Here is a 120,098-nt window from a genome sequence, read left to right as displayed (position 1 = left end):
CCCAACACTAGCAGATATTCCTGCATGAAGGTAGAGATAAGTGCAAAGTGCAGTGCCAGGAAGACAGGTCTTGGAGGCAGAGCAGGTAGTTTTTGTGTTGAAGTCATTATTACCAACTTGTCAATGTTGCTGTTAAACTGAAAAAAATGGAGGAGCATTGAGCAGAGTTGTGATACAAAAAGATTAGCCAGCATGTTCAAGACAGATAACAATGGGGGAATCCTCACCCTGGTCTGTAGTTTGCTCATGAGGGGAGCTGAGGGGTCAGGCACTGATCTCTTCCCTCTGGTGGCCACTGACAGCACCCAGGGAGCGGCTGGAGCTGTGCCAGGGAGGTTCAGGTGGGATCTCAGGGCAAGGTTCTTCCCCCAGAGGGTGCTGGCACTGCCCAGGCTCCCCAGGGAATGGTGACATTCCCGAGGCTGCCAGAGCTCCAGGAGCCTTTGGACAGCGCTGCCAGGGGTGCCCAGGCTGGGATTGTTGGGGTGTCTGTGCAGGGCCAGGAGCTGGACTTTCCCAGAGCTCCAGAAGCATTTGGACAATGCCCTCAGGGACAGGGAGGGATTGTTGGGGTGTCTGTGCAGGGCCAGAGGTTGGACTCATGGTCCTTGTGGTTCCCATCCAGGTCAGGGTATACTATTAACTTCTGTAAATAAAAACAACACACTTCTGTGTATAAAAACAACCACAATTCCAGGGAAAACCACTGGTAAATGTTCCTAGATTTCTTAGCTCATTCTGTTGAAGAACTATTCTGTACTTCAATAGGTGCTTTGTCTCTTGCATCACTGGCTGCAGTGTTGCTTCCCTGCTTTCTCTAAATGCCATCCAAGCACATTATTTTCCCTCCAAACTTACATGGAAGTAACTCTTCCCGTGCACAAATCTGCAAAAGATTATGAAAGAGGGAATGGCACTGAGTCTGGAAGCTCTGAAGGGGACAGATTCCTTTTCACTCTGCATCACTTCGTGGCCAAACATGGAAACAGCTTGTCCATGCTCTTGCAGGACTGTCTGCCATGGGGGAAGCAGTACAACACTGGCAAAAACCACCCCTGTTGTTGGTACCAGCACAAAAAACTCCTGGAGGGCTGAAACTGTGTGTTCCTCAGAGGGTTAAATATGGATTAAACCCCTTTTCCTTGTATCTCATCAAGCTTGCACACAGCTTCACACTGTATCAGTTCTTCTGGAAGCACAAAAAGGGTTAAAGAGAAAAACCACACTCTGCTTTCCCCATCACATCATGAGGAACATGTCAGTTGATTTTCAAGACAAGTAATGTCTGGCGTACCGTCAAAACAGGCATTGCATGAAAGTGACTAGAGAGGAGTGTTAGCATCATAAATTTAAATAAAGTCATTGCACGAGGGATAAAAATCTCCAAAATAAACAGCAACTTTACTCAGTCATACCAGCATAAATTAAATACTCACAAAACTTCTCAAACATTAAAAAAAAATGCTGCAACCTAGGGCTGGGAATAAGAGCAAAATACATTTAAAAGGCATTGCATATTTTGGTTATTCTTATCTTTCCAATAATGAAATTATTAATTATTTCAGTAATGAAATGAATAACCTCTGAAACCTTGAAACACAAATCTGTTCACTACCTCTTCTGAAATGCAGAAGAATGTTTCCAATATTACACAAATCACTGTCACTTCAGACTGGGCTGTTGGGAGATTTCAAAACAAAGCCAAAAAAAAAAAAAAAAAAAAAAAGAGGAATCAGTTCCACGGTGAAAAAAATATTGACAAAAAATAAAACTTGACAGCTCTTGATGTAAGCCTGCTGTGCCTGTCCTATCCCCTTGGCAAAGCAGACTTCAGAAATAACCACTATTCAAAATAATTGGCTAAAAGCAAAGTTCTGCCTTTCTGACCCATCATCACACAAGCTGGTTGGTGTTTGTGGTATAAAGTACAGGGCTCTCATCACATGGAATGGAGTTAGACATAATCCTTATAAGTGACATCCCCCTTGAGATATTCATAGCACAGTGAGAAGACCTATATATCTGTTCTTAATTTACACTGTATAATTTTGATGAGTAAATGATTAAACTGCCTTAACTTACCTTAATTCCTAGTGCCTTTGTGCACATAAACCCAGTTGCCCTGAGTAACCAAAAGCATAATGAATTGACAGACAGCTTGGGCACAATCAGACACTCGAATTTTTAATTCCTTTGCTGAATTGTCATGCTTGATTTTGTGCTGAAATTGACAGGAAACTTTCATGCACCTAAACTGGCTTTTCCTTCCCCAATTCTGGTTCTTATTGCTTAGAAACTTCTCATGTTGCCAGCATTTCTGTTTTTCCTCAGATTATTCCTTTGTCCTTTTTTATTCTTCCAAATACTGCACCATTCATCTGCCTACATCCTTTATTTTGGATTAGTTGATTAGAAACACATTTATGCTAACCCCAAATAAGCCATCATTAAAGTGAAATAGCCTTGTTTACAAAGAGATTTACACAAGTTTATCTCTATTGACTTAAATAAACAAGTGTAATTTGTGAGTAGGCCTGGGGGACAATAGCTTTGTTTCTGCATTAATGGCAGGCCTTGGTCCAGGAAGGATTTGAGTACGTGTTTAAATCTATGCAGTGAATAAGCCAGTGGGACCAGTCACAGAAACAAAATTCAGCATAAATACAAACCTGGTATGATTAATTTTTTGATCATCTTTATTTCATTTTTCAGTTTGCTTTTTCCAGGAAGCTGACATTAATTCATTACACTGAAATCTTCAAAATAATCAGGAAAAAATAGTTTGTGCCTCTGTAGGAAGGATCAAAATAAACCAATTTATGCCATGATCGGTTATTGCAATACAGTCTGTTTCTGTTTTACACTGTGTAAGAGGCACTATGCTAATTAAGCATATGTTTGTATAGATTAGTCTCAATGAGATTTACCCCAGTTTTCTACACCATCTGTGCAAGATTGGTAGCCGAGTTGGGAGTGATCTCTGTATATATTGTCTATACTTGATTGAGTTGAAGAAGTGTTTACAACACTTTGAAGTAGACGTTTTCTTTTTGTTATTATTGGTCTAGCAACTTTTATTTGGGAATTCTGGCCATTCTCCTTTTGTTTTCAAAAAGTAGTGATTTATGACATTATCAATTTAAAAGTTTTGATTAAAAGTTATCATCTTAAAAGATTTATTCTGATGGACCAAATAAATCAAGCGAGACTTTAAAGGACCTGACAAATCCCTTCTTGCTTAGATTCATTTAGAGATATAAAACATATATTACTGTTTAGCACATGAAGATAACACAAAATAAAAATGTTGCTATAAAAAAAAATTAGGCCTTAAAAATATAGTGGGACTTTATCACTACAAAGCTGTCATGTTGTTTATTTTAGCTCTTGGCATTTATCATGATGAATAACTGATGCAAAAAAAAAAAAAAAAAAAGTCTGTCCTTCTCACAGTGCTTGGAGCCAACTGATAGCTTTTTCTGTGTAATCCCCAGGAAAGCCTGTGTCAGAGCCTCCATCCCTGGCATTCCACCTTACCAGGGGCTGGTTTTGTCATCTGGGGTGACAGGAGAAGGAGCTCTTTGCTCTGGACAGCCCTGGAGCAATGCTGTGACAGCCGCTGTGTTTACGAGGACACTGGGGAGAACGCGAGGTGTTACCCCAGCACTGCTGGCTGGTGTAAGAATCGGATGGCAGTGTGCTCCCCCAGTTTTGGATCGAGCTGGTGCAAGAAGCTGGGCACGTGTCCTCTCTCAGCACAGCAAACTCCACTCTGCAGAAGCAAGTTTTGCCCTGTTTTATACGTCTGGCAGCACAGACCAGATCTCACCAATATGTGGGCAGTCATCGTCCTCATGCCATGTTCTGGCCGCAAGACACCAAGAGGCTAAAAATTAACATTTTACCAGACTCTTCAAATTTATGACTAAGATGGATCATTACAGACATTACTGTATATTGTTCACTTCAAAGACCAAGTAATTTCTCCCACAGGATCCCTCTTTGGGTCCACAACTTTAGTAGCTGTGAGCTGTTGCAGGAGAGGCAGCTCGGCTCCGATGGCAAACTTGGGTTGAAGAAGGATCTATTTGCCTGGTAGATTGGTGTGATGAAAATGGGGCCTCTCTCTTTTATCTTCATGCCATCAGATCTCATTATACCTTTTTGTTGGTTTGGTTTGGTTTTCTTACACGAATGTCTTCACATACAAATCTTTATCACATGTAAGCATTTGGCTACTGGCAGTGAGACACCTCAGTGGGTTTTTTCCCTAAGTAAACACTCTAAATCAAGTTACTTTGGTCTTTCCCTGCTAGGAGGATTTCCGAACTTCCATGTTTATCTTAAACCCTCTTTATCTCTTCATTTTTCTTTTAAAAGCATGGACATTGAAACCATGAACCGCCCTTTACTTCATTTACAGTGGTACAACAGTTCTCTGCCTTTATTAAGTTCTCTTCTATGCATTCAAAGGCCCCCTTTCCACTCTGAGCTACTATGTAAAACTAGGAATGGATACAGTGACCTGCAAGTCCTTTTTAAAACCACTGCTTTCCCGAACACAGCCCCTGCTCTTCACACTGAGATGTGCACCGCTGATTCCTTCAGATGTCTTAAAAACACCAGTCTGAGTGACTACATTTACTGCACTGTGCAGATTGGTCTGTAAAAGTAATTTGTCGATATTTATGAAATATGGCAGTAAGAAAAGACTCCCAGCCTCCAGCCACAGGCAAGGAGGATAGCTTTTGATTTTTCTGACCTCCGTGCTTACAGGTGAGGAAAGGTCAGACAAAAATGAGAATTTAAATGCTTTAGAGAGGTATTGCTGGTGGAAATGGAAATAGAGAGACATGTCTTCTGGTAGATGTGACCAAACCAAACCTGAAACTGCAGTCTGGCTGAGTTAGCTCCTCCATGCAAGTTTGTCACAGCTGCAGGCAAACAGATTACAGATCATACAGTTTTATGAAGTAAAGATAAGGAAATCACTGCATACAGACTGAAAAAGCCAGATTCAGAATTAGTCAGCCTGTTAATATGTGCCATGGGAGGGAGCACGGCAAGAATGAGCTACAAAAGGTGAAAACCTTGGAAAACATGGGAGATGACACCATGGACAATAAAAAGGAACAGCATCTAAAATAGAGGCAGTGGTCTGCAAAGGGCAAGAAACAAATGGAAGAGGCTAATATTCAATAATCCTGCTTTATGTGTTCATTCCAAGATACATTGCTTTCCAAGCCTGCACAAAGAGCAATCTGCAGCAGTTCGGAGTCTACAGCAACAGAAGAAAAACAGTAACAGTCTTCAGAAGGAGCATCTTGCTCTCATCCACTGGCTTGAAGATTAAAGCAAAAAAATCCAACCAACCAACCAAAACAAAAAAATAGTTTGCACCTCAAGCACTATTAAGACGTTATATGGGAAATGTTCCAAGGACATTATGTCTTCTTTGCAGAATGAATGCAAGTGTCTTTCACAAACTTAAAAGCTAAGTTAAAAATTTAAGTAAAGATTTAAGGCAAGTTTTTTATGTTGGACTCAAGGACCCACCTCGTCCTCTGTGTGTAGCTTTGACATTAACTGTGTTCAGTGTAACCACAGACTTCTCCTTAGATAACAAAGGGGATAGATGTTTGTGGTTTGCAGGGCAGAGGCTAAGAATTTTGGCCCAAACACTCCTGGTGGGTGATTTTATCACAGTACAATGCTTTGGAGAACCTTGAATTGGGTGCAATTGTTCAATTTTGTGTATGAAGCTCAGCTGAACTCTGGCCCACCAGCAAGAAAAAAGCCCCTTAGAAGTTAAAGAAAACAGAGGAATCATCTGGAAAGCTGTTTCCAGGATTCATCTATAGTTTAATGAGAGTTGAAAAGCTCTCGATGGAGCTCACTATCTCAGGGTTTGTGAGTGCTGTAACCAGCACCGTGTGGAGTTCAGGGCTGGCTGGCTACCCAGGCCCTGGTGGATTTTGCAATGCACCAAACTTGGCAGGTGATTACACTGTTTGGGGAGGAAGAGAGTCAGGGAATGTCAGTCTGAACTCTGTCCATTCTTGAGAAATATCATGGAGACATGCCTGGAGCAGGTTTGAGTCCAGCAGTCATTCTGCCCAGGGAAAGTGCCCAGCACAAGCTCTAATGACTCTGCTGATGGGCACTGACAGCCACAGTGCTCCGTGTGAGAAATGCCCTGCCCTGAAAATGCTTAGAGAAGTGACAGCCAGTCACTTGGCCTTCTTTCTGATCATCCATTCCTGGGTGCTCTGATGAGATGTCTTCTCATCCTTCAGCTGATGTTCCTGCTATTTCTCCTGCAGTTGATCCGGAGGAGAAGCACCTGCAGTGTCTCACCTACCACGTGTCAGCGCCAGACAGCTGATTGTCAGCCTACCTGGAACTGTCTAGACGCAGTGATGTGCTGTCAAATGCTCAAAGTTAACAAAATGATAGGGGAGAATATTTTCCCCGTGAATCCTCTTTCAGTCATGATCTCCGAGGTTATTTGTGTCAGTGGCAAGTACAACATTTTCGGATGAAGACACAGTTCAATGAATCAACTCTGCCTCTTTAAGATGTTCTAGGGTTTGGGGTTTTTTTCCAAAGTCCATATCTGTCATCAGCTCAGGCTTACACAAATTCCCCAGGCACATGCAATGCTGCAGTTACAGGTAGTTTGCACTTATTTAACAGCTAATGTCAGTAGATAGTGGTCTCCTGCTGCTAGATAAAGCCAGAAGGAAATCTGTGACAATTCACATTCTGAGTCCATTTAAAAATTAAGGCTAGTGGCTTGGAAAAAAAAATCTTTTTTTAAACAGAACATCAGTATCTCTTCTTAGCTTGCTTCCCAGCAAAAGTGTGAGGAGCAGAGAAGAGTGAGAGAATTATCCCAGCACCATTTAAAATCCAAATAGATAGGATCGTCCCTATGAATGAATCCTGCCATTCTCCTCTCTTGTCTTTTTGCCCTTTTCTGAGCACAAAGACTTACTGGCGTCTGATATGGCTCAAGTCTGTGACATGACCCAGCTACAGGCTCAGCTGCTGGTGAGGCTGCCAGGTCTCTCACAGAATGCTTTACGTGGAAGATCTCTGTGCTCTGAGCCAGGAGCTGCGTTGCATGGCCGCTGTCTGTGGCAAGAACAAACCCTTGAGGAGGAAGAACAGGGCCAGCCTCATTCCCTTGCAAGAATATTTGTAACATGGTTTTGCTCTGTAATATATACCAAAAAGGAAGGGTATTTGTGGGATTTACAGGCTAGGCCTTTGCTGGCTTTTGAGGGTGCCTTGAGGCTATCTCCAACACCAAATCCTAGCAGACAGATGGTTGGATGCACTTCACCAAATGTTAGAAGTTAGACATCAAAGTCTAACTTACTCATCCTAAAGTTTCTAGAGGACAGTTCATCTGGCCTGTTCTAAAGATTGTTTTAGGATGACATGAATAATAATAGGAATTCCCTCTATTTTTCTGTGCTGACTATAAATGTAGCCTCTTAACTTTCAGATAAGTTCTCAGGCTGCTTCAAGTCTGCAAGTCTGGCTCCGAACAGACAGCAGAGCATGAAGGGTCTAAACCCGCAGGGTCTAAACCTGGAACCAGGTCTGAGGCTGGCCACAGCAGTCTGACTTTCCCCCTCCTGCAGCAGTGTGAGCAGATCAGCAGAACATGGTGTTGGTACCGCAGCCGGAGACACAGCCGGTGTGGAACCAGCAACACCCAGACAGAGCCAGACTTTCCACTTTCCAAACAGGGCAGGCATGTGGAAAACGTTGCTGCAAATGGTCCCTGGCCTGACCTACATCCCAAACCATGCCCAAAACTTGTCTGTAAAGAGCAACTGGCCCAGGGCCCAGCCTTTTCCAGGACTGCAGCAATCAGAGAGCATGGACAGCAGAGCTCTGTGTGTTGGGTTTTCTCATCTGCATCTGCTTGGTGCTGGGTTCAGGCTGAGATGTCCCCCAGGCTTTGGCATCCTGTCCTGCTGCACAGCAGACCTGACATCCTTCTTGGAGCCACTTGGAATTACCCTTCAGTAGGGTAATACCTATACTAGGCAACAGGCTGGGGTGCAGTGTTGGAGGTTTTGTTGTTTCTAAAAGTTTCAAGCTTGGATCTGTTTGTTTTCTCAGGTTTGGCATTTTTTGTTTTGTTTTGATTTTTTAATGTACTGAGAGAAAGCCTTGCTGTCCCAAGCATCCTCAGCACAACCACAAGATGAAGCCTCAGTTCTCCAAAGGTAGGCATGATAAACTCAAAAATTAAAATAGAAATCTGTTGATTACCAGAATTTCTACCTGGCATGTAAATCTCTGGTGTAGCAACATAGTGCCCAGCATAGCTGGGAAAACTGTATGACAAGGTCAGGACAGGGATTGATCTGGGAGCTCTGGAATTCCCTTCCTTGCTGATCTTGCACAACATCACTGCTTGCCAGCTGTTGCCTTTGCCTCCTGTTCTTCATCCTACAAGTTTTTAAACAGCTTTTTATATTATTGTACATTTGCATTTCAGTGTGCTCATGAAGAGAAGCCTAGGAAACTTCAGTAAAATTTTTTTCACCTTTTCATTTCCACCCCCCCTCCCCCCATTTTTTGTACAGTTTAATATCTAGATGCCAGGTGTTCTCCTACAGAGGTCCTGAGAAGGAATTTCTGATGATTTTGCTGCCCTCCATGTCAGTGGACAGCCATCAATATCTGCCAGCTTTGTCAGTGACAGCAGCTCCATCCTGCACAGGATGGAGGAGCTGGTGTGTGGCTGCATCTCACACAGACCCCCCCTTCACAAAGAGCCAGTAATTGTTAAATAAATTATATGCTTTATTGTCCGCATGTTAATAACTCTAATCCCACCTCCAACTACCACGTTTAGAAATGTGATTAGGGAGGATTATACCTCACCTAATGCCTAATCAGTTGTCTGTTCCTGGCTGGCCTTTTATTTCCACACACGCAACATAAGGGATCTAATCAAACATCTTGCACGCACGGAAAATGCCGAGCGAGTTAAAAATCAGTTGAGTGAGAGCAGGTAGCAGCTAGAAACCAGACGTGACTGAAACATCAGCCAGTGTGGTCACAGCTCTGGGCAGCACCCAAACTCACACCCCAAGCATTTGTTTAGGCTGATGAAAAACCAAAAGGGCTGGAGGTAGATCTCCACCAGACTGGTTTTCTTGGGTTTTCTTCTAGTTTTGTTTGCTTTTTTTCCTTTTTTTTTTTTTTTTTTTGGACAAAATGTGGTTGGGTTTTTTTTCCCCTCCTCCTCACACAATTCTTGGTTTTATTTTACTTTACGTAGGAAAACATGGATGCCTTTTCCAGCAGTACTAATGAGCAGGCTGCTGAGTGCCACATTTCAGAAGCTGCCTGAACACTGTCCCTCAGAGCTGGTCCCTGAGCACCACTCCTTGCTCCCTCTCTTCATGTGAGGTTCACTTGCTAGGATGTGACAGTGAAGTGACATCCTGCTGACCCAAAGTAAAAATTTGGGACACTTTTTGAAGTTTCCATGGGTGTTCAGTGAGCAGAGTCACAGGACAAGATGCCTTTCCCCCTTGACTGTTCAACCTGAAATCCAATCTGCTCCACCTTTCCAAGGATTCATATCACACAAGCACCCAGAAATAATCACCTCTTCCCCTAACAGAGATAGGAGCAGACAGGCAGAACCTTGTGGAGTTCCCCAACTACTTTAACACCAAGAGAAATGGCTTAGTGATAACCAGTAGGGTCTAGAAATCCCCTTCCAAAAAGATGAAGGACCAGAAAAACCTTCCCTACCCTAAGTTGTCATAACCCTGTTAGCACAATGGGAGCCACCCCAGTTATCCAACTGAGGTTTAGCTCCTATTTCTTGGAGCACCAGCTCTGCCTGCTTTCTCCTTCCTTTGACACATCCCCACACCCAGCAACCACTCATGGGCAGGCAGAGACAAAGGGACCCAGCAACTGGGAACAGAGGTTAGAATTCATCTCTGGTAGCTGCAGTACAAGGAGGAAGGTTTGTAAGTCTGTGTACTTGATGTCTACTGTGTCCTGCAACAGCACACTGGAGCTGCCAGGGCTGGAGCCCCTGTGCTCTGGAGCCAGCCTGGGAGAGCTGGGGCTGCTCCCCTGCACAAGAGAAGGCTCCAGGGAGAGCTGAGAGCCCCTGGCAGGGCCTAAAGGGGCTCCAGGAGAGCTGCCCAGGGACTGGGGACAAGGCCTGCAGGGACAGCAGCCAGGCAATGGCTTCCCAGTGCCAGAGGGCAGGCCCAGCTGGGATATTGGGAAGGAATTGCTGGCTGGGAGGGTGGGCAGGCCCTGGCACAGGGTGCCCAGAGCAGCTGGGGCTGGCCCTGGATCCCTGCAGTGTCCAAGGCCAGGCTGGACAGGGCTGGGAGCAGCCTGGGACACTGGAAGGTGTCCCTGTCCATTTGGAATGAGATGATCTTTAAGGTCACTTCTAACTCAACCCAGTCTATGATTATATAGATCTTCTAAAATTCAAAAAGAAAATAAAATCACATTTTCAAGTTGTTTCCCATTGTCAGCACTTTTTGCTTCAATAAAGTTAGTTCTCTTTTGCTTTTAGTTTATAATTTCAACACCATGGTGAAATCTGAAATGCTGGGAGCCTGTGGAACCTTGGTGCTGTTGGTTTGTCTACAGTGTTTGTTATCAGGAAAGCCAGGGACTATGTTTAGGGGAGAAGAAAGGAACAAATATTTGGCAAAGAACTGAAATTATGTCCTGAACATCAACACAGATGCAAATCAAAGCATGATTGTGGAGAAATACCCAAGGATTTAGCAATTCTGGATTAGAAAGAGGATTTCAGCCATGTATTTCAAATCTCTAATCTCGAGTGAGCAAGTAATCTAAATCCACCTAATAATAATGAATGAAATTATAGCTTAGCTAAGTAATTACTCCCTTTTTGCTTCATATAATTCAGAATAAATGTATTTCATGAGCTTTCATTGGAGCATTACTTTACATTGCAGTGATTTTAAATACTGAATTTTGAATCTGTTCTCTTGGTTGACTGAAGCCAAACTTTCTCCCTGTTTTTAGTTTACAGTGTTGAGAAAACTGCAGTGTACAGCTGGGTGCTCATGTAACCCCAGCTGCTCCCTTACTAGACCTCTGTCCGTGAATTTGCCAGCTTGGCTGCTTCAGAGAATTCCAGGTGAGGATCAGGTTTTGAAAGGACCCAGATGAGTTGTGGTAGAGGCTGCAGCAGCCACCTTTCTGATGGACACCTTGAAGTGATCTTACACAGCCCAAAGATGCTGTTTAAAGCCATTTCAGCAAGGCAGCACTTGGAAATTCCATCTGAGGACCGATGCCACACAGTGAAAGTGGGAGATGCTTTGGTAGTGCCCAAGCTCTAGGCTGAGCTTGCTATGCCTGGGCACAAAGGTAGACTGGAGTTATCAGTAGAAGTGGAATCAGGCCATATCTGAAGATTCCTCTTCCCTGTGAGCGTTCCAGGACAGGCTGGACGGGGCTTGGAGCAACCTGGTGTAGTGGAATGTGTCCCTGCCCATGGCAAAGGGTGGAATGAGATGATCTCCAAGGTCCCTTCCAGCCAAACCACTCCATCTGTGAAGAGAGGCATGAGGTTCGTACAGGGTTTTGTTGCAGCCCCCCAGCACAATGTGGCAATTGTTGGCCAGTGGTGTCAGGGGCTGCAGCTCTGCCTCTCACTCGGAGACGGGCTCAGCCCTCCTGCTGTCCTCTCCATGGTCTTGAGGAGCCTTGGATGGATGAGAGCAAGGGGGAGCACTTGTGGAGCTTCCCTGTGGCTGAGTGGAGAGAAGGAGTGATCAGAAAGACACTGATCCAGGCCTTGCTAGGGAGGGCAGCAGCCTGAGTTTGCACTCACTGCATTCTGGTTTATGCTGTGATTTCAGTCTTAGGGAAGAAAAAAGAACCCGTAACCCAAGGAGTGTTGACTCAAGGGCTGTGCCTGTGGTGCCTCCCATGGCCAACAGCTGCTGGGGAATCCTGGAGTGGCTTGGATTGGAAGGGACCTTAAAGATGATACAGCTCCAACCCCCTGCCATGGGCAGGAACACCTTCCACCAGCCCAGGTTACTCAGAGCCCCACCCAAACTGCCTTTGAACACTTCCAGGGATGGGGCAGCCACAGCTTCTCCAGGCAACCTGTGGCAGGGCCTCCCCACCCTCACAGGGAGGAAATATCTTTCTAATATCTAATCTTACCCTGCCCTCTGTCAGTTGGCAAGCATTCCCCCTTGTCACTGTATACTTTTGTAAAAAGTGTCCCTGCACCAAAATCTAATCCTGCAGTCAGCTGGCACACCCATCCTCCCCAAGCCTGAAGCCTCTGTGCAAACCATGGCCTGCTCAGACCAAAAAAAGAGAGGTGTTCACCTTTTTCCCAGTGATGATCCACTTCTCCCCCTGCCCTCCAACCTGACCCCTCCCCAGCTGACCTAAAAGTGTGAGCCCATGGGAGCACAGTTATGTCAGACACTGCCCAGACCTTGCTTCAGCTTCCACATCCCCCAGATGGCTCAAAAAGTCGTGACCTACCATTTTCTAACTAGCATGATGCAGTCTTGGCTGTTCTTGTAGCCAAGGTGGAGTTTTGAAAGCTGGAGTAAATGGGAATTAAAAACACTGGAGGAAATACTGAGTGGAGGGAGGCAAACAGCATGGATGAGGTGAGCACGTTTGGGAGATAGCACAGTTCAAAGTTTGGTGTTCGGGCCCTGACACATGCCAAACTTTAGCCTCAAAGCTGCTTCATCAGGACACCAGGGTACCAGCCTGGAGGAGCCAGTGCCCACGTGTTCCCATCTTCCCACACACAGAAGATGGCTTTTAAGGCCACGTCCAGGAGGGCAGGAGAAGCTGAGGGCTAGCACACTTCAGCAGCTGCTAAATTACCTCTCCTGTGACAGAAATTTCCAGCACAGAGACCATCTCACCAGCTGCCTGACAAGTCTCAACACCAAGCAAGAGAAAAAGCCGCCCACTTTGGTCACTTCTGCCAGTGAAAATTGCTCCCCCAGCAGCCTCCAGCTCTGCTTGTGACTGATCCACAGGTGCCTTTTTAGCTATCATACTTTTTTCCCTCCTCTCTGCCTTTTCAAGAGACAAAAATTCAGCTGCTGGATGAATGCTGACCTGCAAATTGGAGAAAGTGCATGGTGGGGAGGGGGGACAACACACTTTTGCCTTCTTTGTACCTGCAAGTAAAGAAAGCAACACCAGCAAACTTGTACTTTAAAAAAAAATAAATTAGAAAACAGTGAGATTCCTTTTCCCCACCATTATTTGTATTTTGCTTTGGCTGTGTCTTGGATGTGAGGATGGGTGTTAGAAGCAGGGACCTTTGAGGGCTTCAGGACACAGCTCAGGCTTGACCAGAGCAACACACAGCAACAAACACAGGGGCCATACTTAGAGCTACCAGAGCACTGCCAAAGCAGGCAGCTGAATCCCATTTTAGGTATCCACATCCAAAATCCAATCCGTAAATAATAATTTTCAGCCACTGTTGATGTTTGTCATCATCTGTCAGACCCTGGCCAAACCACCCAAGTCACTGCAGTGGCATCACTCCCCACTGCCCCTTCACACTCAGCACTTGTGGTTTATCTAGCTTGGGTTTTTTCTGCCATCCCATGGCCTGCTCACTCCACACCATGATCCCACTGCTGCTTTTTGCTTTCAGTGACTCTGAAAAATACATGTATTCCCAGCAATTTCCCACCCACCCATTCTGTGTGCTCTGAAAGGGCTTCTGCCCATGCTGGATGGTACAGAGAGCACTCTGTTGCAGCTGGGATGTGCCAGTGACCTCCCCTCAGACTCTGAGATCTGGATAACCAGCCTTCAGCTTGCATTCTTGAGAGCAGTGTTAGCTCCTGCAGAGGCAGATTAGGCCTCAGAGATGTCCTTCTGCCCCCACTCAGTCCCTTCTTTTAGCCTTGGTTCGATATCACAGTCCCCTATTGTGCAGAAGCAGCAGCCCTGGTGTCACAAAAAGGGGGCCACTCCAAGGCTGAAGCCTATTTCAGTTGGTTAAAATAAATAGATTTTTCTCCCAAGACATAACAGTTTCCACTGAGGATGCCAGTGTCCCCCACCACTGTCCTTCCTTGGACTAGAAGAGAGCTATGCAAGGGCATTGCTATTCGTCTAGCCATGTGTTTTACCTTCTCACTAATGAAAACCATCCCTGTTTTTCCTCTCAGAAGCTGAAACGGGCTCCCATCCCAGCTTGTCTTTGAAGTTACGGTTTCTGACTTTCTCTGTCTCTCCCTCCTACCTACCCTCCTCATTTTGAAGTGAGGGATCATCCAAGGGACACCAATGTGTGCTTGATTGAGAGCCCTCCAGCTCTGCTCCAGAACGGAGCAGACCAGACTGATAAACCGATATGCACCATCCATCTCCAAGGAAAAGGCTTTCAAACCCATACAGCTCCCATCCTGAGACACAGCCCACAGCTGTGCAGGCTCTCAGGGAGGTGGAAAGGCAGCTGTGCCCACCCCAGGGACAGGGTAAGTCTCAACAGCAGCTCTAACCCCTTTGGAAAAAAAATAGATTTGTTTTCCTGGGGCACAAATACTAGTAATATTCCAGGAGTTCAATTCGATCATCCTTGTGGGTCTCTTCCAGCTCAGGATATTCTATGATTCAAATACTCATCAGGAGCCCACAGCCTGGGGAAAAGTCACTTTGGGAAAGAAACTGTGGCTTTCTAGTAAAGTTTGGGATGTTTTCTGTCTCTGATCCTCAAAAACTCAAGTCAGTGAATTTAAACCACTACAGATGCTCTAGGGTGTCTTTCTAAAACCTTCTCCTCCAGCTCAACTAAGAGTTGTGGGATTGACACAGAACCCCTGTCAGCAGAGGATTTGATGAGCCACCAAAGCTATCAAAACTCCCTCTGTAGTCAATTGCGTGTTTCATTGTGCTTTAGATATTTCTCCTAGGACAGAATGGGTTATTCCTTAAACTTCTGACCAATCACACACAGAAGTGACCTGGATGCCAAGGCACCCTACAAGAGAAATTCCATGTTTTGTTCTACAGAAGTTTGAAGAGATGATTACAATGATGGAAAAAAAATCATAAAACGTTTGTCACAAACAAGGATTATGGCTCAATCTTTCTCCCTGGACATGGAAGGAAGAAAACCCAGACCTTCAAATTTCAAGGTTCTGGTGAATTTGAAACATAAATTATTCATTGTCCTAAACAAAGTAATTCCCTTATCTAACTCATCTTTACTTGCTGGAGCAATAAACATGGCTGCAATTAATTTTGGTGCAGAAGAGCCAGTAAAATGAATTATGTTCCAGAAACCTTTCTTCTGCAACCTATTTTAAGACCAGTAACAAAAACACATTGCCAGAAGCTTCTTTCAGACAGACCATCATGAATTATAAAGACACTGGAAGACAACATGCAGATGCAGATCCTCTCAGGCTTTGGTCCTGCACCAGAAGAGACAACAACAGCTCTGTCCTCTTGCCTTGACTGAGGTGAGGGCTTGCATGGGCAGGGAGGGACACCTTCCACCATCCCAGGGTGGTGGCCTTGGACACTGCAGGGATCCAGGGCCAGCCCCAGCTGCTCTGGGCACCCTGTGCCAGGGCCTGCCCACCCTCCCAGCCAGCAATTCCTTCCCAATATCCCAGCTGGGCCTGCCCTCTGGCACTGGGAAGCCATTGCCTGGCTGCTGTCCCTGCAGGCCTTGTCCCCAGTCCCTGGGCAGCTCTCCTGGAGCCCCTTTAGGCCCTGCCAGGGGCTCTCAGCTCTCCCTGGAGCCTTCTCTTGTGCAGGGGAGCAGCCCCAGCTCTCCCAGGCTGGCTCCAGAGCACAGGGGCTCCAGCCCTGGCAGCAGCTGCGTGGCCTCCTCTGGGCTGGCCCAAATGGGTTTGAGGCCACAGCAAGATTCATTTCTCCCTCTACTCAGAATTCCCCATCACTTCCTGAGCAAGCAGCTCCTTACTCTTCCCCAGGGATGAACCTGTACCTGCTCTCCTGACGCTGAAATCAGCTCCCCAGATCCTCCCTCCTGTTCTCCCCTCACAAATCCCTCCACATCCTCGGAGCCCTAGCAGGGAAGCAGGATCCCAAACAATACAGCTAATACAGCCTCTCTCACCAGGCTCCCTCATCAAGGCACAGCAGAGTCTCAGATTAAACGATAAGCCCCACCGCAGCCCACAAAGATGGATAAAGTCACCGTTTCCATTTTACAAATAGAGGAGCTAAGGCAGAAAGATTAGCTGCCTTCCCTCAAGGAGCCTCAGACCTGGACTCAAATTAAATGAGTTTCTCTCTAAGCAGGGAGACGGCTCAGGTTACAGCTATGGGCTGTAAATCACGGAGTGCCTGGTGCAGGCTGATGGGAGAGAACACATGATGGTTTATTAAATGTAATGAGGCTTAGGTCCCCAGTTTTGTTTGAGGCCAATACCCTAATTTGTCCAGATAAATTGAATTTTCAGAGCAAAAAGTGTCTTTTCAAGCATTTTCAGCAACCTCTTGCATCATGCTGGTATCCTCTCTCTCTCTCTCTCTCTCTCTCTCTCTCTCTCTCTCTCTCTCTCACACACACACCTGTACCTGTCTGAGCTACCAAGAATGCAGGAAAAACCACATTCACCCCATAGTATGGCTTGAAGATGGTGCAGATCCCATGCTGCTGTCTCTGTGTGCTGTGGGATTAACAGCACAGCCAAACAACCCCAAGCCATTTGGGCTGAACCTGTGGATCTTCAGCTGGTAGCGTCCTTTATTAGCCCTTCATCCAGCACACAAGAGCTCTGAGAGCATCCACAGCCTCCTGCCTCTCTAACCTGCTGTTTCCTACAGAGAATGTGTCCTGTAGCACCATGCTGTATCCCATCCTGGGCTTTCAAAGGTGCTGAGATCTTCAGTGGTGGTTGGCGAAAGCTCTGAATGCTGCGTGCAAGGGACCGGGATAACCAAAGTGGGCAGGGCAGGAGAAGGGACATATTCCCCTCCTGACACTGGAGAGCAACCAGCATTTCAGAAGTGTGGGTATGTGACCCATTCCAGATGTTTAACTCGAGAGGCATTGCTCTCTCCTTAACTGCAGGAGGAGCTGGAGCACCAGTGTGCCTCTGTCAGTGTCTGACCTGGATGAGCTGAAACCCTTTCCTCCATCCACCCTGCTGCTGCCACCCAGGCAGTCTATGCCTCAATGTGCAGCAACACCCAGCACCTTCTGATTTCTGCCATGACCTATTTCAAAGCTTGTTGCTGTCCTCAAAATCTACTTCATAATGAATTTTGAAAGTGCAACCGGCTGCCGAACAGATTCAGACATATTACAAAGGGTCAGTGGTGCCCTCCTACACCCTGTTAGCATCATCCTGCTCAGATTTTAGCTGCTTTATTATACCAGGCACCAATTGCAAAAGACCTGTGGTGCCCTTCAACACACCCCTAGCACCCTCTAGTCCCCTTGTGCTGCTGCTGGGCACAGACACACTCGCCCCATGCCATCTCTCAGAATCGCCGGGCATCCTTCCCATGCCTCTGGCTCCCCAAGGCCTACCTAAACCCTACCTGCTCCCACGTGCTGGGATGTCCCTTTTCCTCCCCTGGAGGTCCACCCAGCACCCCCCTGCATGGATGGAGCATATGGCTGGGCATATGGGGCGTTAATGCAGCAGCTGGCACAGGCCGGCGCAGGATTTTGCACGGCAGCCGCAGGCCTGGGCTGCAAACAAGGAACCCACACGTGTGACATGGCCACATCCCGTGCTCTGGACATCCCTGCCCGATCAGGGGGGTTGGTGGCAGGGTCTGCAGACCCTCCCTGCTGCTGGGATTTACTCTGATGCTGCTTATAGGGACGTCGGGGAAGGCGTTTCCTTCCTCCCTGGCATTTGGAATGATCCCTGTGTCTCCTTTTCCCCCAGTGTTGCACAGGTCCTTCAGAGCATCACCAGGGACATGGGCATTTATCTCTGCTGGTGGGATTTTTTGAGGGGTGTGGTGTTGGCAGAGATTCCTGCACCCTCAGTGACAAACCTTTACCACCGCTGTCCTGAAGCAGCCGCAGCCGTGCGGCTCGCACCAGCTCATCTTGGCACGGCTCCTCTCGGTTAAAAAACGCCCTCTCTTGGTTACTTTATTTTTCCCTCTTGCTCCAAATTTCATCCTCACCAGCTGGGTGGTGATATGTGCAGTGGCCAGCTGAACCAGACAGGGATGCTGCAGACAAGGAGATGTGGTTTCCTGGGAATACTCCTTCCTAACATTTAATTTTACAGGCTGATGAAGCCCTGGCCAAGGCCCAGCACTCCCTAGGGATGATTTGCACCTGTGTAAAGGGTAGGCTAGCAGCACAAACACTATGCCTGTGTGCTGAAAAGGCACTGTGAATAGATCTCTGTGCCTCCCCATGCCTCAGTTTCCCCTCCCAAAGGAGAAATTCTGTTGTCTTCTGTATAAAATCTGGTGAGGATAACAGCTAAATGCACATTAGATGTATGTACATCTGTGAATGCATCCACACTTGTATTAGGGTTATTGAATCTATCTGAAAGTATACACATGTACACACACACACACACAAATATATGTATGTGTGTGTGTATAGATATATATATATATATATATGTATGTATATATGTATGTATGTACGTATATGTAATCCAGCTTGGCTGTCTTCAGGGAAAAGTCATCCCAAGTGTTAGGAGCTCCAAATCTCTGTCATAAGCTGAGCTGACTAAACATAAAGAGCACTGGGCAGCTGCTTGAGGAGCTCATCTGCATCTGGACTGCTGCTCCAGCAGTGATGATTGCCCCTGGCTCACAGAATCACAGAATTATTTAGGTGGGAAAAGCTGCTAAGATCATCAGATCCAACCATTCCCCCAGCACTGCCAAGTCCACCAAACCCATGTCCCCATGGTGCCACATCTAGGCATCTTTCAAATCTCTTTCAAATCCCAGGGATGGGAACTCCACCACTGCTCTGGGCAGCTGTGCCAGGGATGGACAGCCCTTTCCATGGAGGAGTTTTCCTCATATCCAACCTAAACTTGCCTTGGCACAATTTGAGGCCATTTCCTCTTGTCACTTGGGAGCTGACCCCCCCGGCTGTCCCCTCCTGGCAGGGACTTGTGCAGAGCCACAAGGGCCCCCTGAGCCTCCTTTTCTCCAGGCTGAGCCCCTTTCCCAGCTCCCTCAGCCGCTCCTGGGGCTCCAGCCCCTTCCCCAGCTCCGTTCCCTGCCCTGGACACGCTCCAGCCCCTCGGTGTCTCTCCTGTGCTGAGGGGCCCAGAGCTGTCCCAGCACTGGAGGTCTGGCCATGGGAGATTTTCTTCCATCTCCCACAGAGCTTCTGTTCATTTTTCTCACCCAGCTCCTGTGTTCAAATTTTGGGGTGTCACAGCCTGGCTCACACCCCTGCAGCAACACCCAGAACAAATCACTGCTCACCTTCACTTCAGATCCAGGGACCTTGTCTCAGAAAGGTTGTGAGGGCTTTGTATTTCCAACTGATTTACATGAATATATCATCAAGACCTCCAGAAAAATATCGTAGAAGCTGCCTAAACGAGAACTTCATTTCTGAGAACTCAAGGGTGAAGCCTTAAGTATTTCCCCAACGATGCAAAACTCCAGCTAACATTGCAGAAGTTGGTCCCAGCGAGACAACCTTGTCCTATTCACTATGGAAACTGAGTTAACAGCTACACCTTAAAGACAAGCAGGTTTACAGCCATCCCTATAAGGATTTGCCAGAGGTTACCCAAGAGCAGAGGAAGGTTTTAGCTGACAGACAGGGTCTGTCCTTAAAAACCTCAGCCCCTTCCTGGTCTGGCTTTGCATCTTCTGCCTGCAAATTGGCTGCCTGAATTTCAGATGACCCCTGAGGCTCGAGGCACTGCATGAATTATTAGGAAGCCTGATCGGATTTGTGACATCTCAGTCAGTGTCATCTCTGCAGAAAGAAGGAAATAAAATGAAACTTTGGGGGTTGTAGCTGAGCATTTGTCTTCTTCCTTGGTATTTGCATTTATGGTTTTTTAGTCTCAGTTCCTGAGGAAATGAACTTTATATAATTACATAATATTTTCATCTGAAACTTCTACTTGCCCAAACTGAGCAAAATTATTAGTGATACCATGAGGGGAAGTAGAAAATATCAGCTGAGGCCACATTGGGCATCAGGGGGGTCCAGTCCTGGCTTACACTTCAGGAATAATTCCCTAAAAATCAGGGTTCCCATGGTGCCACCAACAATTGTGGCATATCCCCAGCCTCACTGGCCTTATTACTTGGCGTTGCTTCATGGAGGTGTAAAAAATTCTTAAGAATCACAGAACCATTTCTGTTGGACATGACCCTTGAAATCATCAAGTCCAACCATTAAACTCCCTCTGGATGTGGCCGAGGTTTCTATTTCCTCTTCCTGGCCAGTGGCTGGGTGTGACGGGAGGTGATGCGGGAGGGTGCGGGCGCTGCCGAGATGCCCAGAAGAGCTCAGATGTGGCTCCCAGCCCTCGGCTGTCCCCGGTGCCTCCAGGCCACCACAGGAGGGCAGTCCAAGTTCGAGTGTGCAGGGAGCCGAGCAAGCAGATGTGCGGGGAAAAGCAAAACCCCAACAACTGCACTTACACGCACATTTGTCCCCCCACAGAATTTCATTCCGCCGTCACCAGAGGCTGCTGCCCAGCCCCTGCACCCTCGTGGTGACAGCCCAGATGCCACATGAAGGGTCACCCTGGAGGGCCACCAGAAAACGCTCCGGCAGCCCGCTCATCATCCTTTGATCGCAGAATCATTCGTGTTGGAAGAGACCCCCGAGATCACCAAGCCCAACCACTGATCCTGATGCTGAAATCCGAGCTCCCCAGCCCCAGAGCAGCGCTAAGGACACACGGCAGGCTCACTGCTTCAGGTAACAGTTTATTTTCTCCAGGGGTGTAAGATGTGCAGCAGGTACGTGTACAGGACCGCCAAAGAGGAGTCGCAACCAAACAAGAGACTGGAACAAAGAAACCTAAACAGTATCCTGCCCTACAGCAAATAGTGCAAGTCATGTAAAACATTGGTTCAACATAGGAAAACACAGGGAGGAAAAGGTATTTCCAAGCCACAGGTATTTTCTCTCCCTCTGCTGGAGATCCCAGAGGTGGGGCTGGGAGGTGGGATGGGGATGAGTTCACTCAAGCTTAGACTACATGGGGTGTATCTTCTACAAGAAGGTATTTTTCTCAGTTCTTCCCTTTTTGTTTTTGGCTTGGAAACAAACACAGGTGCACAGAGTCAGAGGTACCAAAAGGCAATGGCAGATCTTAAAAACCCAGCCACGGGTGACCTGCTGCCAAACACAGCATCTTCTTAAAACGAAATGGTTGGGGTCTTGCTTCATGTACTCTCTTACCTTAAAAGTTTCCTCTGCAACCACAAAGTATTCCAGCTTCAGGGCACTGAGACTGAAAATAAAACACTAATCCACTCCAAAATGGATGGAAAAGGATGGGGGGCATAGGAGGTTCCAGGGGGCTGCAGGCAGAGCACAAGCAGAGCAGAGACTGGGGCAGCATTTGCAGCCTCACTGGTGCTGCCAGGAGTCCTGCTGACACATTCAATTCTAAAACATTTTAGGCTGTACTTTGCAAAATTATTCCTTTTTCTTTCCTGCAGGTGACTGCCAAATGGAAAAGCCTTTCACTTCCCAAACTGCAGGCTCTTTCTTCCCTTCTCACAACACAAATATTTTTTTCTGCATGCAATTTCCTTCTGCACAACTGCAGGAAGAGGATCTTGCAATGCTCAGCGAAGGGTTTTGAGCCCAGGGAAAGGGTTTGCCCGTCCAGCTCCCTGCCACTCGTGCCAGGAGATGCTCCTTTGGCAGCAACACCTGGGCTGAGCAAACCCTGCGTGTGCAGCATCACCCCAGTGCTGCTCCCCCTCCTCAGCCTGGATACTCCAGCAGATAACAGCAGCTGTTCAGGAGCAAGCATGTAGCCATATGTTGTTGCTAACAAGCATTTACAGAAGCTGGTTTCTTCCCATTATTCCCATGTGTCTGATTAATGCACAGCTCCTCTGAGCGATTTTTAGATTTTTTTTTTCACCCTCCCCTTGCAAATCCAACTCTTTTTTTTTTGTTGTTGTTGTTGTTATTGTTGTCATTCTGGCATTATAAGCAAACCAGAATGTGAGCATAAAATGGGGTTAACAGCCACAAGACTTGAAAAAAGGAAGTTATAAGTATATTTAAATAGCTAAGAAGTTATTCACACAATTTTCATTTTGTGGAATTTTTTTTGTGCTCAGAAACACACAGTTTATGGGCTGGCCCTGCCACGGTCCTGCAGGCTCCAAGCACAGAGGAGCTGCTCAACAATGGATCACCTGCCCTGCAAGGGGCATTGGTATTTCTCTGTTCCCAAATCACATTTCTGGACTCTGCCTGCAGATCTGGACCCCTGCCCGAGCACCTGATGCTGTGGAGTCCTTCTCCAGAGTGTAAAGGAAGGAAAATGACCTGTGGCTGTAAGAACTGGGATGTTTTAGTGGGATTGCAGCAGGGTGTACAACCATGAGCCTGAATCCCTGGTCCCCAGGCTGGGGAGGCTTGACATGGACCTTTCTTTCTCATTGCATTCCCAGTTAAAACAGACTGGGGAAAAAACCAATCTGTCTGACCTTGGTCCCTGTTTTCCTCTTGGGAAAGGTTTTTCCAGGGACTGTCCCATGAGCTGAGCAGAGAGGAGGGAGCGGTGGTGGTGGGAACATCCCTCCCTGTGGCTGACCTTATCTCAGTGAGCTATGGGAAAGCACAGCACCCTGGTAGGTAGCAGAGAGGTGCCCAAAGGTGATTCATCCCAGCCCTGGGAGGTCCAGCGTAGGTGGGGTGAATCACCCTCCATCAGAACCTGCCTCCCTCCAGGGCCAGGATGGCTTCAGAGCAAGGCTGGAAATCACGTTGCAGGTTGCAGGACAACACGTAGGTGTCTCAGTAGGCACAGGGCACCTGTTTACTTCGCTTCCAAATGGCTGAACAATGTGGGACAAGTTCAGCCATTCCTACCTGGAGCTCGTTTTCCAGGCTTTTGCACCTTACTCCGAAACAACGAAGGAATTCTGCAATTTCTGAGTGGCCACATGAATTAACAGGGCTCATGTTTGTGTCAGTTGTGTTCAAAGAACCATAGAATCATCAGAAGATTTGAGTTGGAAGGGACTTTAAAGGGTCATCCAGTCCCACCCCCTGCCATGGGCAGGGACTACTTCCACTATCCCAGTCTGCTCCAAGCGCTGTCCTGCCTGGCCTTGGACACTGCAGGGATCCAGGGGCAGTCACCATCTCTTTGGGCAACTTGTTTCAGTGTTTTGCCACCCTCATTGTAAAAAAAATTCTTCCTTCTATCTACACTGAATCTCCTCTCTTTTAAACATCTCCTCTTGTTCTATCACATTAGGCCCTGTTGAATGTTTGCCCCATTTTTCTCCTAAACTGCCTTTAGGCCCTGCCAGGGGCTCTCAGCTCTCCCTGGAGCCTTCTCTTGTGCAGGGGAGCAGCCCCAGCTCTCCCAGGCTGGCTCCAGAGCAGAGGGGCTCCAGCCCTGGCAGCAGCTGCGTGGCCTCCTCTGGGCTGGCTCCAGCAGCTCCACGTCCTTGTGCTGTTGTTGCCCAGGGCTGGGGCAGCTCTGCAGGTGGGGTCTCACCTGAGCACAGGGGCACAGGGGCAGAATCCCCCCTCCCCTGCTGCCCACGCTACCCCTGCTGCAGCCAGGCCAAAGGAGCTGGGGTGAGATGAACAAGAAGCCACCACAGCATCAGCTGGGACTCGTGTCCCTCCAGCCCGAGGTTTGGTGCTCGTTACGCCCGTCCTGGTTGGGAAACGGGAGCAGATCCCCAGGAAGGCACCTTCACACTCGGCTGGGCTCCCATGTGGATACCTGTGGCCTGGACTCACCACACAACATCAAAACGGGAAGAAACAGGGTTTTTTCTAATCATCCCTCTACACCCCAAAACATGATCACTGCCAGCACTCAGCTCCCTCCAGCCCTACCCAACCCAGCGCCAACGCGGGAAAATCAACCTTAACTCCAAAATCGTCATCAGCATCGCAACACCAACAGCCCCTCGGGCTGGAGCCCATACCAGCTCAATGTTTAATTCATAAGTGATTATTCTGGCTTTCCAAAAGGTGTCAGGCAAACATCCACAAGAGCTGAGGCCTGCGGATGGCTGCGCTGGCAGCTCAGCAACCGCGGCGGCTTTGCCTTTTCACCACGGCCACAGGCAAGAGAATCAAGTCCTGCTAATAATTTAAAAGCATCAATTAATACAGTTTAATAAATACATAAAATGATCTAGTCTCTTTTTTTCCATTCACTTTTTAGCATCAAAGTTAAGGGTGATTGTCCCGTGAGTAACTAAGGCAAATTTGTTTGTGTACGTGTGTGTTCCTCTCTACTTTTTTGATTTTTTTTTTCCATTGTTTTGTACATAAAGCAATCACATAAAAATAGTTATAAATAGAAAAATTGCAAAGATTTATCCCCACTTAGACATATAGGAAAAAAAAAAAAAAAAAAAAAAAGAACCCAACTGACCTAACAAACAAACCAAGACAGAAAAAACACCTTGCTTCAAGTCCTTGCAGATCATACAGTACTCAGCATCTTTGGATATTTTACAATGACTCCAAATTGTAGACAAAAAAACACCTGAAGGAACCAATCATCTGCAAAACGTCGCTTGTTTAAGAAGTTGATGTGGATTAAAAAGAAAAAGTTTGATGCAGTTTTAAGAAGATTTCTTTTTCTTCTTGCTTTCTTTTTTTTTCTCTCCACTGAATTTTGTGGCACGTGGAGTCTTTATGAATTTCTTTTTGGAGGAGGAAGTCGAGTGTTGGGCAGTTCCTTGGGACCATTCTGCTATGGGTGGTCTCAGAGCAGAAGTCCCTCACACCCTCCTGGGGGCTGTGGAACCCTGGACTCCCCGTGTCCCCCTCCTTGCCTCTGGTGGGCAGATTCTCATCCAGCCACCGCGTCACTGATGGAAAAACCAAAAAACTCATGAACCCGCGGTCCTCGCATTCCCTTCCATTTTCGCTGACGTTAGAAAGGTCACAGTAAAAAGAGAAATAAAAAGCCCTAATTTGTAACATTTACCTTTCCAGGTGTTGGTCTGGTGTAAAACAACCACTGCCACCCACCGCAGCCCGCGGTGGAACTGGGGTCCCACCATGTCTGCCCCGCACGGCTCATCCAGGAGGAGCCTTGAGAGGCAGACGGCCACCAAAAGCCTTTATCCTTCAGAGTAGCTCATGGATTTGGGGCTGAAGGAGGTGGGCAGGGCAATTCCAGCCAAACAGCCACTTTTTTTGCCCTGAAAGAATTACCAGATGGGGTGGCCAAGTTGGGGTCTGCAAGGATGCTGGGGAGTCACCCCAAACCCGCTGGCCGCCGTGGGTGACCTTCGGCTTGGAGTACCCTGTCATATCTCACCACCTCGTCTTTTGAACCAACTATAGTGAAGAAACATCATTTCTGCTTGCTTGCAAGTAGACGGTATCACCATCAGGACACCTTTAGTGACCTTCTTTTCCACAAAGATCCCTTGAGACAAGCAGCAGGGATATTTGATTTTTTCCCATCAACACTGCAGATTCGGGGACACGTGTTTTGTAAATTTTTCTCACTATCACGTAAGAATTTGAGGGAATTAAGGACAGAACCCCAGACATTTCAGAATGGTCAGCGGCAGCGAATTCTGACTCTTTGGTTTGAAACGACTTTTTCATTTCAAAATTCCCACTGGTTCATTTTTTCAAAGCAAGGGTTTAATAAAAGCTCAGTATCGAAACATTACTGATTTTTCCAAAACTTTTCCTTCACCTTTTCAAGCAACTGAAGTTAAAATACTCAAAATAGGCTTTGGTTCTCCTTTTGAAACTTTGAAATAGCTAAAGAACCAAAATAAGTAAAATCCCCCTTTTCCACCCAGCTTTGCGCTAGGTGTTCTATCTCCTTTTTTAATTTTTTTTTGTGTTTTTTTTCTTAATGTTTTTAAGGTCCCAACTCATGCTGCAGACCAGGGCTTCCACCTGCCCTGTAAATCTGATATACTGCTGAGAAAGGCAGTGGCCAGGATCCTCCCTCTCTCTCTCTCTCTCCCAGCAAGGCTGCTAGACCTCCCCCTTATCCCTTGTAGAATAAATATTGCTGCCAGACATGGGAATTAATTAAGAAGAAAAGAAAACAAAAGCAGAGAGAAAACAGCAAAGTCGTTTTGACCAAAAGGGCCAAGGAATGCAACATAACAAACCCAAGTCTGGACAGCTTGTCAGTGTCCAGTGAGCTCCGTGTGGGGGAAAGTAGGGAACATTTCCCACAGAAAAGCCATCTCATGGTGATGGCCGAGCCCTGGACTAAGGCAAGTGACATTTTTGGGGGTGCTGAAGAGAGCAGCAGTCTTGGCCTGGCCTTCCCAGATGGAGCCATGAGTGGTGGGATGGGACAGTGAGTGTCCGACGGTCCCAAAGCCAAGTGCAGAGTCTAAAGTGCCGGTGGCCACGGGGCACTGCCCATCCCTGCTCGCCCCAGGGACGGCCCCGTGCCCCAAGCCCCATGGCAGGACATGGCAGTGAGAGGACAAAGAGCTCCTTGGGAACCTGATGATGCAGAAGGGCAGGTGGGAGCCCCAGGGCTGCCTCGTTGGGACGGGAGCAGACGCATGGTGGGACCGGGAGCGGGTTTAGTTGCTGGCCTCTGAGATGGGAGCCACGTGGCCAAGCCCCGCCAAGCCACTGAAGCCTGTGCTCCAAGGGTCAGGGAGAGGGAAGAAGGGTTGGGCAGCGAGGTTTTCATTGTGGCCCAGGGCGAAGGCGAAGATGCCCGCGTTCCTCTCCATGTCCATCTGGGCCCGCCTGAAGAGCTTCATCTGTGTTTCTTCAATTTGGCTCTCCAGCTCCTGCAGGCTGAAGGGCGTCTTGGCCCCGCTCAGGAAGTGTTTGGGGCTGGGGCCGGGAAGGCACATGGCCGTGCTGCTGAGGTGGCTGCTCATCTCCTCCAGCGTGGGCGGCATCACGAAGCTGTTCTCCACGGGCGGGCCCCCGGGGGCGAAGAGCAGGCCGGCCGCCCGCCACGCCGCCGGCTTGCGGCCACGCCGGGGCCGCGCCATGCGGCAGCTCTGGCGCTTGATGTGGCGGTGCAGGTGGTCGGAGCGGGTGAAGCTCTTGTAGCAGAACTCGCACTGGTAGGGCCGGATGCCCGTGTGGATGCGCATGTGGTTCTTCAGGTCGTAGTTGTGCACGAACTTGGCGTTGCAGTGGATGCACAGGTACGGCCGCTCCCCCGTGTGCTTCCGCATGTGGATTTTCAGCTTGTCCTGCCTGCAAAAGAAAAGGCGCGTGGTCAGGCGGTGTGGGACGGAAGGGGTGTGGTTGGGATGGCTCTTTTTGGGATTGCCTCCCTGATTGGGATCAGGGGTGGAGGTGATGGGAATGTGGGGAGCTCATCCTGGGGCCTCTCCCAGTGTATGGATGGTCTTGCAGACGTTTGCATTCGACTCCTCTTTCCCGGACACTGAAAAATCACACACACAGAGCCCTCCATGTCGGCAGCTTGCAGACCGTCCCAGAGAGTTCAAAACAGCTTAAACTGGAGGAAAAAAATCCCGGGAGTAAACCCAAAAAACAGAATCATTAAGGCCAGAGAAGGCCTAAGATCACCAAGTCCAACCATTCCCCCAGTCAAGGCCACTATGAATCCATGTCCCCAAGTGCCACATCCAGATGGCTTTTAAATCCCTCCAGGGAAGGGTATTTCACTACTGCCCTGGGCAGCTGTGCCAGGGCTGGACAACCCTTTCAGTGAAGAAATTTTTCCTGATTTTCCAAGCTCAACTTGGTCTGGCACAACTTGAGGTTGTTCCTTCTTGCTCTGTCCCTTGATCCCTGGGAGAAGAGCCCGACGCCCGATAGGCTACAACCTCCTTCCACGTATTGTAAAGAGCAAGATTCTAAATATGGTAACTTATCTATATAGAACTAAATCTAGGATTATTAAATAAATACAGCCCTATTCCAGCCTGCAAATAAGGAAATTAGTTGGGATTTGAGAGCCTGGAAGTGTGGGACAATACTGCTTAAATGCAGTGCCTCTTGGAGCAGATTTTCCTCTCCTTTTATTCTTGCACTGACCACAGGGTGTCTCAGGAGCTTTCTTTTAGAGCAGGAGCATCGCAGGTGATGCTGCCAGAGGTGCAACACCCAGGCACTCTGTCCTTCCCTGCCAGGGTCTCCGAGGCCAGCACACATCCAACCTCCCACACAGTTTGGAGAAGATTTTTAAGTCCAGCCATGGAATAGCTTAATATCCATCCCAATGGCGTTTATTTTACAAATATTTATATCTGTATTTTTTAATGGGAACATCTAAAAGCAAGGATATTTTCCCTACTGGCAATCCAATCACTATGTTTTCCCCCAGTAAATAAATCTTTCCTTCTGCAGTCAAAAAAGGAAAAAAAAAAACAAAATCACAGCTAAAGTGTATGATTATAAAAAGTGAAGCTGATTATGGCTCAATTGGGCTGAACACTGCTTCCTAGGTTGTACCAGTGGAGTTCAAGAGCAAAGTTGGAAAATTCATATTGTTTTCCATAATTATTTCAGTATGAACCCTCCAGCATGCTAGAATTGAGGCTAAAAATACGTAGAACATGTGGAGGAATGTTTATATTTATATTAGATATAAAATATGTATTGTATATTACAGATATGCCATACAAAACTATACGGTACATTTTAATAGAAACATTAAAGAACATACATTTTTTTATTGTTTTTAAATATGATTATATTATCTATTAGATAATATAAGTATATATTATGATGATTTAAATTATATAACATAAAAACCACAAAAAAAAACTGTTTCTTCTGGCAGGTCAAGCCCTCAAAACTTGCAAGGTGCTGCCTCTGAACCAGTTTTTGCCACCCAGCTCGCGTGCATATTGAAATAGTTTTTGGTGACATGCCCAGCAGCACAGAGGTGTCGACCATACCACAAGGAATGCAGCCCTGGGCTGGGCATCCCTGCACACCAGTCCCTCAGGATCAAGGATGCAAAGGAGTATCCCTAGCAAAGAGCCACTTCTTCACCAGATGATGCTTTATTGCTTTTGGGAGACTGATCCCAGCCTGGTCCCGCACCTACAGAATTTTTAGGGAGATGTGAAAAAGGGCCAAGCTGAGGGCAACTTTCCACTCCGGCATTTTCAAAGCTGGCGTTCCCCCAAGGTTTTCACAAGGGTGCATTTCCCCTGGGAGGGCTGGAATCAGCGCTCAGCAGCAGACAAAGCAGCAGCAGGGAGAATTTCACCCCGAACGGAGAACCGCGGACAAGTCGCGCACGGATGAGCGCGGGGGCTCGCACTGCAAAGCCGGGGGAAATGTTAATAAAAAGCAGAGCTGCCGACCCCACCTATAATTTAATTTAAACCTCTGTATGTAATGTTTAACCTAGCAGGATCGCTTTTCCTAATAAACACGCTGCGTGCCAGGACTGTATAATGTAAATACAGGCACAGCTCTTTTCAGGCTGTTACCCATCTCCGGCAGCAGACGGGGAGAAACCCAATCCTCCCTGCCCTGGCAGCATCTCTGGGGAATGCAAGGGAGGTTTGTGTCTCCACCTGGAGCCGCTCAGAGGCCGGGGGGATGAGGTGCTCCGTGGTGAAGCACCCCAGGGGGGATGTGGCACAGGTTTGCGAGCTGGGTGCTGGGCTGGAGGCTCGCTCTGACAGAGATCCACGCTCCGTGTGTGTGAATAACCTTAATGCAATTGCATTAGGAGAGCGATTAGGGCTCTGTGAGCTGTCACAACACAAATAATAGGAACAAATAATGTTAACCTTTCCAGCTGGAACAGTATCTCCTTGAGCACTCTGGGGTTGTCTTGGTGGAAAAGCTGAAATATTTGCAGCTTTCACCGGCGTTCTAGCAGGGTAGAACAGCAGACTAGAAGCTGAGCAGCCTTTGTTTAAGGAAAAAATAATTAATGAGCCATTAAATGAAGTCCTGCTTCCTGTGATCAGGTGTCTGTGGGCAGCAGGAGTGGCAGATCCAGGTGCATGTAGGGTCCTTGCCAGGGGATGTGAGATCCCACTGATGGGGAGGGGAAGGGATCTGCTGGGGAGGCTGGGGCACTCCTCACCCAGGAAAATATACCTTCTCCATTTCCCCAGTAGATTTTCTCCTCCACGGTTCCTTAAAGGCAGAAACAATGCAAAGGACTGATTCATACTGAAATTCCATTTGGGAACTGCTTCCCTGCAGCCTCACTCCCAGGGGACCCCAGGAGGGACCATCTGAGCTTGCATCTCCCCAGAAGGCACTGTGGGTGCAAGTCCAATGTTTTCAGGAAGCATGGGATTCCCCACACACCCCCCTGCCCCACCCTGGGAGCAAAACACATAATGCAAGTGGCAGCACTCAGGAAATCCCAGTAGAAATCTCTTTCTGCATCTCAATCACTCCACTCTGTTTAAAAATACACTTTTTTTTTTTCCTAAAAGAGAGCTCTTACACCAGAGTAATGATGACAACAGATAAGAAAACCCCACCCCAGACAAAACCAATTAGCTGCATGCTATTCAAAATCCTTCCAAACACATTTAGAAACAAATCAATATTTTAAGATACCCACTTTGTTCAGGGTGTTAAAAAAGGAAAAGACCCTCCAGCACCCAGCTCTGTATGGGGTGACCCACAAGACCAGTTTTCATCAGTGGTGTTGGGGGACTGTACTGTTGGGTGAGTCCCAGTTTTTTATTTTTTATTTTTTTTTCTGAAGTCCCCCTACCCCTATGCCCTGTATTTAGAAGCTGCTGAGCACACAGGGGATGTTGAAATTATCAGGTTTAGTCCTGCATTGGAAATGGGTCATGCTAGACCAGCTTTGTGTGGAGATTTTAACCTCTACCACACTGATATGACCTGTCTGGATTAAGCATCAGTACCAGCTTCTCTCCGTGCCTCAGTTTCCCCAAATTAAGTGAACAGCACTGCCCTTGCCTGTAAAGGACTCTGGGAGGCCTCTGGGAGGGCTCAGCTCTGTTGTTCCCGTTTAAGGGAAGGTGTCAGTGATGGATCTAGCCAGGCTATTTCCTCATCAGCAATCAGCACCCACAGCAGCACTCCCAAGGCAGCAACAGGGACCACAGGATGGGGCTGGCCAGGCTGTCCTCCAGTGCTAACCTGGGGATGCAGCACCAGCAGGAGCCAGATCCAGATTCCTGCAGGCAGGAATTATGACCATGCAGTGGCCTTTCCCCTGCAAATACCAGGGTGAGCTGGCTCACGTCGCACATGCCCGCCCGAGGCACGATGCTCGCCGCATTATAATACGGTGTCTGCTGCGTTAATGGAGGGGAGCATGGAAATTTATTTTCAGGTCAAATTCTCATCATCTGCATATCTTCCATTCGAATATTATCATAGGGACAGGAGAAGAAAAGACAGGCTGAATGCAGGAGCACCCCAGGTGTCCGGCCATTGTCAGGAGCTCGCCTCTGCCTACTGTGCAGATTATTTTCCTCTGGTTTTCTCACCCCAGCTTAATAGGGCTCTCTCTCTCACATGCAGCCAGGAGCTGAAATACCATGCTCTTGACAGAAAGCTTTATTATTATGGTAAAGATTGTTCTCATTAGATATTAATTATACTCAGCAAGAGCAGATCCAGGAATCTATTTGTCTCTGCTCACCGATTAAATTTGCCCAGCTTTGAAGAGCAGGGTTTCAGGCTGGAACATTAGATTTGCACAGCTAAATACAACTTGGCAAGAGAAGTTGCAGCTGCCCCATCTCTGGAAGTGTCCCGGGCCAGGTTGGGCAGGGCTTGGAGCAACCTGGGATAGTGGAAGGTGTCCCTGCCCACGGCAGGGGGTGGAACTGGATGAACTCTAAAGGCATTTCCAACCCAAACCATTCCATGATTCTGTGAGTCCAACTGTTCCCTCAGCACTGCCAAGTCCACCAAACCACATCCCCAAGTGTCACATCTACACATCTTTTAAACCCCTCCAGGGATGGGGACTCCTCCACTGCCATGGACAGACTGTTCCAGCACTTTGCATGAAGAAATTGGTCCTAATATCCAACCTAAACCTCCTGTGGTAAAGCTTGAGGATGTTTCCCCTTGTCCTGTCATTCGTTACTTTGGGGAAGAGACCGACACCCCAATTGCACTACTAACACATAATAATTAGGGCCACTCCAGCCCCAGAAAGCCCAGATACTGTCATGTCCAAACATGTGCAACTTGGTTTTGGTCTACACCGATGCCAAAATGTGCAAACCCAGCTAATTACATCCTGTGGCTAAATGGCCCTCCCAACTCAATGCATCTCTCAGCACATTAGAGATGAAGAAGCTTCCTTGGCTGTTTGACCATCTGTTTTCCACCTCACTCTGGTCCCACTGTGGTGAACTATGGTGGGGTTGAAAATATCCTGTTACTTATTTAAGCTTTTGTCCAGCAAGGGGATGGATCCAGTGAGCTGTGGATGTCATCCACAACCCACAAAAATCAGTAGGTTCTTTTTCACCCTCCACCCTCCCTTTCTCCCTTTTTGTTTTTTTTTGGTTTTTTTAATTTTTTTTCCAAAAGGATAGAGATTATGTCCTGCTTTTCTCCCTAGTTTTATTTTGGGAAAAAAACCCCTGATATCAGAGTTTTCTCTGATGAGTAGCTGAGAAATCAGTCCTAGGTGATGAACTGGGCCCTCCAGCCACCACCCCACCCCCCACACACAGCAGAGGTGACCAACACACACCTGGTAAAGCGAACTTCACAGATATTGCACATATAGGGCTTCTCCCCCGTGTGGGTCCTCATGTGCCTGGGCAGCTTTCCAGCTCCCATGATGACTTTGTTACAGATGGGACACTGCTGGGATGCCTTGGGCTTTATTTTCCTCTCTTCCTCCAGGGGCCACGGGGGAAAAACTCCTCCGAACTGGGTAGCGCTTAGGAAATTGAGATAAGCGCTGTAGTCAGTCTCTGCCTTAATATGCCCTAAGGGAGCTGCTGGGGTGTTGGCAAACATATCCTTGAAGAAGTCATTAGGGAAAGGAGGCGGAGGCAGGTCTTCCTTCTCCTCCTCTTCCTTGATCTTCCTCTTTTTGATCACCAGATCCAAGGGGCCGTTGTCTACTTGTGGCTCCTCAAGCTGGGTGAAAGAGTTAAAGTCACCATTCCACAGATGGGGGAAGAAGCTGGGGGCGAAAGGAGACAGAGCTGGCCTCCTTTCCGGGATGTTTGCCTTAGGGTACAAATTTTCACTCAGCAAGGACTCTATGGAGAAGTCTCGTATCATGCCCAAGTGTCCAGAGGAGTTACTGGCTGGGAAGTGATTTGGAAAATCTTTAGGTGCTTCTGTATAAGCTTCTTCGGTAAGATCGGACTCAGAAGGGCTTTGGTGGCAGCTTACTTCTTGTACATCAGCTAGGTTCTCCTGATTGACAAAATCTTCCACTTCCTCCTCCTCCTCTTCCTCCTCATCTTCATCTTCGTCTTCATCGTCATCGTCGTCCTCTTTGTCATCTTCCTCCTCGGCCTCTCTGTCGGGCTCCATGATTTCAAGGCAAACGTTGATGATGCTCTGGATCTCCAGCATCTTGGCAGCGCTGAGGATGTGCTTGACGTTTGAGGTGGTGATGGTGAGGGTTGAGGTGTAGGCAAACTCCAGGATGGCAGAAAGTGCTTCAGGCTTGACAAAGTCAATCTCGTAAACATAGGGCTGGTCTGTTAAAGTGCCGGTAGTGAAGAGTTTTTTGAAGTACTTGCTGCAGGCAGCCAGGACGGAGCGGTGGGTGCGGTACTCCTGGTCCTGGACGATGAGGATGACATCGCAGAGGAGCCCGTCGTGCCGCTGCTCGTTTAAACCACACAGGACCTCGCTGCTGTGGTTTGGGAATGGGATCCCGATAAGATCTTCAATGCCATTGGCCATATTCTCATCTAGTGCCCTAGGACAAAGCACAGACAGCAGAGGGTTAGCAGGGGATTCCTGAGTGATAATGCCAAAATGATGCTGCCTTCCCCCAGAGTCCCTCTCTCCAGTACCTCACCTGTCATCACCTCCTGTTGCACTGTCTCAGTGCATCTCTAGGCCACCTTTAGCTCTTTTCAGATCCTCTGTGACTGAACCTGTCCTTCCCTCCCCATCTCTTCATCTCCTTCTTTGTCCTCATCCTTCTCGATTGCCATAGTGTTCACCTTTTCACAATCACCACAAGCTCCTTCTCTTTCACACCCCTCCTCCAGGAACTTTGTGCAATGACTCCTTCCCCATCACATTTCTTCTACATCCTCCTGGAGCCAGCATTGTTCCAGGAACATGTTGGATTTGGCCTGCCAGGAGCTATGTGGGGAAAGTGTGATGCTGTATTGCTTCACACTGCCAAGAGCCAGCACCGGCACTGCTTGAACAAGATGAGCCAGGGAGTGCCCATCTGATCTACGTGATTGTTTTTGGGGCTGGTACAACTGGACATCCCAGACAGGAGGGTCATTGCTTCCTGCTGCAGTAGGAGAGCTATCCTCATGGATCTTCAGTTCTGCTGCTGCATGCCTGGAAGCTATGACACGTCACCTCACTCACATGGGGACAAGCCACGTAGGAATGTCTTTCTGAGGGATTTGGGAATGGGGAGGAAAGAAAGGATTTGTATCACAGTGTGTACCTAACACAAGCTCAGCAAGGACCTGACCAGACGCAGACTGTTCTCTGCCATCTCTTTCCATGAGCTGAACTCTCTCCATTCCCAATCCTGCTTGGACTTGTCAGCATGGTATCAAAATGCCCTGTGCATCTGGCAGACATCTTCCCCTGACAGAGCAGCTTTAGCTTCAAAGAAAAACTCGGAAGCAAAAAGCCCACACCCAAGAGGAAAACCTGATTTTATTTCCCCCCCCCCCCCCCCCTTTTTTAATGTCTAAGATGTTTCCTCTTTCACATGGCTCCAGCAGCCCCTCCACATGAGAAATCCCAGGAAAGGAAAGCGATTTCCTCCAGCAGGCGACGAATACATTAATCCCCTCACAGACAGAATACATCAAACAGACAGAATAACTTTGAATACACTAACCCTTGGAAACCCCCAGGACACAGAGCATGTGTTCATGCAGTGTCACCTCTACCAGCCCCGGCCCTGCTGCAGGTGGACACTTGGTTCACAGCCGAGGGACAGAGCAGGTAATCTCCAGGAGAACTCAGGGGATGTGAAAGCAAAGCTGCAGCTGCACTCCATCCCTTCTGCAAGGCTGACACCACCAGGCAGGTTCCCCAATTCCACACCACCCCACCTCTGCAGCTCTCCTGGGATCCACTGCCATGTCCTGGGTGTCCTTCCTTGCTCAGTTTCTGGCTCTGCTGATTCCAAACCTCCTTCCAAACCACCAGTGGGGACCTGATTTACTTCACCTGGCTCCCACCCTCCCAGCTGCCTCGGGGATGGAGAGAGCCTGGTCTGATGGAGGCTGTCCATGAAAACCTGTGTTTCACCTTGGCCAGCAACCCCTGGGGAAGCCTGAGGGGCCTGTAGAGGGGATCAGACTCTGCAGGAAACGTTCCCGTGGGAAAAGGAAGGCTGTCTCCCTTTTCCTCCCTCCCCAGGGAGACCTTGCAGGTATCTCCCCCACACCTAACCAGCACTGCCAAAAACGGGCGTGTGGGAGCCCGAGAGTGAAGGTCTTGGAGAATGGTGCAGCCTAGAGGGAGGTGATGGGCCACAGGCCTTTGGGGAGCAGCAGGGACAGGGGACAGCTGTCCATGGTCACTGAAGCCTCACAGGGGCTGGAGGGCAGCCCCAGCCATGGGAAGCCCTCTCCAGCTGCCTCCCCCTGCCCAGAGCTGGGCAGAGGAACCAGGAATTGCACCCAGCTCCAGCCACCGACGTCTCCAGCGCAGGGAGGACGCTCCAGCCCCCCATCCCTCAGTGTGCCCATTACCTCCACGCTAATTACGTCTGTTGTCTGAAACAAATTGATTCATTACAGTGTGCTGTGCTTAACCATGTTAACCAGCAACGCTCCTCTGCGATCCCGACCAGCTCCATATCAAATCCTCCTTGAAAATCGCCGATAAATGACAGTAAATCCAATACCTTCTCCAAGTGGAGTGTCAGATAATAAATAACCCCTGAGCCAGGGAGGAAAAGACAGCTTCCTTTCTAAGGCTTTGTATCCCGAATAATAAGCGTGAGCAATTAAATTTCTATTGCTGTTTTTATCATCTACTCGTTTATTTTTGTTTGGAAGGAGCCTGAGTGTTAAAGGAGCTTCTTGCATGAAGGAACGTGTCTTCCTATTTTGATCTTTCACTGCCAGATCACCCTAAGTGCCAAAAATCAGAAGAGCAGAATATTAGACTACCCTGAGAAATGTTTTTATAGAGGGTTTTTTCTGGACACTAAGCTTCATTCTCCCTAATTAGTGGATTAGTCACTAGACAGCAAGAAAAATTAGAATTGGGAGATCGGGGTGTGATTATAAACATAGTTACATATAATTTATATGTATAAAATACATTAAAAAATTACGGGGTTTTGGGGGAAATGAGCTGGTTTTCCTTTCTTATCCTTCCCTGGTCCTCCTGAGATGTGTTTCTGTTAACTGCAGCATTTAGGCAAGCCGATAACTTTACAGGATGCTGGCAAAATTGAAGGTGATTCATGTCATTTAAACCGGGGGTGAGGGGGGAGAGGGAGAGAAACAGCCCATTCATTTGCATACATTTGCATTTTTTAAACTCTCAGGGTGGCTTGACAGCTCTGGAGCTCAGCGAGCTTGAGAAATGACCTTATGGTTCCCATGCCCCCGGGGAGGTTGATGGCCAGAGGCTGGAAGTGTGCTGAGGCTGACGTTTTCCTTCCTTCCCCTCCCTCCTCTCCCTCCTCCTGCGCTCCCCCCTTCCCCTCCCCAAGCCAAGGGTGGGGTCCTCAATAATAACAGGCTTAAAAATAGCATCTGATGGTGACAAATGTCACCAGTGCATGCACACACACACACACACACACACACACATGCAAATGCTGAGCAGACGACATGGAGTTAAACAGCAAAATCCCATTTTATAATAGAAAATTACAGCATTGTTAAAATAAACTGGAGGGAGATGGTGGAAAGGGTGGAGGGCACCTAAAATAAACGTTTTCTGCAGATGACGTGAAGCGTTGCATTTATGGTCATGCTTAAAACTCATTCATTACTTTCTTGCCAGAAAAAGCCCCACTTATAAAAAAAATGATGGTGGGATACTGAACTGCTTCCCCCATATTCTGCAAACAGATTAAGACACCTGAAGCTGCAACAGGAAAAAAAAAGGTATTGGGAGAGCTACGCTTTGTCCCCTTTTTGGATGAAAAACTCCAGATACAAGCCAGGGTCTACAGCAATGTCGTAAACCATCTGCAGTGTGCACTCCCTGGGTGACCCAAAGCTCATCCAGGCACTCTGCTGCTCAAAAACCCCTTCTATTTCTTCTCCTTTTTTTTTTTTCTTTTTCTTTTTTTCCCCAATAATCTTTATTCTCCAATCTCCTTCACTATAATACTGAAGGATCTCAGCATTTCCAAACCAGCAACGTAAAATTGAAATATCAGAGAGAAGGCGAAATGCTCATTTTAGCACCGTGGTAAGCAAAAAACCAGAAGTACACTCAATAGATTATAAAGACATATGCACAGAAAACAGATAAAGCAAACTCGTACTGCCTCTACTCATTTGTAGGGGTGGAAATGGAGCACTGACACAGCTCGGAGCAGCCCTGGAAAGATGTGCCAGCCCTGGGGAGGGACAGGATCCTGCCCCCGGGTCTAAGTGTTGCTCAATGGCAGGAGCAAGAGACCTGTGACCTGTGAGGGCTCTTCATCAGCACTTCCCTTTCCCATCTCCTTCCTCACCCCCGGTGACAACGCCCTGAGAAGCCGAGCCCTTGGAGGAGATAAAGGCTGCCAGGGAGAGCCCAGGCTTGTGCAACGTGTGGCTGCTGGTTCAGGGCTGTGCCAGGAACAGGGGATGTCCCCTTCCCATCCACGGGGACAGTGCTTCACAACCTGAGTCTTGGCTGGGAGATGCCAATTTTGGCTTTTAACTGTATGTTGGCACGTAACGTAATTGCCGTAACACGCGGCGTTTCAATACTTTAATACTCTAATATTTTAATATATTAATATTCCGGCACATAAATATTTTATTATTTGTATATTCTAGGTATTTATAATTTTGCATTAATATTGTATATATTCATATTGTATGTGGCTTTATTTTATATTTTGATATTCCTATCGGGATTTTTTCTGAGCATCTCCCTTTAAAATGTGCATTGCTTGGCCTTCTCTTTGCTATGATTTTCCCTCAGGAAAGTACTGGCTCCTGACTGTGATTCTTTTTTCTGTGCCTACAGTGACTCTCTGTGGGAGTGCCCCCCCAAGACATGGGGGTGCCCCAGGGCAAGCAGGGGATGCAAAGCAGCTGCCCCCCCATGCCAGGCTCATTCTGCATTCAGCACAGCGGAGGAAGGAGCCTGAGGCTCTGGCTGATCTCTGCCTGCTCCTGGTGTCAAAATGTCACTTTTCCAGGCAAAACAAGGTGTCTCCAGTTCTTCCCTTCACCCAGCCTGAGTGTGCAGAGGGATTCAGGGTGCAAGGCCAGGGGCAAAGCTTGGGGTTTAGCATCCCTGACCACTGCTCCCCCATCCCAGCCAGCTGCTGGTCCCTCTCCTGAGTGTCCCTCGCTCCTTGCTGCCACAAAACCCCAGCAGGACTTCCAGCTTTATCTCTGAAGCATGAGACCACACAGTAAAGCATCCCAGAGGTATCAGAACCAGGCTTTGGGGTTGCTACAGCTTTTGGAGGTGCAGCTCCAGCCCAGGCTGCTGACCCTGTCAGGAGGGGGAGTCAGAGAACCACAGAATTAATCTCAGAATGGTTTTGGCTGGAAGGGACCTTAAAGCTTGTTTTGTTACACTTCCTGCCCTGGACAGGGACACCTTCCACTTCCACCCAGGCTGCTCCAAGCCCTGTCCAACCTGGCCTTGAACACTTCTAAGGACAGGAGAGTCAGTAGATCTCAACACCTTTCCTCACCCTGATTTATTTTCTACCACCGCCTCCCCGGCCCTGGGGCACTCAGCAGCCTGAGGCTCAGGTGCTTTGGCTCTGCTGCTCTGCTACCTGCACCTCTTTCCCAATCCCTGCTCCAGGCAGCAGCCAGGGTGGGCTGGCTGCTCTCCCTCTGCATCCACCCATGGTCCCTTCTGTGCAGACCTGCCTGCTACATCCATCAGCCCATAAATATCTGTGGGGTTTTTTTTTCCCCCCAGTTTTATTTGTGCCTCTCCATAATGAGGCAATTAAGATGTGCATGTGATATCACCGTCATCTGTCAAAATATTACAGCTACTTTCATTGGGATACGCTGGCCAGTGATTGATCATTCCTGCTCCTGTTACTTGGTGGAAAAACGCTGGCACAGGGTGCCCAGGGAAGCTGTGGCTGCCCCTGGACCCATGGAAGTGTCCAAGGCCAGGTTGGACAGGACTTGGGGCAGCTTGGGACAGTGGATAACCTTACCCATGGCAGGGGGCTTGGACACAACGATTGCTTCAAACCCAAACCAAACTAGGATTCTGTTTTGGTGGCATAGGGATGCTGAGGCTCGGTTCCTGCATCCACCAACTGTTCCATGACCTTGAGCAAATCCCTTGTGCAAATGTCCCTGAGCAAAGTCACCCACACTGACACCCCATTTGAAGCCAGCCCCACAGGGACAACATCATGGCCTCAGCCAAGCACTTCACTCCAATTTGGAAAACCAAGAAAGACTTGGGATCCCCAAATGAAGGCAGGCAGAGAGGTGGGATTATCTTCTTATTTGAAAAAGAAGGAAGGTGCAAAACCTAAAAAAAGGTAAATATTGCCTTTATATTTATTCCTACTACAGGGGCACACCTCCCCTCTGAACATCTTGTCTCCAGAAGAACGTGTTATTAAACCACCCACCCCAGCAGCAAGCGTTTCTGCCCTCCAGCAGGAAGGTGGGGCAGAGAGCTCCTCGCCTTTCAATCACTTCCCTGGGATGCCTGGAACGATGAGGAAAACGTGGCGACATCAACCGCTGCCTCCCTCGCAAGGCAATCACCGGGGTTCTGAAGGACACCATCCCCTCTGCAGACCCAAAGGTGGTTCTGTGGGAGGGAACCACCTCACAGCAACACCACCAGGGTTTTACTGCCGGGCTGGGCACCCGCCCCAGCCTCCAGGAACCGCGACCAGTCTGGGAGACACGGGGTTGAGCTGGGAAAGCTGGGGGTGTTCGGCTTTTCATCGAGCTCATCCACACAAGAATGAGGATCTCGCCAAAAAACTCATGGGTTCTGCTTGGATCTGGACAGAGCAGAAGAGGGAAGATGTTTCCAAAGTGATGCTTTGGCGAGGAAGGATGCACAGAAGGTGGCATTCTCCTCGGAAGAAGCTCGCTGGCGGCACGGATGGGGAGGAAGCCCCGTGGGTGGGTGCAGAGGTGGCATCACCCCAGACGTCTCTGGGCAAGGGAGCAGCTCTGTAAATGGAACAGGTCACCACAATTTAAAGGGGTGCTCTGTGGGACACCAGTGGCAAAGGCCAGGCAGTGTCCCCACGATGCTGACACAGATGGAGACCTCCCTCCCGTGCCAGGAGGAGAGGGGTGGCCAAGGAGCCCAGCCCTCCACTGGATGCATGAGATGGAAGAGCCACAGAAGTCGAGCATGGTTTGATCATGTAATTGAAGTGGTTGGGCTTCAGGGAGTGAAATCACAGGGGTGACCTTCACAGTGGTATTTCTTCATTACTTACTGGACTTGTCAGTATTCATACTAATCTCTGAACAAAATCCTTGGGCATACAAGGATTCATCCTTACCAACATCTGGCTGCCAAGCTGAGCACATGTGAACTATTTATATTTGCACATCCTATATAAAACTGACCTTTTTTTTCAGCTGGAACTACTAGTTTCCTAAAAGCAGGCCACAAAAAAAGCCATATTCACTGAAGTCCCATCAGGAAGTCCAAAATAAAAGGTGCTTTAAAAACATCTCCAGAGTTTCCAGTGATCCCAACAACAACCCTTTCCCTCCCCAGTTTCCAAAATCCATGCAGGAGTTTATCCAGCTGAACAGATTTGGGGCACATCAGCACTGGAGATCTGCTGGATATCTCTGGTACAACATCCCTTGGGAAGCTCCACGAGGACTATTTGCTTAGGAAGGTGGTGACAGGTGCCACTCACTTGCTCACCAGGATGTGGTGGCCAAAGCAGCTCCTGTGCCCTGCGTGAATCCATCCCAGGGAATTTTTAGACTCCTTACACGTCACAGCAAATATACACCTGTCAACAAATCCATTCCTGCAGGTTAACTCCAGCTACCCAGAGCCTACATGAAGTACTCTGCACTTCATCAGCTTTCTTTACATACAGATATGATCTGGCAAAATTGCAAATTATGAATCAAATCACCCTTCAGCGTGCTGAACAGTTGGGTGCTTCTGGTTGTAATGGGAATTTGCTGCTGCCCTACAACCACCAGGACCTGACCCTGGTCCATATAAGGCTAGATTTTCTGTCCTCAGCTCCTCTCTGGGGAGGAACCTGTGGTTCAAATTGAGCTCTTGGGCAGCACATGGTGATGAACAGGTCGAGTTCATGGCAGGGTGCTGGAATCTTTAAGGCCCCTTCCACCATTCTGTGATTCTGTGATCACATCACCAAGTCCCATGCCCCTCCCATTTCCTTGGAACCAGTTCTCAGCCCCAGATAAACGCCAACATGAGCCCTGTCAGGGCCAGAATTGAGTCCAATGCCTCCTGTAATTGAAGGGCCGTGTTTTCACTTTGGTGTTTTTTTTTTTCCCAGCTTCTTTAAATTGCCCGTCACACTGCCCAGTTTCAGAATTTATATAAAGCTCCAAAATCAGGAGCTCCAGGTCACTTTTGGGTGGCAGCTTGATGAAGTCTGCATGCTGCATGACAAATGCCATCTGATGTGCTGAGCAGGCCTTGGCAAAGGGGCATCCTGGTGATAAATGGTCAAATAAACATAAACAATTAGTGGAGCTACATCAAAGGCACCGCCTGGCTCCAGATGGTGTTTTGAGGACTTCATCCACGCACAGAGCAGGGGCAAATTAATTAACCACAGCAGAGGCAGGTACCAGAGACACGACTTTACAGAGTGGTCACATCTGACCATAGTCTTTTCTTGCAGCCTTGTCCCCCCCCATTCAAGCATTTTCTTGAAGGTCTGGAGCTTGAGGGGATAGTGCTCATCAGCTCCCTACTGCTCCACTCTGCTGAGGCTTCAGAAGGTGCTGCAAGGCTGAAGACCTTCAATATATTTTTTTTTTTTCTTGAAATCCTTAGTGGGCCCTGACTGCACAGCTCTGTGTAGCCTTGATGGTCTCCTGGCCATGCTCAGCACGATGGTGCTGGCACAGGCAATGATGCTGGGTGAGTTTCTCCCCCCACAGCTAAATCTATATGCACACACTTAAAACACGTGTGGGAGGGGGGAATATGTCAAGTGAAACAGGAGAGTTTCCAGGCATCCTCTGCAACCACCCCACTCTCATGGAAACTCATTCACACCTCAAGTGACGTGCTCCCCCTCCCACACCACCAAAATGAGGAAGAAAAGAGAGAGCAAGAGGAAAATCCCCACCAGAGATATGCCCATGCCAGGGTCTGGCTGAACATCGGGCTGCTGGTCCCCCCAGCAGGTCTGGCATGAGATAGATGAAGGTCCATGAGGTATGTGACATTGCTGGTGGCATTTCTGCCCACTTGTGTGGGTGAAAATGGTGCCCAGTCCCTGCTACAAGGAGTGATATAGGATATATAGGATAAATATATACATACATATATATATATATATATATATATATATATGTATAGGATAAATCCCGATTAACACACAACATTACAATCCAATGAGCGCATCAGTGGTGGGTACCTCCTTCCAGCACGGCCTTAAAAATAACCAAAAAAGCCATTTCCTCCCATTCTAAACTCTCCTGGGAAAACATGCCAGCCCCTTCACTCTCTCTCTCGTCCTGTTCTTCTTCAGAGCCAGAAAAAGGAAAAGAAGTTTTAAAAAAGGCTCCTATTGAATGGCCTGCACACACTCTGGGTGGGTTTGCTTCCTGACAAAAAAAAAAAAAAAACAAACCAAAAAACCAAAAAACAAAACAGAAAAAAAACAACCCCAAAAAACCAACCAACCAAAAAAAAAAAAAGGCACCAAAAAAACCCTCCCCAAAAAAACCAGCCACGGCGGAAAATGTGCCCAGCTTAACCATGGAAAACTGGTTTGGCTTGCATCCCTCCAGAGTGGACAGGATTGCGAGGGATTTGGACTCGGATCCGGGTGAGGCTGTCACCAGCCTGCATGAAAACACGGCTCCAAAACACATTTTTTGAGGGCTCCAAAAAAGCAGAGCGCGAAGGATGGGGATCCAGCTTCCCCTTCTCTTCTCCCCCCACTCGCCCCCAGAGAGAAAGCCACCAACAGGAGGACTTTGGGAACAAAAATAAAGGGTCAGAGTGCTCGCACATTAAATCAGAAGCAGATGTGTGCCTGCTCGCCAGCCTGAGTCACCGCGGGAGGGTGGGGAAGGGGGGGTTATCGCTATTTTGGTGCTGGGTGTGGGGTACAGAAAACAATGTGAGGAGAAGGCGGTGCAGTGTTTGAGCAGGCTTAATATCGGCTTGGGAGCAGGTACAGGCAGGCTCCAGCAGCGGTGGGGTGGGAAGCTCAGCTCGGCGGTGGCATTGGCAGCAGCTGCGCCCCATCCCCTGCCCGGGCAGGACTGCTCCTCCAGACCCTGCCCAGGCTCCCTGGCAGCATCACTGGGCATCCCCAGTGGCACACATCCCTTTAGGGGGGTGTTTCTTGCTGATCTCCATTTAGTCTCCCAGTATCAACCCTCCAGGAGGAGCACCCAATCATCCCCATGCACTGGCCAAGATGCTGGCGGGCCTGAGGTGTCTCCAGACTCACACCAAGGCAGAGGCAGGAGCTTTGTCCTCTCTCTCAGGAGAGGATGTCAGCACCTCTCTAAAGCCCTGCTTGCTTTGGGCCAAGCCCCATAACACAAGCTCAGTTTCTCTTTTCAGCTCCCACTGTGCCCTGCACTGCTGACACCGTGTTGCTGTTCATTAGGCTCATAATCCCACAGGTATTTAGGAGAAAGGTACCTCAGATTGGTCTGTTTAACTCTGGCATAACTCAAAAGACTCTCCTCCTGCTTGACTCTCACGAGAGCCCTTGCAGCCTCATTGGTTTGTAATTGCCATTTCAGTCCTGGAGCTCTAAACACACGAGCTTCTGTGCTACAGGTGAGCTTGAAGAGCTCCCACAAAGACATGAGGTGGTAGCTTTTGGAGAGGTGTGTTCATGGAAGGTGCCTCTGCAAAGCACCTCGTCCTGCAATGGCAATCCAGTTTGCAAGGACACAGCCCCTCCAGCACTACCACCCCATCATCTGAACCACGGGCAGAGGGATAGTCCTTCTGTACAGTGGTGTCACAGCCAAAGCCAGCACAGGATGAAAATTCAAGAGAAATTCAAAATTCAGAGAAGAGACCAGACAGACACAGTTGTTACCGGCGAGTGACTCCTCTGAGTCACCTACAGGCCCTGCCCCATCACAGAGGCGAGTTAGGCAGAGCGGGTGAATACTGCATCTCCCCATCCTTTGCTGCCCTGAAGAGGAGCTTCACAGATGCTCCATCCATGGAAACAAGAGGGGATGGCTCTTAAACGAAAGGACTGGAGATTCAGACTAGCTAGGATGAAGAAACTTTTATGGTAAGGGTGGTGAAAAACAGGCACAGGTTGCCCAGAGAAGCTGTGGCTGCCCCATCCCTGGAAATATTCAAGTCCAGGTTGGAAAGGACTTGGAGCAACCCAGTTTAGTGAAAGGTGTCCAGCCCTGCCCCAGGCAGGGGGCTGGAATGAGATGACCTTCAAAAGTCACTTCCAACCCAAGCCATCTGATGATTATGTGGTCCCAAGACCATTTTTTTCTGCTAGCCAACATTGTCCTGACCTCACTGAAGCCTCAGTGAGATGCATCATGTCCCTAGCTCCTGAGCTGGGCATTTCTCATGGAAATACTGCCAGGTTTCAGCACAGGATGGTCAGGGAAAGCGGATGAGGCTTTCATCCAGACTTTTCATATGTAAACCAACCATCTAATGAGCTCTCTGAAGACCACAGGTAATATATGGGCATAACCTTATAGTGTGGCCCAAGAACCAAATATCCAGAGGCAACTCCCTGTCTTCCAAGGATAATTTAATCCAGCTCTCAAGGTTACAGAGCAATTTAACTGAAGATCTGGGGTCAGATTCAAATTTCATTTGTATCTCAGCTCCTTCTGTGTGCAAAGTCCCTGGTTTCTCTGCCAGCCTGGCTGCAAGCTAAACAGCAGCTGAGTCCTCAGCTCAGCCCTCAGCTCCTGCAAAGCCTCACCCGCCTGAGCAATCCGTGCGATCCAGCGGGGCCCACCCATGCCCAGCTTGGTAAATATAGTCAAAGCTGGTGTAGGACCAACAGAAAAAAAAACAACTTTTGAACTCTCCCTGGAAGAAGGAAAATAAAACTATCCACGGCTTAGATGTTTCACTCAAACACATGGAAAAAAAATAATACTGAAAATCAGTGGGATTAATTTTTTTAACTGACGCTTCTGCAAGCAAGGAAGGCGTCTGCGGGATCAGGTCCCTCAGCAGGCAAGTCCTATGTCCCAGCTGACTCTTTGCACATGCCAGCTCACAGTCTGATCTGATTTAAACCAGCTGAGTTGTAAATGAGGCTTATAATGGAATTGGCAAATGACCCTTCAATACAGCATCGCAAACCGACAGCACTCAAAAATAACCAGGGGTCGAGTCAGGACTCAGCTCTCGGCCAAGGGCGAGTGCAGGATCCAGGGTGCATCATGCCACAGGCTGTGAAACACCCCAAGCAAGCAGGGAGAACCCCCAGCCTCTCCCCTCTTTAGAGGGGTGACCCTTCCAAAACAACAACAAAACAGAAAAACCAGCAGGGAAAAGGAGGAGAAAATGCAGCCCTGACATGTAGAGAGAGACAGTCTCTCCTGTTTGTGTTGGCCTATACTGAACTCCAGGCAGTTTCCAACTGGAACCCAGAAATGCTGATGGTGTTTGGAGTCTGTCTGCATCCCTCCCATGACGTGAAGAGGCATTCAGGATGATGGGCTAGGATGCTGGTATTTTTTTTTCCCCTAACAACTATATTTACTGTTATATTTTGAACTCCCCATGCTGTCATTACAATGTCAGATGAAATTACATGTGTGATAACCATAACATTGACACATGCACAAGTTCACAGAAGCTTTACAAGGAAACAGCTTTAAGGGAAGAGGGAAGCTGCTCACATGCCTCAACTCAAAGGGGATATCCAAAGGAGTCTTTGAATTACAGGGCACTGCCTACAGCCTCAACTTGGCCTTGCTGGAACTGAATTACATTTTTGGGGGGCTTTGCTGGGTAAAATGTATTCTTATTTACCCTGGTGTAATTCTGGATTGATTCCAGGGATTTAACTGATGTTGTCCAAGTATTGCACCAGCACCAAGAGGATGAGGACGTTACAGTGGTCTGCAGGACAGACTTGCAGAGTGATCTGAATTGTGCTGGGATTCTGTGCTGGAGCACCGTGAAGGTCACAAATCCTAGAATGGCTTGGAGAGACCTTAAAGTTCATCCAGTTCCAAGTCCCTGCTATGGGCAGGGACACCTTCCATTAGATCAGGTTGGTCCAGCCCCATCCAACATGATCTGGAACACTTCCAGGGGTGGGATATGGAAGTGCAGAATGAAGATAGCTACACAACTGAAAAGCCATCTTTTATCAAGGTGGATGATCCCCTTTCACACAGAAGCCCCTACAGAGCACTTCAAGACTGAGGACAGATGTTCTCTTCTGATCCAAGATCAGAGCCGTAAGAAAGGAACCCCAGCCTCTCACCCACTACTAGGCCAGAGGTAACTGCTCCAAAAAATTCAGCCTTACAGGTGTTAAGAAAATCCCAATTTCTGCTAGGAAAAAGGAGCAATCAGATTTCTTCCAACTGCTATGGGTAGCTGTGTGAAGAGAACTTGGCTGGTGCTCCTGGAGTATGGTTCCAGCAGAAAACTCCAGAAGAGAGGCATATCTTCCACTGGCACAGCTGGATGCATAAGGCAACATCTGTACAGCTCTGACTGCATCTGCTTAGGGGGAAACGGTACAAGTCTAACTAGGCTGGTCCAGTTAAAGTGCTACAACTTCCAGAGAAACTGACAGGGTGCTACAGAGCAACCTTGCAGTGCATTGTGAGATCCTGGAACAGACTGAGAGAGTTGGGGATGTTTGCCCTGGAGTAGAGAAGGCTCCAGGGAGAGCTGAGAGCCCCTGGCAGGGCCTAAAGGGGCTCCAGGAGAGCTGCCCAGGGACTGGGGACAAGGCCTGCAGGGACAGCAGCCAGGCAATGGCTTCCCAGTGCCAGAGGGCAGGCCCAGCTGGGATATTGGGAAGGAATTGCTGGCTGGGAGGGTGGGCAGGCCCTGGCACAGGGTGCCCAGAGCAGCTGGGGCTGGCCCTGGATCCCTGCAGTGTCCAAGGCCAGGCTGGACAGGGCAACCTGGGACAGTGGAAGGTGTCCCTGTCATGGCAGCGAGGATGGAATCAGATCACCTCTAAAGACATTTCCCACCGGAATTACTTAGTGATATCCACATCTATGAATGTTTCATTGCTCAGCTCCTGCACAGAGTATCTTATGGAGCAGCCGCCCTGCTTTTGCTCTCGTACACCAAAAAAAAAGAATGGAAAGGAAAAAAAAGAGCAAACATTTAACACAACAGCAACACCAATGACTTGTGGGCTGGAAAAGAGCACTGCACGTGCATGGGGAGCACATGGCTGCTTCTTTGTACTCTTCTCAGGGTGCAGGTTTGATTCACCTCCTGAGCAAAGGACTGGAGGATGCTCTGGGTGTGTGTTTGTGGTTGGGCAATGTTCTGAGGAGCACCAGCACACATGTGAAACCACTCACACTATCCTAGGACCTACTTTTTGTCCTGGGTGGGAAAACATCAGTGTTTCACCCCACTTTGCCTGCCATCTCCCTGTCTGTCCTTTGCATCTCCCTCCACAACACAAACACGACAGCCTCTTGTTAAATATATTGCAGTGATTGCTCTCTAGGAGAGGAAAACTCATCAGGTAAGGGGCTACAATAAAACCAGGCACTCGGAAGCACCTACCTCTCCATTCACCCACCCCTTCTCCCACCTGTGGATCTCTCTAACCTACACGATGTTGTTTCATACATCCATCAAATGAACAGAATACCCCTACAGCACATGAATTTCCTCCCCACCTTTGTCCACGAGGACACACGACAAAAAGGGGTGTGGACACAGTCTCTTGCATAGCTTTAAACATACAGATATGTGTATTTTTGTTCACCCAGTCCTTCCCAGGGATGGGCAGGAGCCCAGAGCTTGCTCACACCACACTTCAAAGCCGCACACCAGCTCTGGATGAAACACCAGCACCGCAGCACGCCGGGGACTTTCCTTTTCCAAGCCGGCACTTCAAAATATTTATAAGGGCACTTAAGCCCCGTTTTGACCACTGCCTGTGTTTGCAAACCCTGCCCTGGGATTCATGTCAGGTCACGGGGAGTTCCGCTCGCATTGTTGGCATACCTGAGGAGAGGCAGAGGGACTCGCTCCCCGCTCGCAGAACAAAGCCCTGAGTTATTGCAGAGCTGTGCCCTCCGCCTGGCGCAATTATGGTTAGAGAAAACCCTTGTTTATAGCAGGATCCTTCCAGTCGGGGAAAAAGGGATTTAATTACAAGGTAATGGTGCTGTGGGCGTGTGCGCGAGCGCGGCGCAGATGCGGCCAAGAGCTGGGCTGCTCCCCCTGCCCAGGTGGTTGCTGGTGGGTCCAGCTTTTGTGGAGGGTGGAAAAGAGGGATTTGGAGTCTTCCTCCATGGTTGAAGGCTGAGCACTGATTCAGGTGAGGCAAAGCATGGAGAATTAAAAGTCCATGAGAGATTCCTGTCTCACCGGGTCAGGAGCAACAGGACGGGGATTAAGGGACCAAATTACCCACACCTTTTCTCTGTCCTCTTTCCCCGAGTCATGGCCTTGAACACAGGCTCCCTCAGGTAGGTCATGAGAGTCACAGAAAGCTTTGGGATGGAAGGGACATTAAAGATCATCCAGTCTGACCCCTGCCATGGGCAGGAACATCTTCCACTATCCCAGGCTGTTCCGAGCCCCATCCAACCTGGCCTTGGATCCCTACCAGGGATCCAGGGGCAGCCACAGCTTCTCTGGGAAACCTGTGCCACCACCCTCACAGCCAAGAATTTCCTCCCAATGTCCAATCTAATCCTGCCCTCTGGCAGTTTTAAGCCATTCCCCTTTGTCCTATCACTATATGCCTGTGTACAAAGTTGTCTTACATCCTTTTTGATCATCTCCTGTAGGTACTGGAGGGCTGAGGTCTGAGATGGGTTTGGATTCAACTCCCTTTTCCAAATGGTATTGGAGAATCAGAGCTCAGTGTGAGCTGCTGACATTTTACACACAGAGATGGACTACAGGACATCATGAGCCCAAGAGCTGAATCCTTATTCAGAAAAAAACAAAACAAGTTTAGATGAAAAGGTGCAATCCTGTTGGACACACAGAGCTCCTCAATGCTGTGTTAGCCAAGGTACATGCTCATCAACTGTGTGCATCAGAGAATATTTTTGTAGCCCTGTCTTTTCTGCCACTAATTTTAAGGAACAGAGTGTGGTTTCCTCTCCTGTGTTTCTCATATTTTGCTTAAAAATAAAATTTGAACCTATATCAAACCAAACAGCTTCTTGCCCAAGGTGGTAAAAAAAAAAAAAAAAAAAATAAGAAAGGAAAGCTTCTTCTATGGTAAACCCTTCAGGAAAAGGGAATATAAATCCCCCTGTGGTTGTGTTCCCCTAGCAGCATTCAAAAAAGCCCCCAAAAGCCAGTGCAAAATTTGCAGTGGCTCCTTCCTACCTCCGCACATGACTTCTGGGAAACACATAAAACATCTAACAGAGCACAGTCTGATTTATACTTGGAGCAGGGCACCTTTAATGGCAGCAGGAGTGCGGGTGTAAATCTCCAGGCACGGAAAAAATCAGACGCACAGCCCCAGCCCTCTGGATCCACTCTGCTCTGAATGCCACTGAATAAAAATGAGGCTTTATGGGAAAAAAAGAGGTGCATGTCCTTCTGCTGGGTAGGAGAGATTTCTAGGGGTGCAGTGCTATAAATAATGATTCAAGTCAGTTTGTACATATCTTGTGTAGACCATGATGAGACACTGAATAGCTACTGAGAGCACCACAAAAATGATCAGGAGGATGGAGCCCCTGTGCTCTGGAGCCAGCCTGGGAGAGCTGGGGCTGCTCCCCTGCACAAGAGAAGGCTCCAGGGAGAGCTGAGAGCCCCTGGCAGGGCCTAAAGGGGCTCCAGGAGAGCTGCCCAGGGACTGGGGACAAGGCCTGCAGGGACAGCAGCCAGGCAATGGCTTCCCAGTGCCAGAGGGCAGGCCCAGCTGGGATATTGGGAAGGAATTGCTGGCTGGGAGGGTGGGCAGGCCCTGGCACAGGGTGCCCAGAGCAGCTGGGGCTGGCCCTGGATCCCTGCAGTGTCCAAGGCCAGGCTGGACAGGGCTTGGGGCAACCTGGGATAGTGCCCTTGGCAGGGGGTGGCACTGGGTGGCCTTTAAAAGCCCTTTCCAACCCAAAGCACTGTTTGATTCCATGGAGACCCAGTGGGCTGAATCAGAAGTGGAGGCTGTCGTGCCCTCTCATCCATCACTGCTTCCCAAAACTGTAAGCCAGCCCTGTTGACACGCACAACCAGGCACAGGTTGTGCCACATGTCCCCCAGGATGCACCCACCCCACTGCATGCCACCCTACACACAGAGGGAAGATGCACCCCAAAAGCACCTCCTGTCCCTGCCCTTTGCACAGGGGGGTCATGGGGACAGCTCCCATACGAATGGGGACAGTGCCACGCTCGCTCCTCTGTCATGCAGGCAACACAACCCTAAGATCTTATGTCCATCCTGACTCCAGAAAAGCACAAATAAAAATGAATATCCTTGAGAGCAAGCAAGGATGGGCAGTGAAGCTCATGGTTGCCTCTACAGCCCAGTTGAATAGTTCTCACTATTGCCAATTCCTGCTGTTCAGAGTCTGTCCCATCTGCAGAAACACACCCCCAAGAACCCTGCTCAGGTCCTAAAAGACCTTCTTTCTCCTTTGACCTTCACCAAGGGCAGACTGTACCTATGCCCTTTAGGTGCATTGGAGTGTGAAGGCATTGGAGAAAGACTCATGAGAGAAAAAAGAGGAGATGGCTTGTGGAAACACATGCTGAAATTAGAAAATGAAATAAACAGCCAGTGCTAAAAGAGAAAACTCCTGCCATAAACTAGATTTGGAGGGGGGGTGGTGGGGAAGAAAGAAATGGTTGTGCACTGCCCTGCTTTGCTAAACAGGCAGATGGGACCTGTATTTCTCTTCTGAAACTTTAATGGAAGGATATGATTCTGCTGCAAGCATATTTTATATGCCTGGCGATTAAAGAGGAAGAAAGAGCATAATTTATAGAATTGTGAAACACAGAGGATAGCTTTCTGGCTGCAATGTTTCTTTATTCTCTTGTTATTCCTCTTATTCTTCCTTTTTCTCCTAGCCTTGTGAAAGGTGATGGATGGGCCGTGGTAGAGACAGAAATCTTCCTATTATATTCCCAGGGCAGGTACTGAATCAGCAACCACGGTGGCTACATGAGCTGTACCTCCTCTGAACAAACCTGAGACAACAAAAAAAAGCGTTTCTGTGTCTCCTCAGCCTTTCTACAGCACTTTCCAGCTCCTACAGCTACCTCACCTCTCTGCAGTTAGCAGGTTTCAGTCTTTCAAAGAAGAAAGCCTTGAGCCTTGCTTGGTTCTTGATGCAGATGGGAACATGACATGGCCAAGCTCTTGCTTCATCTGACCCCCCCCCCCAGACCCTGCATTTTTTTTGGACAATCTGCCAAACTCTGCCAAGATCCTGGCATTTCCCATCCATCCCACCTCAGAGGAAGTAATTACCACCTGTGTTTGTCTGGAGAGACACCTCGTAGAAGAAGACCTGGTGGTCAAGAAGGTGCCCAGAACCCAGCAGCCTGGCCTTGCACTGAAGTTGGCCAGGCACACACTCAGCTGAATGAACAAAAGAGGTGCCCAGAGGTCGAGGGGAGTGGACCATCCATTCCATTCATCACTTGTGAGACCACAGCTGGAGCACTGTGTCCAGTTTGGAGTCTCCAGAAAGACACTGCCAGTCTTGGAGGCACCAAGATGGTCGGTGAGCTGCAGCACACAAGGTGAGGAGAGTTTTTTTCAGCCCAGAGAAGAGGGCATGAAGGGGGAATCTCATTTTTTCATCTAACTCCCTAATACAAAACTATAGAGAAGAAGGAGTCAGACTCTTCTCAGAGCACAAAAAGCCATGGGCAGAGGTTTCAGCAAAGCAAGTTTATATCAGACATAAGAAAAACATTTCTTAGTAAGAGTCTGGTCAAACCTTGAACCGTGGAGCCAGAGATACGCTGGGATTTGTATCCCTGGAGATGCTCAAAATTCAACCACATAAAGGCATGAGCCTCACTGAGAGGTGGAAGTTGGATCAGGAGTTCTCAAAGGTTCTTTCCACCAAAACCATTCCCTGACTCTGTGCTCCAGTTGTGCAATAGGGATCCAAGGCACAGAGCAGATGAAATAACACAACCACAGGTATGCAGGCAACCTGCACCTGAGGCCACATCTCCACAGAGCAACCTAAAGCCCTACCCTCGCTGCTTTTGAGCACATTAAACCCATCACCACAGTCATGTCTGTGTGTGCTGGGCTTTCTGGGGTCATCTGCTTCCCTGGTAGAAGGCTGAACTTCTCCTGCTGCAAAATTCTTTGGATTTTTTCTATTTTTTTTTTTCCAATTTCGGGGCCAATTCAGCAACTCCTCTTTCTGCTAAGACTGCCAGTGAAAGCGTCAACTGCATGGCTGGTTTCTGTGATGTGGAACCATGCCCACCAAGACTTGGACCAGGACTGTGCAGCCCATTTCACATCAGCCACCATCCAGCCCACACTTGGCAAAAGACTGAAGACAGTATCAGCTATGCCTGCATGACTCCTGGCTCTGGGCCATTTTTCTCCAACCCTCTGAGCAGCCACGATATAAATCTTGCTCTTCTTTCACTAGTCTTTGCCGTGACAACACAATCACTTGGCTGCCCATGCCAGCTCTCACTGGGCGTTTGTCAGGGATGCGTCAGTGGAAAAATGAACTCTGCACCCTGGCGAGGAGGGGGAGCAGTTCCTCGTGAAGCTAACCACTGCTGCCCTTTCTCAGCTCACACATTTGCTGCAGGAGGATTGCAAGTCCTCAAGAAATCACTGTGAATATTTACCTCCACCAGGAGCAAATCCATATTCCTCCCTCCTGGTGAATAAGCAGGAAGACCTTGCCCAGGTAAATGCAGGGTGAGAGCTTTGCTTCCCCTCCAATACCAGCACTCCTATGCCTAAATATCTCCATGAAATATGTGTGTTTGCATGTGTACACATCCTTTATTCAGAGCTATATTTACTCTTTAGAAAGAAGACTGCCTGTCCCATTGAAGCCAGAAAGAAGGAAGAAATTCTTTACACTGAGGGTGGTGAGGCCCTGGCACAGGTTTACCAGAGGAGCCGTGGCTGCCCCATCCCTGAAAATGCTCAAGGCCAGGGCTTGAAGCAACCTGGGATAGTGGAAGGTGTCCCTGACCATGGCAGAGGGTTTGGACTAGATGAGATTTAAAAGCCCTTTCCAAATCAATCTGTGATTCCGTGACAGGTCAGCTGAGTCCTCCTAATCACCCTAGGAATGCTGCAACTCTTGGCAAATCAGAGAAAACCATTCCCTGAACTTGTAAAACTGAGACTGTCTAGCAATTCTTACATACTACCTCAATGTTTGGTTTTTTTTTTCACTGTCTGAAACCCCTTTGATTAAATCACTCCTAACTCTGTGAATCACAGAGTTGGTCAGGGGGTGCAGGACCCCAGTGCGTGCTGGGCAGTGTGGGAGCGTACAACCCCAACCAGCACCCACAGGGAGACCACGAGGCCAGCAAAGATGCCAGTGGGGATGGACACGATGTGGATTCAGCTCAGGAAGCTCGCACAGTTACAAGGCCATGAGCATGGGAGGGTGGAGACTTACTTCTGTCCAGAGAGGGGGAAGGGAGCCCATCCCCTGCTGAAAGCTGTGGGTGGACGTGTTGCACTTGGCCAGCCAGAAGATTAAGGCAGCTCCCCTAATTGAACATTTCCCAATGGGAGGGAGATAAAAAAAAAAGCAATTCGAGGGGTGGGAAGAGCGCAGGTAAAACATCACCTGGAGAGAACAGGGGGGGCAGGAGAGGCTCCTCACAGAGAGGAGTGAGAAGAAGGCTTGAGGGGCAGAGGAGGATGCTGGCTGCACCAGCCACTGCATGCTTCAAACACAGGGAGCAGATAACTGCAGCCATGGAGCAGGGTGGGAGGAGGTGAAGGAAGCAGGCAGGAGAGAAGATTACAGGAGTGCAAGGCACAACAAAGAGGAGGAAAACGGAGAAGGAAAAAATTATGCAGGGCCTTGAAGGTCAAAAGAGTCAACTTCAAAAGGATTCCTTAAAGACATAGAGCAAATGCCTTTATATTCAATTATTTCATTTCCACACAAATCTAAGTAGTATATCGGGGGGGGGGGGGTGGGATTGGGGGGGGGGATTGCCTCCCAACACTCTATTTAGCATGGTGGGAAGACAAAGTGGAAGGATGATAAGAGAAGTCTGTGACTCTTTGTTTTTCTAATGGATGAAACAGGGCTGGAGTTGGCAAGACCCCCTTGCAAAGGATATAGAGTAAAGTGGAGGAGGTTTTTCAGGAGAAGAACGATGGGAGTGAGCAGGACTTCTCCTCTCTGGAACTGAAAAATGTTAAAAATTGACTTGCTCAGACTGAAAGAAAATGTTTTCCTAAATTCCAGGCATCTGTTTAATCAAAACCATAGCAAACGTTGAGTTAAACAAATCATGCTGCCTGTGAGACTCAAGACTTTCTCTTTGTAGCTGCTGAAATGAAACACTTCAATTTTTTCACAGTTCCACCATTAATCTGACAAAACTGACCCAGACGCAGAGTAGTTCTTTTGCCATCAAAACCTTCACTTTGTACTGAAATGTATTTAGCTGAATTGTCTCTCCCCACTGTACTTAAGGAAGCTGAAGTACAAAGCCAGGAGAGTCAGCTCCTCTATCCTGGGGCATTCAATCCATCGGCAGAGTTAAAATCACTGACAAGCTATGGCAAGCGAATGTCAGTAAAATGGTACCCAACAGGAGGTTTGAAGCCAGCACAGTGAGCTCTACAATAAGTTCCAGTCCTTTAAACACCAGGATTAAGTAAAATATTACAGCAGGTCATGTTTTAAAGCAGACAGAATAGGTGAGGCAATCACTGAGGACCCATGAGGATCCTCTTGGAGGAGAACAGAAATTCTGCCTTTTTCATCTCCCTGCCCTAATCACCACCACTTTCCTCCTGACTGTCTGTGCTTCCTTCCACTCCACACCACTTTTTCCACATGCTCATGCAGTGGTGGATGACAGCAGGACTTGTGTCACTGAGGCAAAGACATGGTGCTGCTACATCAAGTATCTGCAGGGCCACCACAGGGCCCAACAAGGTGGTAACCACCCACACTGGAAAGAGCACAGGAAGAAAGTGACTTGGTGAAGGCCATAAAACAGGTCAGTAGAGGAGCCAAGAGTAGAAATCTTGTCCTCCTGTTTTTGCCCACCTGCATCCCAAGTGTTTAGTATTTTCTTCTGTTCAGCTTTGACCTTATGAGTTCCCTTAACCTTCTCCTGGCAGTTTCCTAATGGGAAAATAAATCTCTGGAGAGTATCTTAAATTCTTTTTTATCACAGACTGTATCAGTGTGATAATAAGATCAGCCTTCAGACTCCCCATTAAGTCACAGAAGGTGTGGTCATCAGTCATGCTTTTTCCAGACTTAATTGCCAGACAGACACTTTAAGTGGAAAGTCCACCTAATGAGCCCAATCATTAAAACATCCCTGGTTCCTATTTGAGATGGAAAATTCTATTACTCTAATAAGGGGGTTGCATCTTTGCCCCCCTATTCAATCATGCAGCACAGGAAAGGTGAGACTTCTCCACAAGTTTGCCTTGGATGTGTTTCATTTAAATACTGCCCTCTGCTTCAGGCAAGAAAAAGCAATAAAAGCTCTTCACAGAAGGAAATCTGGGTGGTTGGAGAAGGTGGCAGCAACCTACAGGTGAGCAAAGGAGTCACCACTGATGGGCGTCACCACTGACACCAGGGATGCTCCTGAGGGCTGTCCAGGTGGAGATGCTGGAAGAGTCACCACAGTGGCTGTGCCAGGGTGGAGAAGATGTCACATCTGTGGGGTGTCACAGATGTCACAGGTTTCTGCAAAAAGCTGTATGGGGATGTATGAAGTGGGCTCTTAACTGTGGCACCTTTTTTATGAACGGTTTGAAAGAGATGGCTGCACTTGAAGAAAGAACTGGTTGTGTTGGCCACCTTCAGGACCTGCTCCATGTGGGAGAAGCAGCTGGGCCAGCTGCCAGGAGGTTGGGGAAACTGAGGTGGAGCAGCTCAAAAGCCTCACACGGGGCATCTCCAGCCAAAGTGCCCAAAACAGGGATCAGGCTGCAAGTCCACTGCCAAAGGAGTCATCCTCTCCTGCCCTGTCCACTTCTGACAGAAATACTATCCCACCTCTCCATCTCCCACATGGAAAACTCTGTCTAGGTAAGCGCTGTCTGGGAGCCCAGCCTAGGTAAGACCAACCTAAGTCCCTGGTGGTCTTCAGCCGCACCAGATGCCTTTGGTTAGAAGCCATCAAGCCCATGGAGGTGCTCCACTTGGCCCATTCCCACCCCAAAGCCCCGGCGGCGAGAGCTGCTCCGCAGGGAATCCCAGCGGGAAGCCCGGACAAGCCCAAGTTACGAGCTGCGCATCCAGCGGCGGCTTTGCCAGGTGCTGGGAGTGCTGGTTCAGAGCGATCCCTAATAAAAACAAAAGAAGCACGGAAGGGCGTGTTGCTTTTGGGTAATAATACATCTCAGAACTGCACGGTGAGGCAAAGACAACGCCACACCCTAAGCCACCCGAAGGGTGTGGGCATTATACAATGATTCGCCCACGCCCAGAACCTCCGACGACAATTAATATCCAGCGCCGTGCAAGGATCGGTAAATACCGTATCTCAAACCAGGAAACGCCGGCTTTTTGCATGTGCATGGAGGGGGAAAAAAAAAAAAAACCTGAGCCAAAGATGTGTCTTAACATGAACATCACCCCGGGCAGATCCGCACCGTCGCTGCACGCGGTGTTTTCTGCCCTTCCCCTGGAAGAGGCCAGCAAAGTCAGTGGCATTCAGATTTTGAGTTATATTAAGCATCAATCTTGGATTTTTTTCATCATTTCCCTCCTAAGGAAAAGCAAAAAAACACCCCAAAAAAACCACAACAAACCGACAGAAGGAGATGATGGAACTATTTAAATGCGTAATTACATTTTGATAACGACAAAGTCATGCGAGGCACTTAATAGATAATAAAACTACAAGATCTCATCACACCCAAGCTTATTTTCACAGCTGTAAATCTACTTCTGGTAAAGTCCCATGGAAAAGATTTTACTATTGAGTAATAATGGAAACAAAATAGCACTTATTAAAGGGAAATGGGAGCAAGAACTCATCAGATGTTGATAGACAACAGAGAAAATCAGTTTGTTATTAGGAGACAGAAGAAATAACACCGTTTTGTTGGTCTGAGATATCGGCAGCGAGACGTGTTGGTTATTAACAGAGATCCCACTTTTTTTCCCCCTAAACCATAGTGCATTTGCTGTCATGCTCATGAAAACAGCAATTAAAGATTCAGCTCTGGGGTTGCACCTCCAGGAAAAGGAAACAAAAAAAGCAGCAAAATGAAAGTGTCTCCAGATCTATTCCTAATAATTTCTGAGGTCAGGAAATTCAAGTTGTTTTTCCAACATAATTCAAGTTATATTTTCCAACATAAATTCAGCTGACCATGGGAAAAAAAAAAAAAAAAAAAGAAAGAAGAGATGATGAATGTGATAAATCCACTTTCTGAGTGGCTTTGAGTCTGTAGGAAGGATAGAGCTAGTAGAGCTACTCAGTATCTGCCTAAAAACTGGAGGCTCAAAGCCTTCCTGGGCCCAGGTGGTGCTCCCAGGGAGGAATGGTTGTTGCAATATTAACAAGGGAGAAGATAGGACCACCAGGGACAAATGAAATATATATTCCTGCCTGGCACAGCAGACACAGTTCACGTAGCTCAGGAGCAAGGAGGTCATGCTGGATGTGGCTACTTGCCCTCAGGGCAGCCAACTGGGGGCAGATCAGGAGATGTTTGCACAGGTAGCAAACAAAACTCCTGCTTCAATTTCTGAATCCTGAGAGGGGGCTGCAGAAAAGATGGATTTTAATTCTCCAGCTGCAGCACTGAGTAACAGGAGTGAGGCATAGCCCTACCAATGCACATACAAGCAAAGAAATAAAAATATCCAATATTACTGTTTACTGATAATGGCTCGGAGCATGTTCAGATCTGACTGTGTTTCTACTGGGAAAGGCTGTATCATCATCATCATCATCATCATCATCATCATCATCATTATTATTATTATTGTTATTATTATTATTATATTATTATTATTACTATTACTATTACCACTACTACTACTACTATGACAATTACTGTTATTATTATTATTGCTATTAATTGTAGTGACCATTTAAACTGCACCAGTGGCTTACAGCTACAAGGTGGATGCTCATTTCCTTAAAGGCACTGTATAAATGAAACCAAGGAAGAAATAATCCATTCCTAAATGCTTGTGCTCCAAAGAAACAGTGGGAGTAAAAAAGAGATCACCTGTTTTGTGCAGAAGAGGAACAGAGAGACTTGACCATTTGCAAAGGCCATGGATGAAGCCCTTGGCAGAGCCGAAATTTGATGTTAGCTTTTACAAATCCCAACTCAGCCCTCTGTCAGGACTATCAGCCTGAACTAGCTGTCATCTGAGTTTCAGCTTTATTCAAGGATAGAAGCAGCCTAAAGTTCAGAGGGGCTTCAGGTCAGGGCCACCCCATGGGTTTTGATGGGGACAAACTTTTCTTAGCAGAGATATTGTGACAGGACAAGGGATAGAGCTTTTAAACAGAAGAAGAGGAGATCTAGATCAGGTATGAAGGAGCTTTTCGTAACGAGGACAGTGAGACCCTGGCACAGAAGCTGTGGCTGCCCCTGGATCCCTGCAGTGTCTAAGGCCAGGTTGGACAGGGCTTGGAGCAGCCTGGGACACTGGAAGGTGTCCCTGCCCATGGCAGGGTCTTTCAGGCTCTTCCAACCCAAACCACTGAGTGAATCCCAGGTGGCTGCCATGTGCTGAATCTTGAGCCCACACCCCACGGCTGGTGGCACCAGCCCAGCAGCTGGGTGGCTCAGCCCATCGCTGGCAGAGTTTTGGCACCTGGCAAAGCCAGAGGATGTTGAAGTGCACCAGGACAGTGTAAATCACCCAAAGGGAGCTGGGATTGGCAGCATTTGTGCTGGTGGCATCACTCAGCACCTCCACAGTTCGGCTGGGAATTTCACTGGATAAAAACAAAATGCTGTAGGCATGAAAGAAGAGTGGGATTCCAGGGAAAAACAGGGAGAGTCGAAGAAGATGGGAATGACAGCTTGTTCCATGTACCACCCAGCCTGGCAAGGCACTGGGGAAGGGACAGGGCAGGGAGGGTTTTGCATGCAAAAAGGGACACTCAAAAAAAAAGTACCAACAAAGTGAGGCTTTTAAAAATATAAACAGTGTTGGGGGACAAACACAAATAGCATGCAAGCTAAAAATAAGCAGCAGCAAGTGAAAAAAAGGATTAAAGGAGCCCGAAAGAAATAGCGAACAGCAAATTGCAGGGAATTGTTCGGCAAACAATAAAACGCTCCTCGCCATCTCCCTGCAAAAGGCAGATGGCACTGGGAGAAAGCAGCCCCCGACAAATGATAGCTGCAAAAGGGGTGAAGGAGGGGGGGAGAAAATTTCAGACCTGGCAGATTTGTTAAGTGGTAATTTTCCCTCTGTCTGTGCAGAAGACAAAGGGGAGGGAAAGCTCCCCAAGACAGGGATTGTATTTCACTCCGCGGTTGAGAAGGCTTTCGAGTGTCTGCAGATAGCGGCAAGAAATGGTCCTAAAAAGATTAGAGCTCTTAAGGTAGGGCAAAATACTATATCCAGACAACACACTCGAGTTTTAATGACAGTGGGGAGAGAATTGAGTGAACCATTGTCTGCTGCCTCTAGGAAACCAAAATCTTAATTTGAAACAGCACAGGCTCGAGCTGGACTTTTCTCACAGAAAGGCTTTACTCCTGCCCTTTAAGCATCACTTTTTATCCTTGACACATATTTTCCATTCATCTTTTTCCCACAACCAACATAAGTTTAAGAAGGATCTTCCGCATTTTTAGAGTGATTTGGGTGGCTTGGCTTTGAGCATCTCCCTGTCTGGAATGCACCTCTTCTCACTGTATCCCCCTTGCCAGGCCACTAACTGTGCTTATGGATACCCACCTGATGGATGAAGAAGGAAAGTGACTTCCCAGAGATGCATAGGGAATGTGCTGGAAAATAAATTCACCCTGGGTTTCCCAAATCTCAATCCCCAGACTCTCTCCAGCCCTTCCTACCTCTGATTTCCACTGTGGGCTGGCTAAGTGGGTGCAAACCAGCACAGCTTCCATACAACCCATTTTACACTGGGACCAAGACCAAACATCGCATCCAGCTGTAAATCATAGAACTGCAGAGCCATTTAGTTTGTAAAAGCCCTCTAAGATCATCAAGTCTAAGGGTTAACCTGGCGTGGCCAAGGCCACCCCTGCATTTTGACTGGATTGGGAATTTTGTGCCTCCCCTAAAAATGAGGCTGATTCCTATGACCCCACAGTAGCCAATAAGCCCCTTGGGAGTTACCAGGACTCTGCTGGCACTGCCTGACTTGGGACAAGGACAAACCAGGGCACTGCTTTGCTGCCAGCCCCATGACTGCATATTCCAGGGCACAGGGCGCGTCACTGCCGTCCCCACCAGCCCCATCTCTGGCAGGTGACACGGAGGTGGCTCTGCCATCCCCCATCTCAACTCTGGCATCCCCCATCCAGAGACTTTCGCTGCAGGGACCCCCCTGACCTTGCCCGGGGCTCTGTTGCTAAGAATAAAACACAGAGGGCTGTGCTGTGCTGGCGCGCGGTGGGATAATTGCAGGGAAGCGGCTGCTGTAGCCCAACGACCGCAGTAATTGGGCATGGGCCATCCTGCAGCCAGGTTTCCCGTGCTATTATCCCCTTATTAATAGAAACCAAATCTACCTTTGCAGAGGCAGCACTGCGAGCCTGGAATTACGCGGTGTGGGGCTGCAGGGAGGCATCCGCGGCATCTCTGCAACAGCCTCAACCCTTCGCCACCCAAGGGGTGGGTCCTGGCAGGATCCACAGGATGCTCCCGCCCAGGTCATGGCAAAATCCCAGCCACAAGGTCCCCTGTGGTCATTGGAGGGGTGAATGTTAGACTCAGCCACAGGACGGTTGCCCCCATGGAGGCAGGCAAGCGAGATTTGTTCTATTATCTAATTAATCCCAGCAGCATCCCTACAAGGTGTGGCAGGGAGTATTAATTTCATCTCCCAAGGAGGAAAGCTGAAGGTCAAAAAGGCTTCAATTTCTCCTTGCCCACCTGGATGGGGTATGCTGGGGGCCACAAGCTGAGCATTCTTGGTTTAGGGCTGGAAAACAATGCACAGCACCTCAGCTGGGATGGTCTTGCCACAGTACCACAGGATGTTGAATGTAAAAGAGGCAGAAGTAACAGCATCATTTTAAGGAGACTAAGCCCACAATGCCAGGGCTCTCTTTGCTGGAATATGTGAAAGCAAGTATGTGAAAGCTCATTTCTGAGACACCCAAAGACAAGGTGGAAGTCTCTGCAGGGGCTTCCAGGACTTCCACATCAATGTGGTTATATGGCTTTCCATGGCCAGCACTAACACAGGTACTTCTCCCCATTCCTGTCTTATTCCAGGCTAACTTCCTCTCTGAAACTCAACTTGGAAACAGTCCTGAATAAAATGTGTGCTTGATCATGACTTTTTACCTGCCTCAGAAAGCAGGTAGCAAGATGTGAGTCAGGATTAAAGCTGGAAAGTAGATTAAGTGCCTCTATCCAAAATGCAATCAACAATGAAGAGAGTAAGGTCTGGTTTGGCACATTTATTTTTTTCATGGAAGTTTATCAAGATCTTCAGGACCATCTGAATCTTATCTCAATTTTGAGATTTGCTTTGAAATTATGAAGTGAAGGGTTTGGAGCACAAGTCTGATGAGGAGTGGCTGAGGGAGCTGGGAAAGGGGCTCAGCCTGGAGAAAAGGAGGCTCAGGGGGCCCTTGTGGCTCTGCACAAGTCCCTGGCAGGAGGGGACAGCCGGGGGGGTCGGGCTGTGCTGCCAGGGAACAGGGACAGGAGGAGAGGGAACGGCCTCAGGCTGGGCCAGGGGAGGGACAGGTTGGAAATTAGGAAGAATTTCTTCATGGAAAGGGCTGTCCAGACCTGGCACAGCTGCCCAGGGCAGTGATGAAGTCCCCATCGCTGGAGGCATTTAAAAGCCATGTGGATGTGGATATGAGGGACATGGGTCAGTGGTGGCCTTGGCAGTGCTGGGGGCATGACTGCACTTAGTGGTCTTGGGAGGGCTTTTCCAACTTGAACAACTCCATGTTTTTATGATTTCCCTGTGAGACTGACTTCTACCTCCCTCAGCATCCAGCGCAGGCAAAGCCCAGCAGATGATCTCCTACAGAACAATCTTAACCATGAATGTTAATAAACTCAAGACTGACACAAGGACTTATCAACCCAGAGTGTTTTCATGCTTCCCTCTTTCTCTCCACCTCTTCTTCACCCAGCTTCTAGCATTTCTCATTTCAGCAATTAATCCCAGCCTTTCTGAAGAGGCTGAATCCTACGAGCTTGGAACTATGTCCTCACAGAGCCAAATCAGCACAGATGTGCCAGAGAGCTAGGCAGATGGTTTTTCCTTCCCCTGAAACTTGAGACTTTGCTTCTGCTCAGTGCTGTGGTGTTCTGCAGACTGGGGATGTCAGGAGCCTTCCCCATATGGCAAGCGAGAAGTCACCCTGGGAAGATTAAAGCAGAAAGAGAAGACCTGGGCTGCCTCCTGCATTTTTCAGCCCTTCTCCATCCCTTTGTGAAAGGCTGGTGCCGTTAAGCAACTGTGTAAGGGATGAGAAGAGTCAGGGGAAATAAATAATACATAGATGTTGAAGTGTGTTGCCAAGGCCACCTCCAGGATGGATCTGTACCCTCTGGACAGCTGCCTGCTCCTGCCCTGGAGAGATGTCACTGGGAGTGAAATGGAGCTCCTGGGCAAGACGTTGTTCCAGAGTGATGCATCAGAAAACCTTGCGGGTGACAGAAACTGTAATTGCTGTGCTTAGACTTCACTGGCCCATTCCACCCCTGTGAAACCCAGCTCTGCTGCTGATTTCAGCAGAAGAGGGAGGGATGTGCCCCTACCAGGGCAACTGGGGGGGATACCTCTCCCCAAAGCCTGAGCAAAACCCCACTGCCTGAGCAGAGAGCTCCTTGTACCCCTGGGGCCTTGTGGATGCTCTGGCTTTCATGGGGACCTGAACAACGTTCTCCATCCTCCCCAACAGCAGCCCAAACCAGGTTCAGAGAGCCAGCAGCCTGAAAAAACAGGGATCTTAGACACAGTGTCTTCTTGAGGTTCAGGGCAGCAGTGTCTTGTGTGCAGAGGCTGCAGAGACCCCAAGGGAGTCACACTGAATCCCACCAGCTCCATCCCCAAGTCCTTACTTCAACAGCAGCCTGGCCACATCTGCCTCTATTTTTCACAGCAACGCCCCCAAGAGCTCTATGGCTCTGTAGCAGTAAGAGATAACATATTTGACACCCCAACTACATAACTGGAATGCAAAATAAAAGGTACATGGTGTGGCTGGATGCAGCCAAGACCATGATGTGAGGTGCCCTGACTCATAACATGGAGAGCTGGCTGTGCCAACAGCACCAGCAGACCCCTGAAAAGGGTCCTGTCCCCAGTCTGTGGTTTCCATGGGCTAGGAGGCAAGGCATCACCCCTGGAGCAGGATGCCTGTCCTTCAGCAATGACACAGAAGCATCCAGCCCTGATGCACAAGGACAGCAGGAGGTGCCCAGGGTACTGGGAGGTGATGGTGAGGAGTGCAGTCATTAGGGTGGCAGCTTCCAACCTTGCTGTGATGGAGAAGTCCAGGCACACCCCTGCCTCACTACTGCTGCCAGGAAAACAGCCAAAATACCTTCAGCAAAGCACTCTACAACCCACTAAGCCCCCTCTCCTAACCTGTGCCTGCTGCAGGGGGCAGCTGGAGGGGCTCAGGGGACACAGCACAGAGGGATGCTGCAGGGACTCCTAAAATGAGATGCACACAAATAGCCTAATGTCTCTGCAACCCCACCCCTGCCCCCAACACACGTCTGCCAAGATCTGGACTGGCAACAACGACTGAGGATGTTTTTTTCAGGAATATTAGCTATAGCTGCTTGCACGCATTCGCCTTACAAAGCCACTGGGAGAAGAGGGGGGGAGATACTCTTCCTGTTTAGCACAAAAAATATAGGTAACAATTATGAGGCAATAATTGATTCATCCGATAGTTTATTAACTGGAGTTGGGGTGTGCAAGTGACAGGCTCTGCAGCCAGCCTTTCATGTGACACGTTATTAAAGGCTCTTTTTCTGGCTCCGAAAGGCAGTGGCTGGAAGATCAAAGGTCAGACATTTCAAGAAGTAAATTGGTTTAATGTGGCTGCAGATAGCCTCAGAAAAACCTAATAAATATGCAGTGAAATGTAAGGAGAGAAAATTGTGGACAAGAGAGACAATTACTTTGAAACCAGGATAAGAGCAGCGCAGGCTCAAATTAATCAGTGTTCAGGCTTCTTCTCTCTGTCTCAGGATTTAGTATTCAGAGCAGGAGCCCAGCTGATGGTGGGATGTGTGTGGGGAACACCGGTACCCAACACTAGGTGCTAGGGGAAGATGCTCAACTCCAATCTGCAGCTGAGGTGGTGCTGAGAACCACCTTGGTTTTCCAGCTACACCTGCCAGAGGGCAGGCCCAGCTGGGATATTGGGAAGGAATTCCTGGCTGGGAAGGTGGGCAGGCCCTGGCACAGGGTGTCCAGAGCAGCTGTGGATCACTGGAAGTGTCCAAGGCCAGGTTGGACCGGGCTTGGAGCAAGCCAGGGCAGTGGAAACTGTCTGTGACCCCGGTCCTGGAGGAGGTTGTAACTCAGTAATTTTGAAGATCCCTTCCAAAAAACTGCTCTGTGTTTCTGTGATTTCATTTTATGACCCTGTAGGGAGCCCTTGGTGTGTCCAAGTAGGTACACGGCAGCACTGGAACATCAACTCACAGCCCAAACCCCACTGTCCATGGGTAAAAAATGAACACAGCAGGGCTTAATTATAAAAAGTGATGCTTTAAGCTCAGCTCATTATTGCTTGATCTCATGACATTTTCAAAAATTTACCTCCCTTATTTTTAAACTCCAGATAGGGATATCTGAATTATCAGTGGTTTTTTGTTTGGATTTCTTGAAATACTTTAACACCAATAACTTCTAAACACAACACAAGCTTTCTTTGCTAAAAAGTCACAGTTTTTCTCCTTTTAATTACAGGTGAGAAAACACCCACTCCAGTTCTTCAATCTGGAAAGGGACTTCCCACATGAAAACAAAGCATGATATTCCCAGAACGGCTGGAAACAGGAGCAGAGGGAACCAATCCATGAAACAAAATGCCTGGTACCCCTCAGAGAGGCAGACATGGGTACAGCCTCTTTGTATTCCCTCTGCAGGCGACCTTCCCCAGCTGAGTCACTGTGATCTGTCGCGGTTTGCTATGGCCCCACTGCACAGACCGAGGGGGATTGTGCAGCAGGGTTTGTCTGTGATTTAGCAGTGCCAAGCCTCGCCTGCTCACCCTCACAGGGACCTTCTGCAAGCACCTAAAGGCTGGGACTCAAGGGCTAAACCACTCCGTAGAATCACAGAATCATTCAGGCTGGGAAATCCTGCTGAGCCCAACCATTCGTTCTCCCAGCACTGCTCAGCCCAAATCTAACTCGTGTCCCCAGGTGCCACATCCACACAGCTTTTAAACCTCTCCAGGAATGGGGATGCCACCACTGCACTGGGCAGCTGTGCCAATGCCTGACCACCCATTCTGTGAATAAAATTTCCCACTATCAAACCTGAACCTCTCCTGAACCTCTCCTGGTGCAGCCTGAGGCTGTTCCCTCTCCTCCTGCCCTTTTTACCTGGCAGCAGACCTCAAACCACCCCTCCCCAGCTCCTGTCAGGGAGTTGTGCAGAGTCACAAGGTCCCCCCTGAGCCTCCTTTTCTCCAAGCTGAGCCCCTTTCCCAGCTCCCTCAGTTGCTTCTCATCAGGGTTGTGCTCCAGATGCTGCCTGACCTCCAGTGCCCTTCCTAGGACATAATCCTGCACTATCAGCCAGGTTCTCCATACTGGACCAGGATGAATGGGATCTCCCTGCCCACCACATCCCACTCATGGCTGCACCCCTCTGCCCAGAGTGGAGCTGCATCCAGAACAGCACCCACACCTCCCTGGTGAGGAAACCTCGTGAGAGGCCTTGGGGATGAGGCAGAGAGGGACAGCTCGTGCCACCTGTGTGCTGCTGGCCAAGGGATAGATCAAAGAGAACCCACCCTTCATGGGTCAACAGCAAGGAGAACTGATGGGACATGGACCTCTACATCTGCAGCCGACACAGGAAGCTGCTGCCCTGAGTTATCTGTGTGAATATTGCTCTGCCATAAATCAGGAGCCCTGACACTGTAATTTGTATCTGGGGAACCTGGAGCAATTACAAAATCAGCCCAAACACCATTTGTTTCACAAGATTTTGCCCTTAGTTAGCACTGTCGTTCTGCTTTAATTGCACTGTAATTAATTGCAACAAAACTGTTTGGAAAGTGCATGTGCACAGTGGAAACGCTGGAATATTGCAACCTGACTCCTCTGTTGCAGCCACAAGCATAAAATCTGTCATCCTCTTTCCATACAGCACTTGCCAGTCATTTTACCATCTTGTATCCAGAGGAGCTCCAAGACCTCTCAAAGCCAGACCAAGACTCATGGAATGCAACTACTGATTTGCTTTACATCCAGGAAAATTAAGTCTCAGAGGAGATAATCTCTTTAATTTCTCTTCAGACATGACTAAGAGGGTATAAATTGCCTGAAGCAAACCAAGCCCAGATGCAAATCACAGCCCTGCAACACTCAGAGGTTTTCGTGTTCCCTTGCAGCTCCCTAAGCCACCCAGCACCTTGAAGAGGCTGTGATCTGCCTCCTGCCACGGAGGAGGTTGCCTCATCCATAAATACAACATGAAGCAAAAGATCTCCCTAAAGACAGCAGTGAGAGTTGGAAGTGATGATAGCCCATCCCTGGAAATGTCCATGGCCATGGCCACTGGACAGGGCTTGGGTAGGTGAAGGTGTCCCTGCCCATTTCAGGTGTGTGGAATAGATGATCTTTAAAGTCACTTCCAACACAAATCATTCTACAACAAAGGAAAGCAAATCTGATCCATTTCTTTCACAGTCCACTCCTTTCTAGCATCCAGCTGTGGCATGAAGGTACTAATCCCAGATGAGGTGGGCTTCCAGAGCCCCCTCTCAGTGGCACTCTGTCCCTCAGCACAGGCTGCAACAGCAACCATAATGGAATTGCTGGGCAGCCACAGTGAATGAGAAGCCACCAAATCCACCCACAGCTGCCTGGAGTCTCATCCCCTGAATGGTTATTTCTGCAGAGGGAAGGCAGCTGCACCAGCAGCCTGCATCCCTGCAAGGCTGGGTGGAAGATCTGGAGGGACCCTGAGACAGGAGACAGGGATGAGGTGATGTGGCTCATCGCTTCTCTCACACCCCCCTCAGTGAGTGGCCAGGATAGTGAGTGCTAAGACAGGAGGGGACATCTCCCATTTTGAAACTGCACAACATTGGTAATAAAAAACTTGGTTTTTTCTAAGCTAAATAGACCTGCAGAAAAACGTATGCTCTTACTTTTCTTCCCTCTTTGCTGCTTTCTTTTTCCATCTCTTCTCTTCTCTTCTCTTCTCTTCTCTTCTCTTCTCTTCTCTTCTCTTCTCTTCTCTTCTCTTCTCTTCTCTTCTCTTCTCTTCTCTTCTCTTCTCTTCTCTTCTCTTCTCTTCTCTTCTCTTCTCTTCTCTTCTCTCTCTTCTCTTCTCTTCTCTTCTCTTCTCTTCTCTTCTCTTCTCTTCTCTTCTCTTCTCTTCTCTTCTCTTCTCTTCTCTTCTCTTCTCTTCTCTTCTCTTTCTCTTCTCTTCTCTCTCTCTTCTCTTCTCTTCTCTTCTCTTCTCTTCTCTTCTCTTCTCTTCTCTTCTCTTCTCTTCTCTCTTCCCTCTCCTCTCCTCTCCTCTCCTCTCCTCTCCTCTCCTCTCCTCTCCTCTCCTCTCCTCTCCTCTCCTCTCCTCTCCTCTCCTCTCCTCTCCTCTCCTCTCCTCTCCTCTCCTCTCCGCTCCGCTCCGCTCCTCTCCTCTCCTCTCCTCTCCTCTCCTCTCCTCTCCTCTCCTCTCCTCTCCTCTCCTCTCCTCTCCTCTCCTCTCCTCTCCTCTCCTCTCCTCTCCTCTCCTCTCTCCTCTCCTCTCCTCTCCTCTCCTCTCCTCTCCCCTCCCCTCTCCTCTCCTCTCCTCTCCTCTCCTCTCCTCTCCTCTCCTCTCCTCTCCTCTCCTCTCCTCTCCTCTCCTCTCCTCTCCTCTCCTCTCCTCTCCTCTCCTCTCCTCTCCTCTCCTCTCCTCTCCTCTCCTCTCCGCTCCTCTCCTCTCCTCTCCTCTCCTCTCCTCTCCTCTCCTCTCCTCTCCTCTCCTCTCCTCTCCTCTCCTCTCCTCTCCTCTCCTCTCCTCTCCTCTCCTCTCCTCTCCTCTCCTCTCCTCTCCTCTCCTCTCCTATCCGCTCCTCTCCTCTCCGCTCCCGCTCCCTCTCCCTCTCCCTCTCCCTCTCCCTCTCCCTCTCCCTCTCCCTCTCCCTCTCCCTCTTCCTCTTCCTCTTCCTCTTCCTCTTCCTCTTCCTCTTCCCTCCCAGAGCCACATGGTGGAGAAAGGGCCCAAAGTTTGCATGAAGGCAGCAGTGCCAGCATAGGAGCCTGTGAATCCATCTCTCCAGCTGCCCACCCGACACCATGGTGTGACACAACATAAAGAAATTCCACGGCAGAGGTGAGGATGCACCTGCTTGGAGCAGCTCATGGCAACAGGAGTCATCCAGGAACTGGGCAGGCAGCAGCAGGGGGTCCAAAGGAAGCAGCAAAATTATTTGGATTATCCCAGCAGCAGTAGCTCTGGAAGATCCAGCTGATCTAGGAGACCTCCCAGGCACATGCCTAGAGAGCCTGGGGTTTGGCTGAGGATCTGCTCCATCAGCTTCAACTCACCTTGGCAGAAGGTGCCCAGATACCATGGTGACGGGCTCGGCAGGGATAAACACTGAACATGGGTGTGGGTTGTTTGCATAGTTAGGAAGCTGGCTGGTCTCCATCCCTCCACCCTGCCTCCTCCCAGCAGTGCCAGGACCTCAATCCAAAGTGGTCTCCTTCCTCCTTCTGGGCTGGCGCATCCGCGGGCAACACGGAGGCACTTCCCAAACTGGTTCCCTGCTAGGCAGGGCAGGGTGGGGGACAGCAGTGCTGGGCTGCTGCCTCTCCCTGCGAGGTGGAAGTCATTTGATGGTCCCAACATCTGCCTGAACCCGGATGGAGACAGCCTAGAGATTTCATGGTGTGGACATTCCCTTCTCCTCCTTCTCCTCCTCCTCCTCCTCTTCTGCAGCTGCCAAGAACATCAAGTCCTTTGCAAAACCAACAGCTGGGATGTGGCAGCCTTTTGCCCACCTCAAAAAAAATCACTCAGGACCACCACACACCCATTCCTGAGGTGCAAGGGCATCTTTCTGAGGAACAGGGAAGAAGGTAATCCAAAAGTAGCGAGAAACAGATCTGCAATTAAGGCAAGCTGCTCACATGAGCGATACTTGAGAATTATGCAGACCTGTGAGCAACGTTGCCATCAGGCACACAGCTCCTCTCAGGCTTCCAGTAAGGAATAAAAAAGCTCTGACTAATACAAAGAGGCCTCCAAATCATTCTTGGCAGAAGCATCCCAGCCTCAGATCCCCTCCCTCTATTCATCACTAAAGCTCTCTCAGGCAAAGGAAAATAAACCGTGCAGCTACCTCACTGACCTGGCCTGCAGCAGGGTGCAGCTGGTGCTGGCTGCCCCTTCTCCAACACTGAATGACAATGTAATAGCATATTTTACATGTACATCATGTTGATTTTTATATTGTATGTAAATTTATGATATGTGTTATACACAAAAATATACATTATACAGGTGTATATTTTTATAAATATATTATGTTTATATAATACATATATATATAAAATAATAAAAATATTAAGGGGAATAACAACACGCAGATGAGACCCATCTTGATTCCACATTCTCACCTCCATCCTGCCAGGAAAGTAGGGGAACTGGCAGTGTCAGGGATGAGTCCTCCCATCACTGCCTACTTTTCCAAGATCATACACACACACACACTCTATAATATCACATTTCTCTGCAGTCTGAGGTCCTTCACCTTTTCTAATTTCTTCCAAGCATATAAAGGCACTCTACCAGGGACACTTAATGAGAAAAAGACCAGGACTATGAACTGGGCAGGGAAGACTCCAGTTTTGAAACTATTTTAATAACTCGTTATTTAATTAAGAGCAATAGCTCTGAAATTATGTCAGTGAAACTTGCTACTTATTTATTAATTAGAGGAGGAATTTCAAAGGAGGCTACGGGAGTTAGGTGCTGGACAGCCCCGGGCTCGCTGGAAAATCCCAGGTTTCTCCAGCTAATGCTTGCTCAGTGCTCAAACACGCTGGGTCTGATTCCTCACTGCCTGGCACCTGAAGTAAACAGTGCCAAGCACAGGCAAAAAGTGAGTATTAAACACTGCCTGTTCTGGATCTGGGGTTTGAGAAGTCCTTGCTGCAGTGGTGGGAGTGATGGAAGGCATTGGAAAGCCAGGGAGAGACCACAGAGCATCTCCTCTACCTTCCCAGGAGTCTTGCTGTGCTGTCCTGGTGTGGATACATCAGGATATGTGCCAGGAAGCCTGTAAAAGGTTCTTCTCTGGTGTGGGGTGCTGGAGATGCCGGAGGCACAAAGGGTTGGCCATGCCCATGGTATCACTCCCTGGAAACAGATCTCGGATAGACCCAGAAATATCAAAATCCTCCCAGGAGGAGAAACCCCTCCCTGATTCCACTTCCCCCCAAGCAGAGGGAAGGGAAAAGTCCTATTCAGCTTCATTCCCCCAAATATTGCATCCAAGTGAATTGGAAGAGGGTTCCAGATCCCCTTTCTTGAGGCAGAACAAGCACAGGTCCCTGCACAGCCACACTGAGTGTTCCTGTCCATCCAACGCGCTCTGGGAAGCAGCGCCGGGATGGCCAAGCACCGGTTCCTCCTCCGCTGAGCACATTCCTCCCCTCCTGTTTTCATTCAGCCCAGCCTTAAACAAAACCACCACTGTTGTTTTTATCCGCTGTGCAGAACTGGGAATTGCCTACATGGGGTCAGGGGAGCTGGAGAGGGGATTTGTGCTGCTGAAACTGAGTTTCATCTCCAGAAAGAGCTGCTGAAAATATAAGCGCTCGACTAGGTATAACACACTCTCCTGCTGCATCCCATTTGCCAGTGAAGAAGCAAAAAGTTCCTAAGATAGACTGAGATTTACACCCAAGCTCCAGATATGGGGTCTCCACATAAAGGAGCTGAGGCTTCCCCATGCAAGCCCCACTTGCAGCATGGGCAGCGTGGAGCAGGTCAGCTTGAGCCGGGCTTAACCCTGCACCAAGCATCAACCCCCTCCCAGCCGTGCTTCTCAGCATGTCTTTAAGCACAATTTTTCTGCCAGCATTAAATCTTCCAAAACATTTTAACTATTCAAGACAGGAATGGGATTTTTTCTCGCAAGTTTTCTGCAAAGAACGACCGAAACAGAAACTCCTTCAACAGAAATACTAACAAGTAATAATGGAATGTAATGGAATATGATAGATATTATCTTGTATAATTATAGACATATATTTCTATCTATTATATATTTCCATTTACTGAAATATTTCTATTAATATATGTTTCTGTTTCTATTCTGTTCTATTCTATTCTATTCTATTCTATTCTATTCTATTCTATTCTATTCTATTCTATTCTATTCTATTCTATTCTATTCTATTCTATTCTATTCTATTCTATTCTATTCTATTCTATTCCATTTTAAATATTAATCAACTGCCTCATGAGATCTCTTCTGCCTACTCAGCTGGACATTCTGGACATACTGAGATCTGTTTTTACACTGGTATTTCCTATCTAAAGAAAATAAACCTATAACTAAGCTGGACTTCAAAAAAAAAAAAAAAAGAGCCCAAGCCCGGCGGATCGAGAGGTTGTATCGTATTGTACAGGTGTTGATGTACAGCCAAAATCTCCCAGCTTGGTAAGGATTCAAAATACCAAGGAAGGAAATCAGAGATTCACAGGTTTGAGTTCAAACAGCAATTAAGAACGCATGTAAATGGCGATAGATTAGTGCAGAGGATCGCTACGACGCGCCAAAGATTTCCAACATGAGCACGATTAGCCTCGGAGCAATAAATTAAAGTGCCTTCCCCTCCCCTCAATATCCTGCAAAAACCCTAAAAGCTGGGAGGGGCTGGGGGCAGGGAAGGGGGTTTAAAAACTAAAAATCACGTATTTCAGAAGCCAAAAAATGCAGCATCTGACCCACCTTCCCTCTCCAGGTGCCGACCCTCGTCCTCCCCTCGGCTGCCGTGGCTGCGCGGGGAATCTGGCAGCGTCGCTCCCCGGGTGTCTGCAGCCAAGCGGAGATTGTCATTGATTTGTGTGCAGAAAGTTAAGCCTTTCTAGGAGCGGTTGGGAGAATTCACTCCCACCACTCCCTCTAAACCAAAAGTATTTGGCACCAAGCCCTCCTCGTCCACCTGTACTATTAAAGTCTAAACAACACGTGGGACACGGACTGATATTTACCGGATCTGTTCAAGTTTCCTTTTTTAAACCAGCACAAAAAGTTCTTCAGAAAGAAAAACTTGGGGGGCTGTTGTGGTTTTGATTTTTTTTTTATTTTTAAGTTGGTATTTTTTTTTTATTTTTTTAATCTCATTTTTCTTAAAGCAGATTTATCTCATTCTTTTTGTTCCCTGCTCAGTGAGACAAGCCCCTCCCTGGTGTAACTGGTGACCCCCGATTTACCCCCACAGAGGTCACTCCATGGTTGACTTTCCTATGATCTGCTCCACTTCCCCTGCAAACTGTGCACCCATCCGAGACGGGTAAATGTGGGGAGGGGGGTGAAAACCACCTCTTTTGAAAAAAGACCTGGCTGCAATTTAACTAAAAAATCAGGTTTGTGCATGAATGACCCAAACAAGCAAGAAGATGGAGGCAAAGTATCTTCAGACAGGGAGGTTGGTTATTCAAGTCCCCAGTCACTGAATTGTCCTGGTGACAGGACCCCAGTCCACATGTCCAATCCAAAGAATGAGCAACCCAAAAACCTTCCCAAGAGCCCAGAGTGGGGCTTCCAAGCCCCACCCCCAGCACTGAGGTTTGGAAGCCAACTCCTGGCCACCTCAGACATCCAACATGCGCCTCCTGTGGCCCCTGGCCACAAGGATGTCCCAGAGCAGGATTCACCCCTCGGGAGCCCATCTCAGCAGGCATGAGCAGCCTTGCCTGGCTAAGCCCAGCTCAGTGGCAAGCACACAACCCCAAAGAGTTGGCCATTGTGTTGAGCGTTAAAATAACTGGGCTCTCTCCTCTTCTCCTCGCTGCATGCCCCAGGGAACAGCTCGTTCTTGAGATTCTGCCCCAAATCAAGTGGTCACACTGAATAAAACACTGCATTTCATGAAGTGCTAGTTCCTTTCTGGCACAGGTATAATAACAACAAGGAAATACATGTTTTTGGTAAGACAATAAATTTGATGGGAGCAGCTGGACACCAAGTTTCCACGTTACATGCTTTTCTGATTGTTTTCCTCTAGAGGAAAATTGAAAAAAAAAACCAAATCACAACCAAAATTGTTTATACAAGGGAAATCTTTCTGAAGCAGAAGGCAAAATCAAGTGTAAGATAGCCTGGGGCAACCTGGCACTCCCAGACAGGGCTTGGAAGAGCTCCGTGCTCAGCGCACGGTTACTTTTGAAACTTTTATTACACGCTTTCTCAGTCTGTAGGAAAAAAAACATTAATGCTGTTTCCATCCCCACACCCAAAGCACTATCTGCAGCTCCTCTGACTACTGGGTTTCTAAGGAGTGTCTGGGTAAATCAGTAAATGAAGTCGGAGTGAACAGTGTGTCTGGCCCCAGATAAGGGCAGAACAAAACTTGGGCAGCATCCAGTGACTCTCAAAGCCGGCACGGAGAGGAACACCAATTGCCACCCACTGCTTTTCCTGGTACTCCTGCAGCCGGCATCCCCTGTGGGATGGGAGCACCCATGCAACCACCCACCCCAGCTCCTCAAGCATAAAGCCGTGCAACCCTTCACTTCCCACAAAACCTACCTTTTTTTCCTCCGTCATCCCCATCAAAAAGATTTTTGCCTTCATCAATTCACCAAAGCCAGTGTGTTGAAGAAAAAAATTACATCTCCCCCATGCTAGCAAAGCTCATTGTTCATGGTGCTGCTTCTCAAGATGGTTTATAATTAGGGTGTATGACAATGTCCTCAGCACCATGGAGGGGCTGGAGCGTGTCCAGGGCAGGGAACGGAGCTGGGGAAGGGGCTGGAGCCCCAGGAGCGGCTGAGGGAGCTGGGAAAGGGGCTCAGCCTGGAGAAAAGGAGGCTCAGGGGGCCCTTGTGGCTCTGCACAAGTCCCTGGCAGGAGGGGACAGCCGGGGGGGTCGGGCTGTGCTGCCAGGGAACAGGGACAGGAGGAGAGGGAATGTCTGCACCAGGAGAGGTTTAAATTGGATCTTAGGGAAAATATCTTCATTGGAAGTGTTGCCAATCCCTGGCACAGCTGCCCAGGGCAGTGGGGAAGTCCCCATCCCTGCAGAGGTTTAAAAGCCGTGTGGATGTGGCACCTGGGGACATGGGTCAGTGGTGGCTTTGGCAGTGCTGAGGGAATGGTTGGACTTGAGGGCTTTTCTAGCCTAAACCATTCCACCCCCAAATTCTTGCAAGCCAAACCCAGTACTTTCATACAGAAAATGTCTGGGTGTGGACTGTGACAATTAAAACATCTCAGAGACAACTCTGAGTCCAAAACCACTGCAGACCAATTAAGTCCCCACTGAACCCTGGAAATTATTTGCCCCTTTCCATATGAAATTAGCTCACTTTTGGTTTACTTTTTATCTTTTTTTATCATCATTAATGGAAGGTTGAACAGGTCTCCTACACTATAAATGAGAAGAAAATAAAGTACTTCTAAGAAGGTGTGAAATAAGAACAGCAGAAGAAAGAGAAGAAAGGGTAGTGCCAGACCCCACCTTGATTCAAAAGGACAACAGGAAACACTTAGTAAAAATATAATAGAAAAGATTGCAATGATTGCTTATTACAGGTGAGGAAAACTCTAATTTCAAGCATATTGAATTGAAAACTTTCCAGGAGAGTACTTGAAGGAAGCTTGTCTAATCAGAAAAATAAATGATCATCAAACATAAAGATTTTCATGGGGAAACTAAATTTTGCCGTAGTTTTGGGAGGGTTTTTTGGTTTGTGAATTTACACAATATTTTCCTTTCAAACTTCAGTTTTTCAGGCTGATTTTAAACTTTCTAGTTGGAGCCTAGTAATCAACTTCAGTGAATACAGCTTCTTCTCTCTGAGAGCTAGAGGAAGATATTTTTTGCAACGAGATTTGCTGCATCAGTCACATTTTTCAAAGGAAAATAATTTTCTTCCTCAAACATCCCTATTTCATTGCCAAACTCCGGTGGTAAAAAAAAAAAAACAAACACAATTTATTTTTTTTTTTTTTTTACAGTTCGATTTTGGTAAGAAGTGGAAGCCACAAAAATATTTCCGCCCCCCCACTAAATCTCACTGGAGATGCTTGCAAATGGGAAACTTGGAAAAGCCGGGGGAGGTTTCCTCCAAGGTGTCCATCCCACACACCCGCACGTGTTTCCATTTGCAGCGGTGCGTGGCCCCATTAACTCCACCATGGCAATAAAGTTAAACCTGGCCTGAGTGCTTCCAAATGCTGGCCTTATTTTAAAGGTGACAGAGTATGGGGAAGGAATAGATGTGAGCCCATAATCCTGACAAACACCTTCCTTGCTGGGGCACCAGCAGGGCAGAAGGGAATAGGATGGGGACACCACCCAACTTGTTTAAGGTCTGTGGCACAGAGATGAGCTGCTGGTTTTCCATCTTTAAAGGGAACTGTGGACCTTAGGAAAGTGTGAATAGGTAGATATTTCCTTCCTAGCAGTCCCACAACCGGCAGACAAGGAGCAGTTTCCAGCAAGAGGGTGAATTACCACAGACTGGGCAGATTTGCTGGTCCAGGATGTGTCCATACATGAAGATATTGCTGCCACAATAACCTTATCCAAAAAAACCCCAAAAAGCTATGCAGGAAATCAGTGAAAACCAATGCTGATGAAGTGCTTTCCTTAAGCAATCTCAGTGATTTCATATTTGAAACCTTAATGGCTGTAATCCAGATTGATCCTGAGGGATGCCCAGTGCTTTGTTACGGAAAGCAGAAGTCAATGAGGCTGCATTGTCTCCAGCAGAAATACTATCAATTATTCTACCCAGAGTCCTTCTCAAGGAACAGAAGCACAGCTGGATTTCTTTCAAGGAGCAGGGCTGGATGGAGCCAAGGTGATACTCAACAGGTGTACGTATACATATATTTACACAATATATGTGCAACTGCACAGAAGGATTTTTCTACATCATATGGCCCCGCTGAGAAACTCCTGAAAGAGCTGTCCCTGTGACATCCCCTGACTGCCCCCCTGACCTGCAAATGCAGCCACCTGTGGCACCCCAGTGCTCCCAAATCTTTGGGGATCCATGCTTCCCAGTATTTCTTGGTCCCAAGCAGCTTCAGGGTATGAGGAAGATCTGTTAGCAAGAACATGGCAAAACTGCACAAACTTTAAATTAAACCTGTATTTTGTAGATGACACATTCCTGAAGGCAACATCCTGGTCAAAAAGACATCAGAATGACTTAGATTGGTAGGGGCTTGCAAGGCCATTTCTTTCCAACCCCCCCTGGCATCGGTAGGTACACCTTCCACTAGAAGAGGTCTCTTGACTTGCTTTTAATGCCTCAGTCCTCCCTTTCTCTTCACTGAGAGAGACTTTTGAGTCTTCAGTTTGTGTTGGTGCAGGACTGGGAGTGGGTGAGGGCAACTAAGAATAAAAGGTGACGAAATGAAATTTAAACACAAATGGATGTTAACAATAAAAGGCATGACATGGATCAAAGACCCTCTTTTATGAGCTTGATGGCTTAGTGCATAATTTTATTGGGGATACCTCTCATGCCCCAGGGCAGCTGAAACTGGGTGAGATGAAAGCCCCCAAGGAGGTTCAGATCACACAGAGCTTCTGAACATTCACTTTACGTGTGTCACTGTCCCCAATGCAAAAAGCCTTCCCCAGCACCTCAGACCAAATTTGGGATGGGTGACAAAAACCCAAATACGGTCTGCTGTGGGATGGAAGGGAGGTGCTGGAGAGCATCTACAAAGACTCAGATGCTACTGATGCTGTAGAGAGCAGCCTGACCTCCACTGCAATCACTTTAACCTCCCTGTGCAATTCACAGTCCCAGCTGTAATTTTCAAACACTTTCTCTGCCTCGTAATTTTTCTCGGTGGGTTATTTTTCCTTTGCTCTCACACAAAATGGGCCACAGCTCCTTGCTGGGTCCACTCACACCATCCCACACATGGATGGGCCAAGGACAACCAAGCCAATGGCCCATCATAGCCAGCATTTCAGCCTCCAAGCGTTGGTAACCCTCTGCACAGATCACTTGCTTTCCTTCCCAAACTGGAAAGTTATCCTTACCCGGGAATAGGAAATCCCGCAGAAGCTCCCTGATGTAGGTGGAAACAAATCTCTTTTGCTTTCAAAAGCTGTGGATCAGGCCACAGCTCCTTGCAGAACATCACGTTAATAGCGAGAGGCAAATGAACCATTTTACTTCTCCTAGCTGAAAGAAAAAATAAAAATGCAGCTGACCTGATTTACCTTTCTGATAACGTATTTAAAAAAATGTTCCCGGGCTCAGGACTTTGCCAGCCGAGATTTCAGATGGAATGAGACTGTTTATGTCATGACCACAACCTTCTGAAAAATGCCCCTTTAGATGGGAAAGCTCACAAGACCCTCAGGTATAATGATCTCAGCTATATCAATAACCACATTTCGGCAGATTCATTATCTGCTCCCCAGCCTGCCTGGCCGCACAGCGAAGCGTTGCAGCAGGACAGAGCGAGAAAGGAAAACATTGAATTCAGCCCTTCTTCTCACAGAGAAAAAAAAAGAAAAAAAGAAAAAAAAAAATTGACATTGTGGGTCATTCTTTTCCTTAGCAAAAGCCATGCTTTTATTTCTGCTGCTTTCACACTGTACTCGGGAGGGAGGACCTGAGCTACACACAATATTGTATACAGCCACTCAATCCCCCTTCAGTGGGTGCAGGCAGATTTTTCTCAACAACTCCCATCTTTGCTCCCCAGGCATCCTCAACCCTTGCCATCCAAACTTTACAGCACAACTTTTTTTTTTTGCCTCTTCCCCTCACAACATTCACTCCATTATTCAACATTTTAACATCCATCACTCCATTATTCAAGGCTTTGACATCCATGTTAAATCTACTCATGGATTTCAGACCACACTTCACAGGAAATTTAGGCTACAAAACAAAGGTTTATTTCATATCAGTATTTTCAAGCAACAGGGACCGTTATGATCATGTATTTTCCCCTCCAGCTTCATATAAAATAAAATACTTTACCCAGTAATTTCTGCAGCAAGGATCTCATTCCTGCCTGCCCTCCAGCATTTAGAAGGAGAGGCAATCTTGGCTGGAAGATTTCAAATCAAGGGGGCTTGCCCTGATCCTTTGGCAACTGCTTCTAGAAGTTTATTAGTCTCATTATGAAAAAAAATTGCACTTTGCACTTGTTTCCTTTTTTTTTTTTTTTTTTTTTTGCCTGGACATGTTTAGCTCTTGTTTCTGAGCATCTCATCACACCAACCCTTTTTCTGCTAAATAAAACATCTTGACTCTCTTCCCAAAGTTGAGATTTGAAGGGTACAATCCTGTAAGTATGAGAGCTTATCCCACAGTATCTCGCAATAGAATCCCAGAATGGTTTGGGTTGGAAGCGACCTTAAAGCTCAACTCATTCCACCCTCTTGCCATGGCAGGGACACCTTCCACTGTCCCAGGCTGCTCCAAGCCCTGTCCAGCCTGGCCTTGGACACTGCAGGGATCCAGGGCCAGCCCCAGCTGCTCTGGGCACCCTGTGCCAGGGCCTGCCCACCCTCCCAGCCAGCAATTCCTTCCCAATATCCCAGCTGGGCCTGCCCTCTGGCACTGGGAAGCCATTGCCTGGCTGCTGTCCCTGCAGGCCTTGTCCCCAGTCCCTGGGCAGCTCTCCTGGAGCCCCTTTAGGCCCTGCCAGGGGCTCTCAGCTCTCCCTGGAGCCTTCTCTTGTGCAGGGGAGCAGCCCCAGCTCTCCCAGGCTGGCTCCAGAGCAGAGGGGCTCCACACCTTGGATGCTCCATGGTCCCCTCTGGGCTCATTCCAGCAGCTCCACGTTCTCCTTATGCCGGGTGCCCCAGAGCTGGACACAGGACTCCAGGTGGGGTCTCACCAGAGTGAAGTAGAAAGCCCTGGGAGATCTCTGCCCCACCACTGAGTGCATCTGCCTCCCCTGCCACAAGATGTGGGACTTACTATTGCAACGACCCACAGCTGGGGAAACAGGAGGAGAGGAAAATGGCAAAGGTAAGATGGGAGGAAAAACCAGCAGCTCTGTTTTATGTCAGGGGAGAGATCGAGCAGCCACAAATTGTGAGAGAGATGAGAGCTTGTACATCCATGGATGACCAACCTAAAATTAGCATGGCAGCATGGAGATGGGGGTTGACAGGCTGACATATAGAATGGTCACAACTCAAAAGAATCTCAAAGTTTTGGGGGAATATCTCATCTTTTCTGATGGTTTTGGATCTCTTGGAGGTGGCTCTGCAAATTCCTAACTCCTTCTTATGAATGCAAAGCGATGGAGGGCAGAGAGGAATTTTCTGGTCCTCAGACCTCTTCCAGGGTCCTACACTGTGTCAAACCAAGGAATGGCCCTCCCAGCAGTGGAAGCAAAGCAGCAGAGACTGCTGCTCTGTGCAGAGCCACAGAGCAAAGCACGCAACGTGTTGGGCTGCATACGGGAAGGGACGGCGAGCAATCCGGGCAATATTATAATGCCTTTGTATAAATCAGCAGTGCAGCCTCGCACGGGGAGGGAAGTAATGATGCAGAAAAGGCAAGAAGTGTTCAATCAATATTTCTGCTCCGCATCTGGAAAGAAAGCAGGATGAGGTGCTTGTATCACATGAAGAGGATGAAGTACTTTCCAGTCCATTAGTAACCAAGGAGGTTGTTAAACAGCATCTACCAGTGATAAACAATTTTGAATTATCAGGCCTGGATAACTTGCTCCCAGGAGTCCTCCAACAGCTGGCTGGGAAGCTCTCTGGCCTGCTGATGTTAATTTTTAATAAATCTTGGAATACCAGGGAAGATCCAGACGGATGGAAGCATGCAAATATTGCACTGATCTACTAAAGGGGCAAGTGGGATGGCCTGATGAACAGGTTGGCTTGCCTGCCATCAGTCATGGGTAAAATAATGGGAACCCTCCCGAGAGTCACCCAGAAGAGGAATTAAAGGATGGAAATACAGCTCATGTTTGTCAGAGAGGTTCTGCGGCCAACACACCATGTCAAACAAAGCTGATTTCGTTCTCTGAGTAGACTACAAGTTTGGTTAATAAAGATAATTGCTTAGAGATAATATACATATGCTTTTGTACAGCTGATTTACTAGGGCGTGGCAGGTTGATTATAAAATGAGCACTTCATTTCAAGAATAAAGCACATCTGCAGGGGATTCAGAGGGGATCCCATCAAATAGATGTCAAAGGGGTATCAGGCTGTTTCCAGGGGGCTTTCACAAGGCTGAATCCCAGCTCTAATATTCAGCACTTTCTTATCTGGAAGCAAATATAACATCACTGCTGATAAATCAGCTATGTACTAGACAAACAGGAGAGGCCAAGCCATCTGAGCAGAGCTGGAGATTATAAGAGCTCAGCATCTGGCTGGGGTCATCACTGCACCTCAGAAAGGAAAAGGAAGGGGACAGTCAAGGAAAAGCAGAGGAGGATGCTCAGAACTGGGACAGTGATGCTGTAGCAGGTGGTGGTGGGGTGGTGGCCATTTACTCCCAGGGAGATGCAGACCCCAGGCTCAAAAGGAAGGCAGAATGTTGGATGTCACACATCCCTAGGGACTTCTTGGAGTGGGTTTTAAGAGGTAAATCAGAGCCTGGGATGAGGGAGGTTGGGAGAAATGACTCCATACTGCAGGACTTTGCATCTGGGGCTGGATATTGCCTAGGAAAGGATGCATGACCCAGACCAGCCCTTTCCACACTTTATTCTGACACTGACCTTAGTGACCCTGAGGAAATCAACTAAAGCTTGAAGCAGCTTTTTCTAACAGGAACATCCCATTTGGCCTTCCCTATCCCTGAGCTTTATCTGTCCCTTGGGAAAACACTCAAAGCATGGGCATGATCCCCCCGAAGGGAAATGCAGAGGTTCCAGAGGCATGGAGTGACATCCCTGCAGGCAGCCCAAACACCTGGACACCTAGGTCTTGTCTGCTGCTCCAGACCCTGAACTCTAGCTAAAAGAAAAGGTTCTGAGAAACCTTTAGCAAGCCTACATGCTCAAACAACCCTACGTGCAGCAGCTTTTCTGCATCATGGCTACACCAGAATCGCTTACACTACCCTTAGCCTCTTCAGGCTCTTCACAATTCAATTCCATTTTTTTTTTTTGGTTTACTTCTACTCTTCCATCCTAGAAAACCAGAGGTTATTCACATTCACATGGGGCACATGGTGCTTAGGAAAAGCTGCTCACTCATCCTGGCCGTGGCCAGCCAACATCTATCCCTTGCTTGGGTGGGTTATGGAGAGATGTGGGGCTCAGAAAATTCATGTGAGACTGCATTTCCCTGCGTTCAGAGCAGAAGAGGGCCCTGTAGGAGACAGAAGGGTGCATGCCCACCAGCTCATGTGTGCTCCTCACTCTCATCCCTGGGGCAGGTTCATGTCTTTGGTCTTCAGAATATCACAGGAGCAAGGAGGTCTTGAGTGATTCGGACACACCAAGCCAGGTCACAGGAGAAGTTTCTTGTCCAGCCTTCACCCGTGTCTTCCTCTGGGTCTGGATGGACAGTCTGATGCCTCCTCTTCTTCCTGCTGCTTCTACAGTTTCCTTGGAAGGGGCCAGACCTGCTCAGTCATGCAAAAGATGAGAGGAAACCTCTTCATCTCAAGAGCCAAGAAAGCCCTGAGCAATGTCATGACCACATCAAGGTTAGGCACCCTCACTGGACCTCATGGAGGTCCCTGGAGCAGCAAGGATGGGGAGAAGGGTCCCACACCAGACTGGCACTGTGGCATTTCTCCTGGAGAGTGATGTTTGTTCCCTGACCCCAGCCTGAACCAAGCTCAAAGATTGCTTAATTCCACATGCACCAATGTAGCAAAAGTGGGCAACCCTGTGAAACAGCCTCAGAGAAAAGCTGGAAAAAATTTAATCTCATGTCTTTCCACCCTCCTGAGTCCAATTCAAGGAAAAATTTAACTTCCAGCCTATTTTTAGTCAGGATTTGCAGAGGGCTTCTTAACACGGTACCTGTCCTAAACATTCTATTTCCCATGGGAACTGGAGATGAAGTCTGGCTAAGGGCCAGGCTGGCCTCATCTTTCCATTTGACTCTGCCACTAACTAGTGATGGAGAACCTGCTGCTCACAGTGTTCCTCAAGGGCTCCTCTGACTGCTCCTGCTCCAGGGACAGAATGAGGTCAACAATTCAAAACCCAAATGTTTAACCCAAACAGGCCCCATCCATCAACACCTGAGCAGTGGATTAGAATACACTGTTATTGCTGAAGGTGAATTGAAGGGATGAGGCATTAAATCAAAAGTCTTACCTAATGCTAGACATTACAAAATGTTTCAACCTTTGCCAAATGGGGAAAAAAAAAAAAAAAAAAAAAGAAGCCAATTTGTCTTAAAATCACTGAATGCCAACCAACAGAGTTTTGGTGAGGTGATCCAAACCAAAGGTAAAAAGTGCTCTCCAAGAGCACTGCAGACACCTTTTCGGGCTGCCTAGAGGCAAGGTGAAAAATAGGTGCCCATCCAAAAACAACTCTGGGGTCTCACCTACAAATGCCACCAGGAGATGCAGCAGAAACCAATCAAAGACCTTAGACACAGGATCATCTTCCCTGTTGTGGCTTCCACTCCCCAAACTGTCAGGAGCTCACAGGAAACTTCATCTCCCCAAAGAGCCACTAATTGTGATTTCTTCTTCTCTCTCACCTGACTGCATTTGCCTCCAGAACCTCTCCAGAAACACTCAAGGTCAGGTTTGACTCAGCCTTCAGCAACCTCTTCTAGTGCAAGGTGTTGGAATGAGTTAAGCTTTAAGGTCCTTTCCAACCCAAACCATTCTGGGATCCTGTGACTTTGTGCACTAAATGGGAGATAGCACCAGCACAGCATCACTCCTGAGCATGCCTTTAAGTATCTGTGCTTGGCAGGTGAGAGCCCTGCCAGGGAATGCCCCACTGCCTTGCCTGCCTCCCACCTTTCTCTTCCTCCCCTGCCCTGCACCCAAGAGCAGGCAGGTTGAGAAGCAGAGTGCAGCCACAAGTGCTCCAATCCCTCCATGAAAGGCATTGCCTCTACTCCCACCTTCCTCCTCGCCTCCAACGCAGGTCCCTGGGACAGGGTGTTTTTCCTCCACCCCAGATAATGCCTGACGAGGCAGAACATCCCCCCCCTGCTCCACTCAAGCCTGAGGGAGGGTGCAGCCAGAGTAAATTACTTAGAAGAGAAGGGGAAAAAAAAGTAAAATTAAATAACCGCAGCAGACAAAGGCTTCTTGTCTTAAAACCCTTACTCAGCCAGCACATCAGGCAGGTTGGCACCGTGCTCAGGTGATGCTGTCTAGGCAGGGGCTTTGCTGGGGTTGTTCTGAGAACCCCATTGTAGCACCCCCCCACCACCAAATTCAGCAGCAGGTGGGTAAAACCCAAGATTTCATATTTAGGGAGATGTGTAAGACCCGAAAGGTTTGGCTCAGACTGCTCCAGCAGGACATCATTTTTTCAACAAGTTGAACTTGTAATTGCATATTTTTCTCCCCTATATTAAAAAAGAAAAAAAAAAAAGAGGAGGAGGAGTAGAATGGACTAATTTATCAAGTGCAGCCAAACACTAGACTGGACTCAGTCTGTGACACTTTACATAATGGCATTCCAGTTTGTCCTCCTAAGTGATTCTTATTTTAATGAGCCCTTTTGCTCCAGCAATAGTTTGTAGCCCCCACAATTTCTCAGGTCCTTCTGTGTTTTAATTTGATTTTTAAAAATTTCCAGTGTAATATTTTTATTAACAAAAAGAAAAAGGAAAACAGCTTGTTTCCCTCTTGGCTTACACGGGAGCAGGTAATGAATCTCTGAGCGCAGGAGTTGTCTCAGCTTTTATCTCCCTGGCCTTGCTGTTCCCAAACCTACTTATTTAAAAAACTCCCCCATGATGAGATAATGGGAACAGAGAAAGTCGGCAAAGAAACAAAGAGGCAATCAGTATCTTTACAGAAGCAGGGGAGCACCATGATTTCCACCTGTTCTCCTCCTGCTGGGACAGGTCTTTAGGTCAAGATACCGTAAATGAGAAGAAGTCGCTTCAGGGAGTGCAATCATGAGAGATGTGCTCTACATCAGAAAGCTGTTTTGCAGAGCTTGGTCTGGCTAAAGGCTCCTCCATTTGGGTTGTGCTCAGCTTGCTGTGGAATTGGTGGCAGCCCAGACCTTGCAGCCCCAGGCTGGCTGGGTCAGGTTAGCCAGGGGTAACTTACATCCAAATTCCAGCTGCTCCAGGCCAGGCAGGGGGTCCTGCCTGTGTGTGGTGGGTGCCAGGGGAAGGGCAGCAAGGCTCTGATCCTATAGCAAACCTGTGAGGGCCAGAATTGCCCCCCATCAGCCACAACACAGCTGGGGGTGAGGGCACTTCCAGGCCACTTCTACACAACTCCTGACCCATCCAAAGCCATGCTTACACCACCTACTCCTGGAGGTTCCTTGCGCTAGAAGGTGCAGTGGGTGCTGTGAAAACCTTTACAAAGCTCAGCAAAATAGAAGCAAAAGCTGTGCCAGCATCTTCCCTTGCTCTGAACACCACCACCATGGGCTCATGGTGGGGACAGCACCCCCTCAGCCCACAGCAAGCCCTGTCCCAGCTGAAGGATGGAGCAGAGATGGTGAAACAGTCAGGAAAAGGGAATGAGAGGTGGTGGGGGCCCCACACACCCACTCCCCCATGTGAGCCTAATGAGTCTAATTAACAGGGAGGACTTTGTTCTGCAGCTGGGTGAGGTGTGGGTGGGAGATGCAGAATTCTGACCCTTTCAGGCAAGGAAAGTAACAGGCTCTGCAGGGGCTTGCTGCCTAAGCTAGGTTAGGGTTGGGGTGACATCCAGGACAGGGTGACCCAACTGGTCACCCCCTTTCAGGTTCCCTCCCCAGCACTGCAGGGCTGTGGGAGAAAAGAGCCACCACACACTTAAGAGAGAGGTCAGAAAAGCAGCATCACCAGTCCACACGGTTTCACTGGGATACAGGACAGAGAAGAGTTTATAATCAAGACTATCCAAAAGGGAGGTTTGGCTTAAAAACCTGCAAAACCTCAGCAAACCCAGTTAAAACATCAGCCTAACCAGGCTCAGCACAGCTCTCCCTTTCAGACTGGGGAAACAAATGTTACAGGTTTATACACCAATTTATTTCTACCCATTTAACAAATTAATGTGTCCCTCCTATCCCCCTTCCCTGGAGTAGCAGGCTCTGCAGCTCAGAGTCAGTGAAACTCCTACTCCCCAAAGCCTGGGAGATACACTTGACCTTCATTACTGCCCTGCTTTAATTTCTGGCCTCCCTTTTGCTAACCCTCCCTGATGGAGCCCTGCCAGGCTTTCTCCCTCCCTGGGGACCATCCTTGCTGCTATTTTGCTTGGGTTTTAATCACCTTCTACTTTGATGCCTCCAATCTTTCACAGCCTTCCCCTGTGCTCTGCCATCTCACCGGCCTTTTTGGGAGTACCAGATGGACCAGCCAGATTACTCTTAGGAAATACCTACTCTTTTCTTGGTTTGTTCCCTACCCTGGGAAAAGCTTCAAAGCTGCTCTCTCTCCCTGCTGGCAGGAGTCCTCAGAGAAAAGCTCTGTGGACAAGGCCAGCAATCTCAGAGTCCCAGAATGGTTTGGGTTGGAAGGGACTTTAAAGCTCATCCAGTTCCACCCTCCTGCCATGGGCAGGGACACCTTCCAGTGTCCCAGGCTGCTCCAAGCCCTGTCCAGCCTGGCCTTGGACACTGCAGGGATCCAGGGCCAGCCCCAGCTGCTCTGGGCACCCTGTGCCAGGGCCTCACCGTCCTCGCAGGGAAGAATTTATTCCCAGTTACAAAACTAACTCTTCCCTCTGGCATTCCCTGTGTCCTGTCCCTCCATCCCTCATCCCCAGTCCCTGTGCAGCTCTCCTGGAACTCCTTTAGGCCCTAGCAGGGGCTCTGAGCTCTCCCTGAAGTCTTCTCCAGGCTGAACTCTCCAACTCTGTATGTCCAAGCAGCTTGGCATTATGGCTTTAGGTCCCATTCAGGCTTCACCAGTTGCCCTAAATAGCCCAGCATCCACAGACTGATACACCAAACCCCAGCTGTGCTTCCAAGGGGGAACTCCTCTCAACTCCAACAAGCTCAAGTTTGTTTTAAACCCCTGAATAAAGAGTAATCACTCTTCCAGGTCTCACTTACAGCTCTTGTTTTCATTACCATTCCCAAACAACATCCTAGGCTTATCTGAGTGTTAAATTCCCAGCTTTGGAGGCATCCCCTTGGCAGCTACTTTCACAGACTCAGCCCAAGGGGAAAACATTTTCTCATGGACACAGCTGTTTCCTTAAACAGCCCCTGTGTTATGAGATAGGGAGATCAGACAGTGTACTTTCTCTGGCCACTCATTAGCTAAGAGATCCCCTTTTCTCTGCCTCTGCTTGGCTCTAAGCCTCCCCCACAGCTTTTTCCAGCCTCTCTCTCGGTGATTTTTTCCTCTGGCTGGTAATTGTTCTCATTGCCCTTGGCTCACAGATGGTCCTCGGAGAGCTCACAGCTGATGTGGTGCCAGCTCTGCTCCATTCCAGCTGCTAAAGGGCATCAGGAGACCAGCTACCACTGCACAGAGACCTTTCCTCTGCTCCATCTGCACTTCCACACCCAGGAAACTGCTGCAAAAGGTTTTTCTCACCAGAGCTGCCACAGCTGGGCCATGTCTCAGCCCTATCCCAGCATCCAGGTCACCCTCCAGCCCCTCTGCCCCCACACTAAGCCTCCCCATTCCATCTCCCTACCCACCCTTCCTCCTTGACAGTCTCTCCTGCCGTGCAGCTGAGTCACTTCCCCTTCTCCACACCTTTCCCTCAAGTGTTCCCATCCCCTTTGGGCTTGGGAGCACCCCTGCAGTCCAATCCCAGCAAACCTCTCCCTCAGAGGGGAGCAGCCTCTGGGATGAAATCCTTTATGCTGAGGGTGACAAAACACCAGCACGAGTTTCCCTCGGGAAACCTGTGCCAGAGCAGCTGTGGCTGCCCCTGGATCCCTGCAGTGTCCAAGGCCAGGCTGGATGGGGCTTGGAGCAGCCTGGGATAGTGGAAGGTGTCCCTGCCCATGGCAGGGGGTGGGATGAGATGATATTTGAGGTCCCTTCCAACCCAAACCAAACTGTAAATCCAGCCCCTGGGCTCCACGGGGACAAACTGGGACTGCCACCCAGGCAGGAGGGATGTGAGTGGAAGAAAACAAGGGGGGAGAAAAACACAGCAGAGCAGAGAGAAGGTGAAAGGAGGTCTTATTTTTCACTAAGCCAAGTTGTTTTTGGAGGCACAGACACTGGGTTCATTCATGAAGCAGCTAAGTGCAGGGTTTTCAACGGAAACAATGAATTAACAAGGATGAGCAGCAACAGGATAAATGACCTTTTTCCTGCCTCCCAAAGTGTTCTGTTTCTTTCCTAACCAAGCAGCCAACAGCTCATTTAGCTTCAAGGTACTCAGCCCCAGCGACCCGGTGCCTCTAGAGAAGTCCAAGGGCTTAGAGAGGGGCTTTCCACAGAGGAACCTCCTTCCCCGTGGCTCCACACCCTTCCCACTCAAAACTGTGGGAGCTGGGGGCTACAGAGGACTCCACATGGAACTGGGGATGTGAAGCATGGGGGCTGCCAGCCAGAAAGGCAACAGCCCCATGGCCAAGCCAAGGCACCATGAAATGAAGCTACATCACAGGAATTCCAGGCTGGAAATCAGGAAGAGGCTCTTCACCCAGAGGTGCTCAGGCACTGGAACAGGCTCCTCAGGGGTGTGGTCATGGCCCCAAGCCTGACAGAGTTCAAGGAGAATTTGGATGATGCTTTTATGTTTAGACAGTCCTGCAAGGAGAGGGGAATTTGGACTCAATGATCCTTTCGGTTCCTTGCAATTTAGAATCACAGAATTGTTTAGATTGGAAAAGCCGTTTAAGACTATGGAGTCCAACCATTCCCCAGCACTGCCCAGGCCACCACTGACCCATATCCCCAAGTGCCACATCCACAGGGCTTTCAATTCCCTCGAGGGATGGGGACTCCACCACTGCCAGGGCAGCCCTTTCCATGAAGGAGTCTTCCCTAATATGCAACCTAAATTTCCCCCAGCTGTTCCCTCCTGGCAGGGACTTGTGCAGAGCCACAAGGGCCCCCTGAGCCTCCTTTTCTCCAGGCTGAGCCCCTTTCCCAGCTCCCTCAGCCGCTCCTGGGGCTCCAGCCCCTTCCCCAGCTCCGTTCCCTGCCCTGGACACACAAGATATTCTATGATACTCATGATTTTAAGATCCGTGCCCTGAACATCAAGCCACTGGGACCCAACTGAATCCACCCACGGGAAAAAGATCCCAGTCCACTGAGAACCCAGTACCTTTCACTAGTGTGCAATTTCTCCTCAAAGGCTCAGAAGGAAAGTGGTTTGACTTGCAGTTTCTGCTATCTCAAAATCTATCAGAGGGATACACTACCCTATGCTAACATAACGGATTAAAGCAGAAGATAAAATGCTGTTCCATTATCTATTTATTAAAAGCACCACTTGAACTGCTTTTATTCAGTGTACATCTCCCAGCAAAGAGGCACTCCTTGACGGTGTAAATCAGCGAGCAATTGTGTTTTAACAGCCTTTAGAATGGCATTTCCCCATGCTTTTAGACAGAGTATCAGACAGAAAACCTCTTCCAAAACTCACTTATCGTAACAGGCGAGATCACAGAGCTCTTTACTGCTCCTCTACCACCAAGACAAATACAAAATGGGCTTCTAAAACTCACAAAGCAGAGATCATTCCCATTTCTGCAGCATGAATATCCTTAATGATGGGACAAAATAAATAATTTTGTTACCAGGGGAGAACTGTGCAGCTCCCACTGACAGATGGGACTCCTGGTAGGCGATGAAATGCAGGCTGCAGCTCCCAGCCCAACGATGCCACCTCTGTGGTAGCTGTGGGTTCTGTGGGAATCAGCTCTCACACAGCCAGAAAGGATGAAGCCACTCTGAATCTAGCAGTTTTCTGAGCAAAAAGGGAAGAAATTATGCCAAACTTTCAGCAAAAGATTTCAGGTGTGAATATAGCAATACATGTGAACTGCACAACAAAAGGGAGGTTGTTGGATTCCCTCTGCTTCACCAGAATAAATTAGGCTTTTGCTTGGTTGAGGATATTTTTCCATGCCAAGAAACATTCCCCCTTACTTTCTGCCAGGCTCTACTGCTTTGGTATTCTAATTTTATTTACAAAGTGTTTCAGTAAAGAAAACTGGAGCAAGAGCATTCATGAGCAGGTTGGATTTCAAATGAAATGCTGGTAGAAGACAAGCACAGCAAGCTTCACCCTGAGCTGCGTGAAACAGCGGAGTCTCCACTGTGGACATGAGCAAATGTCAGATCTGGTCAGGGGAGAGGGAAAGGGATGTAGCCACATGGATGGGGAAGAATACCCATGATCTAGAAACTATGTGAGTGGATGGATGGATGGATGGATGGATGGATGGATGGATGGATGATGGATGGATGATGGATGGATGATGGATGGATGATGGATGATGGATGATGGATGGATGGATGGATGGATGGATGGATGGATGGACAGATCCTGACCACACTGCTGCTGTCAGAAGGACTTCAGCACTGCAGCAGACTCAATGCTGATGTTGATGTCATTGCTCCTTCCTTTCCTGTGGCCACCTGCATTTTATCACCTGCTGCAGATGAACTGGGGCACTGCCTTGCTGGGAACACCCAGGCCCCAGCCATGTCACCTGCAAGGACACCCCTCCTTGGGGTGGTTACCCAGCCCCATGCACCCCAAACTTCTGGCCGCTTTTACACGAGCTAAATTCTGACGGGGCTGACAAACCAGAAAGATCATTTCACACCACAATCACTTCAATTTCAGCCTGTGACCTCCTTGGCAGGATCTCCCTTCAGCACAGCAGCCCCAAACAGGAGCTGACAGTGCTTTGCAACCTTTTGAACCAGCACTCAGGTCCCCTGGGTACTGAGGGGAGGGTTTCTCTCAACAGCATGTAAGCTCCCTGGCTCTGACAGCCCTGCTCTTGGGCTGCCTGGGAGGGGACCAGCATCCCATCCCCTGCGTTCAGCAGTGTGAAAGGTCGCTGGGGAAGGTGCACTTGTCACCAGGAATAAACTGTGACGCTGAAGTTGTGTCACGTCTTCTCTCTGGGAGGACGGAGCCAGCTGAAGTCAGAGAAAATCTCTCCTGGTGCCGGTGGGGTTTGGATCTGTCCTGGAGCAGCGAGCAGAAATGCCAAGCAGCAAGGGGTGAAACCTCTCCTAAATGGCATGGGTTGTCAGCTGGCACGGAGGGAGCCCCAGGGGACACCCAGGGCAGGTCTCTTCACACCGAGGTGCCAACCACTGCAGCCCAAATATCTCCTTAACATAAGTCTCCCCATTACCATAAAGCTTGGGCAATGCCAGCTTCACAGTCAGGTTAAATAAATCCCTTCCCTTTGCTTCCCCTGACAGCACATCTTATCCAGAGCTGTTCTGAGACAAGAGCCACCAGCAGACCAGGGAGAATTGTGTTTGAGGGTCCAGCTCAGGAGAGCATGACTAATTCTCTGTGCTCCTGAAGTGTTAAAGCTTCCCAGATGAACCTCATAGTTTTCCACATTTTACTACCTTTATCTGTCAGAATGATCTTAGAGAAGATTTTTTTTCTCTCTGCAATGGGTAGCAAAGCAGAAGCAAAACTACAGCAAGGATGACCCACATGGAAGAGAAGCAAACTTCACCTGATCTGCTGGGAGGAAGAAACCAGGACCAGCCAGCAGCAATGCCTTACCTGGTTTTCCTAGCTCAGCAATGTCCTAGGAACCTGCTCATGGGTCACAGACCCCCTGAATAAGGTGTTTTGCAAGGGAAAAGATCATGTCCTGCCATGCTCTGCTTGAAGCCCAGGAGAAAGCAGCACAGCCCAGTGTGGTGATCAGCAAGGCCACCCTCTCAGCTGGCAGCACTGGCAGGCAGAGGCTGACACAGGCAGGGGTGTCACCACATAAAGGCTTGTTGAGCCCATGACCAGCCCCTCTGCTCCTCCCTGAAATGTGGGTCAAGCCACAAGGTGACAGCCAGTGCTAAGGGGACCATCCCTGCCCACCGAGGTGCTTCCAGTACTGTATCAAAAACTAAAGACAAGCAATAAAAATTAAAAGAGAAGTAATATGGATCATAAAACCCAAGCACAAGACTAAAGAGTCCCCAGACACAGATGTATCGTTAAGACAGGGCATGGAACTCCCCTGGCAGCACTGCCAGGCTTCCTTTCCATGAGAAATTATCCTGGTTTCTGATCACTGTTTTGTCAAGGATGGGTCAGGCTTCTGTCACCTGGCTCTCCGGTGCTAAGGAAAAAAAGGTGGTGGAAAGGGAAGTTGTGTGTCATCCCTGTACACCACTCCTTGCGCCTCACCCACCCACTGGGCTTTGTGGCTGAGACCATCAGTGCCTTAAACCAACTGCACACACCCTGGTCAGGAAGGATGCTATGGAGAAATGCTAAGCAGATCCACAGAACCATGAGATGTCTTGGGCTGAAAAGGAATTATTAAAGGCCATCTAGTCCAACCCCCTCCCCATGGGCCAGGGTGCTCCAAGTCCCTTCCAACATTGCCACAAATGGGGCATCCACTGCCTCTCTGATAACTGGTAACTAAAATCACTGGCCCCAGCCAAACAAGGCTTCTGGGTTGAGCTCTGATAAAAGAAAACATTATTTTGTTAAAAGTTCTCCTTCCTCCAATCTTGCAATGACTGGTAACTCACAGGCATCCTCTGCCATCCCAATATCCCATTGTTTTCCCACTACAGAAGGTCCCTCTGAAACAGGAGCCAAAGCACCATACAGGAAGCTTTATGGGGGTACAAGTCCAGATTTAAATCTTTTGGACACAAAGCTGAGGTTTTAATCATCTCTGATAACTGGGGGGGGAAAGTAGGAAACTCACTGCCCCCACCACCACTGCCCATCATTTCCATCCCCCACTGGTCCAGCCCTGCTGGCCCATTAACATACCCTTCTTCTTGTAAATATTGCCTGAACACTCCTGCCTGCCCTCCTGCCCTCAATTAATCACAGCCTGGGGGAGAAGCAGGTAAGGAAGCACTCAAATTTAACTGATCTCCACAGATGGTGAAAACAGAGCTCAATGAGACAAGCACAGACAGAGGGTGTGGGCAAGGGCAAGGCAAGCAGGACAGCAGAGCCCCTAATGCCCAAACATCCTTGCCCAGCTGTCCTCATCTCCAAAAACTTCATGGGACTTGAAGAAACTTTTCATGCCACAAGGTCTGATTCTCTGCTCTGAAGCAGATTATCCTTGCAAACAAAACCTCTCTTCTGCTGAGTCCCAGAGCCACCAGGCCTCTCCCACCAGTCTCAATGGGGTGGATGTCCCACCAGCCACTCCCATCTCATGACACAAGGCAGAGCTTGAGCCCACACAAGCTCCCAAATCCCATGGGAGCCCTGGAGACCACTGCATTAGGAGTCAGTGCATCTCAGAAGCAGCAATGGAAGGAAACCTCTGGAAAGGCCAGGCTGGATGGAGACTTGGAGCAACCTGGTCTAGTGGAAGGTGTCCCTGCCCATGGCAGAGAGTTTGGAACTAGACGAGCTTTAAGGTCCTCTCCAACCTAAACCATTCTGTGACTCTACAATAAATATCTCAGGCTCCAAACAGCACTTCCAGCACCCGTAGGGATGTCAGAAACACAACTGGTACCTTCAGCAGGGTGCCCAGCTCTCAGCTCCAGCTGCAAGGAGCCACAGGTCACCAGCAGAGCAGCCTCGGCTCTACACAAAGGTATTTTTGCTGGAACAAAAGCAAAGGCCACAGAAATAGGTTGATTTTTTTTTTTTTTTCCTCTTTTTCCTATGATATGACTAAACTCCACGAGCAGGTAGTGCCTGGGCATCCTGCAAGCATCCTGCAAGCAATGCTTTCAACATGAAGGAACAAAAGGCTGCGGTGGGGAGGAGAATGGTGGGAAACCTTGCGGGCTCCCGAGATTCATTTGAGACCTGGTGTTTGCAGCACAGGCTGTATTTCATCTTTTCATAAGTAACTCTTACCAGGAAACATTACAAAAAAGGGGGCATTTCAAGGCAGAAAAGTTGGTCGCCAAACGTAATTTTATTTTATTTTTTAAACCTTTTGTTAGCGACTCTTCTGGGGAGCAAATCCAGCAGAGGCAATACAGTGCAGCGTGCACTCCTAAATTAGTTTCCAGGCACTTGGGATGCTTTATTATTCATTTCCTCCAAATATTAGGTAATGCCTTTCACCCCTTTCAAAGTCTATACGAGGGGTCTTTGATGCATTGTGGGACTTGAAAGTTTCAGGTCTAAAGAAGCATTTCTTTTAAGTCCTCCCTTTTATCAAGCATATTCTGTTCTGTTCGCTGTAATGCACACAATGGCATGAGAGTCCTGACCTGCTTCATGTCTGATGAGTTGAAATCTCAGATGCATAGGATAAAACAGCCATTCCTAGCAATACAGCTTAAACACTTAGGGCTCTATTCAGGCAAATATTACCCAGGGGTCTGCCACGCCACTGAAAAGCTGCAGAAATTGGCTCCGTAGACGGCTGACCAATTCAGCAGTGAGAAATGACCCCGCCACATTAACTCCCCTTTTCATTTCACCCTGGGCGAGCCGGGGTCTGGAGGTAAGCGCAGCAGAAGGCGAGAGCCGGCTGAAGCCAGATTCATTTTCTTTATATAAAGTATTTTTGTGTGCGTGTGTGACCATGAATGTCATTATGCGGATCTGCAAAAGAAGGAAAGTAATGACATTAGGGCACAGGCGCCGGAATCAGGGAGGTTTTTGTCTTATGGTGACACCGGAGCGCTGTCATGTCTTCTGGACAAGCAGAATTTGTAGGCTTTAAAACACTGCAAATGTCTTAGAAAAGCAGGTCTCTGCCTCTGCTGAAGGTATGCGGACTCTGCTGGATCACTTTACACCCTCCAGCATCAGTCTCCTCCATGTGTTAACCAGAATTGATACCTCTTGTTCCACAATAATTTACCCTGTTCCATAATAAATTACCCTGTTTATAGGTTTTTTTCACCCTGTTTTTTTTCTTCTTTATACTGAAAACTCACTTAAGACATGGCTCCTGTCCAACAATACACTGGACCCAGGGCAGGCATGCAGAGTGAAACTTATTATTGCAAAAGCAAACATATTTCAGTACAAAATATCATGGTTTTGTCCTTTAGACAATCACACAGACGTATTTTTATAGAAGTACCAGGTAGCTATTTTAGGGTATTAATCTCCTCTGATCAATCTCCTCTTTACAAGTTAGAACTAGGAAAAAAATCTTAAAGGGCAATCTGGAAATGCAAGGGTAAAAATTCATGTACAAGCTGGAGAGTTCCTGCATGGGCTGAAGCTGATGGAATTTGCCTTGCATGTTTTTTACCCTAGGAGCAAAAGACGTCTCTAGAACAAGTCAGAAAACAAGTGTTCAGACTATATAGGAAGATGTTTGTAAAAGAGACAGGTCCTGTTTTTCTGACTCCTCTTGCCTGCCCCAGTGCTGCACCTTGGTATGACCTGCAACACCATCCTATCAGCCTGAGACCAGCCTTGATAATCCAAACATTTCACCAGGAAAAAACATTTCTTAAGCTATATAAAAAGGAATAAGTTCACCTTGCATGAGTAAAACCCAGCTACATCTTTCCTGATACTGGCAGAACATCCAGCAGCACCTCCTGTGAAATGGGAATATATGCACCTGCTGGCCCTGGCCCTGGTGTGTGTGATTCTAGGATTAGCTCTAAAAGCAAATCAGACACACAAGGATGTAATCTCCAAACCCATCCACCTCCTCCAGGATGCTGCAGACCTGGAGAGGTGAGGACAAGCCTAATTTTTGAAGGATGCTGAGCATCTCTCTCACAGCTGGCATGGCAGTAGCAGCAAAAGGTACAAAAAAAAATGTAACAAAGACTGGACAGGACTTTGAGTTACCTAGTCTAGTTGAAGATGTCCCTGCTAATTGCAGGGGGGTTGGATAAGATGTCTTTTAAAGGTCTCATCCAACTCATACTATTGTATTGTATTGTATTGTATTGTATTGTATTGTATTGTATTGTATTGCATTCTATTCTATTCTATTCTATTCTATTCTATTCTATTCTATTCTATTCTATTCTATTCTATTCTATTCTATTCTTATTCTATTCTATTATCAGCTCTCATATTACCCACTGGATAGGAGGCTTTTTAGGAGCCCTCTGAAGCATCCTTACTCAATTACCATCAGGACATACATGGTTTGTGCCCCACGTGTGAGTGGTGCATTGCTGGTCTGCCAGAGGGCAGCTGACAAGTCACCATTGTGCATGCTACAAATCCTCTGAGCTGATAAGAAAACTCAAACAATGCGAAGATTTATCTGTTTGCAGGTAGAAATCCTTTCAGTCGAGACAACAGTTTTATTCATTTTGAGGTAAATGAAGAGTTTTTGCTTGGGGACCCCATCAGGAGGAGAGGCAGCACAAGGATGGGACCCATCACTCACCAGTCAGCAGAAAGATGCTGACGGGGGTGTCTGCACAAATTTTTAAGGAGCCTGAAACAGCTCCTTTGAGAAAGGGAGACAGAAGAAAAGAAGCAAAACTGCAGGAGAAACGAAATCTATTTGTAAACCCCAGGCAGAATTGACACAAGGCAGCTGGCACAGGAGTGCAGAGATGATAATGGAGCCTGATGGATAGTTCACAGGATTATCAGATACCCTCCAACTCAAATATGCTGAGGAACCAATTATTTAATGCTAAAGAGAGTGCAAACAGATGTTTAATAAGCTGGATCACTTCAGGATTGTTGGAGCTCAAGGGGCCAAACCCCCACTGGTGTAAGTCTGGAAAGCCAGCATGATGAAATACCTGATGCTTCAGATACACACTGGCCCTCCCAGTCATCACCATCTCTGCCAGGAGACTGGGGGGCATGGAGGGGAAACACAGCTGGAATTTGGGAGCAGATGAGTGCAAGAGGCCCCTGGGCTGGGGAAGCACGTTCACCACCACCGGGTAACAGCACCCATATCTGCAGCCAGTAGCCTTGCTGGCTGCCCTGTTTACAGGAGAACAGGTTGCTCTTCTCAGGAACAGTCTGGGTTTATTTTATAGCTGATTGCAGAGAGGCAGAAGGGAGGCTCTAGGAGGTGTGGGAGACAGAAGGGAGTTTAGTCTGCGCTGCAGGCACTGATTAGAACCTGTTTTGGAGTCAGGGATGATTCCTGTGAGCAAAGCAGCCCTTCTCAAGCTCTTCTGCTGGCAGGGGTGTTGGGGGAAAGCAGGGTCTCAGCACCCTCCCTGGCTGCCTTGTCAGGAGGTGCCCCTGCAGATACACCATCCCCTCACCTGGGCTCTTCCAGCCAGAGAAGAGGGACAGACTTCTGCTCATCCTCGCATGCTGCCCACACTAGATCAGACGTAATGGGATAAAAACTTCTCCACTAACTATAAAGGGCCCCTGAATTTTTAAATGTCTGAAGATTGCTTCCTGAAACCACAGTGTGTAAGTTTCTCCCTTCATCTACACTCCAACTGTACTATAGGAGCTGAGATGTGTCTTAAAAATCTGCACCTCCCCATGATCCAACCTCCACTAGCACTGCTCCTGTAGTTCAGGCTACAGCAGAGATGCAAGAATAGATATAAGAAAGAAATTTTTTATGATGAGGGTGGGCAGGCCCTGGCACAGGGTGCTCAGAGCAGCTGTGGCTGCCCCTGGATCCCTGGAAGTGTCCAAGGCCAGGCTGGATGGGGCTTGGAGCAACCTGGGATAGTGGAAGGTGTCCCTGCCCACAGCAGAGGGTTGGAATGAAATGAGCTTTAAAGGCTCCTTCCAACCCAAACCACGGTTCTACAATTCTGTGATAGCCCAGCAACGAGATGCTCCTCACCATCCATCACATAATCACAGAGGAAATTTGCACAGGAGTAATTTGGTCCTTGAGGGATGGGAACCTGTGGGGGCTCACAGCATGGCTCTGCTGAGGGTTTGGCCAGTGTAAACTAGGAAGTTGCTCACGACAAGACTGTGATAAAAACCCCAGCCTCCCACCTGACACAAAGCGAAATATCTCAGTTCAAAAACATCAGCTCAGGGTCTGGCTCTGGCATATCTGAACCAGCTCAGATGATAAAAAAGGATTCTCCTTTCTTGCTGCTCAAGACCTCTAGGCAAACATCCAAGTCACAGCCTCCTGTGTGACAGCTGCAGAAAACAGGTCTGGAGAGGACCTTGAAATGCCACCCAGATCACAGCCCCATGACTGGGTCTGGACGGGGCCAAGCACAACAACAGCCAAAAGCACTCCAAGCATTAACAAATATTGTTGCTTGGTGCACTCCTGTGCAGCTGCCAGTGTATCTGCCGCCTGCTCCTTCCAGCACTCAGCACTGAGAACACACATATTGATGAGAGCATCTTCCACGGATTTACAGGAAGAGCAATTAGAGGTTTGGTCGTTGATGACAGCAGAGAACCGCGGTGGTGGTGGTGGTAAAGATGATTTGTGCTGATCCATTAACATAGCAAACTACCTCCCCTCCCACAGGAAATCTCAGTAACTGAAGGGCAGATCAGAGCCCCAAGACCCCAGAAAGGTATCAGGACAACCACATCATTCTCCCCAGTCTGCATCCTGCTTGACAGCTCTCCCCACAAAGCTCATCCAGTGTGTACTCACCAGTACCCTTGGTTTTGTTTCAAAATGGTGATGCTCCTCTCGCTCCTCTGACCATCTCCTAAGGAAAAACAGAGAGCAAAAAACACAAAACATAACCCCTCATCAGATCCAGGACTGATTATGTGGTTCAGAAAGGTCAGCTCTGGAGAAGTCTCTGCCGGGACGATGAGAAAACACGGAGCCAGGCCTGCTCCTGCTCTCCCACCACACGTGCTCCCACGGTCAGTTCCTCTGCTCATCACCTTCCCTGTATCACAACATCACCTAGCAACACTGTGCCACGGAGGTGCAAGCCCACCCCATCCTCCCACTGTATCACATCTCCAGTGACAGCTGGGAGATGAACTGGGAAGGGATCACACCGGAGCAGCTTTGGGCTTCTTCGCCCATCCCACCCCAGGTAAACATTTCACTTTGGCCCCTTGGGATGATCAGCTTCCCGGGGCTTCCTACACCCACAGTTCAGTTACCAGTGGCAGCTCAGTAGTACCTGCAGTACAAATCCAGTACAAACCCACAACAAATCCACATTCCACAAGAGCTGGGGTGCAGAGATGGAAGGTGTACGACCAACATCCTCCCAGCTCTGCCTATAAAAGTTCCCTGCCCCTCTTAGCCTGGGAAAACCTGTTGGAGAAACGGAGCTCTACAGAAGCTCCTGGCCACCACTTGCATTTCTAAATGATGGAGACAGGGGGCTGGCATTTCCAGAAGCTGACACCTCCATGTGGCTGGGCAGGACTCAGGGCTGACAAAGGAGATGGGCAGAAGGATGTTTTGGGGTGCTTTACTCCACTTCAGAACAATCTCAAGGTGTGAGATCCCCACCAGCAGACAGCCACCGTATCAAAAGGGTCCCCTAGGACAATTTGGGGGGCTAGCCCACGCCTTCTCCTGCATGAGGACAGAGAGGAAGACCAGTGTGGCTATTACAACACTGGGAACATATGCTACAGCAGTGCTCAGATGGAAAATGCTCCTGTGGCTAAGCAGTCAGGTGGAAATACATTATCTGCATGCCAAATAAGCCATAACCTGGGGTATTTTCCCTAAAATGGCACCACCAGCTCACATCTGTCCTTGAACCTGGGTTTGTACCTGAGTCCTGGCCAGGGTCAAGAGGTTCCCTCCCAGTCATGGAAGCTGCAAGGGGAACAGGATCTCTCTGCCAAGGCTTAGTGCAAAGCAAGGAACAGCCATTCAGTGTGTGCAGTCTCTCAATTTTACATGAGAAGCTGGAAACCAAGGCAAGGAGACACTTGTTGTCATGGGGCAGCTGGAGATGGAGACTCTGTCTTCTCTTCCCAGGTTCCCCAAGAGGCTCCTGACTGAATCAATCACTCAAGCATCTCCTTTTCTTCTCCAGGCAGCCCTTGAATGTTTTTACTACTGCAGGCTCCACCAGTACTATTTCCCATTACTCATGACACAGGGAAGCAACTGGGATCCCTCTCACAGCTTTCAGACAGAGCTACCGATCTTGATTCAGCCTTTATGAGATTCTCATTTCGTTATTGTCATGGGAAAGCATCAACAATATTTTCTAAGTCCAGCTGATACCTGGATGACTATCCCAGGATGGAGAAACTAATAGGCTCTGACCAGCCTACCCAGTCTATTACACTGGTAAATTACTGCTCTGCACATACACTCAAGGAACAGAGCAAAACCATGAAGGGTAACCTTTGTGATGGCCTCTCATTCTCCTTCTCATGTGTCTACGACCACCAGCCCAAGGATATTTAGGCAGTCTGAGGACATTCAGGCAGTAGGCAATGCATGGAGCACATGTGAGGTACAGAACGGAGTGGCTGCAGACGAGCCCTAGGGCCATGATCAGCCCTGAGAACAGGACTTCCCTGCAGCAAATGTGTCCACGTGGCTCTAGGAGCATGCAGCTGCTGTGACTCTCCAGCACGACCTCCTTCCTCAGCCAGGGCCCAGTTCAGATCATTAACCTACAAGGAGCCACCACTGTTGAGGACTAATGGCTTGTTTGCCACTCAACAGCCAAAAGCGATCAGCAAGGGGGCAAAGAGCTTAATGCAGGCCACTGTCAATATGCCCACACTGGGCCAACACCATCATCTTTGTTCAGGGCAAAATTCACAGGGGAAGCTGCAAAAATCCTGCAGTGGATCCTGGCTTCATGGCAGAGCTCATGAGCTCTGCTTGGGTCGATGCACAACCTCCCACTGGCACCAGGGCAGAAGCTGGCACCACGTTTCCCTTGAGGGGTGTTGGGCTTCAGCTCTAACTTCTATATAAAGTCTCCTTCTCTCCACAGGTCTTTCATTGCAGCTGCTCCTCAGAGCAAGGAGAGCTCAGCTGGCAGTGTAACACCTTGTTGTAGGCAGGTGGGGCTGGTGTCTTCTCACAAGCAATAGGACAGGAGGGAATGGCCTCAAGGTGAGCCAGGGCAGGTTGAGACAGAATATGAGGAGAGATTTCTTCACTGAATGGGTTGTCCAGTCCTGGCACAGCTGCCCAGGGCAGCTGTGGAGTCCCCACCCCTGGAGGGGTTTAAAAGCCATGTGCATGTGGCACCGGGGGACTCGGGCCAGTGGTGGCCTGGGCAGAGCAGGGGGCAGGGTTGGACTCAATGGTCTTGGAGAGCTTTTCCAACCTGAATGATTCTGCGAGTCTATGATTCCACCTAAAACCATTCAAATCGCTGTTGGAGGCACAAAAGAATTGCATGGGAACTTCCATAAATGGGAGCTCCTGGGCTAAGAAAAGGCTGCACCTGAATCACAGTTTCATTAACCCTCCAAGAAGAGTGGCTGGGAATAAGCACACTCGTGATCCACCCTCTGAACCAGAAGATGCCCTGGTGCTCTTGCAGCAGTTTCCAAAATAGGATGGGCATTGCTGAGCGCAGCCCAGGCTTCATTCTCCCGTTCCCAAAACACACGTGCGATGAGAAGCTACGAATCAACCAGGCTTGCCTGTGGCTTCCCCTTCAGCCACAAGGTCCCTTTTAGCTTCTTGGGGTGGTTTGCAGAATGCCTCAAACACACCCTCCTGCAGATGACATTCAGGTTTCTAATTACCCTCCCTGAATACATCACTGATGTGCCACATCAGCTCACTCGTGGGGCTGCTCCTCTCACCACGTGCCGCCAGCAGTGGAAGCTTCTGCCTCTCCTCAGCACGCTGACCTCCCCATCACCTGGCTGGGCTGAGCTGCTGGGCTGGGAAAGATGATTCCCAAGTAAACTGGTGGTGTGGAATGCTTGTCCTGCCCTTGAGGTCAAGCCCACATGAAGAAAGAGCCTTTATCACAGAATCACAGGGCAGTTTGGGTTGGGAGGGACCTTTACAGGCCTAGTTCCATTTTGTTCAGCCCCCCTGCCATGAATAGGGACATCTTCACCTAGATCAGGTGGCTCACAACGCTGTCCAGCCTGACCTTAAATGTTTCCAGGACTGGGGCATCCACAGCTTCTCTGGGCAAAGTGTGCCAGTGTTTTACCACACTCATTGTAAAGAACTTCTTCCTAACAGTTGGTTCCCCCTTAGTTTAAAACCATCACCCTTTGTCCTATTGCAATACACCCTGTTAATTTTGTCCCCATCTTTCTTCTAAGCCTTCTTTAGGCCCTGGCAGGGGTTCTGAGCTCTCCCTGGAGTCTTCTCTTCTCCAGGTGAGCACCCTCACCTCTCCCAGCCTGGCTGATGCAGAGCAGCTCCAGCCCTCGGAGCATCTGTGGACATTCCAACAGATCCATGTCCATGCTGAGGACACCACAGATTTCTCCAGAGTGCCTACACTGGGAATAGCCCCACCCTCAACAGAACAAGCACCCACGTATTTTCAGTGGACTTCCAAGGCTGCCATCCATGCTCTAGCCCTGACCACCCAGCAGCTGGAATTTATAGCTCACCTGAAGCACAGGATTGCCCTGGGCTGACAGCCAGCACAGACCATGGGCATGCCCTCCCCTTTGTCCAGGCCAGGGGGTGACCCCCCAGGACAGCCTGATAAACCTGCACCAGTCCCATCAGGCATAGCAAGTAGGACTCAGCTCCAATTAATCCATCTCAGCTGGGGAGCCCGTGCAGATCCTGGCTTTAGTCACCTTCATCCAGGTTCTCATTGCTACACTGGACTCCCTAAGCTATCCCAAACCCCTGGCTGGCTTTGCCAGACAAAACCCTGGATCTGCATCCCTCCTGACTGACAGATGGAGACTAAGCAACGTGTCCTAGGGTAAAAAGGGACACCTATGGCCAGCAGCTGAATTGTGACCACACGTGTGGTGGCTGCCCCAGCAGCCACGGACTGCAGTTGGAATGATTTTGGGTGTTTGGTGAGCCATTTAGCTACTCAAACTTCAGCATCTCTTCTGGGGTGTGAAACACCCTCCAGGCTCCACTGGCCAAACACCCACTGACTCTAAAAGGAGATTGGGCACCAAGCTAGGATTTTTGTCTGCCGCTACAGCCTACCTCCAGCTCCTGGTCTAGGATTTAACAGCTCCAAAATAAAACTCATTTGCATAGGATGGGGATGCCCTGCAGCTCTGCACTCTCAGGCCCCTGCTGTGCTGAGCAGCACAATCCTGGCACATCCAGGATGGTTCCAGTGCTTGTGTGCCTTCTGCATAATAGGACTGAAACAAATAAATTTGACAAAGAAAGGAGAAAGAACAACTGATATGCAAATCCGTATCATAAATCATTCACCAAATCTGTTCTGCAGTTCTGAAATAATCTTGGAGGTTGCTTCCCAAGTGCTGTTTGCAAACCCTCTGTTAATCTGGGAAGCAGATGCTGCTACAGTAGGCTGTATTACAGCATCTTCAAGAAATCCCCATCATATGTTACTTTAAAATGCCCATGGCTTTTGCAATCAGTTCTTTTTAAATCTTCTTGGCATATCTGAAAACCAAACATCATAAAAAACCTCTTTGCTGTGATTCAGCTGTAATGGGTCTAAGTCTAGGAAAGAGCTCATCTCACGTCTCCTTTCATACCCAGATGACCCCCAAATTCCTCCCAGAGGCCTCTGACCATTTCCTTCAGGTGCTCTAAAGAGTCTTTGACTTCCCCAGACTCTTCCTGAGCTTCAGTGAAAGCCTGTGTTGCCTCAAACAGGGCAGTGCCCTGGAGATGCCCTCTAGAATCACGGGAGCCAAGTCACCCACACCCCTGCAGAAAATCCCACACGGAAAACATATTCTGAAAAGGCACTTCTGCCATACCCTGGCACACATGGACATTTCACTGCCTAGGAGAGTGTTTGGGATGATTACTGCTGGGGTTTTTTTTATTGCAAGGGACTGTTTCTTCCAGCAAAAACAAAACAACAAAACAACCTGCCCTGAGATCATCCCTCCCAGCTTGGAAAGAACTGAGTGTGTGGATTGTGCTCAGAAGGAGTGACCTGGCTGCATCTTTGGGCTGACATCCTTTCCAATCTCCAATGTCCAGTTTTCCCCTTCCTGTGTGAAAATGGAAACAACAATGTCAGCTGTGGTTGGAAAGGGCTTTTAAATCTACAGGTGAGAAGTGTAGGTAAGACAGCATCACACCCTCCTAGAAATGGGGGGAGAGGGAAAGGCAGCAAAGGGGGGAAAACCCCCACATAATAAATAATAAAATTACATAATTACATAATTACATAAAATGAATGCATTACAAAAACCGTCCTCCAAGAAGCAGGTGCTTCATTCTTTGCTGTTGATAGGATCAATATAAGAGAGGAAATTACCACCTTTTGCTCTGCAATACATCACACTGATTTTCCTTTACAGACCCTAATGCTCCTGATTGCAGTGTCAATTTAAAATTTACCATAAAACATAGAATCTCATAAACTTTACAACCTCAATCACACTCAGCCAGTGTTTTCACCCAAATCACATGCACAGGCACCCTCTTTGCTCTTGAAGGCAGACACACAACAACGTGCTGCTGACAGCAGATGAGAGAGCAGAGCAGGACACCACAGCTGGGATCTGCCTGTCCTGCAGAGCCTGAATGAAAAGAGAAGGAATCAGGTTGGAAAACAAGCTGGAAAATGTACCCTCAGATCTCTGTGAGACAATTCATCCCATGTCCAGCAGGATGAAGGGAAGCCAGAACCCTGATTCATGATGAAGGTGCTGAGGCCCCGGCACAGGGTGCCCAGAGCAGCTGTGGCTGCCCCTCGATCCCTGGAAGTGCTCAAGGCCAGGCTGGACAGGGCTTGGAGCAGCCTGGGACACTGGAAGATGTCCCTGCCCACGGCAGGGAGATGGAAACAGATGGAACCTTTAAAGATCCCCTCCAACCCAAACCATTCTGTGATTATATAATCAAATACAACATGACCGCGGTTGCAGCAGCTCTGGTGCCCTGAACATGCTGCTTTCGAGGTGGCACCAGCACCCCACAATGCTGAGCAAACCTCCTTGCACTGGGACATTCCTAAAACATAGCTGGTTTGTGCCCTTTTGCAGGCTCTGATGGAATACCCCAAGTCATTTCCCTAATCCTGGGCATCCTTCAGAAATTTAAACCCATGCAGCTCCTACAGAGAAGATGGTGTGAACTTTTAATGCAGAGAAGGAGCACACAGCTCTGCCTGTGCCATGAGCTGACCATTTACTTTTGCAAGCATGAGTTGCACTCAAGGGTTGACAAGGGAAAAACTAATTAGGCTCCTAATTTTGCTTCCTACATAAATCTAAGTCCTTTCACTGTTGTCACTGTGACAGAAAACCCATTTCTCTGCAGGGATACAAAAGGTTTTGGCTAAAGCATAACAAAAATATGCATATTTCAAGTTCCCCTTCCCCAGGGGCCATAAAACTCCACTCAGTGTCTTCAGTCTGCATGCACCCTGTAAGCTCTGGCTTAAAATTCTCCCTCAGCTTGAAATTACAAGACATATTTGGGGAGAAAAAGTAATTTTTGCAATCAGCTGCTTGCCTTTGTGACTGACTGAAACTGTGATCAGACAGATGCTTAAAGATATAGCAAGGGTTAAACCTTGGGAGAGGACAGGCAGGACTTGGGGATGAAGTAGTTGATCAAAGGGTGGCTCAGAAGTTATTTAAAAGTAAACCAGAAAGCAGAACTTCCCAGTGGTTGCCGCTGTAATTACAATGCAGACAACGGAGCTGTGGTGCTGTTAAGGTTACTGGATTTTCCTAGCAGCTGTGCTTAATTTACTTAAAACATTCAAAGCCATCAGGTCAGATCCCATTAGCAGAATCTCTCCAGATCACTGCAGGAGCCCAGCCAGCCCAGCACCAGAGAAATGCTGAGAGCAAAACACAAGAGTAAAACATCCCTGGAGAATAAGACACCAATGTGCACTGCCCCTCTCTAGGCTGCAGCAGAGGCTGGGTGGTCAGTCCTTCCTGCTCATCCAAGGACCTGTCCCCTGTCCCTTTACCCCCATCATAAGCCACCTACTGTCCCAGTCTCTTAAGATCACCAGAAACAGAAATCCAAATACCTTGACTGGCTGTGATAGAGCAGGATCTGGGATCAAGCATTTAGGGAAGTCCTTCAAGTGTGTTTTTGCTACAACCCAGGTTCCCTGTGTGTCCTACAGCTGTACAAGGTGCCACCTGGATCCCTCTACTCCCCAAGAATCCCCCTGCCTTCCATGCTGCCTTAGAGAAAAAAAACACATGTCCTGAGTCATGCTCAGAGTCCATCTCAGAGATGGGAGCTTGGTGGATTTGTGGGTCAGGATTCCCCTGCCCTGGAGTTTTGTTCACACGTGTGTAATTCAGGACCACGTGGTTCATCAGGAATCTTTCCAAAACACAACTACACAAATTGCAACCTCTTTGTCAGGAAAAAAAAAAAACCTTCTAGAGATATTTTTCTGTTTCATTTTTCTTGTTGCTGTTCTTCGTTCTTTTAACACTGGCTCAGCCCTCTCTCCACCAAACAGAACATCAGGGTTTCATCCACTGTTTGTGGCCCCTGCCAGCTCAATTCTCTTTCTAAAATTAGCGTCCTGAGAGATGTAATTGCTAGAACAGGAGGTGTTAGGTCACGTTTTGGTCCCTGCACATCAGGCTAAGTGCTTCTGCAGCCACCTGCAACCACCTCAGTCTGAACCTCAAATGTGTCCTGCTCCACTGAGCCCAGCAGAGCAATGCAGCTTTAACAGGTGCTGATGCCAAAAAAAAAGAGAACTGAAGGCAAGGATAGATAATACACCATGGCTCCCTTCTGCACATGACCCCCATATATAGTCAATCCTATGGAGAATGGGCCAATAAAGTATAATAAAATACTAGAAAATGCAAGAAAAGGTATTTCCCACATAAGCTGTGGCTGCCCCTGGGTCCCTGGAAGTGTCCAAGGCCAGGCTGGATGGGGCTTGGAGCAACCTGGGATAGTGGAAAGTGTCCTGCCCATGGCAGGGGGTGGAATTAGGAGATCTTTAAGATCTCTTCCAACTCAAGCCATTCTGTGATTCTGTGACTCTAAAATGGACTGGGATAGAATAGAATAGAATAGAATAGAATAGAATAGAATAGAATAGAATAGAATAGAATAGAATAGAATAGAATAGAATAGAATAGAATAGAATAGAATAGAATAGAACAAAAATAAAATAAAATAAAATAAAATAAAATAAAATAAAATAAAATAAAATAAAATAAAATAAAATAAAATAAAATAAAATAAAATAAAATAAAATAAAATAAAATAAAATAAAATAAAATAAAATAATCATAAGTAAAGCATCACAAACAGTAGGAAAAAATGTGAAGGAACGGGTTTGTTTATGGGAAATCTGAAAACATCTGACCTAGCTGCATGGCCCTCATTGCCATCAGAACCCCTCCTGAAATCAGCATCTCCTGCCACTGTGTGCAAGAAACCCCAGCCTGGGTCTGGAGTCCTTGGAGCAGCTTAAGATCATTCTTCCAACATGAAACTCCAACATAAACTCATCCCTCATGTCTTAGAGAGGTGTGAGACTTATTTGCATAATAAATGACAAGGCAGGAATATAGATTTGTGTCAGATCACCCTCCCTTCCCTTTGAAAGAAACCTATTTATTCTGACTGAATCGTCTCTTCTCCAAATAAATGGTGTTTGTAGTCACTTTAGCTGGCACGATACGCATTCTTTTGCATGCCTGTAATGAATTTTCACAGCCAGAGCCCTAATCCAGTCTAGTCATGGAGGGTTTATCACGACCTCTTATTTTATTTCTACCGGTAAATGGGAATTGCTTTCCTTATCGCTATCTAGAAGCACCTGAGTGATTTTTGCTTCATATTTCCTATCCCACTGGAATTCAGGATGCAGCCTTATCTGATGCCGTACAATTGTCACTCATGTTAGCTGCCTTTTCATTTTAATTTGCTGGATTTATTGCTCTTTCTTTTTATCTTTTTTTTTTCCTTTTCCCCAAGAGATTTTACTTCAGATCTGAGTCCCTCCTTGCTCTTTTCCATCCTCCTGGTCAGATTTCTTGGGTGATCCTCAGGAAGGCAGGATCAAGGCTTGTCTTGCCTTCACCTGCCTGATTCCTTTGAGCAACTGGGGATAGTGGAAGGTGTCTCTGCCCACGGCAGGGGGTGGAACCCGATGAGCTCTGAGGTCCCCTCCAACCCAAACCATCGTGTGATGCCTTCCCTTGGCAGAGCACTCAATCCCTGGGCTTGTCCCAGTCCATCCCACTGGGGAAGGACAAAACTATGCAGTGGCAAGCAGGAATTATCCCTGACTTTGAGTTCAAACAAGTCCATGAGAACAAGAGCTTGCCAACGTGATCCCTACAGCTGCTGCGAGCAGCGAGCAGGCACACAGCTCGGAGCTCCGGAAAACTGGACCTGCTGCTGCTGGAAAAGGCACGGGAAGACCAGTAAATCCTGCAGATAACACTGTGATGGATCAGTAGAGGCAAGACATTAACCTTCACTCTTGAGGAGACACCCAAATGATAACACCTGTAGCCATGCCACTCCAGAGTTATCAGTCTTGTCACTCGTGAAGATAAATCTATCTGACCTAAGCCATCATCCTATGCCTCTCTGGCTTCCTTGCTCAAAATCCTCGTAGATACCAGCAGGGATCAGGAAAATCATACCTAATAATCAATTGAGAGTGTGCAACTATGCTCACATGGAAACCATTTCCTTTAGTATGTTAAAATAATTCCACAGAGCAGGGGAAAAACACGGTAGGCTTGAAAGCTGGTCTGCAGGGAAAGTGCTACATGTCAGTGACAACTGTGGAAGGACAGAAAACAGCTACCAAAGCCTTAAGGAGCTGTCACGCACAGGAAAATGTAAGTTAATTAAAGCCACTTAAACAAATACATCTGGGACAGGGGCATGGGATGTAGGAAGGGAGAGTGAAGTGATATTAAAAGCTCAGACACATGGTGAATCCCAGACAGGAGGCAAGGAAACCTATCTGGCAGAATCCAGATGAGCCCCTTACCCTGGAGCTGTGTCAGAGGGGGCAATGAGAGCGCCCTGTGCCCCAGGGCTGTGGCTCACCTTTGGGTACAGCATTTTCCCACAGCTCTACGGGGATGTACAGGCTCAGCTGATCCACCCCTCCTCTGGGAAACAGCACCCAGGATCCAATGATGCTCTCCTGGACCAAACAGTGCCGGCTTGGAATTATAAATCCAGCACTTCCCTTCCTAACGTCCTCCCTCCTGTCCCTACCACAACATTCAGCTGAAATGAGAACCATGGGCAAAGCATCCCTCTGGCAAAGTGTAAGGATGTAAATCCACCTCAAACACACCACCAGGACCAACATCAACTCCACCTTCCCTTGCTCCTCCTCTGAGCACAGTCTCCCCCAAGCACCCAGAGCCTCCTGCTGTGCTCAGAAGATGATGAGCACAGGTTACTCACACCAGCCCTGCTGACATAAAACCACACAAAGAAAGATTTGGATAGGCTCAGTGTAATTTTTTTATTGAAAACTCCCAGAGAAGCTTAAAATGTTGGTTCTTTATATATTCCTTTGAGCATTGATTCAGAAGTGGAAGCACAACACCTACACGAGGTTGGGTCATGACAGAGATGCTGGCTTCTTGAGATATTCCTGCTTGGGAAGCAGGGCTGGCCAGCCTCAGCACGAAGCCGACAGGAAGGGAAACAGGAAAGTAAATCCATCTGCACATCATCAAGCCCCTGCTGCAGGATGACAGCATGCAAGACTGCTGTCTGCAAGAGGAAGTCTTGCCATGGCACCAGCCCGACCCAGTTGGAGTGCACGGAAACACAGATGGAGTGAGGAGGATCCAGGCTTCCAAGGCGGCTCAGTTTCCCACCCTCCCTTAACTGCTGGGATGGGGGTGATGCAGCAAACCCAACACCAGCTCAGCATGCTCCTCCAGGAAAGCTGTGAAGCTAGCTGGAATCTAGTTGTCTTGGTTAGCAGGGAGCTAAGGAAGATGTTAGTGAAGGATGTGGGTCACAAAGGACAAGATCTCTTTCACCCCGCAGCGTATTTTCTAACTCCAAACCAGGTTTACGTACAGATCTTCTATTCCAACCCTAGGTGAGATTAACTCCTCACAAGTCCCATGGCTCCAGGGAGAGCTGAGAGCCCCTGGCAGGGCCTAAAGGGGCTCCAGGAGAGCTGCCCAGGGACTGGGGACAAGGCCTGCAGGGACAGCAGCCAGGCAATGGCTTCCCAGTGCCAGAGGGCAGGCCCAGCTGGGATATTGGGAAGGAATTGCTGGCTGGGAGGGTGGGCAGGCCCTGGCACAGGGTGCCCAGAGCAGCTGGGGCTGGCCCTGGATCCCTGCAGTGTCCAAGGCCAGGCTGGACAGGGCTTGGAGCAGCCTGGGACACTGGAAGGTGTCCCTGCCCATGGCAGGGGTGGCACTGGAGGGGATTTAAGGTCCCTTCAACACAAACCATTCTGTGACTCTAGGGCTCTGCAGACAGCATCAGAGCCTTGTCTAATGCAGCCCAGGACCGCAGCCCCCTCTCTGCCTGCGGCTCTGGGCAGGCAGCCAAGGCCCCCCACCCATGCCTGAACCCTTCCCTCCCCAGGGTGACTTCCTTAACACAGCCCAGCTGCCTGCCCCCACCCGACAAGGGCTGACAGATTTGTGCTGTCCCCTTAGGGTGGGGTAGGTACATTTATTTCCTCTCTGGAAAAAAAAAGGAAAGAAAAAAGGAAAAAAAAATATGCAATTAACCTTTTCCTCTCCTCGCAGCAGGCAAGAAACTTCCCTGCCACAGAAATAGTCTGAGGACTAAGATATCTGTTCCCACAGCTGCACCAATGCTATTCTGGCTTAGCTAAAATTAAAGAGCTGAAGTTGTATGTGGGCCTTCATGAAACTGTCATGGGGACCGCAAGATTAGAGGGCCAGATGGTGACCTGGGAGGCTGAGGTCTATTTTCAGCTGCACCAAGGCATCCTCATGTGCATCCTAACATGTTTCTCCACCCCTCTTTAATAAGAATCCTGAAATTTGGATTGAATCCTGAAGTTTGGATTGAAGGGACCTTAATATCCTGTTCCAACCCCCTGCTGTGGGCAGGGACACCTTCCACCATCCCAGGCTGCTCCAAGCCCCAGTGTCCATCCTGGCCTTGGACACTTCCACGAGCCACAGCTGCTCTGGGTACCCTGTGCCAGGGCCTGCCCACCCTCATCATAAAGACCTTCTTCATCATTCCTGGTCTGAATCTCCCTGCTTTTAATTTAAAACCATCAACCCTTGTCCTCTCACTATAGGCTCTATTAAAAGCTGTCTACATCTTTCTTCCAAGCCCCCTTTACGAAAGGTTTCTTGCCTGGTCACCTCCAGTGCCCATGCAAACGCTAGTCAGAGATCCAACAGCACTAAAAAAAAACAGGAAAGCACAGGATAACCCCAACATGCCAGCTACCATCCATCCCTTCTCCCACCATGAGCAGTCCTCTGCCAGCAACTGTGCTGGCTATTGTTGGTCACATAAAGCCCAGTCCAGCAGCCCCGCTGTCAGCATGCAGCTCATTACTCTGCCAAGGGCTTTGAAACGCTTGGAATATGAAAGGTGCTTCATCAGATCAAATTCAGCTTCGTTTGCTATTACAATGCAGTGCATTTCTTTTGTCTGTGACTTTTGATGATGCGCAATTGTTCCCCTCAGTCAGTATTTCGGAGTCATTAGCTGGAATTAGTAAAGTTCCCGCTGCCGGACTTTTCCAAGGCTCTGTTCTCGGGCTACAAAGAGTCGATGAGGAGTTGTCCTGCTTTCACTGAGCTGGAGGCACAGCAGGAGCTTTCTGGGGGGAGCAGGCAGTCTGCTCAACTCCACTTTTCCCCTGCAGGCACCAGGAAATACAAGTGCAGGAAAGATGCTGTGGGTGGTCACAACAGGCCTGGTGCTTCCCAGACAGCAGGGAACCTGAGACACTTTCATTTGGTACCTCTGCTGGACCAGGGGAAGAGGTACACCTAATTGTGCCCATATTTAGGCAGCACATCCCACAAAGTTCAGGTTTCTATCCCAGAAATCCCCCACTCCAAATCTAAAGGCATCAGACCTGAAGAAGTCACCTTTCTCTGGGCAAAGGGATCTCTTCCTTGTCATCTTCCTCAGTGAAAACACTTGGATGTGCCTGACCTTGTCCTCCAGCCTCTTGCTTGTGTTACACCCTTCCAGCTACACCAGAAGGGCTTTAGTATCAAGACCCTTTTTCCTGAAGGGATTTATACATGGAGCATCCACTTCTCTGGGCACCCTGTGCCACAGCCCCACCACCCTTACCACAAGAATTTTCTTCCTTCAATCTAGTCTGGATCTTCCCTGCTGCTGTAAAACTATTCCCTTTTGTCCTGTTCCTGCCTCATCCCCAGACCCTGGGCAGCTCTCCTGGAGCCCCTTTAGGCCCTGCCAGGGGCTCTCAGCTCTCCCTGGAGCCTTCTCTTGTGCAGGGGAGCAGCCCCAGCTCTCCTCATCTGTCCTCTGATCAATTTTGTGTTTGTCTCTGATAGAGGATTCATTCCCACTCGTGTTTGAGGAGGTCCAGCAGAAAAACAAAGTGATGAAGCTCCATGGGCTGTGTCCATCTGATGTCACTGTCTGCCCCCCAAGGGCTCAGCTCAGGTCTGGGGACCACAGCAGCTCCAACTCACACCCATCCCAACTGTGGGTGGAAATTCCAATTTAAATTCCCAGTTCCAGCCATACCACCACCTTTTCTGGATGCAATGTGAGTATTTGGCCACCACAACCCTGAAACAAAACTAGGGCCAAATTCCCAAACCAAATTTATGGGAACACCCCCGTGAGCTGAGCTCAACACTGAACCCAGCTCCCTTAGCAGCTGGTCACATGGGACTGTACTTCCATCCCCTAAGGATTTCCCTGAAATTCACCTCGTAGATTATCCCACCTAACATTCACAACAGCTCCACTGGGATATGACCGAATGCAGACAATTCACACCTCTCACCTTTTAAAGTGAGTAAAGTATTTTTTAAAGTAACAGGCTACAATAAAGCAGCCTGCCCAGATTCCAGCCTAATCTAAAAACAACTTTATGGCTTCTAATTTTAGCACTAATCTTCCTTTGCTATGGTTGTGTGATTTCTAATTATTTTATCCCCAAGCCTTGCTTTGATGGATAGTTGTACTTTTTCCAAAGCCAAATGACTTGTAAAGTGCTTTTAAAAAATACGCTGATCATTTCAGGTTCATTTCCAGTTCCTACACAAATAACATTCTCATATATGGCTTCATTGCGGAAATATTATTATTAATATTAAAATAATAGTAATAAAAGCAATACAATTTTAAAAGGAGAGCTCCATTCCTTAGGATGATCCCAATCTGCTCATGGAAACACCATATTTTCTCTTAAAAGCTGATAAAGAGCAAAAAAATCTGTTATCGAGATACGGATCTCGTAACAACTCGGTGCCTTTGGCTTGGCATGGCTCCCAGAACACTTTGCCTTTATCTATCCCTATTTTCAGGTTACAGCTCAGGGAAGAGCAATTGGCCACGCCAAAACCTCGGGGGGGACTTTGCGAGGGGCGATGCGAAATGATGGCAGAGACACATTTGCCTTGATGTTCCCCTGGAGAGTTGCCTACCCAAAACTGCTGAATTTAGAGCTGCAAACAGCAGCCATCGGCTGAAGATGTGTTGCAGGGGCTTAGGATGAGCCTCCAGCCCAGGTTCTTCACAGGCAGGTGTTTTCTCACCTTCCATGCTCAGCTGAAGTAACCTCTTGACCCTCCTAAATGCTGACCTAGATCAAATCTGGATTCAATTCTGTTGCATTTGAAATTTGCACAAAAATTTGTTGGGGAGGGGATGCTTGCCTGAGGACTGTTTGGGGGTGCTGAGGCAGCTGCCTGACACTGGCATGTCCCAGTAGGACCTGCCACCAGCAGCCAGCACCAGAGCAGGGGACACAGACATGGGACTGGTGGATGTTTGCTGGGTTATTTCCTTCCCTAGGATTTATACTGAGCGCCGGTCAATTGGAAAACATCCACTTGACCTGCGACCTTTTTGTTTTAGTTATTCTCCAAGCTTTGACAGCAGCAGTTTAAACACAAAGCATATGACTTTTGGCACCGAGGGAGAACCCATTCCCACAAATTCTGAGTGGATACGAAAAACACTGCACTGCAGCCTTGGTGGTGAACGTATTTCTTTTTTCTCATTCTTCATTTTCCTCTCTTTCACTTTCTGAGCCTGTTTTATGACCTGTGTATTCTCCCTCCCCACTGGAAACATGAGCTTAGCTCGCCAATGCAATATTCAAGGGAGGAGGACATGGGATGTGGTGTTCTAATTCCCTGCACAAAGCTGTGTTACAGAGGTTTTGAAATGGATATTGTCAAAACAGGAAACAACCCAGTCAATGTCCTCCTGCCTGGGTCCTGAAAGTGTCAGCACACAGAGATGCAAGAGATGGAGAAAAGCCCTCTGTTCCTGCAGGGACAGAAGATGTCCTGGAAGAGTGGGCAGCAAGACGCTCTGCCCTCGTGCCACTCTGATCTGAGAGCTGGGCTTTAACCTCTGCTGAAATCAGTGTGGAGCCGTTTCTTATTGATTTGGGGGAAAACACAGCAAATCAGGTTAAAAATTATAATCCTCTATTGACTGATACTTCTGTCAGTGTGGAGAATTTTGTACAGAATGTCATCTCACTCAGGAAGTCAGCCCTACAGGAAATCCTTCATCCTTAGTGCTTCACAGTAACATCCACAGCATCCTGCTGGCTTCCTTCTTACTCCTCTTAAAACCCATCCCTGAGATCCTCACCTCCCGAGCTCGTGCTCTGTGCTTGAGCTGGCCTTGCTGGGATAAAAGCACAAATCTTGGGTCTAATCCTACCCACACCCCCCAGGCAAGGCACCAAGCTGACATATTTCCATGAAGATGCAGAGCAGGACAATGCCAGGCCCCAGGCTCTTTGATTTCCGTCTATCCACCCTGGAGCAAGGATTTAAAGTTCCTCAAAGGCACAACAGTGAGGCCAGGTCTGGAGGAGAGAATGAAGCTACTGTAAAACCAGACAAATAAGATGCTGGGTTTATTTTAAAAAGCAGGCTCCTGCAGCTGTAGGTTTCTGAGCAATTCTTAAAAGCCTGATCTGAACTAGCATCCTTGCCAACAAATATTGGTATTTTAAGCCTTTGACTGCTTTTGATGGGAGTCAATACCTTTTTTTTGATACTGATTGCTTGTTTTTACAGCTCTCTGCAAGTTAAGTTCAGGAGAACCTCCTAAGCACAAGAGCTGGTGACCATCATGAGAATGGTGATCCAGCAATTCCAAGATGCTTCACCCCTGGAAATATTCGAGTTGGATGGGACTCTGAGGAGCCTGGTCTAGTTGAATACATCCCATTACAAGGGGCATAGATTAGATGGTCTTTAGGGTTCCTTCAACCACTCCATGATTCCCCCTCTGGAAGTAAAGCTGGTATTTTGCTTTATGTTTGAGGGATCAGTGGTTTTATTGTAGTGCCCAGCCACTGATCAAGACTGGCAGCCTTCAGCAGGAAAAAAAAAATTCACAGGTTCATGGGACAAACAACTATGAATGTCATTTCAGATGGTGTGTATAGCCCAAAACAACAAATTTCCCCTATCATCCGGGCAGAGAATTAGAATAATTACCTAGAGCCTGATCCTGAAAGGTGCTGAGTGCAGTCAAGTGATCTCCGCTCATAGAGTTCAGTATCTCAGGGGCTCTCAGCAGGGTCAGGCTTGGAGCCTAGGTGAAACAAGACACGTTGGTGTTAGTCCAGTTATTTGCATATAAACCTAGGCAACCTATGATTTAAAAAAATAAACCCAAAACCATTCCAGCTCCATGTGCCAGCCACATTTTCCTGTAGGGGGAACCAACTCAAGGGTCACGCAGAGCATGGCTGAGGAGATGCTCCCCAGCCCACAGGCCTTCTCTGCAGATCAGGATGGATGCTTGCAGCACACAGGATAGGAATTACACTGGGAGAGCTCCAATCCACATCCAGAAACAGCTACACGACATTCCTCAGGAGCGCTGCGTTACCCAAGCCACCGCACCTGCACACATCACATTGCCACACCATCCCGGGACTCACACGCCTTCCCAGCAGAAGACAAACCCTAGGGCTGCCTCGCAAAGCCTACAGGCAGCAGTAAACCTGGAGGTAAGAGAAGTTAGCTGGGTTTCCAGGGAGGAAGACAAGGAACATTCCCCTCCCCGTGCTCCCCAGCGTGCCAGCCCCGAGCGGGTACAGCCGTGCCAAGGGCAGGGTGAAGGGAGGGAAGGGGATGACGGGGACAGGATGACGGTATCCTCCTCCACACAGCCCTTTGTTTTGGGAGATCCCCTGGGATGCTCGGCTCAGGGTGGCCAAGTCCTCCTTCTTCCCCTACAAGGGGAACAGATGAGGGGAGGAAAACAATGCTCTCTCCTCAGCTGCCTAATGGAAGAACAAAAGCACAGTGATCCCTTCCAAAATTGTCTTTTGAGGAACACACCATCGAGCCTGAAGGCCCAGTGTTTCTGCTGTATTTATTTTTGAACTCCTGACTGGCAGCGTCTTCCTGTCCTTCCTCTGCGCTCTTGCAGGACCTGCCCAAAGCCAAGGGGGTCGTGCAGGGCTTGTACAGACCTCAAAAAACCCCATCAGGAATTCAACACCCAGCACCTGGTAGAGGTGACAAAACCAAAGGCAAGGTTTCTTCACCAGACCCCAGGACAAACACGCCTCGACCATGGGGTAGAAGGGGCAAGGCCAAGTTGGAACAAGGCAGTCAGGTGGAAGGTGTCCCTGCCCATGGCAGGAGGTGGAACTGGATGGTTGAGAAGTGCCTTTTGACACAAACCATTCTGTGACTCTATGACAGCCCTGTTCCTGCAGGATGCATTTGGCAGGAAGGGTCTGCCCCAGCCCGATCCCACTGAAAACTGGGACCAAACCCCACCTGAGCCAAAACCAGTACAAAAAGCACCTTTGATTGTTGAGCAGAGATGGCTGCTAGGGAGCAGAAGGGGATTTCTGCTGTGCTGATTGCTTATGGAAAGTCCCTGACTGGCCCGCAACCATGGAAAAAATGGAAAATAGAACTTTAATACCAAGTTGGTGGCAGGCTGTCTATTTTTCTCTCCTGTGACTAGTTACCATGGATAGATTTCTGAGGTCGACCACACAATTGTTCACTGCATCACTCCTATTAAACAGAGGATGAGCAAATCATCCCATTTGTACCGTACTTTAATTTCCAGAAATTCTTTGTTCGTTTGTTTGCTTAAATTATTTCTCTCATTTGAAGAAACAATGCAGTCTTACGAAGTGAGGGCCCAAATCTCCCGAGTCACCCTGCTGTGGTTCATTACTTCCACACTAGTTAACAAGGCCAGTAATTTCCCTAAGGTTTAATAGAAAATCTTCTTTCCAGAATGCAGAGAGACAGGACATTTTAACAAACTCACTGTATCCCGGTTATGTCATAGGTGAGGAATATCCTAAGCAAGGCACAGATCCTCCTATGGGTTAGTGTAAAAAAGCAGGTAGCCTAAATGGAGCGTTTTTCATCCCAAATTACTGCCTCAGCTGGAGAAGGGAACCAGGGGGTACCATGTCTTTGGCTCATAGCATTAGCTGCAGCTCTGCTGGCAGTGGGTTCCTGAAGCATCCCGGTCCTCATCCCAAAATAAAGAGTGGTTGAAGTAGAGGATCCTGGAGAGGCAAATCCAAGATGTACCTGGGGTGGGTGAGGTGGAAGAGGTGGGCCTACAGCCCATTTCATTAATGATACGGATAGCAGAGCACACTGAATTACTGCCAATCACCTGCCCATACACTGCTCTTCTCACTGGTTTTGCCAATTTCCATGACCAAATCAGTAGAAAAAAATTAAAAGCAGAAATAAGGACAGGAGAAGAGTTTGTGGGGGCAAAAAGGCAAATACATAAAACATATACACATACAGATTAGAATCGCAGAATAATTTGGGTTGGAAGGGACCTTTAAACTAAAAAAATAAACTGAAGTATTTTATATGTGTGTGTGTGTATATATATATATATATATATGTATACATATGTGTGTGTAAAACAGCCCAGTAAATCTCTATTGAGATGCACATGCAGGTGAAAAGCTGGCAGTGCTGCCTTCAGTCACAAGGGTATTTACTCTACAGCAGCCTCTGCAGCTCCTTAATATTATTTATACAAACAGGATTTGTCAAGCAACAACTACAGATGTTTGCAGTGAGTCTTCCTGCTTATCCACTGATAATACCGTGTGCCTGGGACAGCTGAACAAATCCTGCCACGTAAATAATAAATACACGTCTGGGTTAATCAGAAAGAGGCAGTGAGGAATCTGGAGATTCCCACAGACTCCCAGCCGCGGGGAAGGAAACAAGAAAATGCTCTGACCTAAGGAGGGGTGAGTCTGGCATACCCACAGATCACAGGGAGATCACAGGAGCTGTTTGCAGATCACTTACGGAGCATGAATAATTCAGGCAGAAGCGGCTGGGAGTATGAGAACAGATAGATGGGAGCTCACTGCCGCTGCTTTGGCAGGTTTTATTTTATCCATCGAGACAAGGAAGGAAACCACGAGCCCCAGCAAAATTCCTCTGCCTAGCTTTGCCAGAGTCATGGCTTCACTGGCAATCTCGTGATACATGGTGTTTTACAGATCCCCAGCTGATGGTGAATGCCATCTCTCTTTCTCCTTGAGGCATTTTTGTGATTATCTGGCTGGACAGGTATGGCAAAACAATGCTTATTTTAAAAAAAAGCCCTTAGTACCAATCTGCACTCTACTGCATAACTGCACAGCTCACAGAATCACAGAATGCAGTGGATTGGAAGGGCCATGACAGGGACACCTTCCAGTGTCCCAGGCTGCTCCAAGCCCTGTCCAGCCTGGCCTTGGACACTGCAGGGATCCAGGGTCAGCCCCAGCTGCTCTGGGCACCCTGTGCCAGGGCCTGCCCACCCTCCCAGCCAGCAATTCCTTCCCAATATCCCAGCTGGGCCTGCCCTCTGGCACTGGGAAGCCATTGCCTGGCTGCTGTCCCTGCAGGCCTTGTCCCCAGTCCCTGGGCAGCTCTCCTGGAGCCCCTTTAGGCCCTGCCAGGGGCTCTCAGCTCTCCCTGGAGCCTTCTCTTGTGCAGGGGAGCAGCCCCAGCTCTCCCAGGCTGGCTCCAGAGCAGAGGGGCTCCAGCCCTGGCAGCAGCTGCGTGGCCTCCTCTGGGCTGGCTCCAGCAGCTCCATGTCTCTCCTGTGCTGAGGAGCCCAGAGCTGGATTCAGGCCATGAAGCATCCACCAACCAAAAAAAGTGTCATCAACTTCCAGGTCTCCTTCCACCCCGAGGGACCTGGGAAAAAAAACGCA

At 48.4% G+C, this 120,098-nt stretch overlaps 1 protein-coding gene across 1 annotated transcript; it reads right to left on the bottom strand.

Annotated features, from left to right (window-relative positions):
- Positions 1 to 26,745: 26,745 nt before the first annotated feature.
- Positions 26,746 to 116,445, bottom strand: ZBTB7C (zinc finger and BTB domain containing 7C). Its single transcript, XM_058828212.1, has 4 exons — positions 116,371 to 116,445; positions 99,290 to 99,347; positions 32,838 to 34,031; positions 26,746 to 27,388 (listed from the first exon to the last, which is right to left on the bottom strand). Exons 1-4 carry the CDS (start codon positions 116,420 to 116,422, stop codon positions 26,752 to 26,754), a joined length of 1,941 nt encoding a protein of 646 aa, XP_058684195.1. The 5' UTR covers positions 116,423 to 116,445; the 3' UTR covers positions 26,746 to 26,751.
- Positions 116,446 to 120,098: the final 3,653 nt, after the last annotated feature.

This window comes from Poecile atricapillus, chromosome Z (genome assembly GCF_030490865.1).
Source record: "Poecile atricapillus isolate bPoeAtr1 chromosome Z, bPoeAtr1.hap1, whole genome shotgun sequence".
Taxonomy (NCBI): Eukaryota; Metazoa; Chordata; class Aves; order Passeriformes; family Paridae; genus Poecile; species Poecile atricapillus.
Note: the sequence above shows the minus strand (reverse complement) of the source record. Positions and strands in the feature narration are given on the sequence as shown.

Bases quoted from the DNA above. Each gene is read 5' to 3' on its own strand.
- ZBTB7C (XM_058828212.1), bottom strand. From the start codon at position 116,422: ATGAGCGGAGATCACTTGACTGCACTCAGCACCTTTCAGGATCAGGCT. The intron at 99,348-116,370 runs GTAATTATTCTA...GTTTTTCCTTAG, and splicing joins CTTTCAGGATCAGGCTCTAG to GAGATGGTCAGAGGAGCGAG. The intron at 27,389-32,837 runs GTGTGTGTTGGT...TTTCTTTTGCAG, and splicing joins TGTGAAGTTCGCTTTACCAG to GCAGGACAAGCTGAAAATCC.